General features: G+C 36.1%; 3 protein-coding genes across 4 annotated transcripts; 1 reads left to right on the forward strand and 2 right to left on the reverse strand.

The window, feature by feature from the left end:
- Positions 1-14,940: 14,940 nt before the first annotated feature.
- LOC105206618 lies at positions 14,941-16,919 on the reverse strand. Its single transcript, XM_039457078.1, has 3 exons — positions 16,909-16,919; positions 15,425-15,851; positions 14,941-15,321 (listed from the first exon to the last, which is right to left on the reverse strand). Exons 1-3 carry the CDS (start codon positions 16,917-16,919, stop codon positions 14,941-14,943), a joined length of 819 nt encoding a protein of 272 aa, XP_039313012.1.
- Positions 16,920-41,893: 24,974 nt separating this feature from the next.
- On the reverse strand, positions 41,894-112,616 carry LOC105202184 (fatty acid synthase). The gene is given in 23 exon segments (XM_039457175.1): positions 41,894-42,880; positions 42,966-43,220; positions 43,411-43,656; positions 43,757-44,232; positions 44,875-45,509; positions 62,453-62,649; positions 62,761-63,454; positions 63,520-63,764; positions 63,911-64,935; positions 65,025-65,435; positions 66,077-66,381; positions 73,030-73,529; positions 73,634-73,954; positions 74,427-74,587; positions 74,687-74,891; positions 82,747-83,040; positions 101,157-101,575; positions 102,439-102,489; positions 102,492-102,669; positions 102,767-103,001; positions 103,003-103,012; positions 112,195-112,382; positions 112,482-112,616. Coding segments are annotated over 22 exon segments (7,137 nt in total). The 5' UTR covers positions 112,358-112,382; positions 112,482-112,616; the 3' UTR covers positions 41,894-42,769.
- On the forward strand, positions 78,122-81,209 carry LOC113004092. 2 transcript variants are annotated; one of them, XM_039457174.1, is made up of 7 exons: positions 78,122-78,876; positions 78,956-79,086; positions 79,495-79,684; positions 79,788-79,914; positions 80,002-80,170; positions 80,430-80,592; positions 80,791-81,209. In XM_039457174.1, exons 3-7 carry the CDS (start codon positions 79,513-79,515, stop codon positions 80,997-80,999), a joined length of 840 nt encoding a protein of 279 aa, XP_039313108.1. In that variant the 5' UTR covers positions 78,122-78,876; positions 78,956-79,086; positions 79,495-79,512; the 3' UTR covers positions 81,000-81,209. The 2 variants fall into 2 exon arrangements, with proteins under 2 accessions (XP_039313108.1, XP_039313107.1); XM_039457173.1 differs by having other exon boundaries at positions 78,122-79,086.
- Positions 112,617-115,798: the final 3,182 nt, after the last annotated feature.

Here is a 115,798-nt window from a genome sequence, read left to right on the forward strand (position 1 = left end):
GATTTAGATGCTCGAGTCGAAGTAGTTTTTTAATTCTTTCAATATGGTCGCCGTCGGAGGCATCTATCGTTAATATAGAAGCTACACGATGCCCCGAGGCAAGATTATCTTTTACTTTGATTGGATTTAGAATACTTCCCGCACCGCTAACGGGGGGATTTTGAGAGGTAGAATTGATTTGATTTAGAATGTTTTTCGTGCCACTAATGGAGTTTTGAGAACTAGAAACGAATGAGTCTAAAACTTTTCCCGCGCCGCTAACGGGAGGATTTTGAGAACTAGAATCGGCTTGACTTATGACATTTCCCGCGCCGCTAACGGGGAGATTTTGAGAGATAAAGTCAAGTTCTTATAATTCGATTGTAGGCACGATTAATTCGCGATCTGTATCGCTCGAATTTACTACTTGGATGTAAGCTTTTCCGTCTCTATTTGTAACAACGGCGTCGCCGAGATATACGCCCTCACAGACGCTAAGTCGCGGTACGTATCCGACGGCTACCTCTGGGTTCTTTATCCTAAGATAAAAGGTAGCTCTTGATCGACTCGGTATAACCACCGTTTCACGATGAGCGAAAGAAATCTCGGTACCTCGCCATTGGATGATTCGACTAACAAAGTCTATACTCGCGGAGTCGCGGAAGAAGTCCGATCCTAGGATACCTTCCTGCACGATCGGAAAATTATTTAGAACCACGTGAACGTACACGGGATAACCCATGAAATTAATGTAAGTGGACCCGAGTGTTTCTACTTGCCCGTCGGTTATGCCGCTAAGGCGTAGCGTGTCACTCCGACACACGGGTGTCTCGGGGTGGATGCTTCTCTCTTTTACGAGATTTGCTGCGACCCCTATGTCGACCATGAAATTTGTCTCTTGTAGTAGGCCGACCGCTTTTACAGCGATGGTGGGGGCATGAGAAAAGTCTGAAGGATTTAGGGCTGCGACTCGGGCGTTTTGACCGCTGTCGCTTCGATGGGATTGACTGGACGCGAGCGAGGGTGGGGAGGCCCGTCTCGAAGAGCGTCCGCCCGCCTCGAGGGGCTGTTCTTGTTTCCCTGCCTCGCCTGAGAGTTATTATACTCTCGTTTTCGGCATTCTTCGATTTCGTGCCCAGAGTATTTACAATCGACACCATTTTCAATGCGAGTTGTTGTAATTTCTAGAGGCGTTATTGTCACCGCCTGCTCGGGCCGCTCTATTATATCGATTGCTGTTGTTACGACTCAAGTCGTGGGTATCACGACGGCGAGAATCATATGTCTCATTACGGCGCAAATCGTGGTACCGGGCGCTTTCCGCTCGCCAGTTGTCTCGTGGCGGACTGCTCCGTTGCTTGGCCGGCTGATAATCGCGACTATACAGACGTACGGATGACGGCGCTAGATCGAGGGTGGGACGCCTCTCTATACCGCGCTCTAGCCTACGTGAATTTTCACATCTTTGCATTTCTAGTTCGTCTCGTTTTGCAATTGTTTTAACGGCGGCAAATGCTTCGAAAGGACGGAACTGTTTTTCGGGTTCAAGTTGCAAATCGTAACGGTAAACCCGCGCAGAAAGATTTAGCTGTTAGCTCATCGATTTCTGCAATGACCTGAGGACTCAATACACCGTGAGCTCGACGCTCCGAGTCAAGGATGGCTGCCCTAAGCTCTTTTACGCGACTAATATAATCTAAGATGTGTTCATTGGCTTTAAGATAAACCGTACTGAGTTCTCCGCGATACTGGGCTATAATATTAGCGGACCCGAACGCTTCGTTTAAAAAATCGATTAACTGAGTTACTATATCGCAGGTTTCGTCTTCCACCGCGGAATATGCACGACCACGAAGTTTCTTTATTAACAATCTCGTTAGTGATTTCTCGTAATTTGGCGGTACAATATCGCGGGCACGTCGGCATGGGCGCGCAAATTGTGAAAGAGGGACGTTGTAACCGTCAAAATATGTTACACCCTCGGTCGCTTCGCGAAGAGATATCTTGGGCATGTGCGTTGCATGCACGTCGGATGCAGGTTCGTTAAATGAGGAATGCCGATCGTTGGAATCAAAAAATGGCTGTCCTGGAGGTAAGCTCGGACTATGCGCTTCCGGACGTCTATTTTTGACCTCGTGCCTGAGTGAATTAATCTCGCATTATCTCATTCTTTAGCGCCGCGAACATATTTCTTACGTCGGATGCAAGAGTCGAATCTGCTTCTTTATTGCGTTCGAGTGCTCTACGTTCTTTTTCCAACTGCATTCTCTCGCGGTCTATTGCGGCGGCTTCGTCTCTTAATCGTTTTTCGTGTTTTATATAATATTATTTTATATAATATATAATTTTATGACTTTAACGGTCGCCCAACAGATTTCTCTGTTGCGGTAGCTTTCAAGTGTCGTGTGAGCGGACTTCTCCGCCGCAACCATCCGGCGCTGGAAAATGTTGGATTGAGATTTTATTACTTTTCGAGTGTCGTGGGCGCAGTTTTCCTCTAGCGACCCTCCGTCACTGGAAAATGTTAAATATGATTTTACGACTTACTGGCCGTGCGTGCAGATCACTCTGCCGCGACTATCCGGCGCTGGGGAATGTTAAATAGATATTAGTCTATGATTTTTATGACTTACTGGCCGTGCGTGCAGATCACTCTGCCGCGACTATCCGGCGCTGGAAAATGTTAAGAACAGGATGCGACCTGACAGTTGAATTTGTTAGCGAATGCCGGCTTGCCCATCTGTTCAATATCGGTGTCGAAAAATTTATACCCGCAACGTCGCGGACGTGACACCAGAAACGACTGTGCGCAACCGGAGAGAAACAATTTCCCTCTTCTGTTTTATAACTTAAGACAATCATACGGCAATATGATAGAAACACTTTCCACATAAAACCAAATTTGCTAGCAATCTGATAGCAATATAAAAGAAACTATCAGTAAAAAGAGTTAACCTCAGCAAACACTACAAATTTATATAGTACAAATGTTTGTTGTAATTTTCCACTCAACAATGTAACTGTTATGTATAACGAGTGCGTTATATAATAGTTACATTGTTGAGTAGGAAATTATAATTAATATTTGTATTACATGTAACTTGGTGTTTGCTTGGATAATTAATATCTAACAAATTATTATTAAATAAACAAAATTATAAAGCGGAACAAAATACATATATTGTGTATGTGTGCGTGCGTGCGTGCGTATAAGCACAAGTTTAATTGTTAATTTAAATTTTTGAACTTTTCTTTTATAATTAAATTATAATATAAGAACTAAGATAGATAACTCATTCCTATAATAGATATATAATCCTAATGATATCAGAAAACGAAGGAAAAAATGTTATTGACAAGTGTGTGACAATATATATTTGTTCTACTTTGTAAATTTATTTTATAAGAGTACTCGGACTATTAAGAAAATTAAATGACGAATAGAATAAATGTTTGTTTTATTTATTTCAACGCTAATGATCAGTTCTATCATAAAAATATACACTCATATACATTATATATATATATATATATATATATATATATATATATATATATGTATCATCAATCTACATGTCTAAAATATAATTTATTGCAAAATCTATTTAATGAACTGTTACGTCCTGCGGAGTAACGATTCTTTCCTTCGCAACCAGCGGATATTCTAATTAACGGGGTCGAGCGGCGGTGATCTCACTCCGATTCCAAGAATACGGTGACTTTCACGGCAATAATCAGATGTCACAAATTCAGTAGTTATAAATTCACCAATTATGGAGCGCTGAGGTGACACCGTTGCTCGACGCCGGAAACACCAAAGATAGTAAAATCAGGGAGCTGGAAGACGCACGTGTGCACCCCTTTGAGTTCTGAATGTCCGACACCCGCATAGCAATAAATCAAAGAATTTTGACATTTAATGCTCACAGGATTTCAATTGTCAAACCTGCCACTTTCTCGGATAACAATTACCGAGGAATATAAAAAAGACGTAAAAACAAATATTGCACGTGGGTGTATTAATGAATAAAGTGGTGCACATGGCCCTCGATGGGACAAAGAGAATCATAGATAAAAAATAGTATAAATAGATGCTTCTTCTAGCGGAGCGAGTAGTTTAGTCTTGATCTTTGGTCCATTCGAATCACAGTTTCGTGACATCTTGTATGTCCGAGTTCTGTGACTCTTGGATCGCAGTCTTTAAACTCGTACGCGGTGCAAGTCTCGGTCGAGAGGAAAAAGTGTCAGTTGAAACATCCCTGGTTGGGATCTGCAGACCATTGTGCATCGCACCCGGAACACCTCCGACCGGACCTACCATCTTCCGCCGAGTGCGGCCCAGTTTGAAGGCCTGCGGCTCCGAGAGAATTACATTCACCTACATCAACACTCACACTACAATCTGCAAGCAGTAAGTCCTGAATCAACCGTTTTGTTTCGCTCTTGTTTTTGAGCACCCTTTCTCTCTCTAGTGCGAAAGACTTTAATATAAACATAATATATTTATTAAGTTTATTACTCTTTCCTTCCCATACTCCTCTCCTCTCTCTATCTCTCTCTCTCTCTCTCTCTCCCCTCTCAATCTCTTTATTCTTAATTCTTTTATTTCTTGGTATTCACTTGCAAGAGTTAATCCGAAAGAATCTCTTTATTTTTAATTCTTTTCTTTCTTGGGATTCACTCGAAAAAATTTTTGTTTTCTTCTCTCCCCTTAGATTCTATCGAACCTTTTAAACTTCCGATCTTTTTTCTTGGTTTCACTCAAATCTTGTTCGAGTTAACCCGAGAGAGTGCCTAAATTTTAACCTTTCGCCAAACGGAGAGAAACGAAGTTTTTTTTATTTTTAGTGAATAAAGTCCCCAAAGTTCACAAAAACCGGTCCCGAGCAGCCGCGAAGCGCCGCCGGAATCGCTCCAATCGCCGAACCCGCCGCTTCAAAGCTATTGAGGAGGAAATACACAGGATTGCCGCCCAAGTTAATCAAATTTGCCCCTCTGTCTCGTACTCCCCGGTCACACCGGAAGAAAAGCGACTTCCCCCGTTCGCATTTCCCCCCGATTCCCCCATAGATAATTTTCCTCGCGCCGATTCCCCGATTCTCAAATAACCTTTAGAATCTTCCCGGACTCTCCCGTTTCACTCTCTTCCCAGGGAGCTCCGATCCATGAAATTCATGATTTGGAGATAGAGCAACCTCCTGCGGATTCTCCTAACGTAGAGGCCCACGAAGAGAAGGAGGACTAATTCTTGGATTTTGCATGATGATAACGCACCATCGCACCGAGCCCGAATTGTACTGAATTATTTGACCAAACATCAAGTAAATACCATCAAGCAAGCACCGTATTCACCTGATATGGCCCCGTGCGACTGTTTTTTGTTCCCCAAGTTGAAGTTGCCACTTCGTGGAAAGAGATTTCAGTCGATCGAGGAGATCAAAGAGAATGCGACGAGGGAACTAAAGGCCATCCCTTCGTCGGCCTACCAGGGATGCATGGAGGACTGGGTCAAGCGTTGGCACATGTGTGTTGCTTCAGATGGATCATATTTTGAAGGAGATAAAATAAATTTGCCTGAAATTTAACTCTATTTTGTTTTATTTAAAAATTCCCGGTACTTTCTGATCATAGGGTATATATTTCAAATCTTCATATGTGTATGCGTGTGTGTGCCAATATCATATATGTCTTTTACGTTATGAAATCGTTCATTGCATTAAAGAGAATGAATTTGAATATGCAATATACATGTTTTTATTTGTTATTTAATATTTTGATTACTTACTGTATTTCATGTTTTACTTCGTTGAGTAAATCATATAACTGGATATTTTGTTCTATTGCTGGTGCTATATTTGGAAGTATTTGGACTGGTTCAATCGGTCGTGGATTAATTGATGGCGCTGCAATATTTGAAGATTGTATTTGAGGCGGATCAATCGGCCGTAGAATAACTGATGGTGGAAATGATGATGAAATAACTAATTCTTGAATATCATTTGAGTCATTATGTTGAAGAAATTGATCATTTGTAAATGTATACATTTCATTATGTGGTTCTAAATTTTCTCTACTTGTGTGTGTAATGTGAGTTTCGGATGCAGTTTTACAAGCTTCACGAATAAATATACGTTCCAAATTATTTTCGTAAGGGTCCAATAATTGTTGCATATTTTCCTTCTGTATATGGCATGAATCGATCGTAACATTTTTGGGTTGCATTTTTTCATAATTTTGCTTATTTTGTACATTATATATATCTTGATTGTAAAGTTTTGATCCATTAAGTGGTATTGGAGTATATGATAATTTATTCTTTTCCTGATTGTATGTAATTTGTAGAGCATCTCCAGAACTGTAAGTACGATCCTCAATTATACGTGGTTTTGTAATGGTAGCATTTCCATTAACACAAATTGACGCACATGTCGTATTGTGTAACTTCAAATTATCAGAAATATTTTGTATACTTTGAAACACTTTCTTTTTAGTCTTCAATTCATCAAGAGGTTTAGGTTTTTTCTTTTTTATTTTGTCTTCACTTGAAGTAGTTTTATATCTACGTGGCTTATTCGCTAATCTTTTTGGCCTGTCCGTGGATCTGAAAATAAGCGAAAACACTTAAAAAATCAAAAAGATGAATAAATTTATTTATAGTTAATCCACAGTTAAAAACTAATTAAATCACTCATGTTGTAGTATAAATATTTCCCAAATATGAAAACCCATTACTCCACTAAAAAATCATTTTATGAGGTTGCAAAGAAAACGGAGCAAGATTCGAAAAAAGCTTTTTCTGTTCAATGCTCCATATATTCTATTTTTATTGTAAAGTTACAAAGAGATCTTCACTCAAGTTTCAATTCTCACAAAGATTCAGTAATCCAATATTGTATGTCTCGATTTTATTTAAGCACAATATTGCCATATTTTTGAAATATAAGTTTTTACTAATAGTAAACAACATGCAGAGTGAATAAAGAATGAGATACTTGTCACACAAAAATAATAAAAGAGCAATAAATCATGCTTAAAATTTAAATTTAAAATTTAAAATAATATTTTGGAGTAAAAAGCATATTTCCATTACTTTTGATTCTAATATGCGTTCCACATTTGCATAATACACACATATTTTTTTTGCATGCAGTATAAAATTATGCTTCTTACATTTACTAACCGTTTATTGTTTGATGTAAAAATATGTTATCCATATAAGTTTTAGTGATAGAAATTGATATAATCATCAATACAAACACTTTTGACAGCAATTCAGTTACACTTTATTTTTAAAAATATATTATTCCATAACTGCAACGATAAACTTATTTTTGATTAAATCATATTGCATTACTTCATTATTAGAGAGACAAGTCCAATAAGGCATTTTATAACATTTAGATTTTATACTTTTCAAAGGGACAATGTCATAATCATTAGATAACTCAAAACACTTGTAAATACCAACTAATAATGAACGAATTCCAGTAAAATAAAAATCTTCTACTTGAAAAAATTTTTTTACAATAATATAATAATTATTTCCAGTACGTAAAATATTCTGTACACAACATATAGTTGAATCAGACAAAATACAGCAGTCGTCACGCAAACAACAACCAATGGTCATACGTGAAATTTGTAAAAACTTATATTGAGTAACAGTTTCAAAAGCATTGTCAGCATTTAATAATGGCCCTTGTTCATGTTTTTTCCATACTTTGATATGATCATTGGGTAATTTATTTTGTTGTCTACAATATTCTTCTTCTGCACGCCTTGCAGCGACTTACTGCAAGAAAAGGTGTGGTTTTTGACACATTTTTCTAAAAGCCATCATGTTGTTTTCGTATGGAAATAATGAGTAACTATCGCAAGGGCCAAATCGGTACACATCTTGAATTAAATGAAGAATGTCATGTGTGTTATACTACGATAAAAACGTTGATCCATAAATGTCTTCAGTAAGTAAGACAAATTGTTTTATACCCATTTCGCAAAAAATAAGATTATTATTCGAGTTATAAACACTAGATACTAAAATACGCATAAAAACATAAAAAAGTAAAAAATGATAATAAATATAATCTTTTACAACGTCTTTGAAACAAACTATTCCACATATAACAATATTTGACGCCATTGAGTAGCTTTGAATTGATTACAGCCATCAAGCGATTCAATGCGTCGTACAAATTCGCGTGAACAGTACTTCGATAAAATCTTTAATCTAGTTGAAATTACATTCATTTCAACATCTAATAGTTTTGTATTTTTTGTATAAAAACCACGTAACCATGTCAAAAGTAATTTTTTCATTATTCCCAGATAACACATATGCATAGAATCGAAAATAACATTAGTAATCAAATTTAACAATAATTGAGATAAAGGACTAGAACAAACATGATGCTCATCGTCAGTTTGTCGTATATAATCTTCATTTTTTCGAGAAATATAATTAATACTTTTAAGAACCATGTACTTTCCAATTGTTGATCCAGTTACTTTACATTTAGAACATGAAGAAAAAGAACGGTGACTCTTATGCCCTAAAATGAAAGCTCTTGATGGCGCATCTGCTATAAAGCATCGCAAGCGTACTGAAAATTTTTTATTTTTATAGATGATATACCGCCCTTGTTAAAAATTTCATAAAAATCGGAAACAACATACTTGAAAAACTTTTCCGCGCTGTGCGGTTTTTTTGGACCTTTATACAATCCTACAATTCTGGAGTAGATGTATCAATATTAGCAATTTTACACTGAATTGGCCAAATATCGTGTCGACCACTTTAATGTAATTGAGCGCCATCCGTGCTAAAATCAATTTCGAGAACTTCAGGAATTGTAAAAAAAACTGCTTTTTCAAGGCTTCGGACTAAACATGTTTGTACCCCAATGTGCAAATATTCACTCGATTCTATTTTATATAAAACTAGGGAACTGAGTGATGTAGAAAGCAACGTTCAAATATCTTTAGGCAAAAATGTCAGACAATGATGAATTCTTAAAACATTTAAAATGCGATTACCAAGAACGTGATTTGCATCAACCAGAACCGATGCTAAGTTTCTTTGAAAAGTGACTTCATCACATTTATTACAAAATTTTAATCCACTATCAAATAAATTAGAAGTTTGACTATTAGATAAAGCTTGTACAACTGGTTCTAGTCTCTTTTCTTTGAAGTAATTTACATTTAAAACAATAAAATTGTCAGGGACGATAATATTTGTTGATTCGCTTTCTTGTAAAGCGTTCACATGTGTAACCAAATTAACATCTATCGAAAGTGATTGTGTAACAGTAACTGCTTTTTTTAATGCTTGTTTTTGGCGTGCTATTCTCGATCTCTGTTGCCTTTTCGATACCGCATGAAGAGGCTTGTAGAAGCGCGATTTTTCAGTGTACATTTGAAATCGCATCATTGTTGAATAATTACATTTATAGATGAACTGCGAATTGAATAATAGAATTAAAGATAATTATTCACTATAAGTAATTATGAACTATAACAAATAAGCTCGATCACTTTGACCTTGACATATGTATATTGTTAAGATCATAACTTTGAGTAATCTGCAAGTCAAGTTTTAAATGAAGCTCGTTGTTTGTTAAAAAATTAACAAATAAAGTTGATATTACCCTACCGTAAATTTGGTATGTGAATCATGTATCAATAGTATACGAATGATATATGAATCATATCTGATCGTATAAGAATTATATACGAATCTTATACGAATCGTATGCGACCACATGCTAATCGCATGATTAAATATATGATAGTATACGAATTACATATCACCGTTGGACATTTGTTTCGGAATCACAGGTGACATGTTTGACGTATGTTCCGAATCATATAAGATTGCGTATAAGGTACATACGATTTTTACATGACTCGTATGCGACCACATGACAATCGCATTATTAGACATACGATCGTTATGCGATCACATACGAATTACATGTCACGGGCGGAAATTATATAGAATCACGTGTTTAACATGCGGATTTATCGTATAAGAATCATATATGATACTATACGATAGCACATCCATCATATACGATATACATCTCATACGAAATACATGAATATTTTGCCAAGCGTAACTCTAATTAAATCATTGAAGTCATCATTGAAAAAGTTTTTTGAAACCGAGTTTTTTCTCACATAACAACAATAAATGTTAACTCGATTTATAAATTATCTTACATTTGTTTATTTATTTGCAATAATTATAATTATATACATTCTAAATAAATAATTATTTTATTTTGGCTGTTACACATTGGATAAATATATATATATATATATTGTCGATGTATTTAAAATTAGTTTATTTTTTGTAATCTATGCAGTATTTAAATCTTTTTACAGATTATTAATGATATTAATAATGAAAAATATATAATCTTATATATACTTTTAGACGAAATAGGTTCATGAATGAAGAAAACTCGATTTATCCTAATAAGCAGACAATATTTGTTAAATGTTTTTTAATAAAAATTTTTTCATAATTAATTTAATTATTGTATTATATTAACATATATTTTTTAAAGTAGTAGATAGATATTTTGACTGTTACTGTATCAATACAAATTGAACAAGAATACCTTCAACGGTTGCAGCTAGATCTTCATGCTGGTATTGTTTGTGTAATTTTTATGTATTTTACTTAAATCTTGTTCAATTTAGAACTGTGTTATGACTAAAAATTAATTCGGCACGCCGTTCATTGAATTTGAGTATTTTGTATATATTTTTAGTTGCATTCTTATTTAAACAAATAACAAAAGTTATTTTCGATGCTATTTCGCATTTGTGAAAATAGTAAAAGAACTATTTTATTAACTAATAAAATTAATAATAATTTTATATATTGTATGTTAAATATAAATATTATGCTTTAATTATACATATTTTAATTATACATATTTTTTCGATAACATATATTGACCTGATTTATCAGTTATATACGCATATCAGCATAAAGTGTTCACAGGTCATCATGAGGGATTAGTTCGCAGCGATCTTGGAAGTCAAGCAACGTTCACCGGGGTCGCAACTTGGATGGGTGACTGCTCGGGAATTTCCTAAAAAAATTCCTAAGAATAGATTTTTTTTGCAAAAATTGTTTTTTAAAATATTATAAAAATATTGTGTTACTCATTGGGATTATGTGGTGTAATATAATACATATTTATGTAGATATTTCAAAGAAATTTTGCGCTTTTTTTCGTATGCGATAGATATATGAATCGTATATTATGCACATACGATCGCATTCCAAAAACACATGTGATAATATCATATACGATCGTATATGATTTCATCACATACGACTTTTACGGTAAGGTATAAATGTATGTCTATAATTTTATTAATTATCACTATTTTTTTATAACATTATTATTAAAATAAAAACAGAACATTAGCAATATTTCCAAAAATTTCAACTTTCCATGCGAAGCGAGGTCCATTGTAAATCTTTCTCTGCCTGTAGGCTCCTTATAGGGAGCAACGACGTCTACAATGTACTGTTTTACATGAGTTTTCGATTTTCCACGCGAGATGTGGTGATAATGACTAAACCTTTCCTGATCAATAAAATGACCTTATATCTCGCATGGAAAGTTTAAAATTTATGTGGTACAGTATTAAAGATCTCATTTCTCCCTGTAGACAGAAGGAAGTGTGGGATGGTGTCGCTTCGTGTAGAAAATCATATTCCATATAGAACAGTAGATAAAATTTAGTGACCTTGAACTCCTTGAAGATTAATGTTAATCAACATCAGTCATAAGTTGGGATTGGCTAAATAAAACTATACATTAACTGTTTATGCCATAAACTCTTTTGTTAAAAACTTTTTAATAAATAACGAGCAACAGCTAAAACCTTTTCAAAGTCAAAAATGGCTGACAATGTATCTCAGGGTCAAGGTGATTGAAACTGGTTTCCGTGTAGTAAATTATCATAATAAATGATATTAATAATAATAATGCGGATGATGAAAGAACTAATTTAAAGAATGAATAATAAAAGTTATAAAAAATTTAATTTAAATGCATTGAACACATTACGATTGATAGATAAGTGAGAAATCAATAAATAAAAATTATCAGTAAATTAATTTTTTTTATTATCGTTATTTCTTTTACCTCTTTCTTTTCTAGTATATAACGTCAAAACTTACATTTTCTATCTTAATTTGTAGTTGTCGCTTTTCGTTATATAATGCAATACGTGCACTATCACAAAATACATGTATATTGTATACACCAAGCTATTTTTTGTATAATATTAATTTCCTTAACGTTGTAATATATAATACATAAAATAAACTTTATTATGTACAAAATATGTAATTGATAAAAAATTATATTGAAATTTAAGCCATGTGTTGTAATATTCATTTAATAATAAAATAAATTTTATAATTATTAAGGTATTCATATAATTTCTTTAAACAATTCAATAATATTCTAAATTAATTAAATTAATTAAATTAGACACCATATATTATTATCCAAACATTCATAAAATTATTTATTATTATTATTTATGGATTTGTCTCATTTAATTAATTTGTATTGCTCTAATCTATGATTATTTCAACAGATTCTTTCATGTTTATATGCATTTAAAAAATTTATAAGACATTCATAGATTTTCAGAATTTTCATTATGAAGTGTGAAAGTCTCTGGACAAATCAAATCATTTAATTTTCCAGGGAACATTGAATTTACGTTTTACCTTGGAAATACACTTGTACAATGTTTCTAAAATAGCAATTGAAAATTTGCGTTGTCACTGTGGAATTTTTAACATTGCTGTTTCGGAAATACTACACGAATATAGTCCCAACAAAAAAAAAATATACAATATTTTTAATAATAATTACAAAAGTTTAATCCTAATTATTATGACATAATTTTTAATGTACAAATATTGAAACCGCAAAAAAATTTTTATTCTGAAATTCTGTTTAAATGATTTTTCTGAAATATTTCGAAAGTGAAAAAATTCTGAAACATGCAGGAAAATACTAAGTTTAGAGAAATCTTATGACAGTCTCTGAATTTATATAAAAAATGATTACAAATTTATAAATTATTTGAATCTGCGAATTTATCAGTTATAATTTTTGAAATAATTTTTAGAGTATATTGTCTCAAAACTCTGATTTTGTTTTAAATTTTCCTATATATCTTCAAAAGTAGAAAATTATACCACATCGTACAAATAAATTGGCTTAATGATTAATGACACATTTCATTAATAATTGTTTGTATTGAAAAATTTAACATTACATAACATTTTCGATAAAGAATAAAATATGTTTGCAGAAAAATATAATAAATGAATGAGTCACAAATTGTGCGTATGAAGCGATTGGTGCGTCATTGCATTTGTTAGATTCAGAAAAGCATAACTTTGAAACATTAGATGCGCAATTCGCAACAATTTGGAATGGACCACCTAATTTCAAATCTAACGTATTATAATCTATAATTGCGTTCCAAAATTTAATCATAATATAAGGTACGAACACAACGTATAATACGATATACTTACTGATGCGATGACATGGTGCAATAAATAATTTTTCCTTAGAAAAATTGGTTATTTTGAGGGTTGATCTCTCGACTCCTTTTCGTACACGCACACACACAGCCGCTCGTGAAATGCGAATACTTTAATAGTGTGTGTGATTACTTTATCACTAGCCCTTACAGTCTGTAAGAATCAAATGGCTCCTACACATTAGCGTGATGTGACACAAAGCGACATGCAATGATATATCCAATGACGAAAATCTGGAAGTAGAAGAGAAGAAGGTATAGAAATTGTAAAAAATTGCTGGGTAGACGGGCACCGTAGACTATATAGCTATCACAAAATAATATATGATCCGAAATCAACAAACTAACGTTTTATAAAAATGTTTTAAACGTTTTTTTTTTATTGCAATAAACGTTTAAAAAACCTTTAAAAAACATTTTATTAATGAAATAGATCCCGTTTTATTAATACAATAAAGAAAGAAAATCCCCAATACGAATAATATTAAATATACATAATGAGTTATATATACATATATATACCTCATTATATACCTTCTCTCCTTCTCGCACGCAACGTAATGCTCCGGCATGCTCTTCCTCTCTATCAGTTTCAAGGGTCGATTCCTCGTCTCCTTTTCGTACACACACGCACACACACACACACACACACACACACACACACACACACACACACACAGCCGCTCGTGATATCCGAATATTTTATAAGTGTGAGTATTTGCAATGATTATTTTATTACTGGCCTTTGCAGTCCATATGAATTCTGGCAGTGGCTCTTGTAGGTCTATTCTGTAACTCTTTAGCGACAATTCAATATCGTTACAGCGTCGTTGCGCAGATATTATACATGCCATGGTAAAAAAAAATGCCCAACGACACTTGTACGGGCTTGCAATAGATAATAGAATCGTTTCTCTAACACGTTTACTTTAATGTCAAGTTAGTTCTTTACATTCGGTATGTAGCGTTACAAATATAATACAATATACGAGTGGTTCGACGGCTGTCTCGAGAACAACTGACGAATTCTCTAAACGCGCCGATTTCTTCATATTATTAGTAAGACGATCTCTTGCTAGGTCGTATGCTTGTTATGATCAACGAAAATAGGCACCGACATCTTGCCCACCTAATTAATCTTAATTAATTACTATCGCTATTAGTCGGAAGTTTACATAGTTTCGTGATCAAGCGTTTAAGTACACTATCTTTTGTTTTGACTGTTACAACGCGAACCTTATAGCAATTTTGGCTGGGGCACACCGGTTGTACATTTCAGGTGTCGGTGCAACTTTTGTGTTCGGCTAGTTAAATTCAGTCCCTCAATGGTGCCGCGTGTTCGTCTGGGCTCAATACATCTCATAAGTGCATATTGGGTGTACACAAAGTGGGCCCGAGAAAATAGTCGGAGTCAGTTTGTGTGCCACCGGTAAAGTGGCACACCGGTGCGCCCCAGCCGAAATCGCTATTATTATCAATACCCGGGTGTAATTCGATTACTCTACCGATTCTCCATAGCAAAGGCGGAGCATTTTCATATACAATTAAAACTATATCGTCGATAGTCAGATTGCTTTGTTCCTTCGTCCACTCATATTTGCTTTGCAATGACGTCAAATATCCAACGCTCCATCGTTTCCAAAAATGTTGAGCTATTCGCTGAATCAGCTGCCATCTATCCAATCTATTAATAAGAGTATCCACGACATCAACATCAGGCAGACCTAGTAAGAGGTTCGCCTATTAAAAAATGTGCAGGCATTAGAGCTTGAAATTCGCTAGGATCCGACGACAACTGACATAACGGCCTTGAGTTCAAACATGTCTCGATTTGCGCCAATACGGTACTAAGCTTCTCGAACACAAGTAAAGCCCCGCCAACAATTCTTTTCAAATGGTGTTTACATGACTTTATTCCTGCCTCCCATGGACCACCCATATGAGGGGCATGAGGGGGTATAAATTTCCATTGAACTTGTCGGGAGACACAATAATTGTCTATTGGCTTACTAAACGTAGTTCTGATCGCCTTGTACAATTCCTCCAGCTCTTTTTTGGCGTCTACAAAATTAGTGACATTGTCGCTATAAATCGTGTTCGGATGGCCACGCCTGCTTACAAAGCGACGCAACGCAGCCAGAAATGCATCCGATGTCAGATCGCTGACCGCTTCTAAGTGTACGGCTTTTGTTGAAAAACACACAAATAGCACGATGTACAATTTGCGCGTTTTTTGTCCTCGACTTTTATTTGCTAAAGTAATAATTCGCCTAAAAAAGACATTAAAAATGTAAAAAAAGCGTTAAGTATATTTTTTGCAATATATTATTAAAGTAAGAAAATTCTTTGCAAAAATTCGTGAAATCCGCCTAAAAAAAAACATTAAAAATGTAAAAAAAGCTCCAAGTATATTTTTTTAAATAAAAAACCAAACTAAACCAAACCAAAACTGCAATGAATGAAATCAAATATAAAACCATCAAAAAAAGTGAAATCAAAAATATTGAAAGTATATTTATTACCGATGGGGTGGGAATCTTTTGACCACGTTGCGATTGACCACCAGCCACTTACAGTGTTAAACAGTGGAAAAACTCTAGGCACCGGTCGCTCTAAATGACTGTGATCAATCGCAACATGGTCTAACGGAACACTCCCGTACCAATAAGCAGCAAATTATGTGACAGATAATCAAAGATGGGCAAAATCTCTAGCAGCAGCATACTTAACGCGCCCGTTTTTTTTATATAACTAATACTGTTAAAGTTATTTTTTATAACGATTTAGTAACGATTTTATAACGTTTTACGACAAGTAATAATTTTTCACTACAATAATAATAATTATAAAATAACGATAATCTTTACTAAGATTATTATTGCAGAAAATGTCATATAAAGTTCATTTAAATGCGCTAGCAAACTTATTAAATATTTATTCATATTAAGATTCATTGTAAGCCTAAAATTTATTTAACGAAATCTTTTTGAAATATTATGTTTATACTTGTAATAAAATTTATTTTATAAGAGAAGAAATTTTATAGTAAGCAAATTGTTCACACATTGCTTCTTCATGCTTTATTCAGTAAAATCTATATTATTTAAATTTTGTATTCAATACGAAATTTTGTATTTTGTATAAAGCAATATAATCCATTTAAAAAATGGAAATGTTATGTCAAATAATAACTTCTATTGTTACCATATTAAAGTTTAGGAATGAATATCTTTTCAATTTAGACATAAAATGATGGTCATTCTATTTTCTTTGTTATTTAAGGAGTAACAATAGTAAAATGAGCTGTGTGCGTGTATATTGACTTACATCACACCCATGTGCACATACATATATACATATTAATTTAAAATATAACCTACACTTTAATCATTATTTACAAGACTTGTTAAATAACGATTAAATCAATTTTCAGTACTGGCATTGGAACATAGTTCTAATAATACCATTAATATTTAACAAAATAATCCACATTCCGGTAAAAATGATGTTATAAAATGCAGTATGCTAAAAAATTATTAGAAAAATTATTAGGTAAGTTTAACGTAAAAATAAGCTTGTTGAATGTACAGAATAGTTTAGTTTAAATTTTTACAATATTTATCATTACATTTAGTATTAATCGTCAAATAATGTAATTTAAAAATCTTGTGATTTACTAGAGCATTACAAAAAATAATAAAATAGTACTTGTTAAGTTCTAAATAATTATTATTGTTATAAAAAATTATAACGTTATTACTAAATCGTTATAAAAGATAACTTTAACGGTATTAGATAAAAAAAACGGGCGCGTTAAGAATACTGCTGCTAGAGAGTTTGCCCATCTTTGATTTTATCTGTCACATAATTTGCTGCTCATTGGTATGGAAGTGTCCCGTTAGACCACGTTGCGATTGATCACAGTCACTTAGAGCGACCGGTGCCTAGAGTTTTTCCACTGTTTAACACTGTAAGTGGCTGGTGGTCAATCGCAACGTAGTCAAAAGATTCCCACCTCATCGGTAATAAATATACTTTCAATATTTTTGATTTTACTTTTTTTTTGATGGTATTATATTTGATTTCATTCATTGCAGTTTTGGTTTGGTTTAGTTTGGTTTTTTATTGAAAAAATTATACTTGGCGCTTTTTTTACATTTTTAATGTTTTTTTAGGCGGATTTCACGAATTTTTGCAAAGAATTTTCATACTTTAATAATATATTGCAAAAAAATATACTTAACGCTTTTTTTTACATTTTTAATGTCTTTTTTAGACAGATTTCACGAATTTTTGCAAAGAATTTTGTTACCTCAATAATATATTGCAAAAAAATATACTTTGTTACATTAATAATATTACAAAAAAATATACTTAGGGGTTCTTTTTAAATTTTTAATATTTTTTTGAGTAAATTTTTCTATCTGTATAAATAAAAACTACACATACGGTACAAAAAGAAAAAATAAGAACACTTTTACAATGCCATTTTATCCAAGCTATTGTTTAAGATTACTTAAACTTGATCGGTTATTAAAATCTAATAATTTTACAAGTTTGGAAGTCTATACTAAAGTCACGTACTAGAGATACCTCCACTGGTCTATTTTAAGAAATCATAAATTAATCACAAAACGGTATGTGATATTTCACGAATTTTTGCTAAATATTTTGTTACAGTAATAATATATCATAGACATAGTAAGGTTATATAGACACAAAAGAAAATGTATATGTTTTGTAAACAGTCGCAAAAGTAATTATCTGGACATAAAGAAAAAGAAAGAACAAAAGAGTGCAATAGAGAACGAGGGAGAGCAATAGGAACGAAAGAGAGCAGACGGCGAAAAAGAAAGGGAGAGTGATAAAGAGCAAGGGATGAGGGCGTGAAAGAGCAAAGAGCGATAAAGAACGAGAAAAAGCAAAGGAGAGCGGTAGCGAGCGTGGGAAAGTGATAGAGAGGGAGGGAGAGTGAAGGAGAGCGAGGGTGGGAAAAGAACGGTAAAAAACAAGAGAAAACGAGAGCAAAACAAAGCAAGAGCGAACGGTAGAAAGCAAGGAAAATCAGTAAAGGGCGAGAGAGAAAGCGCAGGAAAGCGGTAGAGAGCAAGGAAAAGCGGTAGAAAACGTAGGAGAGCGTAGGAAAGCGATAGAGAGGAAAAAAAAGTGAAAGAAAGCAAGAGAAGGCGAAGAAAAGTAGTAAAAAACAAGAGAGAACGGGGGAAGGCAAAGAAAATAAAGGCGAACGGTAGAAAGCGAGGGAGAGCAGTAGAGGGCAAGAAAGAGCGGTAGAGGTCGAAGGAGAGCGGTAGAGAGCGAGGAAAAGCGATAAAAAGCATAGGAGAGCGATAGAGAGAGGGAGGGAGAGTAAAGGAGAACGGGGGAGGGCGAAAAAGAGCGGTAGAGAAGAAGAGAGAGCGGAGGAGAGCAAAAGAAAGCAAGGGCAAACGGTAGAAACCGAGGAAGAGCAGTAGAGAGTGAAAGAGAGAGAGAGAGAGAGAGAGAGAGAGAGAGAAAGAGAGAGAGAGCGATAGAGGGCGAAAGACAGCGGTAAAGAGCGTAGTAAAGCGATAGGGTGGAAGGGAGAGTGAGGGAGGGCAAAGAAGAGCGGTAGAGAACGAGAAAGGACGGGGGAGAGCAAAAATAAACAAATGCAAACGGTAGAAAGCGAGGGAGAGCATTAGAGGGCGAGAGAGAGAGAAAAAGAGAGCGGTAGAGGGCAAAAGACAGCGGTAAAGAGCGTAGAAAAGCGATAGAAAGGAAGAGAAAGTGAGGGAGGGCAAAGGAGAGCGATAGAGAACGAGAGAGGACGGGGAAGAGCGAAAGTAAGCAACTGCGAACGGTAGAAAGCGAGGGAGAACATTAGAGTGCGAGAGAGAGAGCGGTAGAGAGCGAGGAAAAGCAATAGAAAGCGTAGGAGAGCGTAGGAAAGCGATAAAAAGGGAGAGCGAAGAAGAGTGGTAGAAAACGAGTGAGAGCGGAGGAGGGCAAAAGAAAACAAAGACGAACCGTAGAAAGCGAGGAAAAGCAGTAAAGGGCGAGAGAGAGAGCGGTAGAGGATGAAGAAGAGCGGTAAAGAGCGAGGAAGAGCGGTAAGAAGCGTAGGAGAGCGTAGGAAAGCGATAGAGAGGGAGGAAGAGTGAAGGAGAGCGGGAGAGAGCAAAGGAGAGCGGTAGAGAGCGAGGAAAAGCGGTAAAAAGCGTAGGAGTGCGTAGGAAAGCGATAGAGAGAGAAGGAGAGTGAAGAAGAGCGAGGGAGGGCGATGGAGAGTGATAGAAAACGAGAAAGAGGGAGGAAAGCGGAAAAAAGCAAAGGCGAATAATTTGTATCTCAGAATCAAATGCTCGTACGGGCATCATTCTTGTGTCCTTGTGCTCGGAAAAATTGATACTTACCCCCTCTACATTTATTTTTTAATAACATTAATTTGTTTAAAAAGGACAACCATTTATTTGTAAAAAAACTGAGTTCTTTCCTGTAAATGATACACGGTAGCGTCTTTTATTTACGTGGTTAAAAAGAATTTTTTTTAAATATATACTTAACGCGAGACGCTACCGTGTCTCTTAATAAGGCCGGCATAATCAACTCCGACAACTGAAATTACTCGCTGATACGTTACTCTGTCTGAAGGCAGCGCTCCCATCATCTGATTCAATGGTCTCGGATTAGACTTAAAACAAGATACGCATTTTTTTACGGTCCTCGAGGCAATATTGCGCCCATTCAAAGGCCAGTATCTTTCTCGAATTGAGGCAAGTAAAACTTGAGAGCCCGCATGAAACATACGACAATGCTTTTGCACAAACAATAATTTGGTAAATTTACATTTGGCGGGTAACAAAATTGGATGTTTTTTATTGTAATTTAAGGCTGATCTTTGCAATCTGCCGCCCACCCTGAGGACTCGATTTTTATCGATGAATGGACTTATGGTTTTGAGAGAATTACTTTTCTTTAGATAACCCTTGCTGATTAAATCGTGTAACTCTTTCTCGAAAAATTGTCCCTGAACGTATATGATCAATTGTAATTGTGACAAAAGCAATTCCTGTACCGATAGATTACTAAATTCATGATCAGAAGGCTTGTGTCGCAAATTCACAACAAATTGCTAGCACCATGCTAATACTCTCTTAATTCTTGTCAATGATGAAAATCTGCACAAAATCGAGTCGACTATAGAATCCGAGGCGGCCCGAGTAACAAAAACTCGACTCTTACTTTTCTCCTCAGATTGTACAATCTCTAGCTATCTTTCAGAAAGCTTGCGGGTGATTGCAATGCTGCAATCGTCCTGTGAATTCCAACAGGCATGGTGGACCGAACCACCATAAGGAACTTGTTTTCAAATTATCGACAGTGGTACCGCGAGAAATTAAATCAGCAGGATTTTCCTTTCCCGCTACATGCCTCCAATGATTACTAGGCAAAATAGACTGGATTTTACTAATTCTGTTGGATACAAAGGTCTTTTGTCGACTTGATTCACCTGCTATCCACGCAAGAACAATTGTCGAATCGCTCCATGCGTAAACGTTAGAAATCTCAATCGTCAAAGATTTCAACACGACTTGAAACAGATTGACTAGCATTATCGCTCCACACAGCTCTAATCGCGGAATTGTTACCCTTTTAACTAGCGCAATGCGCAATTTAGCGCACAATAATCTTGACACACCTCGATTCTCGTTAACAATTGCCTGTATGTACACACATGCCCCGTATACCTCCTCTGAGGCATCGCAAAATGCATGAATATCAATCGACAACGGATGCAAATTCAATGGATGCAAATTCAAATATTTCACCGATTCTCGTTAAATCGTGCACGTACTCTGACCAGGCTCAACGCAAGTCCGCTGGCAATTCTTCGTCCCAACTAAGACTTAATTGCCAAGTGCTCTGCATAATTATTTTTGCCTTAATAACCAGGGGACTCGCCAATCCCAGCAGATCAAATAATTTAGAAATGGATGACAATATACTCCGCTTTGTACCTGCATCGAGCCGAGCTTGCGATTCAAATCGTAAATCGTCACTACTGGGTTGACACTGAAGGCCCAACGTCTTTACAATGTCGCGCTCGTCAGTTATAGCCTGAACGTCATTTGTATCATTGAAATTGTTTTTTCGATAAATACTTCGACACAATTCGATCGTCACTTGTGTAACTCAAACTTGCCCGATATCAATAATTACGTCAACTCGTCAACCAATAGCCTTGCTTCATTAATATTGTTTACTCCCGTTAAAATATTGTCTACGTATAAATCTCGAAGTAGAGCTCGCGATGCTCGCAGATATTGACTTTCAGCCTCGCTCGCTAACTGTCAAACGCTCCTTATAGCTAGAAAAGGCGCGCATGATTGACCGTACGTTACTGTATTAAAGGGCGCGCATGATTGACCGTACGTTACTGTATTTAAATAATACTCCTGTATTGGATCATTTGCTGAAAAACGCCATAGAACTCGCTGACAATCTCGATCGCGCTCATGAACGAGAATCTGTCTGTACATTTTCTGCAAATCGGCTGTTATTACAATTGGATGCATTCAAAAGCGCAATACAATGTTAAATAATGGATCTTGCAATGTAGCGCCTATCATCAAAGTATCATTTAACGAAATGCCCGAACTTGTCTTAGCCGACGCGTTGAAAACCACGCGAAACTTCGTGCTAACAGCTGCTTCTCGCAACACACCGTGGTGAGGCAAATAAACAGCCCGAGCCTCTGTCCTTGAGATTGTAGAAATAATTGTCATATGATTTAATTGTATATATTCTCGCATGAATTCGGTATATAATTTTTGAAACGACTCGTTACTTCTAAATTTTCGCTCCAAATACAATAGCCGTCTCTCGGAGTTCAATCGCGACTCGCCGAGCTCGTGTTTATTATTTTGAAATGGCAATCGAACAATAAATCGACTTTCACTGTTTTGAGTATGAGTTTCTCTAAATATATTCTCGCACGCACGTTCCTTGTTTGACCACGACACGGCACCGTGATCTGAGCAATCCTCAACTTCCCAAAATTTTATAACGATTCGTGTAACAAGCTCTGTGTAACCATGCACGCGGCATGACTACTATTTTTCTTTCTAATACATTGAATTGGAACTGGGCCCAAAATAACCCAGCCGAATTTCGAATTTTGCAATGTAGGCAACTTGTCCCCGAGCTCGAATTTTTCGTGTTCTAATAATTTCATAAAGAATTCACTGCCTATTAGCATATCAATCTGACTTGGATAAAAATATTGAGGATCGGCCAGTTTCAACGACCTTGTCGCGGGGAACAACTCATTGTTAATTGCAATAAAGAGTAGCTTCCGTATGATTTTTGGAACGACCAAACAAAATGCTGACAATTGATAACTTGTTACTCTCGATTTAATTGTAACTCGACAACCTTGAGTAATTGCGCAAGCTACATTGTTTATTCCCGACACCGTTTCGTGAACATCGTTCATTTTAATATTTAATTTGACACATGTGGCCTTTGTTATAAAATTTGCTTCGCTTGCGCTGTCAAGAAGAATACGAATGGGCTGATCAATTCCGCGAGAATCTTTAATGTATACTACTGCGGTCGACATCAAAATTTGACCGATATCATTGCATATAGCCGCGCATTGTACAGACAAATTAACGTTCGTATTATTGCCTTGCTCGATTTCCTTGCCGACCGTCTCGCTATTTACAACAACAGATTTTTCTACGCAGGTTCGTTCGTTGTCCTTGTGACAAAGCGTATTATGTTGACCCGTGCACCGTCGGCACGCTCTACACGCGCTAACAAGATGATCATTTCTTAAACAGTTAAAACAAAGTTTCAATCGCTTTACTTCATTGATTCGCTCTTGCGCGGAAAGATTTAGAAATTGTTCACAAGAATAAATTAAATGCGGTCCGTTACATACGAAACAACGCCCGCTGTTTGTTCGCAGGCTCACCGCGGTGTTGCCTTAATTGCTCTTTGGTGCCCTTGATTCGCCTCTTTCCGACAGCTTTGAATTTTCGGCAGGATTAACTCTCCCAGCTTTTGGCCCAGCTCCCTTGACACTAGGCTCTCTCTTACTGATTGAACTGCCTAACCGATCGAGCATCTGAACACGTCGCTGCAAAAATTTAAATAATAAATCGGTTGAAATACTTCGTCGACCTTCCATGCTCTCTTCCCAGCGTTGACAAGTAAATCTGTCCAGCTTTTCCTCGATCATGTAGAGTATCAACGAATCTGCCCATGGCTCGTCCTCGGATCCCATGGATTTCACAATGCGCAGATGTTTTTGAAAATGATTGATTAAATCCTGAATTGCCACGGCTGATTCCCGATCGACCTTGGGTGCCTCAAACAAACGTTAAATATGTCGCCGCTTCAATGCTTTCGGATCTTTGTAACGGTTCTTGAGAAAGTTCCAGGCTACTTCATAATTTTGAACCAAAATTTCGATAGACTCGATGATCTTTGCTGCACTGCCGGTCACCAACTAAATATTGATATTTCTTAAGGCCGATAACTCACTGTTGTGAATCAACGCCGTGAAATTGTCAGAAAATCGTTTCCAATCTCTTCGGAAAAAATTGGCAATTTAATCGTCGGTAATTTGATCTTGTTATCCGTGTAAGAAATTGCCTAACTTGCACCTAGCGCTCTGATTATTACTGTCTGTTGCTCCAAAACGCAAGTGACTCACTGCCATTACTTGTATTCGCAGCCAGTTTCAGTGCAATAGTCCATCTCGACAGCATTGCTCTCAATTCCACGTATCGATCCTCGAGTGCATCATCTTCTTTTTGATCGTCGCTGGAAGCTCATCCTTTTCAATTACACAGACTAGTTTTTTTGTGTCTCATTGAATTCTTGGTACGCCTTCTCCAGCTTATTTGTGTATACCGCGATCGTGTCGATGTTTGCCGACACCTTCTTGTTGATCACATATCTTTCTATTTTAGTTATCTTGGCCTTGATGTACTCTCGTTGTCGACGTAACTCTTGTGCACTCATTGTTTCACTAATGGTTTAATTGCCTAATAATTGTTTAATTCACTAATTGCCAAATTGTTTTTTCTCACCAAATTGTCTAATTAATTGTCAAAATGTCTAATAAATTGTTTTTCACATCTAGCTTGAAAGATCATGTACGGGCTTGCAATAGATAATAGAATCGTTTCTCTAACACGTTTGCTTTAATGTCAAGTTAGTTCTTTACATTTGGTATGTAGCGTTACAAATATAATACAATATACGAGTGGTTCGACGGCTGTCTCGAGAGCAACTGACGAATTCTCTAAACGCGCCGAATTATTAGTAAGACGACCTTTCGCTAGGTCGTGTGCTTGTTATGATCAACGGTTTCGCCATACATTTGAAAATAGGCACCGACAACACTAACAATACCGGATTGTCCCTAGCGAGTTAGAGTATAGGTCTACTGACATGAAGTGATATGCAACGTGATATGTCTAATGATGAAAATCTAGAAGTGGAACAGAAGAATGTGTACAAATTGCATGTAGAAGATTGCTGGTTATATGGGCACTATAGACTATGTCAAAGTCATTTTTTACAAAAGAGAGAGAATATTTTGTAGAATGTTCAAGGAAGACAAGTTTAGAAAGTAGATATTTAACTGTACTTATCAAGTGGATCCTTTTTTTTCGGACGTTTGAACACAAAACGACCCCACACTGTATCACGAACTGAACTGCGTATTCCGCGACCGGCGTATGCAACCATATAACAAGAGAACAAAAGACAACTTAAGTGTTGCCATGTGAATTTGTTCGATTTGTCTCACTGGTCTCACACGCGCATGCGTGGAGTTCGCAAAAGTAGCGCAAAGCGTGACGCGATATGAAACTAAAATGTTTTTTAAATGTTTATTTTTCATTTATTTCCTCAACCTGGGAAAATATATTTATTTAACATTTATTTATTTATTTTTTTCATTAAACGTTTATTTAAAATAATGATTTCTTAAAAATGTTTGTTAAATGTTAATTTAATATTATTTAAGTATTTATTTTTCATAAATTATTTAATTAATCAAATGGTTTAAGTAAATTTTCAAACATTAATTTACCATTTTGTAAATATTTACTTGTCATTAATTATTAATTTGAGAAAATAACTATAAAAAACATTTTTTTAACGTTTATTTAACATGATGTAAATATTTGTTTGCTAATAATTATTTAAAAATAATTTTGGTAAACGTTTATATAACGTGTACTTAATACTTTGTTAAGACTTATTTATAATATTTTTTAAGTATTCATTTTTCGTGAAAGATTTTGCATATGAGAAAATTTTTTCAGAAAACGTTTTTTAAATTTAATTAATGTTAATTTTTGTACTTATTATTTATCTGTAAAATTGTATTTATTTAGTGTTTATTTAACTTTTAAATTATTTATTTTTCAATATATTATTTATTTTAAAATTTATTTTAAAAAACACACATTTAAGTAACATTCATTCAACATATTTTTTTTATATTTATTTATTTAAAAGCTAATTTAAAAATGATTTATTTTTATTTATTTAATATTAAATAACTTAAATATTTAATATCAATTTGTTAAGAGATAAGAAAAGAGCGATAATTTATAAATGTTGATGTAAAGATGTAATTGTAACGAAGAGTCTTTACATGTACGTTTCGGGTTTATTTGCCCGTTATCAACATGTGGAAATCACATTATCAAAAGAGAATAAATTAAAAATATAATTTTAAGCAATTACGTTAACGATGTTAATACACATTTCTTTATATTTGGAGGAAATATTAAAATAAAGAATTGTCGAAAACAACTTATAACAAGTTATTGGAAATTTTATACTAATAAGTTCCGTAAACTATTGTCCTTCAGTTGCCTGAGAAACAGTTTCCTTCCAGTTGCCTTCAAATAGTCTTATACAAAGAGATTAGCGTCTGCGATATAACAAAGTGATTGCAACCGAAGGAAAACTTGTGATGAGCAAGTATTTCTCTTTTTGTGCTAAGAATGCATTGCTATCAGGGTATATACCTCTAGACTGCTAACGGCAGCCATTAGTAGAATCTAAGATCTTAGCGCCTTCGGGTCCGGAAATTGGTCAAATTGAGAATTACCTAATTGCATTTCAAGTAATAATCGGTACAATCCTTTGCCTCTTTAAGACTGTATAGTCAGAGGTACAACCGAGACGCGTGTTAAAGTTATTTTTATTTGACCTATGTTAGACGAACAAAAATATAAAATATAAAAATGGTTCGTTATTGTTCTGCGGAAATGTGCAATATTAAAAACATGAAATACAATCCTGCAGGAGCAGCTTCAACACGTGCTTCAACAAAATCTAAAAATGTGTTATTTTAAAGGTAAGTTAGATTTTATGAGATGTGAACCTCACATCTCAAACACTTTACTTTTTTTCTGTTTAAGTAATAATAATTTAAAGAATTATTTATTATTAGTTACATTTATTACTACCATGTTTCTTTTTACATGTATTTTATTTTATTGTATTATTTACTATGTACGTACTTTATTTTATTATTAATTGACGATTATTAAATTTGTTAATTTTTTTCGAATTAATTTTAAATTAATTTGTATTTTTCACGGTTTACATTTAATTACTCTTACAACTTTTTATTTTGTATAACTTAGCAAAACAAGAACAAATTATTTTTTTTATTTAGTAATACTTTTGGATCACTCAATTATTTATTCGGAGTTATTCGTACCGATCATACCGATTCTTAATTGAAATATAGTTAAGTAGTTCTCGATTTGGCCAATTTCCGGACCCGGGGGCGCTGAGATCTTAGATTCTCGGATCTCTCCTTCTATCTTATGGAAAAGTGGAGGTATTAGCAGTCCAAAGGTATATAGTCAAAACTTTAGGCTACGTTCGTAAACGTTACCTTATGGATACGGACACTGAACTGAATACATACAGAAAAGAGCCGTGGCCGGAAAAAAGCGGTCAAAGAGAAAGGGTTACGTTATGTTAGTTGTCTCTTTCTGTCATAGGCCTCTTTTTTTAGCGGTACAAGCATCGTTAAAAGTATGCTGACTGATGAGTTCAGAGAACGATTCAGAGACACTTTAGGAGGTTTGACTAACTTTTAGATATGATTATACCATCAAAAATGGCGGGTTTCAAGAGCTTAAGAAGAAAAGAAACAGCCAACATAATGGAAACCTCTCTCTCTGACCGGCCTTTTACACACGATTTCTATAGGTACTTACTACCGCCTCTTTCCTGTATGTATTGAGTTCAGTGGGTACGGATAAACCTCGTGGGGAATGATCACATGACCGTGTAGGGACACATTGGTATCGGGGAATGACTCAAAGTTTACGAACGATTCTGGGTAAAATTTGTGAGCACATAATATAAATTTGTCAGAGATATTTATTATTATTTTAATTTGTTTATTTATAAAATATAAAGTAAACTAAACTATTTTTATGTCATTAATTTTAACTTAAAACTTAATTAAAATATATATTAACTTACCCAATTGTGCACACACACACACACACACACACACACACACACACACACACACACACACACACACACACATATATATATATATATATATATATTGTGACGTGGCAGTTTTACCTGCTTCACTTTGCTCTCCTCCAAATCAAAGCGCGGAGAGGCGTGTATGACCGGGCCGGACACTGAGCGAGAGAGCAAAATCTCCGGCGGGACTGCGTAGCGTTATTAATTTCTTTTATTTATTCGCGGCTTAATTTCTATGTAAACTCGGGCGCCTCGACACACGTCGCCGAAGGAGCAACAACAACGAGGGACGTTGACGGCGGTCAGAAGGGGAGCGGACGATCGTTCAGGGCCGGTGCACGAGAAACCGCCGACGGAGAGGAAAACAAGACGACGCGGCGACGAGTGAGCGCCACACGTGGAGGGCTCGCGCGAGACTCGAGGGATGGACAGGTTAGAGCGGACGAACGGCTAGGCTAAGGGCTGTCGGATGCCGGCTGCCCGTCCGGAATAAGAGCGACGGAGGAACGTCGCCTCGAAGAAAAGCTACTATCGTCCGCAAGGACGGCGAGAGAGACAAGAATATCGGATGCCGACGGGGACTGCGCGACACCTGCGGAGACCCGACACTGCGCTACCGTGACGTCACGGCTAGATAAGGGCGGCCGCTGATAGGTCGCGCCGCGAGGCGCAAGGATATCGCGCACCCTGTGGGAGGGGTAGCGCCCATCAATCGCGCATCGAGCGCGATCCTCGCGGCTTTTGCGTGCGACCCGGCGTTCGGTGTACATGGTACGTTAGAAAGAGCGAGCGAGGGATATCGACCTGGCTATCAGAAGGACTGATATCGGCGAAAGTGCCTGGCCCTAGCGAGTGTGTCCGGCGAAGTATCCCAGAGGGCCCAAGGGATCAAGAGGAAGACCGGAGTCGTCGTCGAGGTGATCCTCTGAAACTGTGTGAAGCCACGAGCTGTCGGTGTCAACCGGCTCGCGCTCTGAGGTAGATCCATTAGGTCAGTGTGCGAGTGCGTCCGCCGCACGGCGATGGAACGCACCTTCTTAGTGTTTGGCTGGCTCTCCACCTCAAGCCCGAGACCTTGTCAACGCACCCAGTTGTCGGCTGCCGCGTGTACTTTAGCTGTCCCGCTGTAGAAGCTTGCGGACGACCGGCTTCCCGGGAAGCCGCAAAGCCCTTGCGCACGTGCGCGAGTCGTGTTCGCACGGCCGCCTGAGCTATTGGTGCGTGTTGTCTCGCGCTTGGATTAATTTTGTAGTGCGGTTCCGGCGATTGCGTTGTCGCCGGCGCGAATCTTTTATTATACTTACTTTGTCTTTGAGTTACTCGGTTCGTTTTAATGAAGGATCGGCTGTCGTGTTCTTGCCGCGCCGTTCAGAGCGCGCGTGATTGGCTGTCGTGTTCCGCGCGAGACCAACCGCCGTAGTCTGCGCTTCTAGCGTAATTATTGGATAAATTAAGGAAATTCTCGCGTTCTGCTTATTCTTTTTTTTTGTCAACTCCTTATCTCTTTGTTTTTTTTCTTACGTTGACTAATATTTTTTTCTTGTTTTACTGCATGCCGTCTCCATTATGCACTATAATACATGTGATTTCTATCTGTTACATCGGCCGAGTTTTGCTTAATTTCTCGCCTACCCGTCTCCTCCTGTAAGAGAGCCGCTTCGTCCCTGTCTCCGCTTCCCCGCCCCTCACCCGGTTAGTGGAGCTAGCTGGCCGCGTGCGAGCGACGATTTCGCGCTTTGGTTTGACGAGCTATCGCGTGGTGTAAATCCGCGTTGTGCGTTAGAGAGTGTACCCGGCGACGCGACCGGTATAATCGCGTCTGGCGCCCAATTTCGTGATTTAGTGTGCACGCAGTCATCGGTATTTTTGTCGCTCTCGCGCGCGTTTCGTGTATAGTCTCCGCTATCTTGTTTGATCGCGTATTTCGCCGTTGCTCTCCGGCGTAAAATACAATACGTGACAATATATATATATATATATATATATATATATATATATATATATACAGGGTGATTCAAAATAACCTATTGGCCCCGAAGCTGACATATTTGTAATCGAATTCTGAGACGATTTTTCCTTTTGCAAAAATTTGTCCGAAGCTTAGTTTTCAAGTTACAATAAGAATTAGTTAACGTATGACGGGTCAGGTACAAGTGGTAGACAAGGGCGACGCGACTCACTGTTACACGCGGGTGTTTCCGTGGGGCACCTCCTGCGCTCAAATGACTGACAAAAGTACACGGACAGCACATACCTATTTAAACTTTCTCTCTCTCTCTTTCTGTCACTTTAATTATGCTACATTTAACTTGTCAAATTTCGATCTGTCATCCGGCCGTCAAATATCGGGATGACCGTGAAATCTTCAAGTAAGTTTGCATTATCATAATAAATCTACGCCCGCGAATAATAAAATTTAATGCAAATTAGATTACTTAAATGTGCAAGTTAAAAGTAGCACTTTTAAAACGCACAAAAAGGAAAGAAAGGAGAGAGAGAGAGGGGAGAGAGAGAGTGAGAGAGAGAGAGAGAGACGGGGGAGAAGGGAGCTTTAAACAAGTTTAAGCACGTTCACTCACGCACACAGCAATCAGCTTATTGTTTCCACGATGCAACAGTTCAATTTAAATTTGTCCTTTATCCAGATCTATCCCTCGAAGTTGCTTCATATTTTGCCACATTTAAACTATTTACTCTGCACTTGATCGATAAACGCGGAACTACGCGATGAACCGATCGATCAACTTTATTAATTACTATTCTAATCACTACAATCATTCGATGCGTTAAAATTACTCGAAGAAACACGTGTTTACGTTACGATCACACAACACGTGTTCACTCGACGATATCAAGCAATCGACTGGATGTTATTGGTTATGTTGTTATAAGAGTGTCGAACGATTGGGTAAAGCCATAAGTCAAAACGCGGCAATTTAAAATGAAAATATTGGTTAATACAATTTACATCAATATAATTTATTAGAAAAATGTTGCAAATGCATGTTTATCATTATTTGTTATTGCAAAGATCCCGATATTTGACGGCCGGATGACAGATCAAAATTTGACAAGTTAAATGTAGCATAATTAAAGTGACAGAGAGAGAGAAAAAGAGAAAGTTTAAATAGGAATGTGCTGTCCATGTACTTTTGTCAGTCATTTGAGCGCAGAAGGTGCCCCATGGAAACACCCGCGTGTAACAGTGAGTCGCGCCGCCCCTGTCTACCACTTGTACCTGACCCGTCATACGCTAATTAATTCTTATTGTAACTTAAAAACTAAGCTCCGGACAAATTTTTGCAAAAAGAAAAATCGTCTCAGAATTCGATTACGAATATGTCAGCTTCGGGACCAATAGGTTATTTTGAATTACCTTGTATATATATACATATATATACGAGGTGTGATCAAAAAGTAAGGTGACTTTTTGAATTTCGCGCTCTGTACACTCTAATTTCAAAAAAATTTTTTTTTTTTTTGTGTTGGTACACTCGTCACGATCATATATTCACAGTTTTGACTATATAGCATGTGTTGTTTTTATGTGAGAGGCATAAAGTTTAGACTCGTGTTTGCGTGCTCGGCGATTTTTGGCTGTTGAAAATAATGGAGCAGAGAGTTTGTATTAATTTTTGTGTAAAAAATGGTATTAAGTGTTCACAAACTCTTGAAATGTTGACAGTGGCGTACGGTGAGTCAACTTTGAGCAAAAAAAATGTTTATAAATGGTATAAGTTATTCCAAGAGGGCCGAGAAAATGTTAATGATGAACCTCGCTCTGGACGCCCCAGCACGTCAAAAACCGACGAAAATGTTCAGGAAGTGAAAGAAATTGTGTTGAAAAATCGTCGAATCACGATTAGAGAAATAGCTGATGATCTTAACATATCGTTTGACTCATGCCAATCAATTTTAACGGATGTTTTGGGTATGACACGTGTGTCAGCGAAATTCGTTCCAAAACTGCTTAATTTTGATCAGAAGCAGCGTCGCATGAACATCGCCCGAGACATGTTGAACGACGTCAATGATGATCCTGATCTGCTCAAAAGGGTTATAACTGGTGACGAAACATTGGTATATGGTTATGACGTCGAAACCAAAGCCCAATCATCCCAGTGGAAGAGCCCAGAAGAGCCAAGACCGAAAAAGGCACGCCAAGTTCGTTCGAATGTGAAGGTTTTGCTCACAGTTTTCTTTGATTATCATGGCGTTGTGCATCAAGAATTTCTACCACAAGGTCGTACGGTAAACAAGGGGTATTACCTTGAGGTTATGCGGCGTTTGCGTGAATCAATAAGAAAAAAACGTCCGGAAGTGTGGAAAGAAAATTCATGGATTCTGCACCATGATAATGTATCTGCGCACACGTCGTTAGTGAGTACTTTTTTGGCCAAAAACGATACTATCATGCCTCAGCCACCATATTCACCAGACTTGGCCCCCTGCGACTTTTTCCTCTTCCCAAAATTGAAAAGGCCTATGAAAGGACGAAGATTTGCGATTGAGAAGATTAAGGCTGCATCGCTGGAGGAGCTCAAGGCAATACCCAAAAGTGCATTTTAGAAATGTTTTGACGACTGGAAAAAGCGCTGGCACAAATGGCACATTGTATCAGAGGGGGATTATTTTGAAGGGGATATCATAATTTTGGATGAATAAATGAATATTTTTTTATAAAAATGAAAAGTCAGCTTACTTTTTGATCACACCTCCTATACAGGGTGTATGATAATGGTTGTCCCCACGTTTTACCGTAGGAGTTGATTTACCGACTTGTACTTGTAGTTCATTAAACGCGCCTTAGATGGCAGATGCTTCGGCACAGGACCGAGTTACACGTACATACAGGCCCCTGGGTGAAATTTTATCTGAGATTTTTTTTGTATCATTTTTCAGAACATGTGTATAATTTTTTATAAAACGTTATAAAATCTAAAAAGTTAAAAAAGTATTTTTTTAAAATTGTGAAATGAGAAATCTAAGAATATTTCAGAATTCTGATTTTATTAATCTGATTAGTAAATAGAAGTAGTAATCTTAGTAATAAATGTAATATAACTAACCATGCACAACTTTCCCTAGTAAAAACTTTTCTCATAATTTTTTATGTTAACCAGTGATTATGTGAACTTATGAAAAATTTTTTTCAAATTTTCTCACATTTTTTTCACCGAAACGTAAAATATAATATTTTGATCAGAACGATCCTATTATAAATTCTGAAAAATTGTTCAGATTATTTAATATTTCTTAACACTTTTCCTAAATAATATAAAATAATAAATTTCATAGTTTCTCAGAATGATCTCATGTGAAATTATGTAAAATTCTTTAGATTGTCTGATATTTTCTTCCATTTTTTTTCAACAAGAAATAAAAAATTTATAACTTCTCAAAACAATTCCATAATTATAAAAAATTTTTTATATTTTATCATATTTTTCCCAAAAACATCCTTGGTTAAAGGGATGTTTTTGGGAAAAATATGATAAATTTTTCTCATAATTTTTATACGAATTGGAATATTTTTCGAAAATACTTACAATTAGAAATACTTAAAAAGTCTACATCTCTTCTTAGAACTTTGTATACATGTGAATTCTGAAATATTCTGAGATTTCACAATTAAAAAAAAATATTTTTTGAACTTACTAGATTTTATAACACTTTATAAAAAATTATACACATGTTCTGAAAAATGATACAAAAAAAAATCTGAGAAAAAGTTTCACCGGGGGCCTGTATGTACGTGTAACTCGGTCCTGTGCCAAAGCATCTGCCATCTAAGGAGCGTTTAGTGAACTACAAGTGCAAGTCGGTAAGTCAACTCCTACGGTAAAACGTGGGGACAACCATTATATATATATATACAGGGTGTTCGTTAATGGTTGTCCAGCCTTTTACCGTACGTAGATGCCGTACCGACTGAGCTTGCTAATTTGCTAAACGTTTCCTAGATGACAGCTGCTTCGGTTGAGCGCGCGAACGCGATCTCGCAGGACCGAGTGACACGTACAGGCCCCTGGTGAAAATTTTTCTCATATTTTTTTCGTATAATTTTTCCGAACATCTGTATAATTTTTTATGAAACGTTATAAAATATAAAATAGTTAAAAGTACTTTTTTAAAACTGTGAGATGAGACATCTCAGAATACTTCAGAATGTACGTGTATGAAAAGTTCTAACAATAAGAGATGTAGACTTTCTAAGTATTATTTCTACGTATTTCTGAAAAATGTTCCTATTCGTATAAAAATTATGAGAAAAACTGTAACCAGGAATGTTAAATTCTATAAACGAGAAATTTTATAAAAAATTATTAGAATAGTTTTTACCGGGGAAAGCTGTGCATACTTTGTTATATTACATTTGTTACTAAGATTACTATTTCTATTTATTAATCAAATTAATAAATAAAGTAGTAAATAGAAACGTAGAATACTGAATACATTTAATAATATATCCACACAATTTTTATCACAAATTTTTAATACTTGTAATCTTTTGAATTTAAATATTATCTTTGAAGTACTTTTAATTTAAAGAACTTCAGAAATAATATTGTAATGTGATATCAAGTAATGAAAGCTAAATGGTAACGTGGACTTCCACACCACCTTTGAGGTTCCACGATTGGCGCGTTAGACAGCCTTATCGAAGAATGTTTGCGAGGCTGGAGTCGAGGCTGCGAAGATATGGTCAATTTAGACCTATTAAGCCTGCAGGTACATATTAATAAAATTTTTTAATAATGCAATTTTAAATATTCTATTCTTTTATTGTTATTTTTATACTCCGTACAGGGCGACCGCAGCGCATAGATACCGCGCAAATACGACAAATGGTTACGGATGAGCCAACCATCAGTATCCGAACCATAGCGCGGAATCAAGGCGTTAGCGTGAGTACGGTACATAAAGCTTTAAAAGCGGCTCGCTTCCATCCCTACAAAGTAACCTTGACTCAAGAGCTGCATATTAACGATGAAGCTCGCAGATTGAGATATTGTCAGTGGTTCTGTAATGAATGTGAGGAAGATTATAATTTTCCCAAACGCATTGAATTTTCGGATGAATGGGTTTTCCATAATAATGGCACCGCCATAACATGCATTACTGGGCCACTGAGAATCCTCACTGGATGCAGCAAGCACATACCCAAGTGAAGTGGTCGGTGAACGTTTGGGCAGGTATTCTTGGAGACCACATCATTGGGCCATATTTTTTTGATGGTAAGGTCGATGGCAATGCATACCGAACATTTCTTGAAAATCAATTTGTCGACCTGATGGGTGAGGTGCCACTGGAATCACGTATTAACATGTGGTTCCAGCAGGACGGCCATCCTGCACACACCGCCAGGGCGACAAGAGAATTATTGAATCGAAAGTTCGGTGCTCATTGGATCGGTCTTCACGGTCCTCATGAATGGCCACCGCGTTCACCAGACCTTATACCACTAGATTTCTTTCTGTGGGGTCATCTTAAACAGCAGGTGTATGCAACACGACCCGAAAACGTTCAAGACCTGAAAGATAGAATTGTACGAGCTTGCCGTGCAATAAGTCCACAGGTCTTGGAGCGGGTACGTGAAGCAATCGTGAGTCGGGCTTTACGTTGTGAGCAGGAGGAAGGGAGACACTTCGAGCACTTGCTCTAAAAATATGATAATTTGTTGTCATATTACGCACGATCATACGTAGATGTAACTTTTCATCTACGTGTGTTCTTACGCAATATGACTTCAAAATATCTATTTAAGCTTTATGTACCAAAAAAATAGGTCTTTAATGTGGTATAATATGGCTCTAGGCGAAGGTCCACTTCAAAAAACCTAACGCGCCAATCGTGGAACCTCAAAGGTGGTGTGGAAGTCCACGTTACCATTTAGCTTTCATTACTTGATATCACATTACAATATTATTTCTGAAGTTCTTTAAATTAAAAGTACTTCAAAGATAATATTTAAATTCAAAAGATTACAAGTATTAAAAATTTGTGATAAAAATTGTGTGGATATATTATTAAATGTATTCAGTATTCTACGTTTCTATTTACTACTTTATTTATTAATTTGATTAATAAATAGAAATAGTAATCTTAGTAACAAATGTAATATAACAAAGTATGCACAGCTTTCCCCGGTAAAAACTATTCTAATAATTTTTTATAAAATTTCTCGTTTATAGAATTTAACATTCCTGGTTACAGTTTTTCTCATAATTTTTATACGAATAGGAACATTTTTCAGAAATACGTAGAAATAATACTTAGAAAGTCTACATCTCTTATTGTTAGAACTTTTCATACACGTACATTCTGAAGTATTCTGAGATGTCTCATCTCACAGTTTTAAAAAAATACTTTTAACTTTTTTACATTTTATAACGTTTCATAAAAAATTATACAGATGTTCGGAAAAATTATACTTAAAAAATATGAGAAAAATTTTCACCAGGGGCCTGTACGTGTCACTCGGTCCTACGAGATCGCGTTCGCGCGCTCAACCGAAGCAGCTGTCATCTAGGAAACGTTTAGCAAATTAGCAAGCTCAGTCGGTACGGCATCTACGTACGGTAAAAGGCTGGACAACCATTAACGAACACCCTGTATATATATATATATATATATATATATATATATATATATATATACAGGGTGTCCCAAACCAATGTATAAAAATTATCACGATGAGATAGAAGAGATCGAGATAAATGAAAAAGTCTAATACTATTTTGCAATATTTGCAATAATTTTTGAGTAATAAAATATTAAGGTCAGCCAAATAAGAGCGCGCAGAGAGACAAGCGGTCGCTCGTCTGAGCCGTAGATCCGCCCATTGCGGCCCTATTGTAGGCTACGGTAAGTGGCGAGCGGCGAGGGAAAGGATAGCTTGGCACCGCATCGCGTCGAACTGGGCGGTCTTACGGCTCAGGCGACCAACCGTTTGCTTCTCCGCGTGCTCTTATTCGGCTGACTTTAATATTTTATTACACGAAAATTATTGCAAATATCGCAAACTATTATTAGACTTTTTGATTTATCTCGATCCCTTCTACCTCATCGTAGTAATCTTTATACATTGGTCTGGGACACCCTGTATACAGGGTAATTCAGAATAACTCGTTGTTCTTCGAGGAACGTATTCCTGGTCAAATTCTAAGAAAATTTTTCCTTTGGTAAAAATTTGGCAGACGCTTAGATTTTGAAATATAAGCTGATTAAATTAACGTATCACGGGTCAACTACATACGGTATGCAGGGACGGCGCACTTACCATTATGCGAGGGTGTCATGAGACGCCTGCTGCACTCAGCTGATACAACACACAAGAGTCTCTTTTCCCCCTCTCTCTCTCTCTCTCTGTCATATCACAATGCCATTACAAAAATCATGCAACTCTAAATTTATGTGAGATTTATGACCATCAAGCAGCACAAGCACTGGAAAGTTAATATTCTTTTCTACAAGTTTTGGATAAAATACATTTGCAATATATTCAAAGAAAGTTGGACTAATCATCTATCCTGAATCACTTTTTCCTGCAGCTACTCCATCCGGTAGAGATTCCATGACATCACGTGAAAATCTTTTATAGGGATATATTATTAAAGAATTAATAGATTCTCCATTAGCAGAAACTGTACATAATATACTCATGCATTGTTTTTCTTGGCCTGATGCTAAGATATACTGATTCTTTTCTTCTTTCTTTGCAAGAATTTTGCCAAGTTTAGGACATAATGACATTCCTGTTTCATCCATATTAAAAATTCTTGAATTTTCTAAAATATCATATGCATCTTCTTCAATCAAATACTGCCTTAAACAAGTAAACTATTCACGTATGCTTTCTTCTGTAACAGATGCTCTAGCTTTTGATAATACTTTAGTATTCCTTAAACTAATTTCAGGATGTTTTTTCAAAAATAAATTTATCCATTTTCTACCAGGTCTATTGTTTACAAATGGATTTTCTCGTAATTTTTTCTAAAATAGATTGCACTGCATCTTGTACGTCACTTGTACGCATTGGGAATTCTAACTTTGCTTTTTGAATAATCCACGTTTTAATTCGTTCTTCTTCTTTTGGGTAAAGAACAGGCGAAGGCCCCATTTTTCTTTCAATAGGTGCTTTATCGTGTAACTTATTGAAAAGGGTACTTTTTGGTATCTTATATAGCTGCGATGCTTTATTAATGCTCATCCCATCAATACGTACACTGTTAATAGCATCTTGCAATGCTTCTTGTGAATAAATAAACTTACAATATTTTTTCTTTCTATTTTTTGCCTGATTATTCGACATCGTATTCAAGAATCTAAAAAGAAATATAATGACAAAAGGAAGTTAATTTCACTATCATTTTGTTTATATTTATAATAAATCTTTTGTTTTAACCATATAGCTTTATAATCATAATAACTAAATTTTTAAAGTATACCAATATATAATAACAATTAAAAAGGCTAATATTTACCTCTATGTACGTAAATATACAAAATAACCTTTAATTTGATGATATCTGTTTGGCAGATATCACTTCAACATAACTGATCGTTCACTAGTACAACCGTTTCACGTTCGGTTTGCTAGTTAATGACTGATATAGCGTTTATTGGTACAAACAAGAAAGGAATGCACCAATATTTAACCTACAGAAAATATAAATAAAAACAAATAAAATGCAATAATAAATAGACAATAAATAAAATTTTAGTATTATGCGATCCTAAAACAATCGATTTTAAGTTCTTTGATAATAAATATTAAATATAAAAATGTTTTCTTGTAGTATGTATGTACACCCAAGGACTTTGATTCTGTCCATGGAGAAATTTTCCAAACTGAGAAATCGCTATCTTTCTACATACTTACAGTTCACGATTAACGTAACGACCAATAAGCTCTAGTCGTTTCATGAATCATGAACTGCAAATATGTAGAAAGTGATGACTTCTTAGTTTGGAAAATTTCTCCATGGACAGAATCAAAGTCCTTGGGTGTACATTCGACTTTGCTTATAGTAAATTTCTGTTATAGATACATTTTTGAAGTAAGGTACATATTTTCCAGTTTTACTCAATATTAATACATATTTAAATAAAAAATGGTGTTTTAATCAAATCTGAATAAAAATTAGATTTAAAAAATATCAATTAATTTATAATTTATTATTCTGCAGTTTTGTTATTTTAATATATTTCTGAAATAGTCATTTATTGGTGACTGTTTAGCGACTGGTGCAGTGACCCTATTTATCACGTTCGATTATTCTCTTTTTGTCAACTTCTTAGCTATTTTGGTTAGTTTTTTTTCCTTGCATTTGCTTAATATATTTTTTTTGCTGTCTTTCTTTGTTATCTCTGTCTTTTCTCGCAATATATTATATTCTGCTTGTTACATCGGCCTGACTACGTTAATCTCTCGCCTACCCGTTTCTTCCCGCAGGAGAGCCGCTCTGTCCTTGTCTCTGCTACTCCGTCTCTCTATCTCTACCGGTTAGAGGAGCTAGCTGGCCGAGTGCGAGCGACGGTTTCGCGTTTTTGGTCTGACTGTATATCGCGCGGTATAAATTAGCGCTTAGTGTTAAAAAATTAATTCCAGCGACGCGACCGGCATAATCGCGTCTGGCGCCCAACTTTGTGACCTAGCGAAACTTTGGATGTCGTAGCTCTTCGCCGCTCCCACGCGTGTTCGCCTTAAACATCTTTGTTTGATTGCGATTTCGCCGCAGTTCTCCGGCGACTTAAAAAAAATACGTAACTATATATATATATATATATATATAGTTACGTATCCGTGCACAATTTTCTATTCAAGAAAAACGGGTCATACATTTAGATAGTAAATTTACAAATAAATAATAATATTATAAATCTTAATTAAATTGATTTCTTAGATTAAAAAATCTGATTATTGTGAACATAAAAATAATCTAACAATAAATATTTTTTAGAATTGCAAGAAAACATTACTTTATTAAAAACTATTTTATTTTATTTACTTGAATACTTCAATTAATAAACTTTAACTTCATTATAAGTAAATAAACTATTAAAATAAATATTTCTTGTGTTAAAACTTTTATAAAATATTTTTTCTTTAATATTATTTCAAAAACAATACAGAGCTTTTCAATACATAACTTTTCAGTAGTTCGTCTATAAGATTTGCAAGAATCGCAATACATTTTGATAACATCAGAGCTCAGCAATATTGCAAATACATTTCGCAACTTTATTGAAATAAGTATTCACTATTTTGAAATACTTCTTCGATAGGATTTTTAAAAAATTTGGAGTTAAATAAAAAGAATTTTTATTATAATAGAAGAATTTTATTATAATACAAAATTTTTTAGAATTTTGTTACAGTAAATTTTATAATCAATCATAATATCTTTTACTTTTTAAAATTCAAATTTAAATTAAAGATATTTAATTAATTTATATTTTAATATCTTTAAATAGATTTATTAATGCTCGTCGCGGTTAATATTTTCTAAAAAAAATTTTAAAAAGTTAAAAAAATTTGCATTTAATGTCATAATTTTTGTTAGAAGACGCAGGAAAAAGGCAGGCAGACCGGAATGAAAAGAACTCACGTTTTACAGCAGTGCTGTCAGCTACTTGCAACTTTCGGTCGGATTTTTCAACGCACGCCTATTGCTCCCCTTTCACCTCTCGCGCCTTAGCAACGGCGCCGCCGGACGGCGTAACTAAGGAGTGCGACATATCGTCTCAGGACCGTGCGTAATACAAAAGTTATAAGATCATGAGTCATAAAACAGTCTAATTATTTAATGTCTTATAATTCTACAAAAGTTATTAAAATTTTTTTTTTTTTAATATTTTAATAATTACATTTAAGTAATATTTTATTATAACATAATTAAATAATTATTATTATATTATTATTACGTATATTATAACGTATGTGTACTGTAAAATTAAAAATTTGTGCAATTTATTTATTATTTAAAATTCAAAGTTTTTAAAGTACCTTCTCAATTATGTTGGTTTATTTAAAATCATTATACGTATATAAAATTATAATTATATAATTTTATTAAAAAATAATAGGTTTCCGCATCACCCATGAGGTACTATTAAAGATGCGTTTTTTTTAAAGTGATTTCCCCAGTAAAGCTATTCTACTAATAAGAAACAGGAAAATAATTCGCATAAAGAAAGTAAAAATTCAAATATTGATTAAACAAAGAATATTTGCAAAAATAAAAAATTAATTAATTCGATTTTCTAAATCGTTTACATGAATTTACGAGAGATGAAACATCAACGGAAATATTAGAAGTCGAGGTTTGCATCAGCGAAGGTAATAAAACGTCGTTTAAGCAAGAACACTTGTCCGTTTTTGTATATTTTAATAATAGAGTGATACGGACACCTATTATTTAGTTTGGTATAATTATATATTATAATTATTTTTATATACATATAATGATTTTATAAATAAACCAATATAATTGAAAAGGTACTTGAAAAACATTGAATTTTAAATAATAATTAAATTGCACAAATTTTTAATTTTACAGTACACATACGTTATAATATACGTAATAATAGTATAATAATTATTATTTAATTATGTAATAATAAAATATTACTTAATGTAATTATTAAAATGTAAAAAAAAATTTCAATAACTTTTGTAGAATTATAAGACATTAAATAATTAGACTGTTTTATGACTCATGATCTTATAACTTTTATATTACGCACGGTCCTGAGACGATGCGCGCTCCTTAGTTACGCCGTCCGGCAGCGCATTGCTAAGGCGCGAGCGGCGGGAGGGGAGCAATAGGCGTGCGTCGAAAAATCCGGCCGAAAGTTGCAAGTAGCTAACAGCACTGTTTTACAGGAATAACTTGAACAATGCATTTTGACTAAAGGCCGCGACACAGGCTTTGCATAACTGCATAACCGTATGTATAAAGAAATTGATTGGTCCATTTCCTTATGCATGTGCTAACGGACCAATCAGCTTTTTTTAAGCATATGGTTATGCAGCTATGAAAAAGTCTTAAGGGCCTTGCACATGAAATGCATAACAGAGCATAAGCATAGCATAAGGCCATTGGACCAATAAGAATCTTATGTAAATCAATATGGCGACTTGATGCCCGATGCTCATTGGACTATCGGTCTTATGTTGTGCTTATGTTATGTTATGCATTTCATGTGCGAGGCCCTTTAAACATTACTACACAGAACGGAAGTGATCGAAAGAGGGATCGAGAGTCACGGATAAGACAGGTAAATGGGAACAACGACTTGAAAAAATAGGCAGCATAGATGACGCGGTAACAGAGGCAATGAGTAGTTATATAGATTAGAGATAAATTCCATATATGAATCGCCTTCGTCCAACAATTTATTTATTGTTTGTCAAATAAAAATTAAATTTTTATAAAACGGTATATACATTTACAAATTATTTTTTAAATAAGCAGATATGAAAAACTATTTAGGGATATTTAAATATAAATTAAATATCTTTAAATAGTTATTAGTGCTCATTTATTTAAAAAAAAACACTTATAATTATACATATATACCATTATATTAAAAAATAGAAAGTGTATAATTTTAATTTACAAACAATAAATAAATTATGACATCAAATTATGAATGGTGGTTCTCCGTTAATTACAGCTGACACTTTTACATTTTTCAATATTGTCACATGATTACCTTCAACGTAATGTACTTTTACCATATTTTGAGTTACCTTAAATAATTATATTTTATTAACGAAGTTTTGAATTTTACTTATTATAATAAAAACATATGTTCAAGCAGCTATTTGAAAATACCTTGTGCAAACCAAAATCTTCCTCAATTTCGGACGTATACAATGAATGTGTAGGTTTTAGTAAGATAATAGGAGATTTAATAGGCAACAACGTAGAATAATCAAAGTGCCAAAAGACAGATAAATATTTGTAAACTGTGGTACACAGCGTCTTTAAATTTTCTGGCGAAAGTGACGTATTTTCAACTAAGAATCGTTTTGCAAAAATATTATATCTTTCTTCCCAAGTATTACATTTTTTTAGTTCCAGTAACATCTATGAAAAAATACACATTTTAGTATAAAAGCTTTTTTAAATAATTTTTTTTTAACATAAGATGTATTTCAACATAAAAAACTTGAAATATAAAGCTAAAAAAATAAAGGAGATAATAATTAATAATTGTTTTCTCATACAAAGACAAAAATATATTGTAAATTTCAACATAAACTTAAAAAAAATGTACCTTTTTATTAGTTTCTGATAAATAAATTCTTATAATATTGTCCAATATTGCAATCTGAAGATCTGCATCTGATGTAACATGTTTGTACATAGTTTGTATTTGTTCAGGAGTGCCGTCAATAAGAACCAGACGGCCTTTAATATTCATAGTTTCCAATCTTCTTGTTATTTCAATGGCAATAATAGATCCAAAGGAATAGCCAACCATTACGAAATCTTTTCCATTTCTTAACTTCGGTAATATGTGCTGCAAACAATGAAAGAATTTGATTAATTTTACGTGACTTAAACAAAAGCAACGTTTCATCAACATGATATAAAATATAATAAATAATACGATTGCGCACATTTGTAAGACGATCAATCGTTTCTGATATAATGTTCGGAGCATCAACGTTGTTTGTGTTATATTGTAAAAATGTTATTGAAAATTTAATATTAGGTGTTAAATGCTTAAATACTGCCGCACTGCCGTCGATACCAGGTATAATAAAAACTTCAGTCATAATGCTCTGTCTTTTAGTCGAGGAATCAAAATAGGTCTCTGGAATAAAATCTTCGTCTCTTAAAACATCAGCTACAAATTTTAATTCATATGACTCTTCTGCATCAAGATTTTCCTTATCTTGCTTGTCATCGTCACTAAAGTTTGTACTGCACATCTTATTGAGTTTTGCAAAAGTAAGATTTCGTATTTCTTGCGTAGTGAGAAAAATGTCAAAATCACGTTCTAAAATTTGCATGATTTCCACGGTCGTCATAGAATCCATTCCTAATTCGGCCAGAGATGTATTTTGACTTACAATTTTTATATCTTTTATATCTGTAATATAAATAAATTATTTTATGCAATGGAAGCACGTTTTTCATGTGTTCCCAGAAACATGGGCGTAAGTGGGCAATCTTTGGGGTGGGGGATATTGCTGTGCATGACAAACATTTTTGTAACATGCGCATACGCTTTTTTATCAAAAAACTGTGAACGTTTTGTGACGCATGCACTGAGCGTAGCGTCGAAATGTATGAAAGAAGGTAGTATGCTGATCTCTCATAAACTTTAACCGAGACAGGCAGTGACAGGAAAACGCCAAGCGCTTGTTTCGCCTGGAAAGCTCCAAAAAACGTACTTCTATCGCACAAAAACAAATAGTATAAGTTTTACATTATAATTCAATAGTACGTTATGCAACACGGAGCCGAGCTTTGCCGATTTCAGCTTCGGACGCTGTTTTCAGTATTCGGCTGCGCTATGCGTGCTTTGCGCGCCTAGCCTCGCCTAGTACAGAAAACATCGTCCTCAGTCAAAACCGGCAAAGCTCGGCTCCTTGTTACATAACGTACTATTGAATTATAATGTAAAACTTATACTATTTGTTACTGGTAATAAGCTCTTAACTTTAAATATTAAATTAGTTTAATGTGAAAGATCTAGTCAGTAGAGGCAATCAAACAAATATGGACCTACCTAAAATACTGGCGATAATTTTTATCGGACTTTTATATCTAGAAAATCCCACTTTCTTTTCAGCTACCACCATACTGCTCACAACCGGTCGACTTTGAAGTAAAAACTTATCAAGCTCATCAAGACAGGAAGATATTTTTTGTTGTAAAGTACCACTGATGATCAGTTCCTTATTGTCCTCCTGCATGTCTGCGACAAGACCCACGTCACCTACAGCTCCCCACTGAATTGCCAATGCGGGTAATCCTTCCTCTGCTCTTTTTTCGCACACTCTCTCCATGACGGAGTTTGCCATACCATAGTTAGTCTGTCCAGCGTTTCCTCTGCCGCAGGAAACGGAAGAGAACACTACAAAGTGTCGCAGTTTAGGGCAGAACTTTCTCGAAAGTTTGTCCAAAGATTGCGTCGCTCGAGCTTTTGATTGAAAGGACTCAGTAAATGTGTCCACGGTTTGATTCTTTAGAATACCGTCTTTCAATACAACAGCTAAATTGTATATCGCATCCACCGGTGCTTCTCTTTCCGCGGTTTGCAACAAATACTCGCAATTTTTGGGGTCAGCGACATCGATATTCTTGACGATTAGTACGTTTACCCCATACTTTTTCCACAATTGAATCTTCATACGTTGGTAAGTAGAATGTATAAGCCGGTTCAAACCCAGGGATCTCAGGGGGGTGCGGGGAAGGGGGGGAATATTTCGGGTCGCGCGGGGGGACCTAACCGGCGATAAGGTCCCGCGAGTGGACCAAACCGGGCGGCGGAGGGGGAGGGGGGCTTAAAACGGGGTCACACGTGTAAACCTAACCGGTAGTTCTGCGTAATCAATGTTTATATAAACAGAGATAACGATTCGAGGACCATGTTCTTGGCCGATGTTTAAATAAATTTGACACCTTTGAAATGTGTCGCGTGGAGGCAACTGGCCATTTAATGTAAACATGGACCATGTACTTGTCACTCTGTTTACATAAACATAATAAATCACACCGCGAGGAGGTGGGTATGACAGTACTTTGAAATCGGAAATGGTTCTTCGTAATCAATGTTTAAGTAAACAGAGTGATAACGATTCGAGGACCATGTTCTTGACCGACACCTTTGAAATGTGCCGCGTGGAGGCAACTACTGACCATTTAATGTAAACATGGACCATGTACCTGTCACTCTGTTTACATAAACATAATAAATCACACCGCGAGGAGGTATGACTGTTCTTTGAAATCGGAAATGTCTGTCATCACGAGGGGGATAAGCGATACGATGGCGAAGGGGTGTGCGCGGCTATTTCCGCGGGGTCCGCCGCCGCCGCCGCCGCCGCCGCCGCCGCCGCCGCGTACGCGGAGGGGATGCGCGCTGTCTAACGCGGGGTCCGCTGGGGCGATCCGCCGCCGCCCCCCAACGCTCGCTATCCTTTAATAATTTTTTGGTCAAGGTGGATGCAAGAGAGAGAGAGAGAAAAGCGCTAAACAGCTCTTTCAGCTGTGCTAATAACGCGTTGAAATATTATTTAGATTTGTTTACGTGAGCGCTCTTTCACACGCGGTTGTCACCCAGTGGCATGTCTAATCGTGCAAGATATCTTTCTTAGTAAAGAGAAGCGCCGATAGTCCGGCTTCTAATGACACGTGTAAATAATATTTAGATTTGTTTACATGAGCTCTATTTCGTGTGCGGTTGCCACCCAGTGGCATGTCTAATCGTGCAAGGTATCTTTCTTAGTAAAGATAAGCGCCGATAATTCGGCTGCTGCACGTGTAAATAATATTTAGATTTGTTTACGTGAGCTCTTTTTCGTGTGCGGGTGCCACCCAGTGGCATGTCTAATCGTGCAAGGTATCTTTCTTAGTAAAGATAAGCGCCGATAATTCGGCTGCTGCACGTTGAAACAATATTTAGATGATGCAAGAGGGAAGCGTTAATATTCCGATCGATTAAACAAAACTCCTGTTTCGGTTATAAGTTTGACGAATGTATTATACGGTCAGTCTCGATGTGGACACCGAATCAGTCGTAAGAGTTACTCTCTAAAAATGGTTGATAATATTGAAGTTCACATTAAACGCAGTCAAAATGGAGTTTGACGACGCATTGCTTGATATAGACATAAATATATTTATAGATTATGATCTAGAAGAAATCGTGTACGTTCTCGATAATGTGTTTATGCCGGAAGAAGAAGAAGAAACCGATGTTCCACGACGACGAGTATCGTCGATAAAATTCCTTCGCGATCGAGAATTAGGAATACGCGGGACTTGTGAACGTGCCGTGAGACAAGGTGTCATTATTAACTCAGAACGTGTTTGTAGATTGTCAGACTACAGGAAAAGAAAATTGTATTTGCTCATAGTGGACCATCTGTGCGCGTTTGATAATTGTGAAGAAAAGCAATTAAACAAATACCAGTGGGCAAAAAAAATTTACCAGAATATCTCTATATACGATATCATTCTGCAGATTACGATTCCCGCTGGTCATGGACAATGCATCAAATTTCTTGCAATAAACGTGTATACACCACCACCACAGAACTGCGACGATAAGCGCGAACCTGCAGTGATTAATTTATTTAATCGGTGGGTTGAAAAGAGAAATAGAGAGCAGGATGATCCTTGGTGGAGATACGCTATACCTCCTGATTTTTGTGAATTAAAATATATAAACGGACACTGTAACGTTCTAAGCGCACAGCGAATTTGCAAATCATGTAAACAAAATACATGCAAGTGCTCCGAGAAAGCGTGTGATACGTACTAAAAAACTGAAAAATGGAAAATAGTGAGCGAGTGGAACGCGAACTGCTCGAGCAATGCTCGCAGATTGCAAATTTAGCTGAATGTTTCGAGTGGTTGCAACGATGCGACGAGTACCTCGCGCAGCTCGAAGAACATTGTAATGCCAAACGTCCACGACTCGCCGTGGGAAAAAGACAATCACTTGTGTCAAGAATCGCGCGACTCAAAGGTGAAAAAGCGCAGTTAGAAAGACGTTTCATGCACGTTGGTGGCAATTATGCAAGCACTGGCGCTGATGATAAGCAATCGCTCGTATGGCGCGAGATCGAGACCGCGTTCAAGAATCGCATTGTGACTGGCGCTGTTATTAACATTGATTATATCGAGCCGCGACATTTTTTGGAGGACGCCAGTGATTTGGTGATTGAGCGAGTGCAAGACGCTATCGCGAAACATGATAGTGTAAAGGTAAACACCGTATTTAATGGTGAATATGTTAATAATCATGATGAACGTAATATTAAAAATATCGCTACGAGGAACAATGAACTTTATCGATTGTCAAATTTGCGCGAGTGGTATCAGCAGAGTGTCATCGATGTCACGTTGGCGATGCTCGACGAGTTCCAAGAACGCGATAGCGGTTGGGCTCTTACGCGAATACTGAATTTAACGGTAAACATTAATAAACATAATCTCATGCACGCGGGATGTTGCATCGAATTGCCGCGGGGAATAAAGAATAAACGTGCCGTGATTAATGTGCAATCGAAAGACAATGCGTGTTTCGCGTGGTCGGTAGTGGCCGCTCTGTACCCTGCCGAAAGACATGCAGACCGGGAGTCGTCATATCCGCATTATTCGACTGTTTTAAATGTTAGTGACATAACATTTCCAATGAATATAAAAGACATTGGAAAATTTGAACGATTAAACGACGTGTCGGTAAATGTGTACGGTACCGAATTCGACAGAAAAGAAAAGAAACTACGCATATTTCCGATAAGGCTCACCAAGGATAAGAAGGAGAAGCATGCCAATCTACTGTACTTGGAAGATGAACGTGATAACAGCCTCGGTCACTTTGCGTGGATTAAGAACTTATCACGACTGGTCAGTTCACAGCTGAGCAAAAACGAACACAAGAAATTCATCTGTTATCGGTAAGAATAATAAAATCTGTTAAAAAAATATTTCTCACATATAAAAATTGTTTTAATTTTAAAAAATCGTCTTCTGTTTTTTTATAGTTGTCTGCATTACTTCAGCTCTGAAGAAAAGTTGCAGTCACACAAAGTGGATTGTCAGCAATTAAACGACTGCGCCGTTCTACTACCGAGCGAGGATAACAAGTGGCTAGAATTCAATAATTACAACAACAAGGAGCGTGTACCCTTTGTTGTTTATTCAGATTTGGAGTGCGTACTGCGGAAGATTGACCCAGGAACAGAGAACACTTCAAATTTCTCGTATCAGCATCACGAGGTATTTAGTATAGCTTATTATGTTAAGTGCTCATACGACAACGCGTTGTCAGAGTAACACTTTCGTCGCGATAACGATTGCGTCGTGTGGTTCGCGAAAGAACTCGAAAACCTGGCGCACAGCGTGAAAGCCAGAATATCCGCCAATGTTCCTATGGAATCATTAACTAAAGAGCAGCAAGAGGCATACAGTAACGCGAGAGATTGTCATATATGTGAAAAACCGTTCGCACCGAATAGTATACGTGTGCGCGATCATTGCCATTTGACAGGGTCTTACCGTGGTCCAGCTCATTCAGATTGTAATTTAAATTACAAAAATTCATACGTTATTCCGATCATATTTCATAATTTATCTGGTTACGATGCACATTTCATCATAAAAGAAATTGCCACCACGTTCGAAGGCAAAATCGATTTACTACCGATAAATAAAGAAAAATATATATCTTTTACCAAATATGTTGAAAATACTTGTGATAAAGACATAATTTTCAAAAATGCACGAAATTGTATACGGCTACGGTTCATCGATTCGTACAAGTTTTTAAGTTCAAGTCTTGACAAATTGGCATCGTTTTTAAGTCTTGATAAATTAAAAATTTCTCATTCGGAATTTTCCTCGTTATCAAACGAAGACTTTGAATTGTTGACACGCAAAGGTGTCTTTCCATACGAATACGTGGATAATGTTGACAAACTGTATGAAACGCAACTGCCACCGCGTGAATCATTTTATAGTTCTCTTACCAAGCAGACAGTATCACAGACAGATTATGCTCATGCTCAAAAAGTTTGGCAGCGGTTCTCAATCAAAACCCTGGGTGAATACAGCGATCTATATCTCAAGACCGATGTCTTATTATTGGCTGATATTTTTCAAAACTTCCGCGAAAGTAGCATTAATAGTTATGGTCTTGATCCCGCGCATTATTACACATTGCCAGGCTACACTTGGGATGCAATGTTGAAACTAACACGCGTAAGATTTGAGTTGCTCACCGATATAGACATGATCTTATTTATATAACGCGGTATACGCGGTGGTTTGAGTCAATGCTCCGGTAGATATGCTAAAGCCAATAATAAGTACATGCGTTCTTACGATCCATCGAAACCATCGTCTTATCTAATGTATTTTGACATAAACAATATGTATGGTTTTGCGATGTGTCAACCATTACCATACGGTGAGTTTCAATGGATCGAAAACGTTGACGATTTTGACGTGAACGCGATCGCTTCGGATTCGCCCACTGGGTATGTGCTAGAAGTCGATCTCACATATCCACAATGTCTGCACGATCGACACACTGACTTACCTTTCTGCCCTACACACGATAAACCGCCAGGATCACGGCAGAAAAAACTTCTCGCAACGTTGTACGATAAAAAGCGATATGTGATACATTACCGTTATTTGCAACAATGCACGCGCAATGGGCTTAGCGTAACAAAAATTCATCGCGTATTACAGTTTGCTCAATCTCCATGGCTTCGCGATTATATAGAATTGAACACAAAATTTAGAATGAGCGCAAAAAATGATTTCGAAAAGAATTTGTACAAATTGATGAACAACGCCGTGTTTGGAAAAACTATGGAAAACGTACGTAATCACGTCGACGTAAAATTATTGACAAAATGGGAAGGACGTTACGGTGCAGAGGCAATAATCGCTAAACCAAATTTTCACAGCCGCAGCGTCTTTGCGGAAAATTTAGTTGCCGTCGAACTGCGTAAACTCGAGGTGAAGTTTAACAAGCCGATTTATGTGGGTATGTGTATACTTGACATATCAAAAATCTGCTTGTACGAATTTCATCACGAATATATGTTTCCGCTATATAAAGACAAGTGCAAATTGTTATATTCAGATACCGATAGTCTTGTTTATTTCCTCGAGTGCGATGATATTTATTCAACGATGAAACGTGATATAGCGAGATATGATACAAGCGATTATCCTGCAGACAACCCGTACGGTATGCCTCTCGCGAATAAAAAAGTCCTCGGTCTAATGAAAGATGAAAACAACGGTGCGATCATGACCGAATTTGTAGGGCTTAGAGCAAAGATGTACGCGATCAAAGTAGATGGCAAAAAGGATACCAAAAAAGCGAAAGGTGTGAAAAACAATGTAGTAGCGCGAACTATTACTTTTGAAGATTATATGCGATGTTTGAACGATGAAATAGAAATAACTCGTAGCCAATCGTGTATACGTTCGAAGCTGCATCAAGTGTTTACAGTTTCAGAATCCAAAGTGGCGCTCTCGCCATATGATGATAAAAGATACCTTGTTCCATCATCATTAACAAATACATTACCATGGGGACATTGGCAGATACAATTATAATCATAAGATGTTCTCACATTTTTACAAATATTATGCATTTTAATCTTTTATTGTATTACATTTTTTTTTGTATTTCTTACACGTTTAATATGCTAGTAATATTTTGTATAAGTACGTTATTCATATTTTATACTTTGTTTTATATTCTGTATGCTTCATTTTATACATCTTATGTATTGTTTCATATATGTTACACGCTTAATATATTTGACGTTTTATGAATATGATATTTTTGATATTTTTTTCAAATTTTAGATATACGTTTTTTAATAAAAATTTTTATATGACATTTTGTATTAATAAGGATAGAAGAATAAAGACCAAAAAAATTGTTTGTATTCATTTTATATATTTTTTGTAAACGCTGATATGATATAAAATATATACATATTTAATTGAAATAAATCAAATAACATCTTTTTTATTTATCCATGAGTTGTGCGAATCATCGAATCCCAGCCACTTGACGTAAACCTTGTTTCCTTTCTTCTTTATTATCTTCTCTACCAGGTATACATTTGGATGAGTCGTGCGATGCAACTCGTACTCATAGAAGGCACCCGCTATTTGTTTACCGCGATAATCTTCCAGGAGATAAGTTACGGGATTAGTGCGCTGTACTTTAACGATCTTAAACACCTCGGTGGTCCAATTGGGGGTGTACCCCTTAGAGAATGTCGTTTTGTGCTTGCTCACGCGCACCGAATCGTTTACTTTGAATTTCGCGGGTCCCATGATTTTTATGTGAGAGTATACAGTGCCCAGGAGTTTTTCAGCAACTTCCGAATTAACGTCGACTGGTCGCATGCCGATAGTACGATGCCTGCGGTTGTTGTAATCCGACACCAGACGCGGCAGCTCGTTGACCCACTTGTGCGACCCGTTAAGTGTAAACATACGCCACATATCGTTCTTAAGTGTGCGATTCCATCTCTCTATTATCGATGCTTTTAAAACCGAATATGTAGAATAATGATTAATGTCATGCTTTTTCAAGACTTTTTGCACATCGGCGTTATAAAATTCCTTTCCCATATCCGTTTGTAAATTTTTCGGGCATCTTCCGCTCTCTCGAATTATCTTGGCGATTGCGTCAGCCGTCTCGCGCCCGGCCTTGCTCTTGAGCGGTACTGCCCAGGCGTATTTACTCAACGCATCGATGACGGTAAGTATGTAATTATGACCTCTATTGTACTTTGAATAGGGACGCATCTCGACGATATCAGCTTGCCAAAGATCGTTGAATCCTTTGATTATAACACGTCTTCTAGGAAAATTGCGTCTAGCTGACGCATGTAATTCTTCGACGATTCCTCGCCTCTCGGAGCTTATTGTTTTCTTCGATGAACTCATATTTCGGCGCGTAAACGAATTGCATTACGACTGCCTCGTTTAGCGGTTACACGATGTAATTTATAATATCGGCATTGCAAAGTTCCTCTACTTTTGTTTAAAAAAAAACGTTTTTTCTCCATTTATCAGTATTTTCTGCCTTCCTTTAATAACTTTTCTTTGTCTTCCGGTTTCTGTCGATTAGATAATTTTTCATACTCATTTTTGACTCGATCTACGGCCATTCGATAACCATCCTTCACTCGTTCGTGTGTCTTTTCATAGCGATCCTGAACCGATCGATAATTGTCTGACAACCGTTCTTGAAACGTCCGATTTTTATTTAAGAATCGTTCAAAGTCATTCGTTAAACGTTCGTAACCGTCTTTTCGACGTTCATTGCTGCTCATTTTTGTCATCTATCACACGTCCTTCTCAAACAAAATCAACCTCTCGTCTGACTCGTTTCGTGGGTATACGATTTAATTTATAATTATGCCAGCTTCACGAAGTTCTTCCACGATGGACAACATCTCGTTGCCGTGAGCGTCGTTGCCCGCTCGATGTGAAGCGTCTAGCAATCGTAGACGATCTACTAATTCGTTAGGATCGTCCCAGTGCACGTAATCGATCTTATTATCGTTTAGTATCATAGCGCGAGGTAATCCCTTTCCGGATTTATTCTTTCTCTTTGGTGTAGATTCGATTGACATCAATGGTGCAATCACGTATTTATACTTGTATCCTTTGTTGCCCCGTAGTCGACTCTCCGCGGTGTAATTTTTTCTATGTACGTTTGTAGTCAACAATATGCTCTTGTACTTTTGCAAATCGTCCTCCTTATAGAGAAAATCATCGGGGAGTCTCTTAAAAATCAACTCGTAAAGACCTGGTGTGCCAGCGTATCGCACGCCGTCGATAATTATGTTATCATTGATGTCCATGTCAAACTTTTTATTACCAAGCATCATTCCATCCTTGTCGAGACGAACACCATACACGGTGTCTATAATTTTCTCTTTTCCACCACCGCTAAAGAAATCTCCAATGTACTTTTGACCGAGCGGGCCAAAATGCTCAGACAACGTTTTTCGACCTTCCAACGTTTGCATCTGATGTTGAACAGACGTTCCAAACGAATCGTCTGTGGTTTCGAAAACGTCCTCGAGAGCCTTGTTAGTTAATGTTGCAGGACCAATCATCGTACGCGGTGTTGACGTTATCGCTGGTGAATCCATTGCATCGTACGCTTGTTCAAAACGTTGCTTTTTGCTCGATGTTGCTTTCGACAATTCGTAAGATGCACCATCGTCGCTCGTTCTTTTCTTAATTATTCTTTCTTCCTTGATTTCTTCTTTTCTTTTAATCGGCTGAGATTCCTCGACAATCTGTTTCAGAGGTGCGACGATGGGCTTGAAACGTCTCTCCATTGCAATTTCCTCCTCGATCCTGCCGGTTTTTAAAGCGCGATGTTTCTTGCGGATCGCATCGCTCGTTTTTTCAATCTCCCTCGCGAGTTGCTCACGCTTGCGTATATCTTTGTTATTTTCCGCCATGTTAACGTTCAACAATGACGTATCGATAATGACTAATCGTTTTGCGGTACCGCGAACTCGTTAAATCCTTTTCTGTATCGTCCGTTACTAAGCGCGCTGTCCTTGTCTATCACTAGAAATGCATACTTTTGTTGCCAACAAGCACGGCACAAAGCACAAAATTCGTCGTACGACATGTCGGTGTTTACGTGATCGTTGTAAACGTGTTTGAGGTTGGTACCATCCTGTTTAAACAGAATTAGGAGATTGGCGTTATCGCGTATCAGATGTTTAGGTATCCTCGCGTACGTTTGACAAAGATAAAAGCAGTCGACATTCGGGTGGCGGCCCATTGAAAAGTATTCTCTCACCGCATCCTGCTTATCGCACGCAACGTCGTCGAAGACGAAGATTGAATTTGGAAGCGCCTCGCTCGGTGGAATAACGTCGCTATTATTGGAGAACGTAAAGTAGCCGATTTCATCGATCGATTTCAACAGATTTTCGAGATATTGATATTTAGGCTGCTGCAGCGACTTGGAATAAATATAAACATTCTCGAAACGTACACCATGCGGACTCTCGAGCAGGCTTATCAGAACATTAGTCTTGCCGCACGAAGATGGTCCCGCAATTATTGCGCGGATGGTACTCGGTAGCATTTCACCATGTTTCCGCAACTGCGCGTTGTCCCCCATCATTCGCAATTTCTCATCGCAGTTTGTGACGTGTATCGTCAGCGACTGCCGCACGAATTTCATGTTTCACACTAAACTCGCGTGACGCGTCGAGGGCCTATTTATAGATGTGTGAAATCTTGAGTAGCTCAGTATCAAAAATGTTTCTCGCGCTGTCACAACCCAGCGATATTCTGGACCTAAGCGCTGAGCAGTTGCAATATATACCTAAAGTCGTACTGTTACGCGTGTACGGTAATTACATCGACCACGTTTGGGAACGGCTTCCGAAACATATACAGGTGGACCCGGTAGTTCAAACTTATCGTCGCTGCGACGAGCATTATAATCAACCTTGGCAGCGTACGCACATCGACGGCCCTGCACCGAGGATAAAAGATTGCAGCGAATGTCAGCGTCGAACAAAACCGGAAGTTTGCTGAATCGAGCGATAAACGCGCTTCCTTTCGAGTTACATATTCCCGGTTACCAGTTTTGCGGTCCGGGCACTCGGCTGAAGAAACGATTAGCCAGAGGCGACACGGGCGTAAATCCATTGGACGCAGCGTGCCGCGAACACGATATTGCGTATTCTAAGAGTAACGAACTCGTCGATAGACACGCTGCTGACGATATACTCGCAGCGTCAGCACGGAAACGCATTACCGCGAGAGACTCGACTTTGGGCGAGAGAGCCGCCGCTGCAGCCATCTGGGCAGCGATGAAGGCCAAGACCAAGATCGGCATGGGTATGAATGCAAAGACGAGAAAGAGGAAAACGACGACGACGAAAAATAAACGAGTACTTCCGTCGGCAAAACGAGGCGGCATGTTACCGATTCTACCAATGTTGGGCGTTCTAGGATCTTTGATCGGTGGAGCTGCAAATGTAGCGAAAGCGGTAAGCGCCCGCAAAGATGCGCGACGTCAACTTGAAGAACTGCAACGTCACAATCGCGCGATGGAACAAGGTCGCGGTTTATACTTGGCACCTTATAAATACGGACGAGGAATTTATCTCGGGCCGTATAAACGCGGACAGGGCGTATCAACTAAGAGGAAAAAAAAAACGTCGAAAAGACGATAAAAATGCCTGCGGGCGTGACCACCGACGTGCAATTGAACCAGCTGGCGAGACGTATGCGCATACCGTATTTTAGAGGTGTGTACATGCGTAATGCTTTACCGACGAGTGGTGTACGTCGAAACGAGAGCGGTATCATTAATTTGGACGATACCACGGGCCCTGGCACGCACTGGGTGGCTTACGCAAAGAGGGGCAACCGCGTTGTATATTTCGACAGCTTTGGCAATCTTCGACCGCCTCGAGAGTTGGTGCGATATTTCGGAAGCAATGTTACGATAGAGTACAATCAAACGTCCTATCAGACGTACAATCAAAATTTCTGCGGACAAATGTGCCTGAGATTTTTACAAACTGTTGACTTTTAAAAAGATCGATGAGGTGTCGAAGAGTCTCAGTATTCGTTGAACGCTTTTTCCATCATGTCGTTTACGCTAACGCTAAGCGGAAAGAGCAGCGTTCTCGCTGCAAATTACTCTCCGGCGATAGATTTGACCGATGCCGAATACGAACTCGGTTTAACGCTTTTTGAGACTTACAACACGATACCGAACGTGAACGCCTCAAACAATAAATTTTATTTCGGCAAAGACGATGTGGAGATTACGATACCCGAGGGATCGTACGAGTTGCCGGCCATTAACGAATTTTTGAAACGTGCAATCTCGCAGAAACGTCCACGACGCAACGCGCCAGATGCCGGTGACACGCTAGTTGTCCGCGGCGATATCGGCGTGATCAATGATGACAGCGAGGAAGCGATAGTGATTCGAGCTAATCATAACACGATGAAATGTGAAATTAAATGCGCTTACAAAGTAAACTTTAACAAAGCCAACAGCATTGGATCGCTGCTGGGATTCTCGAAGCGTATACTGCAACCACGTAGATGGCACGAATCGGACATGTCAATTAATATTATGAACGTAAATATTATCCGCGTCGAATGTAGTATCACCGCAGGTGCATACAATAACGGTGCGCGTGTGCATACGATTCATGAATTTTCTCCGAGCGTGCCTTCAGGATATAAGCTCAGTGAAAGGCCTGCAACAGTCATTTACTTGCCAGTGATCATACGAAGCGTTACGGATCTTACCATACGCATTGTCGATCAAAACGGACGATTGCTGGATTTTCGAGGGGAGGAAATTACCGTCAGGTTGCACGTTCGAAAACGATAACGCGACACATGAGATGCTTGTGTTGAGTGGAGCTGAGCGAGCAAAGAGAGATAACGCATTCTTTACAAGACCGGTGACATCATCATCATCATCGATTGATAATCTGACTCGATCAACTGAGAAGCGAAAGAGGCTCAGTGTATCAAACGTTAAATTTTTACAATCACTGGGATTCGCGGTACGACAATCTTGATTAAAAAAGAAAAATGACTGATATTCTAAATATCGGAGACGAGCCAATCTTTGACGATCGAATTGTCAAGATTGAGACCCATGCTTATTCGCCGTATGCAAACACAACGTACGGGCACAGCGACGAGATAAGAATACCCATACAGCAACAGGATTTGTATACATTGCCGTACGAGAGCTTTCTATATGTCGAAGGGAGGCTGACAAAAAAGAAGAAACCTGAGGAGGTCAACGGTGACGTGGTTTTGGGAAATAATTGTGTTGCGTTTATGTTTGATGAGATAAGATATGAACTCGACGGTGTCGAGATTGATCGTAATAGAAACGTGGGTATAACTAGCTCACTCAAAAACTATGTAACGCTGTCATCCGACAAAAGCGTGATTTTGCGAAATGCTGGCTGGGAAGAACAGTTGACTACCGCTGATGGCTACTTCAACTTTTGCATTCCGCTTTACGTGCTGTTGGGATTCTGCGAGGATTACCGTCGAGTAGTGATCAACGCTCGTCACGAATTGATCTTGATACGAGCGCGCAACGATAACAATTGCCTAAAGGGCAATTCAGCGGTAGAGCCTGTGATAGAATTGTTTAAGATTCAGTGGCGAATGCCGCACGTAATACTGAATGAAATAAATAAACTTTCGATGCTGCGCACATTGGAGAGCGGACGATACCTCAGCATGGCTTTTCGCTCGTGGGATCTTTACGAGTATCCGCTTTTGCAACGTACGACCAAGCACTCGTGGGCTATCAAGACCGCTACTCAACTCGAGAAGCCGCGATATGTCATCTTTGCTCTGCAAACCGGTCGAAAAAACGTCATGTCCGAGGACACGAGCCGATTCGACCATTGCAATTTAATCAACGTGAAACTGTACTTGAACTCTGATAGTTATCCTTATGAAGATATGAATTTAGATATTAGTAAAAATAGATGGGCTATTCTGTACGACATGTATGCACGTTTCTGCAAAACTTATCTCGGATACGAGTATCTCGAGCCGAATCTCACAGTGACAAATTTTATACGTCACGGTCCTTTCGTAATAATAGATTGTAGTCGGCAAGTTGAATCAATCAAGAGCGCAACCGTTGACGTGCGATTGGAATTTGAGACAAAGGATAACGTACCAGAAAATACTAGTGCCTATTGCTTGATAATACACGATCGCGTGATTCAGTACAACCCGTTGACAAACATTGTGCGCAAAATCACTTAATTCCACGCATATATATATTATACGATACATCGACGTAGATCACAGTCTTCGTTTCGACCGCGACATGTCCGTGCCTACGTTCGTGGATCTGCAAGGTTTCCCCCTTGGACGATTGAGAGGTTTCGTCATAAAAGAATTTGCTGCTCTTAGAGGGGGAAACGTTCTCGCGCATTATATCTTTGACAGCCCCCAGCCATGGGATTGGCTGATGAAATCCGAAAGATCTTGCGCCTCCTGGCTCACTGCCATGCATCATGGGCTAAGATGGGGCACCGACGGGGTGGTTCCGTACCGGAAAGCGAGACAAGTGATTACAACTGCAGTACTGGGTGCTGAAAATCCTGACGACAAGGAGATTGTATACGTCAAAGGACATGAGAAACGAGAATGGCTGGGAGAATTACTTCTGGACAATCGGCGAGAATACGCATACATCGAGAGCCTGGATGTGGATTACGAAGACGTGGATAATCTGAATAATCTAGATGATGCTAATACTTTTCAATGTGGGCAACACCGTACGAATAAACATTGTGCTTTACAAAATGTATTCAAACTTTACAATTGGTGGACACAATTGCAAAAATAAACATATGTAATATACGAGATACATTTTTTTTTCCCCCTCCATTACATCTACGTTTCTCCAACGTTTTTTTTCATGTTTCTCACGTTTAGTTTAACGTTTTTCATGTTTAGATTAACGTTTTTTTCATATTTCACGTTTCATGTACGTCATGTTTCATGTATGTCATGTTTCACGTTTCATGTACGTCATGTTTCATGTATGTCATGTTTCACGTTTCATGTACGTCACGTTTCATGTATGTCATGTTTCATGTTTCATGTACGTCATGTTTCATGTATGTCATGTTTCACGTTTCATGTACGTCACGTTTCATGTACATCATATTTCACGTTTCATGTACGTCATGTTTCATGTACGTCTTGTTTCACGTTTCATGTACGTAACGTTTCACGTTTCATGTACGTAACGTTTCATGTTTCATGTTTCTCACGTTTAGTTTAACGTTTTTCACGTTTAGTTTAACGTTATTTAATGTTTTTCACGTTTCATGTACGTCACGTTTCATGTACATCATATTTTCACGTTTCATGTACGTCATGTTTCATGTACGTCATGTTTCACGTTTCATGAACGTCACGTTTCATGTACGTCATGTTTCATGTACGTCATGTTTCATGTACGTCACGTTTCATGTACGTCATGTTTCACGTTTCATGTACGTAACGTTTCACGTTTCATGTTTCTCACGTTTAGTTTAACGTTTTTCACGTTTAGTTTAACGTTATTTAATGTTTTTCACGTTTCATGTACGTCACGTTTCATGTACATCATATTTCACGTTTCATGTACGTCATGTTTCATGTACGTCATGTTTCACGTTTCATGAACGTCACGTTTCATGTACGTCATGTTTCATGTACGTCATGTTTCATGTACGTCATGTTTCACGTTTCATGTACGTCATGTTTCATGTACGTCACGTTTCATGTACGTAACGTTTCACGTTTCATGTTTCTCACGTTTAGTTTAACGTTTTTCATGTTTTTTCACGTTTAGTTTAACGTTTTTTCATGTTCTTTTCACGTTTAGTTTAACGTTTTTTCATGTTTAAATTAACGTTTTTTTCATGTTTCACGTTTCATGTACGTCATGTTTCATGTATGTCATGTTTCATGTACATCATGTTTCATGTACGTCATGTTTCACGTTTCATGTACGTCATGTTTCATGTACGTCATGTTTCACGTATCATGTACGTCATGTTTCATGTACGTCATGTTTCACGTTTCATGTACAACGTTGCCAGACCGCGAAAACGTGTCGTGACACGTTCAAGCGATAACGATGATGATGAAATTGTTTGATAGAGGGGAAAAGTATCCCCCACTCCTTTACAATTGCAGAAGCTTTAATCCTCCTACAAACGTCGCAATTTATAATCAGTTTTGAATCAGTCGCTCGTTTGAATGGTTCTGAGACAACGCATCTCTCTCGGTATAAACAATGGCAAACTATTACGTTCCAATCCAGACTGAAGCGTGCGAGAGATCGTAAGTATCTTTATATTTAAATTACGTTTTATACATTTATTGTACGTTTTACTTATCTCTCCGTTTTTTTCAGCACGTCTTTGGAATCGCGGTATACGCCGCGTATTTTGGGTAGAAGGTTTGCGCTAACATCAACTTCCTACAAATGGATTGATGTAGCGATCAACGTTGGATCTGTTTCCTGCTCCGTGGAGATATCGCTCGGCGATACACGCGGCAACCGGATCGTTCTACCTTATAAAACGTGGAGAGCTCTGTTAGATAAACGTGCGGATTTCGAGCGATTCGTCCAGTCAACCGAAGCACCATCGTTACCGATTCATGACCTTACCGTGCAACTCGTGAAACTGCGCGATGAAAATATTGTTAAATTATCGTTGCACGATGCTTGTATTTACCTAAAACCTGCAACTATGTTATTTATATTCAACCTGGAACATTGTGTCGAGCACATGTATTATACGCTGCATCAAAGCATTGCAACTGCGACTGAGAAATTTAAACATTTTGTAACATTTTTGCGTCAAAACTTTGCCATGAACAAACCAGACGCGACAGAATTATTGCGCAAATTTTACGATAAGAGTTCGCAAATTGAGTGTGAATTAATAGCTTACGCTATTGATACTATTGTGAACGAAGCATTACATGAACAATAAAAAAAGGATTTTAAAAAACTCTTTAAAATGTATTTGAAAATCTATCCTTATCCATTGTTTCCTATTTTCTTAGTAAATAATATGCGACATAGTAGAGGCGCGCGTTTTTTAGGCGCCTACATTAAGGAGGCGCGCGAAAGAAACAAGCGTGGCGAGGTGAGGGGGACTAAACGCGCAAGCATGCCCGTTACCACGTATGGGAAAATCGAATGAGCGAGTAAGCGAGCGAGGGACGGAGAGAGCGAATGCGTAAGGGCGCATCCCCTCCACGCACGCGGCGGATCGCCCCAGCGGACCCCGCGTTAGACAGCGCGCATCCCCTCCGCGTACGCGGCGGCGGCGGCGGCGGCGGCGGCGGCGACCCCGCGGAAATAGCCGCGCACACCCCTTCGCCATCGTATCGCTTATCCCCCTCGTGATGACAGACATTTCCGATTTCAAAGAACAGTCATACCTCCTCGCGGTGTGATTTATTATGTTTATGTAAACAGAGTGACAGGTACATGGTCCATGTTTACATTAAATGGTCAGTAGTTGCCTCCACGCGGCACATTTCAAAGGTGTCGGTCAAGAACATGGTCCTCGAATCGTTATCACTCTGTTTACTTAAACATTGATTACGAAGAACCATTTCCGATTTCAAAGTACTGTCATACCCACCTCCTCGCGGTGTGATTTATTATGTTTATGTAAACAGAGTGACAAGTACATGGTCCATGTTTACATTAAATGGCCAGTTGCCTCCACGCGACACATTTCAAAGGTGTCAAATTTATTTAAACATCGGCCAAGAACATGGTCCTCGAATCGTTATCTCTGTTTATATAAACATTGATTACGCAGAACTACCGGTTAGGTTTACACGTGTGACCCCGTTTTAAGCCCCCCTCCCCCTCCGCCGCCCGGTTTGGTCCACTCGCGGGACCTTATCGCCGGTTAGGTCCCCCCGCGCGACCCGAAATATTCCCCCCCTTCCCCGCACCCCCCTGAGATCCCTGGGTTTGAACCGGCTTATACATTCTACTTTGGTAACCATTTTTTATTCCAGTACGAGAAATCAAAATGATGTTTCTGGCACCTCGATGTATTAGCCAATCGGCTAGCTCCAAACCAAATCCACCCAGACCTCCTACTATAATATAACTTTTGTCTTTCAGACAATAATAGCGACGATATGCGATAATAAGCTCGTCGGTAGGTTTACTCTTATCTTGGATATTTATAATAATCTGTGAATATATTTATATATAATGAATGCATATTATATGTGCATTGCTTACGTTATTATTAAAGAAAATAATTTTTTATGCTCCTATATTAGACAAATTAATCAAATATACCTTGCCCATGTGTTTTCCACTTGCCATGTATCTAAAAGCTTGTTCAATTTCTGTTTTCAAAAAAATTTTTGCTTGAATTGGTTTGATGGTTCCATTTTTCAGATCATCGGTTATCATTTTGGACAATAGTGACTTATATTTATGATCGCTAGTAAACATTTTATCAAACAAAATCGAATGAAAGCTAATACCTTTCTTAAATGCAAATATACTTAAAGGATTATTAGACAAAAGATCGAATTTGCCGATCTCTAGAAAACGACCGTTTTGTGCCAAACAATGAACGGACGCGATTAACTTTTCTTCCGCCAATGAATTCAATACGATGTCGACACCGCGACCGTTCGTATGCCGCATTATCATTTGTTCGAAACTAGTATCTCGAGAATTACCAATATGATCATCCAAAATAGTCGGAAATATTTCTTTAATAAAGTTACGCTTGTCATTCGTGCCTACAGTAGTGAATACTTCGCATCCTTCTTTAAGAGCAAGGTGAATAGCTGCCTGTCCAACGCCCCCAGTACCAGAATGTATAAGGATTTTATTGCCTTTTTTTATTTTGCCATATATGTATAATGCCATGTAGGACGTGCTGTAAATGCATGGGACTGTCGCAGCCTCTTCGAATGTCCACGCATCGGGTATTTTCCAACACAAATCTTTATCTTTTACAACAATGTTTGCTACACAACTAGAAATAATAATTTTAATTTATGTTTCACAACACAGAGAATTATTTTTTAGAACATTATTTACTCCGTATCACGCATTCCCATTACACGATTTCCATTGTCATCAAATCCGACGTATTCGAAACCAAGAGGAATATGTTGAAATAATTTTTCTCGCGCAATCGCCTTATCAAGTTTTAATTTACCAGTAGCCAACATTACATCTTTGAAATTGAGAGATGCATAAACCACACGTATCAAGTCCTTAGGATGAAATTCGACGGAAACATTGTTTTCTGTCCATTGAAATGTACTCAAATCACCAGGTACCTGCAAAAAATACCAATGTCTTTATTTATGACATAAAAATACAATATTTAAAAATTATTATTTTAATATTGTATTTTAAATATAAAAATACATAATATTAAACAATTAACAGATTATCAATAAACTTCGAGAAAATTTGTTTGTACCATTTGGCAAATGTGAGCAGAAGGTACAGGATTCGCTTCCGGTCGTGGCAGTCGTAAATGTCTGTACGATCCCCAAGTCCTGTCAGGTCGTAATACATTAATAGTCATATCTTTTTGCAATTGCTGCACATAAAAGGGATCTTGAAGAGAAAATTTAGAAGCATTCTTATCTTGAATAAGCACACCCCTAACAAGTTCTCCATCTGGTTCTTTCCTCAAGCAGTTAACAAGACCCAATAAACCACACTCAAAATCTCCCTCTCCAACAAGTATTATTCTACTCTTCTTATCGAGTTTGTTCTCACTGTTCACAAGCAGCTTTAAATCATCCAACCAGTTAAAGTTATCATTATTTATGTAAACAACTATATTTTTTCCTGTCTTAACTTCTTTCTTCATAAGAACAATCAGTTCTTCATCAGTGCACTTTTCAAGAATAACATTTAATTTGTACTGTTGCTTATATTTGCTATAGTCACATATATTGCATTTTTCACGCGTCAATACATAACCATCTTCTCTCAGGAATGGCAAAAGTCGTTCTAAAGAAGCTTTTTCTTTAGTTAGAAGATTAAATCCGGCGACTATTAAGACTTTGTCATTTACAGATGGTTTATTTAAATCGCCGATTAAAATGTTTTTTGATAAATCTGCTGGATTGAAACGACTGGGTGTTGTTAACAGAGTGATATTTGCTTGTATTAATGGTATGTCATTAAAAGCTTCAAGCAATATCGAAGATGAAAGTTGTTCTGATGCAACTTTATCAACATCTTCTATTAACTCGATAGTTTTCACTTTAGTAATTTGATGATCTTCCAATACAAGTTGCGCCGATATTCGAATCGCTTCATTTAAAGAAATTTTTGCGCGATCATGATGCGCTACAAATATATGTTCTTCAATAACAGCGTCTTGGACTAATTTTCGGCTAGTGATCTGAATGGCTTTAAGACCTCGAATCTCTATTCCGCCAGATATAATTGTATCTATCTCCCTGTATATTTGTATCGGTAATAAGGTATCTAAAATAATGCTTCTTATCATAAAACTTTCTTTACTCATTGTTTATGTAACAAAACAGACCATTACTTAATAACTGAAAAATATTTACCATTATCTTTAGTTGTAGCGTTCACGACATACTTATTATCTTGTAGCTTCCAAGCATGAAGCTTGGGATTAATTATTAGTTTTTGTATACTTGTAGGAACATACAAATTTCTATCATTTCCTAGAACATACATTTGTAGCATTGTATCCATAAATGTTGTCCAATTACTTTTCCAAGTAATATGTCCTTTGTTTCCTGTAACAGATGCGCTATGTAATCCACGAAACAAGCCGCTATGCTGATAACCGCGCAATTTTAACTTTTTGTAGATATCTCTAGCAGTCATATGTTCTTCTTTGTTATTATCTGATAATATATCTGTCGATGTCATTTCCTCTTCAGGATTCGATGTTTCTTTCACAGTTCCTGTCACTACAACACTTTCTTTTTCGGTAATTTCAAATTTTCCATCTGTAACATTTTTATGTATTTGAGACAATATTACATGTATTCTAACTTTCAATATTATACTATGTTAAAAATATTTATTTCACGCATAAGGCAATTTGTTTTATACCAAAATTTTTTTGTTCAAGTTAATAATTTTTTCAAATAATCTCTAACAGGCATTTAATTGATTTTTAGAAACAATTTTACAGAAATCATATATTCTTAGATTGTATATTGAAATATTTTTGATAACCAACAATGTTTTTATAGAAATAAATATATATTTAAATGTAGAAGTAAGAAGTGTGATAAAGAAAATTTTTGTCTTTAAAGAATACTTTTCTTAAAATATAGAAAACATTTTTTACGAGAAATATTTAAATTCATGTTATAAATTGAATAAAAATTTTTACTTATTTTAAGTTTAAAATAATGGGATTTATTATTTACCATTTTAATAAATTAATTTTTTACTGACACGTAATTGTATTTTTGTTTCAATAAAACATTTTTTTCAATAAATTGTAGTCTTTTAGCATACTATTGTCTGTTATTGGAGCAAAAAGTATTTATTTTTGAAAGTATTTATTTTTTGATTTAGAAATTATTATTTTAAGTACATATTATTTAAAACAAATAAATTCTTGTCCGTGTTTTAATACCTTTCTGTATCGTAATTGTTAAGTTTGTAGATTTATCTGGCAATAAATGAGTAGCACGAATAAAGCTTATATCTTGAAATATTATTGGCATTGTTGTATATGTTTTCTTTTTTATCATTCCAATAGTTTGCCAAACTAGTTCAATATAACCGGTCGCTGGTAGTAAATTCCTTCCATCTATTACATGTCCTTTCATATAATCGTAGTCCTCTTTGTCAAACGAGATTTTAATGTATCTTTCTCTGGATTTAATATACTTTTGTAGGTGATACGTTGGTGTAAACCAGGCTTCAGAATGATCCCATCTAATGTGATATTAAATATGTAATTATATGTTGCAACCGCACTCACGAGCGTGATGCAACTACGTTAATTGCTCGTGACGATAGTTAGATAGCAAAGCTGTTCGCGAAGTCGCTCACACCAAATGCACGAAATTAGACGGTACAATTGCGCGCCAGGCACGAGCAAGCGTGCAACTCTTAGATCAAGACGTTACCGATCTCCAGATTCATGTAGGAGAAAATGCGAAAATACTCCACTTTGTCATAGGCAATAACGGGTTCTATAAATCAGTAGCTCAGCCACGGAATTAGCAGAGGGGGTGGGTTGCTGCGGGATGGTAGAAGAGAGCGAGGGAGCTTAAAGAGAACACCTCAATTTAATAGAAAAATTAACAATGTATTACTGCTGAAATGTAACATTAACTTACAAAGTTCTGCGACGACGTCTCGCGACCCGGGCGCGATCGGAAAATACCACGCAGTCTTCGGTATGAGCTCACCGAACGGAGAGAGTCAAGATTCAATTCTAATTAGCGGCGGACAGAACACGCCGTACACACTCGAAACTCTACACATGCACTCTCATTTCATGCAAAATTATAGGGCGACTCGGTACGAAATACGCAATCGGAAATACGCGATCGCCAAACAGACACACATACAAACGCTACTACAGACGACACACAAGAATTTTACGCAATTAACGCGACTTGGCTGTGGTGTCGGCGACGCTCTCAATAAACGGAACCAGCAAAAAAACTAAGGCGCGACTGGATCGGATGAGGCGCACGACGACCAATCACGCGATCACCTGCGTGTGCCAATTCCGGCGGAAGATCTTACAGCGAACTTAAGCTCTACTTCCAATTACCACGTGCGCGACTCATCTGATCGGCGAAATCGGTGGCTATACAAAATCTCGTTCGTCTCACCACGACGCTGGCTGAACTCGAAAAAGGGTTGCCCTTGAATGTAAGCGGCTCCGGTCGTCCCGGCTTGTGACGGCACTCACGACGATCCACAGCGAAGTGATCGATAGCGCGAGGAAATTCGGCAGGCGGCACGCAGGATCTCTCGCCCTACGCACGGGGGCTTGTCGCGCCCCGCTATTGGTTCCGCCTTAGTACGCGGTCCTCGCGACCCTCTAATCAGGTTGTCGCGCTGCGGCGTGCAATTTGAGGTAGGTCGGTGTTGTCGGGCAGCTCGCGACCCTTTCGTGGTGTTCCCGAGACCGAACGGCTCTCCCTACGGACTCTTCGGTGTCCGGTGCCCCCGCGCTTGGGACCAAATCGGGAACATCCTCTCGCAGCTCCTCGTTCGGGGTCTCCCACGCGATGATCTATGTGGAGTGTTGACGTCCCCTACATTTGACCTTCCCTCTTTGCGTTCTGCAATTTCAGCGGCCTTACTGTTGCGTACAGGCACGATGGTAAGAGATAACATAATTAAATGAAGAGAGATCACCTGTTGTGCGCGCTACTGCGATCCTATGCATGATCCGTAAGATTTCGAATAGCGGTAGGTCTTCTTTCTAGCAGTCTTATTGCCGGGTGAGACTTCGTCGGTACAGAATTAATATTAGCTAGTCGCCGATCCGCAAAATGTCCCTACAATTAACGGACGAACACAAGCACACAAAACAAAAACGCGGAATTATTAGTGCACGCGCCGATACGTCCGTCTCCGAGCCGAGAGGACGTAGAGCCGCAGCGTGCGCTTCCAGGCTGAATCTTGCGATTCCTGTGACGGACAGCCGAACAGGATGTCACGTCACATTGTATAGTTTAAGGGATCACTTTTGGATGACCTTGACCTTAACATATATTGTCAAGGTTATAATGCTGAATAATCTTCAGCAGGTTTCAGATTTCCCTTACTGTTTGTTAAAAAGTTATTAACAAATAAAGTTGACAATGTAAATGTGTATTTTTTTAGCGAAACGATATCCACCTGGAGGATGGAAGAAGGAAACGAAACAGAGGAATGGATGGGGTGAACATCACTTCGAGTGGAAATTCGAAGCACCCATGTTGCAAGAGCAATTATAGAGCTTATTTCTCTTTGTAAGCAGGAAAATATTCTGTAGACCTTATTTTGCATTATAATGTATTGTAGAGTATTTTCGCTCTCTTTACGAAAAGAAAGAAAGTCCGGAAAGTGCAACCTAAACCAATCCGATTTTTGTTGCAATTGACTATATACCATTTGACCAGATTGGCATTTTGGTCTGGAAACGTGGACAATATTAATATGATTAATCGCGACAAAAATTTGGACTAGATTAGATACCTTTTGTTTAGGTACATACCTACTTTTTGCTCTCCTACAGGGAGGATAAAAACCGTGCATATCCTTTGTAATGCGAAATGGGTTTTACCCTTTCACGGCTTATGGAACGATTACGAGATTCATGCACGTATTTGTTCCACATAGGTATAATACTTTTTGTGTGACAATTTGATCAATTGGAACGTATTTTCGTGACAAAAATTTGGTTTTGGTTAGGTTAAGTTACGTTAGGTTTGGAGGGGTCCCTGCTCTTGAGTGGGGACCCGTTTGGGCTAGGACGGATTGCGGGGCATGCTAGTTTGATCCCGTGATCCGTCCCGAGCCCAGACGCCGGAAAAGTTGGGTTTTAGTGAGTATGCCGGCTACGTCGGAGAGTCTCACATACCCCGCGTCCTGTCCCCACAGGCGCGGGGACCCATAAAGGCGTTTCCCAACTATAAAAAAAGGGGGGGGTTATACATTTCCTTCCCCCCTCTAGGAAGTGAGAGGGGGGATAGTCGGGAAGAAACATGAGAAGGGGGGATCCTCACAGCACCGACTAGATCGGACAGAGGACCCTACCCTTTCCATTGTTGAGGAGGTACTCCTCAAGCGGAATCAGCGGCGGGGTAGTTGCCCGGCTGGGACTTGGGATGTGGGAGTGCGTACCTACGGCTCTTTATAAGGGCCCGTCGCACCCCTGATAAAAAAACCGGTTAAAAAGATAGAAAGTGCCAGAAACCTAATTCAAAAACAATAGAATTCTATAAAAACGATAGAATGCTATTGTTTTTGAATCAGATTTTTGGCACTTTCTATCTTTTTCTATCGGTTTTTTTATCAGGAACCCTCGGCATCCCGGGGCATTTGGGCGACTGGGGCTCGATTTCGGTCGAGTCTTGGTCGCTAATTCCGGAGGGGTGTCCCTGCGCTCGAGCGGGGACCCGTTTGGGCTAGGACGGATCGCGGTGCATGCTAGTTCAATCCCGTGATCCGTCCCGAGCCCAGACGCCGGAAAAAGTTGGGTTATAGTGAGTATGCCGGTCACATCTAGGTTGGAAAGTCTCACATACCCCGCGTCCTGTCCCCACAAGCGCGGGATTCATAAAGATGTTTCTCAACTATAAGAAAAAAGTTAGGTTATACATAGTACAAAATTGTCTTTTCAAAAAAAGGTTAAAAAGGGCGTCAAGTATGTGCGTATACTCCTTAAATTTTTTTTACAAAACCCAAGTGGTACTGCCTTTGTATCCTCATTGAAGAATTTTTCTGTTCTAACCCATGCGATACTCTGTTTATTTTTTATACAAAATCTAAATGGTATTATTTTTGTATTACTATTGAAAAATCTTTTTATTCCAACCCAAATGATATTTATTTAAAAATAAATATCTTAAAAAATAATCCAATCTAAATGTATCTTTCCAATGAAATGTATGAAATCTTTGAATTGCGCTAATTATAAAGAGAATATATTGCTCTTTGAAATAACTGCTGTACTATAAAATGCAAGTAATAGTATCTTTATTTTTTTAATAAAATCCAAGTAGCGATTTTTTTAATTTTTTCTTAATTAAAATTAAAGTGGTACTATCCAATGTATTTTCAATGAAAATTTTTTCTCTTCTAACCCAAATGGATGTATTTAATTTAAAAAAGTTTCAATGAAATACGTAACATTTCATTTAATCTCAACGAATCAAAGAGGAAACAGAAATATAAAATTTTATTAAAATAGAAAATTTTTAGACTACAAAAACTTGGCTCTGCTAAATAAAAAAAACAATGAAAATAATTGACGTAAGAAAGAATGCGATAAATATAACTCAATGAGAAATTGAATTGATGACAACTTGATGTCGATTCGATATTGAAATTTCACATCGATCCTCACATCGATTTCGATATTCAGGTGGTTACAGTTTCGATCATCCTATCAAATCGACATCGAATCGATGTCAAATTCGACAAAATATCTCTGCCAAAAATGTACAATTCAAATCGATTTAAAAAAAAAAAATTCAAATTGATCGCGATTTCTGTACCGAAAATATGGTATTAGAACCGACTGAAAGTAAGATCGGAACCCAGATAGATTTATTAAAACAAAATACATTAATGTAAACGTAATAAATCTTAAGTTTACAAAAAAATATTTCTTGTATCTTTTTTGTTAAAAGTATTAAAAAAAGATTGAATTTAAATTAAACATTTAATTTTTGTACAAGATTAAATAACAATACAAATTTTTATTTAGACGTTAAAGTATAATATTTTATGTGGAATAACATTTCACACACACGACATGTTAGAAGAAAATGAGAGCAAATATTTGTCTCGAGATTACAAGTAGCTCCTAAAAGTCTCACTGAAGTATGATCTGGGGAGTCGGCCCCTGTGGCGCCTAGATATAACGCCTGTGGCCACACTCGACTCGAGTGAGAAGATCATCCACGGCGTAGCCTCTTAAGAGGATGCTATAGTACCATGAATTACCGACATTTACAGTGCATAAAATATCTTCGGATTGGCGTTACAGAATCACAAAAACTTTTTTTAGAATTAAAATACGCAAAAAGAGTAGATGCACTCTGGTCAATTTTACAAGAAAATCAAACAAAAATTAATAATAGTAAGAAAGCCTTCATCGATCACAGCTAGATCTTAGTGCTTATCTTTATTTGTATGATTTTATATACTTCTCCGAATTCAACCAAATTAATTTTTGGTCGTAACACAGCATGTTGAATAAAAATTAGTAATATCACCATTTATATTAAATTGATTAATTTAATATAAAAATTTATTCTGATTTGCATCTATATACCCATTCCCCGCTGAAAAAACTGTAAGAAATTTATTTACAAAAAATAACACCCCACTCAGGGTTCGAACCTGGCACTTCCGGAATCTCCGGTTCCGGTATCTTATCACCTCGACCACGGGGGCACAGTGATATTTTTTGCAATATTCTGTATATTCGTATATGAGTGACAAGCATTTGAGGCGCGTGATTCAAATTACAAATATGTTATTGGACCGATAGTGTAACAACATAATGATAGTAAAAAAGCCTTCTTCGGTCGCAGCTAGATCTTAGTGCTTATATTTATTTGTGTGATTTTATATACTTCTCCGAATTCAACCAGAATGTGCGCCGAATTAATTTTCGGTCGTAACACGACCGAAGAAGGCTTTTTTACTATCATTGTGTTGTTACACTATCGGTCCAATAACATATTTGTAAAAAATTAATGAATCATTAAAAATTCAATCGTATAATCATCTGAAGTTAACTTTATCCTAATACAGAAGTTGTGTAGCTCGTACATACAAAATGATAGTAGAGCGCACTTCAGAAAACGTGCACAAATAACACTTACCGTGTGAATTACGACTAAACGTCTAACAAAAAAGATATGCTGATGTGCTTTTATCACATGCATATTTCGTTCAGCAAAACTGAACTGTCATAAACAAAGCAATATGGTCCTTAACAGTAGTTGATAAGTCCTTTTGTAGATGACGAAATAATCAAAAAACAAAGACAGATCTATGCGACGGACAAAGAGCAATATCCTGGTCTTGCTAAAAAAATAATCTGCAAAGATCTGCAGTACCGACGTCGAGAACGTTCTTCTGTTACTTTAGCATCCTCTTAAATTCAGATAAGCGCCATTTTGCAATAAATGCAAATTTTAAAAATCGGCTACGGTAGACTAGATTTAGCTATATATTTTAAGAATATAATTAATTTTTGTGTTTTGGACCGTGTAAGTTTTACTGCTGGTATCGCAAACAGGTACAACAGCTGACATACTTAATGTCAAAGGCAATGTCTCTTTAACTTTTTAATTAAAAAAAATTACATTTTATTAACAAAACTATATGTAAAACATTAATACAAACCCCGATTTGCTACCTCTAATACGTTCGGAGAAAGAAACTCATGAATATAAGGTTATTTTTGGTGTCTCTAGGTATATGTTACATACACTCACGATCATTGATTTTGTCCCTGGAGAAGTTTTACAAATTGAAATGTCGCCATCTTTCTATATACTCATAATTTATAATTAACGTAACGATTAGACCTTATTGGTTGTTACGTTAATCATGAACTGTGAGTATGTAAAAACATGGTAACTTTTCAGTTTGTAAAATTTCTTCAGAGACAGAATCAATGACGTGAGTGCAACCCCTTAAAAAAATTTATTGAAAAATATTAATTCAAATTAAAGTTATAGCTTTTCAAAGTCACCCAGATCCAAAAATGTGTTTACACATTATACGGGATCAATGTGTTTGAGGGTTAAGTTTCATAATATAATTATAAATAATACTACATATACATTTATTTATAACCAACACCTAAATTGTAGTTACGATAAAAGTTTATACCTGATCGATGGAGAAATCATAGGAGTTCCTCGACTAACTGGAAATTCTACTGGTGGATATATATTTGCGACTTGCAGTTGTAAACCGCAGTTATAGAGCTTCCCAATTCCTTGTAAAATTACTTCGATATTTTGTTCATTGCGTCGATTCAATACAATGTTCTCCACTTTCGGATGCAAGGATTTTTTCAAAACGTGTTGCAAAACGCTATCTGGTGCAATTTCAATAGTCACAGCATTGGTTGGAATTAAAGGCGTGGTTTGTTCAAAGAGAACGGTATTTAATATACTATGCGTATGATACTCTGCTGATGACAAGTTTGATGCTGAAGTGTACCATTCGGTACAAGATACGGAAGAGCTGATCCACTTTGAACTCCGTTTCTTCGGCCGTGGAATTATTTTACTCAAATTCAGCAAAAGTTGATTTTTCACGGACATGAGATAAGAACTGTGGTACGGTACGTTGCAGTAAATCTCTTTCACATGAATATTATTAAGCTGATAATTCAAGAATATCGATAAATTGATTTTGAGATTTTAATATTTAAAAAATTATTAAGTTTTTGCATTTACTTCTGAGGTACTAATTTATATAGTTTTACCTGTAATTTTTTCATAAATTCTTGTACGGATTTTGTGGGTCCACACACAACGCTGCTGTCCTCGCTATTGCGACATATTATTTCAACATCCGATGGACATATATTTTTTAGGCTTTTGTAATTAAATTGACTGACAAGTGCCATAGAGCTACAAATTATTTTTTCTTTGACACATGCCAAACCAATAAAGTATGCAGATAAAATGGTTTGTTCAATGGTAAGACATTCATCCGCGTACGCGCAACCAAGTTCGCCAGCAGAATGACCAATTATGTAACTCGGAGTAATTCCCAAGCACGTTAGAACATCTACTAATCCAATCTACAAATTTATACAAATAATTTTGTAACAAAGCACTATATTTTGAAAATTATTATTGAAAAGGCCCTAAAATATATAGAAATATATCTAATAATTCTAATGTGATAATTCTAACACACATACAACACAAACAAAAATATTTTTTTAGGATGTTTATTCTTATTTATTTGATGAAATTTATTTCATTGAAACAGTTCTTATACAAAATATAATTTGAATGAATAAAAATACTGTTTCACATAACATCTATTATTTGACAAAAATAAGACTAATATTAGTCTTCTTTATTAATTTAAATATTGATTTGTTTAGACCATTGCAAATAAATATGTTGAGATACAATAAAATTTATGAAGTCCAAAGAAATTGTTTTCTTTGTACACAGTAGAAAACTACACAACAACAAAAATTTTATATTTATGTTTTAAATTAAATATAATAAATAATTTTTTGTATTATGGAAATTATTTACCTGAATAGCAACAATACCAACAAACGCGTAAAACGCGTTTTTGTATATTTTTTCTTCTGTCTTTGATAAAATGTCTGTGACATTTACACCGTATGGTTTTAAAATTATATCGCACTGTCTTATTGTATTTGCGAAAACGTGAAACTTTAACAAGTTTTGACCTATTTTAATTAAAAAATTTAAAATTAATTATAAATTTAAACATGTTATTTTTTAAATTAACGTTTTAGTAAAGAACACATGATGGATCAAATATCTACCCATTCCTGGCCATTGCGATCCTAGAGCAGAAAATATAAACCAAACTGGTCTTTTCATACTTTCACAATTTCGAATTTCCATCATGGAATCTTGTTGCAAAGTATTCAGTATAGTAAATCCTCTCCATGGATGACCGTCTATACCGTCTGCATAGACATCGTGCAGCAAACGGATATATTCTATATCTATCGGATTGCTAGCAACCTATATTCCAAAATAAAAAAATATTAAGGCATAGCACTGTTGAAATAATTTTGCTAGAAAATTATCTGAAACATCACTAAAACCAATTTTTTGAAATTTTTCAATATGTTGAAACTTTTCAACACATTTTTAGCGAAATTTCAGCACAATTTTAGCATAATTTTGTCGTAATTTTAATATGAAAATAATCATAAAAATTCAAAATTATCGAACTTAAATTTAATAGAACTATTAGAATTGTCGGTAAAAGTTTATGAAAGGGAAACAGCCTCTGACGATTTTAACCTTGATATATATTATCAAGAAGAGGATCCTGGACAACTTTTCCTTATAAATTAAATGGCGCTCTTGTACAGTTTACGAGATATACTTAGAGAAAAAAACAATAGTTTTTTCTTAATTATTTTAGAAAATATTTATTTTATAAAAAAATATGTCCAACAAAAAATGAATCTTGTAATAAGCACTATAAAACAGGTCATATACATTTTTTACTTAACTTCAATACTTTACCCAGGTAACAAAAGTAGGAAGCGCAACTAGTAGATGAATAATATTTTTAAATTCTTTGTGCATAGTAAAGTAAACAAAGACTCTACCCGTTTCTTTACTTCGTGTGTATACAACAAGGTTTCTTTAATTCTTCTACGATTAGTGTATCAATAATTTCCCTCTCATAGTAAGCTACATGCATCCTACAATATATGACTTTTTAGAATGTCATATTTTTATTCCGATTAGGAATATATAAACCCGATAGCCGTATGTATATAATTTCTAACACTTGTAGAACATAATAAAAGTTGGCTACATTTTTACTAATATAAGGTAGCTGTATTAGACTGATGTAGTGTCATTTTAGTCACTACATGTTGAGAACAGCTATTTAACTACCGTAGGACTGTACACGCTATTGCACGCGTGCACATATCCGTAGCATGCAAGATTTCATTATAATATCGTGCTACTGCTGTGGATTAGCGAAGCATCATTATTCTTATTATACATTGATGGAATATATCCAACTATCATAGGTCTCTACGCCTTTTTATAGTGTATATGGATCCCTAGCATACAGTATTTCATCAATATATCGCGCTATTGTTATTGATAATCGAAGCATCTTTTTAGGCTATACACAATTCTATTACGTATATATTTCACTTAAGTATCGTTATTCTTTTTTCTTGCGTAAATAGTAAAGGGCTCCATTTTGTTTTTGTTTCTATCTGAGTGAAAGAAACCAAAAACTTCTCATTTTCAGTAGCACCGTAGAAAGCGTCACGAACGGATAAGACGACTTTATTTCGATTAAAATTATAAAATGAATAGTACCAATAAACTTCCAAAACGAAGCCGGAAAAATTTTGATTTATTATCGAATAAACAAAAAAGAATTCGCCAACAAGCGCATTATAATGTGATTAGAAGTGCCGCCGAATGTACACCAAGTACATCTTCAAATCAGTCAATTATCAAAGACTGTGCAGTTAGTGCATTAAGTAGTAAGTATGATAACAAGACAATAAGTGCGAGTGACAATAATTTTCATGAAGAAACTGATGATGACGGTGATATTGATAAAGATATCAATGTGTGTGTTGACCGAGACAACGATGATTCTTTTCACAGCAGTACTAGTGATGACGATTATTATGATGATAACGACAATTATAATAGTGATCATAATAATTCAAATAATGCATTCGTCAATACTCAATTTACTACTGACTTAGCCAGGATGTGTGTTAAAACCAAAATGACTCACGTTCAGATTAACGGAATATTATCTGTTCTTAGAGAACATAACTATCATCATCGGCAGTTACCGAAAGATGCTCGAACTCTGTTAAATACTCCTACAAAGTGCACAGACATAAAGGTTCTCAATCCTGGTCATTATCTTCATATTGGTATTGCTACAAACATTGTTATGAAATTAAAAAACATACCAATCAGTGACGAAATACCTCGTATATTACTTATAGACTTTTCTACCGATGGTGCCAATATTTATAATAATGTTCGTTGCGACGTATGGCCGATACAATTCCGAATAATAAATATAACCGATAAACGTCCAATGATAGCAGGCCTTTATCAAGGAAAAAAACAACCTAGTGATTTCAAAGACTTTCTCGCTGATTTCAATAAGGAAATCATCGAATTAATAAATACAGGATTAATATTTAATGGACAAAATATTAAGTTACAATTAAATGCATTTATTGCTGACACTCCAGCAAAACACCATTGTCTTAATATTAAAGGTCATGGTGGTTATTACAGCTGCCCTAAATGCAAAATTCGTGGAGAACGTCATAAGAACGACCGTACTCATGTGTATAAAGGAATAGGCTACGCTCTTAGGACCGATCAAGAATTCATTTCTTTTCAGAATAATTCTGGGAATAATGACGACGGACATTATAATGGGATTTCGGCTCTGTACAATTTGCCCATGGGATTAGTGAGTCAAGTACCAATTGACTATATGCATTTAGTGTGTCTTGGAGTTGTCAAGAAAACTTTAGTGGATGCGTGGATCGAAGGAAAACACAAGACAATACCATTAAATGTAGAGACGAAAAACTGTATTTCCGAACGTTTGTTAACAATAGCTACACACTGCCCAAAAGAATTTGCACGTCGTCCACGAAGTTTAAATGACTGTCATCGATTTAAAGCAACAGAATGTCGACAATTTTTATTGTATACATCAACGACCGTATTATTAGATTTATTTGGAAATGATACTAGGATATTACATTTTGTTAAACTGCATTGTGCTATTCGTCTCTTAATCAAGTCAAACCCGAACGACAATGAAATTGATAAAGCACAGAAATTATTAGAAGCATTTGTTTGCGATTGCATCGAAATTTACGGACGAAATTATTTATCATACAATGTACATTGTTTAATTCATCTCGCTGAAGATGTTCGTAGATTTGGCCCTCTGGATCATTTTTCATGCTTTCCATTCGAAAATAACATGACATTTTTTCGAAAAATTATTAGAAGTCGAACGAAGGAATTGATTCAAATTTATAATCGCTACGAAGAATATAAAATTAATGATGCAATATCTCCTACATTATTTAAATCAAGTAAAATAATTACTGTCTATAGCCCGAAAAAAAGTATCACAGAAAATAATAAACCTGTTATAATAACAAATGAATTATTACTGCAATTTCATAAGATTAAAATTAATAATTTTACGTATGATTTAGGTAATAAAAATAACTGCTGTATTTTACATGACGGTAGAATTATTATCATTGATAATATTTTACAATACAGTGACAGCACCTATCGGCTTGTAGGTAGAAAATTTAATAAAATTGAGCCTCTTTATGTAATCGATGAAAATTTAAATTCAATGCATGTTGATATTTTTAAATGTAGCGAATTAGGAAATATATATTTAGATATTTTACCGAATGACATTAAATATAAAGCGTACAAAATGCCTTTTTGGAAAAATTGCGAAAAATGTTTTGAGGCTAATATGTTTGTTGTTGCAGCAATTTACGATGATGAATGGCTGCATTAAATGAATATAAACATATGTGTAACATATGTGTAAAAGTATGATAAATATGTAAAACAAAATTTCAAAAATATTCAATTTTCAAATAAAAATAATATATTTACCTTTATAATTAAAATCATTATTTACAAATAACATCGATCATTTCAAGCGCTCTTTCGCTCCTTTCTATTCCCTCCCTTCACTCGCTTGTTCTCACTTGTTCTCAAAGTCTTGAAGCGAGGCGCGACGAGGAACGAGAGCGGAGCGAATCACGAGCGTTCCGCAATTGTCGTTGCATGGAGATTAAGGCTTATGCCAGATGAAAGACACGGCCCTGTCGAAAAAATGAGTGGCGCTACGCACGTGTACAGTAGGCGGGCATCTTTTGTCGGGACCGCGTCTTCTACCTCTGATTTTACATCTCTGATTCGGATGCGGAGTGAGTCAGTGAGTGTTTTCTTCGAGTATTATTGTGTACGCAATAGAGAAAGAGTGATTATTTATTGGAATTTTCTTTAAACGGGAGGCGATCCTAATACATCAGCTAGCCGCGAAGAGCCACGAGACAAAGAACATCGGGCCTCTTTCTTTTTATGAAGCTAAGAATCGACTGTGAAAGAGGAATCACTCGTCCCTTCGGAAGTGCAATTTTTACAAGTGAGTGAGTTAATCCTATCTACACGATATTTATATGTCCAAGGTTATATTCCAAGGCTATTTTCTCGGTTCTTTCAAATTATTATAAATAATAAAAATAATTTATTTTTTAGGTTACATTCCAAAACGTCCTCTCCGAGAAAAATTTTACTCGATGTAATATAGGATACGTTACGGGTACTATATTTTTCGAGTAAAATTTTCCTTAGAAAGGACGTTTTGGAATATAGCCCAATCCCATATTATATCGAGTAAAATTTTCCTCTGAGAGGACGTTTTGGAATGTAACCCTAAAAAATAAATTATTTTTATTATTTATAATAATTTGAAAGAACTGTGAAAACACGATAGCCAAAATGTCCTGTTGCCTACCGTGTTTTGTAACAATATACTATTGTTGTCTTTCAGGCAACTGTGTCTTACGTTATGGAGCCTCAAGGTCCTCAAGTCAGACTCGTAGAAAAAAATTTTTTGCTGACTGAAGATGATATGTTGGACCAGCATGTACAGGATATTTCAAATTTAACTCCGGCTTCCACAAAACATAAAAACGAAGAATGTGAAGAAAATTTAAATCCAAAAAGAAAAAAAATGCAAGGTCTGTGTAATGTAATGATTTACGTTTCAACTATGCCTCGCTCTTAAATGAAGACGATAATAATAGTAATAATAATAATATATTTTAATAATGCAATTTTCAGTTGCCAATTCAAATAGAAATAAAGAAAACGTTCCAACCGACAATACATTAAACGACAACGCAGTGGATGAAGTAAATTTTATAAAACTGTCACAATCGACTTTAAAAGAAATACTAACTGAAATAAAGTAAGTGCTATTTATATATGAACATATATAATTTATGTATAATTTAACATTCTAATAAAATATAAATAAACAAATATAATTTTTTAGAGAAATAAGAAAGGGACAAGATGAAATACTTCAAAAAATAAATAATTTGGAAAACAAATCAAAAAGTAGTAAAGATATTTTACAAGCTGTTCAGGAATTGAACCTTCCGGTGCAAACTGTAGAACAGTTTCAGATTTTAATAAAAGATGAAAAAGCATTATCCATTTTGGTAAGTTAAAATATAAAGCTTTTAAATGAAATGTGTGTGGGTGGCACCCGAGCGACCACGTCACCAATTGGCTAATTTAATATCAACTTTTCTAATTGATGGATTTAATGAAAAAATTCTAAGCACCGATCGATCGCTGTGAATGGCTATGGTCTATCGCAACGTGGTCAAATGGGACACTCCCATATATGTGTATATATACACGTACGTGGTATTTATTTTTATTATACTTATCCAATATGTATTTTGAAACTTTCAGGAACGATATTTTATCCTTCTTGGGGGACTGAACATTTCAAATGCATTAGATGGCTTCTTGAAGGCAAGTGTAACGGATAAATTAATTAAGACATCTTTTACATGGAAAGAGGGTGAACAAAAAATTCGGTTTCGGGAAACGCCTTTAAGTCTACGATATTATGGTAAAAATTACTTTTTATAATTTTATTATGTATGATAATTTATATTATTTTATTTTAGGTATGACGCGCTCGTTAGACCAGAGTGTAAAATATTGCTTCTATTGTTTTTTGTTTCAGTCAATTTCTGAGTTGCAAATAAATTTGAAATGTGACAAAGCAAATCCTGAACTTAATTATGTGAACATATTTTTATTGCAGGTGCTCTTCGACAAATTGAACAATTTAAAAATACCTCTATTAAAGAGTTTGAAGTGGAAATGGCCAAAGTAATAAAAAATGCACAACAGCGTCACTACATGGTTCAACATAGAGTAATGCAAGTAAGCTCCAGTGCTTTGCAACGATCTAAAATGGAAGAGGAGCTTGCGGCTAACTATGCGTCAGCTGCCGCTCGTAATCGACAGTAATCGAGTAATTATCCTAACCCTTCGTATGATATAAGCTAATTAATATAATACGTATACATATAATATAATACATATACTTTATTTATGTCATTAATAATATTTATTGTGATATAAATAAATAACTGTAATAAACATCTGCACATCTAACATGAAATATATATACAAATTGTGATAAAATAAAACTTAAATATATATTTTCCTTATTTGTTATATTCACATTGTTTATTTAAGAGTTTTACAATTTCGTAGGATATTTTGTATACTATTTTGAATTTTTTGCTTGATGAAAATTAATTACAAAATTATGCCAATAAATTTAGCCAATAGATTTCGAAATATGTCTGTCACTGTCAGTTGTAGAGCTATCTGTATATCGGAAGACTCAAGCATGAAACATGTGTCGTTTTCAATTTCTTATACATCTCAATACTAAATGACTTGTGTATATATAAGGTACTATACAACTATCTAGTATTTATCTTATTTTTGTCTCGAAAGCCACTTTTAGGCATAAGTGGTCTTTTAAACAATAACATGATTGATACTATATAATTATACGGTATTTTACAATGGATATTTTAGTACTGTATTTATTGAAATTATAAAAAAACAAGAAATACATTCTATCTATTGTAGTGCGGTAGAAGCGGGCATAAAATATGAGCTACTTTTGATCTACTGTAGTGCTAGAGAAGAAGGAACGAAGTACGAGCCATTTTTGACCTATTGTAGACTGGTAAAAGCGAGCATTAAATGAGAGCTACTTTCGATCTACTGTTAATCAGTAGAAGAGTGCACGGTATATGAGCTACTATCGATGTACTACAATGTAGCCACTTTCGACCTACCAGGAGGCAATAAAATCGAGAAACAGTGTTTGGACTCAAATAAGATACTGTAGGAGCAAACATGCTTCCTCATCAAAAATCTTTTTTACTTTGGTACTGTTGATTACTACTTGCTAACACTGACGAACGTAGGGAGACCGATTGTAACTTTACTACAGTTGCTGGAATGTGAAATGCTTGTTGCATTCTCCTCTGTTACCTGGGTTAGTCGTTATAGTAAAAAAACTGTTTTAAAATAAGTTTCTTTTTTTTAATTTTCAGTAATTTTGCGTAAAAAGTAGATGCTTGAGTGGGAGAGAGACTTATAGACTTTTTATAGACTTTTTACGCTTGTATACTACATGGCTACACGAAATAAAGCTCTTGAAATTGTCTACAATGAAGCTTCTATGGATAATTTTCGTAATTGTAACGGTATACGCGTAATCATCATAGGTGAGATTGGGGCAATTTAGAAAATAGAAATGTCTTTTTACAATACATATTAAAAATTTACATTAAATATTGTAAACACAATTTACAGACTTTTATAGACTCCCCTTTTATAGATTTTTACCGAATTGTCTTATTTTTTTTTATTCTGAAGTCTAATTGTGGAGACTCACTTTAAAAAAATCTTTTAATAAAATGGAACAGTTTTCTTTCAAAAAATATTCTTATAAAAACAAAAATAAAAAATCACGTAGTATTACAACTTTTATACTATTTTTTGCTGTTCTTTTATATATGAAAAGTACAAAAATTCCGTACAAATACGGAAATGCTGAAATATCACTATCAGAAAAATTTTAGCAAAATTTCAGTAAAATTTTTCTACTAAAAAGCTATACGTTGCAAAAAATAATAATTAATGTTTAGTTATTCATAATGATAAAATTTCTTTTGAAATGTTTACTAACATCGTTTAGAAACAACTTCACTGATTCTTTAGTACATCCAGATAATATCACAAGCCTGGGTAAATCATCATCTGTTGCTCCATTGTTAACTTTCTGTTTGGGATTCCACTTTAGCAACATATGAGCGTTTGCTCCCCCGAAACCGAAAGCACTGATACCTACAAAACCATTTTTAAGTGGCATTGGTTCTGCGATGACACGAACAGTTCCATTTATTAAGGCATCTATATCTTTCCGTGGTGATGTGTAATTGGAATTTGGTGGAACAATACCGGTTTCGAATGCTATTAATACCTTAAAAAATCAATAACAATTTTAAAATGTAAATTTAAACTAATTTGTTTGATATCAATTAATCATATGTTGTAAAATATATGAATAAATATATGTTAAGGTTCTATGGATATTTATTTAACAATTGGCATTATGTTAATATACGTGCAATACGTCCGTTGCATGTACGCAACCGTTACAAACGCAGGTCGGTGTTCAACTGACAAAATGCGCAGAGAGATACATAAAAAAGGGTTGAACACAATAGCCTAGAGATGGCATCCATATCTTAGAACCATCAGGCCACTAGGCTCAGGCACGAGAGTCCAAATTCTAAATAGTTTCAACACTCTCTCCAGAATTTGACTCTCTCACTCTCACATTCATTCTGTCTCGCAGGTATTCAAATCTGACACGCACTAAAGGTTTTGTCAGAATATCAGCTACCTGGTCCTCGCTTTTAATATATGTCACGTTTACAATATTCTTTTCACACATGTCACGTATGAAACAATATCTAACGTGAACATGTTTGGTTCTCTTATGGAACTCGGGATTCTTTGCGAGTCTCATAGCACCCTGATTGTCTATCCGCAAGTCGACCGGCATTCTATGCTCGTACCCGATATCGGTCAGCAATTTTTGCAACCACACGATATCCTTCACTGTTTCACTCGCCGCTATAAATTCAGATTCAGTGGTGCTTAGAGCAACACAATCCTGACTACGTGAGGACCAAATCACTGGACCCCCAGCTAGAAAACTCATGCAACCACTCATCAACTTGCGCGTTTCAGAGTCTCCGGCATAATCCGCGTCATTATAGCTCACAGGCACATCGAATTTGTTTTTTCGATACATTATGCCTACGCTTTTCGTACCCGATAGATAACGCAAAATTTTCTTCACCGCATCCCAGCACGCTTTATTGTAGTTTGACAAGAACCGACTTACAAAACTCGTCGCGAATGCAATGTCAGGTCGACTAACAACCGCTATAAACATTATCGATCCTACTACCTCGCGATATGGAATTTTAGAAGAATCTGTCTATCGAAGCCTTATCGATCGGTATGCTCACATTCTTGCACTCATTCATTCCAAATTTATCCAACATTTTCTCAATGTATTTTTCTTGATTTACAAACACAATTCCATTCTTAGAGTCTCTATATATTTGCATCCCGCAAAAATTACTCACGTCTAGAATCTTTATGGTTACAAAATTACTCAAAGCCTTAATCGTATATTCTATAGCGTCACTGTTTTTCGATAAAATTAACCCATCATCTACATACAGAGCTAAAATCACCGCACTGCTTTTGACGCGACCATTGAACACACACGGATCTGCTTGGCTTTTCACAAATTCGAAATTACACAGGAATTCGTTGAATGTCTCGTTCCAGCATCTCGACGCTTGCTTCAGCCCGTAGAGCGATTTTTTCAATTTCAGGACGCAGTCCTTCTCGTCGTCCTCGACTTTGAGACCATCTGGAATCTTCATGTAAATATTCTCCTTTAACCTTCCATTCAAAAAGGCCGTTTTGACATCGAATTGTACTAATTCAAGATCGTGCTGTGCCACCATCGCCAGCAACACCCGCAACGAGTCGTAACGTACCACCGGTGAAAACGTCTCATTGTAATCTATTCCCGGTGTCTGCATAAAACCTCGTGCGACAAGACGAGCCTTGTAACGCCGGCCGTCCTTTAAATCTTGGACCTTGAAAACCCATTTGGATGTTATCGTCTTCTGCCCAACATCTTTCACGATTTTCCACGTACCATTTTCTTCATGTGCATGTAGTTCTTCTTCTACTGCTCTCTCCCATTTCTCACTGTCTGGCCCCGTCATAGCTTCGACGAATGTTCTCGGCTCCTCAATCGCTGCCCAACACGCCTCATAGCGAACCGGTGCTCTGCGTTCCCGTTGCGAACGCCGTACACCTTCACTCGCTGCTTCCTCCATCAAGAGCTTATGCGCCTTCTTAGCCTGTTCGTCTTCAATCATCGGAAGCTCTTTTAGCATAGTTGCTCCTTGAACTTCTTGTTCCATCATAGGACCAACATCCTCTTTAATCGGAATTTTTACTTGTACTTCCGCCGCCTCCTTGTCGCTCACTGGAACATCTTTCTCGTGTATCGTCACGTCTTTCGACTCCTTGATAGTTCTCGTTGTTGGCAGATACACTCTTGCATTCCCTGATTCGCCTTGAAAACCTACAAAGATCCCCTTTTGAGCTTTTGAGTCAAATTTCTTACGGAATAAACCTGGAACATGTATATATGCAACATCCTCTTTAATCGGAATTTTTACTTGTACTTCCGCCGCCTCCTTGTCGCTCACTGGAACATCTTTCTCGTGTATCGTCACGTCTTTCGACTCCTTGATAGTTCTCGTTGTTGGCAGATACACTCTTGCATTCCCTGATTCGCCTTGAAAACCTACAAAGATCCCCTTTTGAGCTTTTGAGTCAAATTTCTTACGGAATAAACCTGGAACATGTATATATGCATCGGAACCGAACGTTTTCAATTTCGATAAATCTGGTGTCTTTCCAGTCCACATCTCGTAGGTGACACATCTCTGTCCTTCCGATTAGCAATACGATTGAGAATATATACTGCATAAGCCGTTGCTTCTGCCCACATGATCTTCGGTAGATTTTTCGCGTGGAGAAGAGTACGCGCGCACTCGACAATCGTCCGATTATCACGCTCCGCCTTGCCATTTTGCTCAGGAGTAAACGGTGCTGTCACTTCATGCTCAATACCTTTCTCCTCCAAGTATCTTTTCATTTCATTGTTGACGTATTCGCGACCTCGGTCCGTTCGAAGTACTTTAATAGATCTTCCGAAGCGATTTCGCACCGCAGCTTCAAATATTTTAAATTTTTCAAATACATCAGATTTATTTTGCATAAAGCAAATCACGCGAAAATCAGTAGCATCGTCTTTAAAATTTACATACCAGCGCGATCGACCAATTGACTCAACTTCCACTGGTCCCACCACATCACTGTGTATGACCTCATCTGGTTTAGTATCACGTCCATCCTCGGTCGATTTGTATGATTTTCGATGCATCTTTCCCATTTGACATGGTTCACAAAAGAATGACTTTACCTCCTTGAGATTGACCGACGGCAATAATTTGTGTTTGACCATCCTCTCAATAGTCCCAACGTTCACATGCCCGAGTCTCTCGTGTAACGTCTTTAAATCTGAATTACACTCTGCAGCATTTGCCTCGCTGCAAGGAATAGTCTTAAATGCTAAGCAATACACATTATTCGACGCTTTCACACCCTCAGCTACCTTAACGCCATTGTGCATTAGTTCCGCTTTCCTTTCCGTGAGAGTCACACATATGTTTTTGTCCGTTAAGCGTCCCGCAGACAAAAGGTTCCTACGCAAAGTCGGCACAAAAAACACATTATCGATGCGAGCTTTTTTGTATTTTCCATCGACGCATTTCATTATTTCGACGTAGCCATATCCCTTCGCAGGACAAATTCCGTCGTTGCCCACCTTTATGTTCTCAAGTGCTCCATCTTTATAGTCTCTGATCCACTCTCGACGAAACGTGGAATGTAGTGATGCACAACTGTCCAAAAACCACGTGTCTTCCGACGCCATATTCTTATGATCAAACATGGCCGGGAACGCGAACGCGCACGCTGCACCAGAGCCTCTCTATGCACTACCGGAAGCACCGCCATTTTCAGCAGGCTTCTTCTTCGGTTTTGTCGGACATTCCCATGCAAAATGTCCCTTTTCAGAGCATCGGAAACATCTAGCATTTTCTTTCTTCTCGGCTTTCTTGGATTGCTTGCTCTTATTCCCGCCTTTATTTTCCGCGTTGCCCCTCGTGCCTTTCGCTGGATTGACCACCATAGCAGCGAGCCCTTCACTGATTTGTTCCTCCTTGAGTACATTCTTTTCTTCTTGTAGTAATTTATCAAGCAAATTTGAGATGATCTGCGCACTCTCCGGAACATTAGCCCATGTGGTCTTAAAAGCACGATATTTCGACGGTAGCGTAATTTTGGCCATGATCGTGTCGTCGTCGATCTCCTTCCTGATATCACGTAGCCGAAAGGCACAATTTTGCACACGCGCTACGTGCTGCGCCATAGTGCAGCCCGGCTCCATCGCATACCCATGGAAATCCTCTAATAACGACACCTTGTTCGTTGATGATCGCTGTTCGTGGATCGTCGATAATTTCTTCCACATATCATGAGCAGTATCACACACTGTAAGATACTCCATTTGTATCTCGTCACACGCCGTAATTATGAGGAAGCGCGCCTTTGCGTCCCTCTTCTTCCAGGCCACGCGCTCGGCATTTCTCGCCGCCGCATTCGCGCCTGTAGCTTCTTCAGGAAGCATCTCACTTCCCTCGACAAGCCGATAAATCATTGTAATCAAACAATGTTTTCATTTGGAATTTCCACGGTTGGAAATTCGTACCGTTGAACTTCACGATGTTACGTAGTGAAATCTCATCACTAGCCATCTTGAGCTCGACCACGTGTTTCACACGACGCGTACGCAGGAAAAATGTTTAATTTTATCCAAAATACAACTCAAAATGCCAATTGTTCACAAAATATTATGCACTCACGAGCCCTGGGCCCATAACCTGTTAAGGTTCTATGGATATTTATTTAACAATTGGCATTATGTTAATATACGTGCAATACGTCCGTTGCATGTACGCAACCGTTACAAACGCAGGTCGGTGTTCAACTGACAAAATGCGCAGAGAGATACATAAAAAAGGATTGAACACAATAGCCTAGAGATGGCATCCGTATCTTAGAACCATCAGGCCACTAGGCTCAGGCACGAGAGTCCAAATTCTAAATAGTTTCAACAATATACATTTATATACAACATATATTTTACATATGTATATAAATCTCACTATATCAATTCTAATATTAACTGAATTTATTGAAAAATACTTTTAATCTCTTTCAACCCTCTGAGATCCAACCGATGATTTAAAAATCAAGGCAAATTTTCAATTTTAAATAATTTGTTAAACCATAAACCTAAGGGATCAGCTCCACCCTTTTATAAAGTTTGTGATAGTGAGTACTTTACGTTTTGCCAAGTGACGCTGTAGATTAATTGTGTTTTATACAATGATAGGTAAAAATTGACCGTGTGCTACCAATGTTGGACAAAGTTTTATCTTTTTCTAATAAGTAAATCATGTTTTCGTTATTTTTACCCTGAATTTCGATAATAAAAAATTATTTTTATTATAATATTTTATTATAGAGATTCTGAACAAATTAAGAATAGTAATGTGCTGAATAGTGAAATTTCCGCATACCTGATATCGGTAATAACGTAAATCTAGATACCGAATATTCAATATTTTAATTTTCCAGATGCCAGATATTTGCTTAACATAAACATTTTTAGAAATCGGAAGATTTATGAAGTTGTCAAAATGTAGGAACTTTTAAAACAATGAATTTACATTATCGAAAAATATTAACTTTTTAACAATTTCTGTAGGAATAACTGGGATTATTGTTCGATGTCTCTCAATGTGTTTGGATTTAAAATTTGTAACAACCCGTTTTTCTTGGATAGATATCGCGCACGGACGTAGCTCGTCGGGAATTCCAGGGCACGATCCGGGTTAAGAGAGAATTAGACTCGTGGGTTTGAACGTGTAAAATATGTACAAGTTTTATTGAGCGAAGGGACGAATACAATTGTCTTAAAGCTAGTATTTACAGAGGGTGCGTCACCGCCGATACATCGTCGGCCGTATCGCGCGCGGGGTGACGGCTATCTTGATCGCGGCGATCGTGAATACCGTCGGGCAACGGTTTCGGTGCGGGGAACGTCGTCGACGCGGTTGCCACTATTCACACGGCAGGTGCGTTGTTTACGCTGTCGGCGTTCTTTTCGGCGCGCCGGGCGGCCTCGTGTTTTTCGGCCTTGCGAGATCGCGTGCTCGGCTTTTCGCGGTCATCAGCACGGTAGCGGGGCGCGGGGCGGCGCTCGGCCGAGCGTCCCTTTAAATCCGCAGCTGGTATGTCGCGATCTCGCTCGCAGGCAGGATGCGACGGCTACGTTGAGTACGCTCGACGGAGGCAAAGACGCTTTACCCCGTTTTTCTGTAGCCGCCGCGGTAGGATCAGGTCGGTTTCGAGGAAAGCCGGTCGGGCAAGTACGCTTGCCTGAGCCCAAGACGCTTGAGCCCAGCTTCGGCGAGGAGAGACGGGTGCGAGAGCGGTAGCCGCCGAGAACGCTCGACAGAGGCCAAGACACTTGACCCCAGGACTACCTTAGGAGACTTCTTCGGAGACCTGATCGGCGGACTAACGGTCCGAACAGTCGGCGGAGAAGAAGCGCAGCATCTCGCTGCTCCGGCGCTTTTATACCCGCATCTCGAGACGTCGGGAACGTTCGGTGGCGGTTCGGTTCGTATCGGAGCCAGTGTCCCCGCCGCTCGAGATCGGTTGCGTGGTGGGCGGACGGAAGCGAGTGAGCACGTCGCTAGCGCGTGCCGGTTTAGGGCCGGTGCGCGTGCGCGGCGCGGTTACCGCGACGCGCGGATGCCTCGTTGCTCGCATTGGCGCGTTTGAAGTCGTTTATCGGCGCGTAGCGCCTCGTTTGACGCTCGGCGGATGTTCGGCCGGCGTTTTGCGGACGATGACCGGTCCGTCGGGGGGGTCGCGCGGAGGCGGTTTGTTACAAATTTGAAAAAATTTTATTAAATTTTTTTGTTAGTTAATTTATAGTATTTACATCATAATTAAATTATACTAGTAATATTTATAAATTAAATATTACTAGTATAATTTAATTATGATGTAAACCTATATTGCGCTTGAGTTGTTAATTTGACCCGATTCCGAGTCTCTCTCTCTCTCTCTCTTCTTTCTCTCTCTCTCTCTTTCTCTCGATAGTCCGTACTTTTTAGCTACCAAAGAAAAAATAATTTATGCAAAAAATGCAGCTAAAAAGAATTTAACAGACCATCGACTCGAAGTCAGGTCGAATTAGCAAATCAAATACTGTGTAAACGGAAATTGTGTTACGGAATAATATTATCAAACTTTAATCATTTATTCATAATCAGTTAAATTCTCCTCGATTTATAAAATTATTTATGTATCTGTGGTAAAAGTGTATCAAAGGAACTATTTGAATTTAACAATCTTGTATATTATTGTTTTAAAAATCGTAAAACTATATGTGCATTATACAATAATAGTCATGAATTAAGTGTACTTGGTGTATAATTTTTTTATGTATAAAGGAATTTCTTTTCAACATCATTTTTATATAGAATATATAGTAAAAATTAAAAGGTAGATACAAGCAAAGCACGAAAAGTGATATTGTAAAAAAATAAGATAAATATTTCTAAAAATGTTTAAACAAAAATAAAAATATAAAAAAATAATAAAAAAGTAAAAATTATAAGAAATAATAGAAATCAATAAGTAATCAAGCAATGCGCTAGCGTCGCGACGCCAGGTATAAAAAAAAGTCAATATTTTGTGACTACGACACTGTGACTACGGCATTGTCGAAGCGCTACCGCAGTAGCTTTACCTCGAGTTTTTGCCTTAATAATCATTTTTTGATTTAATTAACTCGGAATTTACTCGGAGTTATACCAAAAAAAATTCTAATAATACTTTTATAATAACTTTTTACAAACTTTCGGTTGCGACTGATCCAAATGAAATCGGTTCAGTCAATCCCGAGATTTCGACAGCAAGTCTATAAAAAGTGTTACTTCGACGATTTCAATTTTCAGTAGAGTCCTATATAAAGAGAAAAGCGACATCGAATCCCCACCACAACCTTCAGTATTCGATTGAGTCCTCCACCGCCATATTGGAACCGCTTTAACGTCATGAAAAACACCATTCGTGTCATTCTGCAAACAGCCGGTCACAATATGGTTGCTCGCTTAGCCAATCAAGTATCAATCAGAGCTTTGGACATCAATGTCGTTTTTCTCTTTATATAGGACTCTAGTTTTTAATGTTGGTCGTCGTCAGTCTCGCGAGTGTCCAACAAGGCGCATTTACAACGCTCAAGACGGACAACTGTCCATCAAAATGTATTTTTATGTGAAGTTATGTACTATGCAGCTACCTAAGAGAGAGCGCACGAGAAAGAGAGAGAGAGAGAGAGAGAGCACTCAAGAGAGAGCGAGAAAGAGCGAGCGAGAGAGAGCGAGCGAGAGAGAAAGAGAGAGAGAGAGCACTCGAGAGAGAGCGAGAAAAAGCAAGCGAGCGAGAGAGAGAGAGAGAGAGAGAGAGAGAGAGAGACAAGTATTATAACGCTTTTGAGTGCAGTAAGTTTTAAAATTCAATCCGAGTTGGGTTAACGACGCCGTATTTCACAATCATCCAATCAAAACTTAAAATAGAGCATGTGACGTCACTAAAACGAACGAAATAATGCGCATGTGCTCAACGCCGCACTAATTGAGTTCTTCAGTGTGATGAGGTTATGGGACGATTTTCTCACACCGATTGCTTATGTGCATGCGTAAGAACATCCACAGTCTACGATTGGCTTATATGTGATTGACGCATGCGCACAGGAGACTAGTGAAACAGATCATTCTATAACCTTCTTACACTGTTTCAATCATTGATATGGCCACGTTGGGCTATTAACATAAGCCTTCTAGTCTCGTGTTTTAAAACATTTTGAATTGATTCCCAGCCAGAAGTGACTTATCAAATCGATGTCGAATGGATGTCGAATTGACGTCGAAACCATCGAAATTACATTGAATCAAAATAATGATCGAAATTTGAGGCTGTTTCGATGTCTGTGTTTTATATGATATTAAAAAAAAAAAAGTTATTTGTAACATCTACTTATCAATAGATTAAATTATAATTTTCCCAAGTATATATATTTTCTGTGAAAACATCGATATTTCATTGATTCGATATCGATTTGATACTATTTTGATTAGAATTTTATATAATCACCTTTATTTACATTATATAAAATATAATATAAATAAAGGATTATAATGTATTAGCAGACTTAAATAATGTAAAAATTTTAAGATTTTAATATTTAATAATTATGTTATAATATTAATTTTTTAGTTAACAGCTGTAACTTTGTAAAAAAATGAATAAAATTTAAATTAAAAAAGTTTTAAAACTTAAAATCTCTACTTTTGAAAAATCACTTTTTTGTAAAGAACAAATAAATATTTTTTAAATTTTTGTATAAAATTTGTTATATTTATTAATATTATATATAAAAATTGATTTAATTATTTAAATATGAATTATTTAATTAATAAATTATTATTATTAATTATTTAATTATTATAAAGAAATAAATATTGAGAACAAAAAAGTTTCGTATATGGGTGATTTATATTTTATTATTTATATTATGTATAAACCACGTTTGTTGCGTGTACGCAAACAACACGGCAACTGAGTAGATTTAAATCGGTTTGCAGTCGCGTTTTATCTATGTGACACAAGAAGAAAAAAGAAAAAAAACCAATCAAAGCTAGTCTTGCCGAAAATTACTATCAAATTAATAGTTGTTAGTAGCAATTAGAGACGATTGGTTCGTACTTTTTGATCCAGCCAATTACCTTTGATTGTTACTTACGCTATCAGCGCCGTGAGCGCGTTCTTATGGTACACCCACGGTCATCGATTCTGTCCCTCGGAAAATTTTCCAAACTGAAAAGTCACTATCTGTCTATATACTTGCAGTTCATCATTAACGTAGAAATTATTAATTAAATGCCGCTGGAACAATGACAATACAATAATTTAATAATACCCTGCCTGCACCAAACGTAACAAGCACGTCGCTGTGACGTGCTAACTCGTCGCATGTTACGTCTCAGCGACGTCTCAACTGGTGTTCGAAACGTAATTGAGACGTCGCTGAGACGTAACTAACATCTCCATTTCTGGTGACAGCAACGTTGTAATGACGTGTATTTTGTGACTTATGCACTAATTGTGATCTGAAAATTATCGACTAATTTTGAAAAATTAAGATTGGTTTTTATTGCATTATGTACGTAAAATACTTGTTAAATAAAATGTATAATAGTTTTACACTGAGAGAAGAGAATGATTGCAATTACCATAATTCAACTGTAATTTATAGTGGTTTTTGGTCCGATCTATAAATTATAGTAATTCTAAATTATAATATTCTACTTTTTATGTGTAGTTACATCTATTATGTTTATATGGTTCCTAATATTGGAAGTTTAAAAAGGTTAGTTTTAATCACATAGTAAATTAAAACATCTTTCATTTGATTTCATTTTCAAGAGAATTTATCAGAAAAATTATTTTATTCTAATAGAACATCGGTGAAAAATCTTATAATGCTCCGCCTTTTATACCATTTACATGTTTTCTTTCTTACGAGAAAACGCCATAACAACCATCTAGTGACGGTTTCGTGTACTACTATATGCAGAGAAAAAAGTATTTGTGACTATAATTGCATGGTTAAGGAAATTATTATGAGAGATGCATCGGATAGTGATTTTTACCGGATAGCCGGATACCGCGATAGTATTTCCCAACTGTACATTACATTGCGTAACGTTTTCACAATTACGTATTAAATTTAATTACATTAAATGAAAAACATCATTTTTAAAAAGTCAAATGTTATTTATCTTTAAAATATAAGTCATAATACAAAAGAAAATTCAACAAACAACTAATTAATTAAAACATTCAAATTATTTAGTTACGTCGCAGCGACGTGCACAAGACGTATCATATTTTCTGCGACTTTGTGATCAAAACAGCACGTCTCTGTTACGTCCGGTGCAGGCAGGGTAGTTTGATAGTTTTTAAAAATTTATCTTTACTTTATCTTCTTTTTCATCACAAAAAATTATTAATCTTTAAAACTCAAGTTTGCGGATTAATTTCTAAAAATTTATTGCATTTGGTAGAAAGGTTACATCGCTTTTATGGCCTAGTTTATACCGAGTACTTGATACACGTACTAACTAGTAATTTTCTATTAAATTATCTTAATTTTGGCAAAAAATTTAGAGAATAGTATACTAAGCTGGTACAATATAAATTGAGATAATTAAATATATGTATCATGTATACACGCATCATCGAAAGTAAGATAATTTAATAGAAAGTTACGAGTTAGTACGCGTATCAAGTGCTCGGTATAAACTAGACCTATGTCAAATGCGGTCGCAAGCGGCCGTCGCGACTGTAAACTCTGACGTTACGTTAAACATGAACTGTGTGTAGAAAGATAGTGACTTCTGATAGTTTGGAAAATTTTCCGAGGGTCAGAATCGATGACCGTGGATGTACAAAACAAAAATTTGTTTTTTGTTTCTGGGGACCAATTTTCAAGTTCATACTAATAACTTTCACATACGAAAATAGCAATTTCGTATACAATCAGCTAATCACAGTCGAAAAACTATTATTTTCGTATGCAACAATTATTCATATGTACTTAGATTAAGGCTTTATTAACCCAATTATATGTAGCTGCAATAAAAAAAAACAGTATTTGAAATCTAGTCGAAATCGAGCTAAAATCGAGCCGAAATTGAGCTAAAATCGAGCCGAAATCGAGTCGAAATCGATCATTTTTTAGTCAATAATTCATCGAAAAGTGTGACATAATCGAATCGAAATCGATGAGTATTTCGATTAGTTTTCGATCACTATTTTCAATGTCAAATCGATATCAATTTGATGAGTAATTTCTGGCTGGGTTATATTATATTTGTAATTTAATTTGAATAATTAATATATAATTTAAAAAATGTACAATATTAGAAAATATAAATATGTACAATAATAAAAAATATAATTTCTTTATAGTATTTAGTATTTTAGTTATAATTAATAAATTTTCGTAATTACCAAGCTAGTTCGAGAATGATTGAAAAAAAAAATATTGGCTGTGTTTAGCAGAAAAAGTAGATTCTTTAATATTATGATTGATTTGTACATTTTGTTGAGAAAATAATTACGAATTTTACTATCTATAATAATAATAATAATCTTTTTTTAAATCTTTTTAAAAGTAAAAACATTTTTCAATTAAAAGAGTACCAAAAAGTAGTGAGATCTATAAAAATCTTTAAAAAAAATTGTTCGCCAGGTATAAAATAAAAGTGTTGTATAGTCTTTCAAAATTCTTAACAAAAACCCTTTTTTAAAAAATATCGTATATTATTTTAACTATTTTATATTAAAAACATGTTTTTAAATTAAATTATTCCAAAAAAAGGTTAGATCACATAATTAGCCAGGTATATCATTAGACATAAGAAAACACAACGGTATTTTTCTCTAAACCCACGTAAACTCCAAACATTTTTAAAACATGTATATTAAAACTATTTATTAGAACAATTAGCAAAGTGTTTAATTACTAAAAAGTATATGCAGTAAAAGTTCAATCTATTATTTTTCCAAATAATTTTAAGTTTCATAAAACAGACTTCAAGTGACTAAACGATAAACGGAATCATAGTGAAAAAAAATACTTGGCGTGCCCATTTATATGTTTAAGGGTTAAAAATAAAGATTCATGCTTACAAACGCTGTAAACTGCACTTGTATGAAATTTTGAATTCACGTCAAATAAACTCGCAAAATACATAAACAATTTTACCGCATCTTTATTTGTAACCATATAGCTCAGTAAAAGATCAATATATATTTTCAAAGTCAATATTAAAAGTATGTAAAAACATTAAGCTGTAAAATACGTTTTAAAACATTTGACTTATCATTTTTGTTGATTTGTCAGGTTACACTCTCTTTGGAAGAGTAATGGAAGATGATCCTTTAATTTTGTTGTTGAACCCTCACTTAATTTTTGCTAAAGTCAACGTTTGAACTTCATAAAAAAAAATTGTAGAACAATTTTTCTCAGTTTAAAAAGGGAAGCTTTTCGATTATTTAAGTTGATTTTTCTTGAAAATTTTTTTACACTAGGAAATGAAATAATAAATTCAAGAAAGATTTTAAAAAATCAAGAATTTTCCAAATTTAAACAGATTTAGAAAGTTACAAATTTTTTGCCATTCAAATTAATATAAAGTCAAAAATTAAAAAATTAAAAAAAAAAATTTATTAATTAAAAAATAATTTATGATATTATTTAAAGTTTTATTGCATTATGAAAAATTAATTATTTAGCAAATTTTTAATTTTTTAAAGTGCGCCATTTTTTTATTTTTTTTTACTATTTTTTTTTTAACTCTTGATTTCTCGCGCGGATATATTGAAGACGTGATGTTATAAGCAAGAAATAACACATAAAAATTTCATTTGTGGCATTTATAAATAAAGAGAATAAAATAGAATAATAATATCGTTTTGCAAACATTGGCATTTAATTATCCTTTTCTCCCCTGACAATCAATTAATAATTGTAGGTTCATGAAGTGAAACCTATTGAAGCAGGAAAACGTATGCTTAAGCTGAAGTTTCAACCATGGCATTTGTAAATAAACAGAATTTGGATAACAGATTAATGAGATTGTTTTGAAACATTTCCAAAAATAGCTCTTGAATTACCTTTGACAATAAATAAATATTCATATAAAAACCATGTAAAGTAAAACTTATTCAGGCAGGAAATCACATAAACTGTTGAAAAAAGTAAAAAATATGCTTTACCCTTGGATCTAAGAGAAGTCATATCTCTGGTGAAAGTGTCGGAAAGATTCAGATAAAAATTTTGGACTAAAATGGATTCAGGCGTATAGAAAGAAAAAGAGAAAAGAAAGATAGAAAGAATCATAGTTACAAAGTTTGTTTCAAATTATTACCGTTTATTCCGATTCAACCTCGAGAAACCTCACGGATTAACCCTTAAACACATAAATGAGTCTGGGAGAACTTTTCAAAAAAACTTTACTTTTGTGCCATTTTATTTTAGTTAAGAAATAAAGTTGGTTAATCGTCAGTCGATAGAGGAGACTTCAAACTTTTTTTCCACCTAGCCCGAATCTTTTTTCTTATTCCGTCTTCATCATAGATTTATGGTGCAGACCCATGGAGTCGGCGTACGGCATATCGGCGTGTGACGTAAGGGAACTAGGCTAATCACAGCCTTTACGCTTGTTTTCATTACGCCAGCACAAACATCGACTGTCCCATGGAGCGTATTTACGCGGCGTAAAGATTAATTAGCCAATCAAATGTTAATTTACAATACCCATTTCTGAAATGGACATTGAAGGGATCTTGTCATTGGCTTATTGATCATTACGCCGACGTAAATATGCTCCATGGGACAGTCGACTTTTGTGCTGGCGTAACAAAAACGAGCGTAAAGGCTGTGATTGGCCTATAAAACAGTTGATTAAATTTTCAGCGTAATGTTTTAACACATACATTTATAGGTATATATAAAGTCAAAACAAATGTCCATAATTTTGTTAACAAAATGTCTGAATTTGCATTAATCCATTTAATAAAACTTTTAAAATTTACAAATGTTTAGATAATAATTTAAGCAAAGAAAGCATTTGTCAAAAATTAATTCAAGTATACATAATATACGACTTAATGAGAGCCGAAGAAAAGAAAAGAGTGTTTAAAATTAAACACAATGCTCGAAAATTTTAGATTAGACCAATTTTTAATTTCGAAAGACGATTAGTACAAAGGGCTAGCCACAATCTAGTGCAAGAAATGATGGAGATAAAGAAAAATATTTTAATTATCTTTGAGTAACACCTAAAACATTCGGAAAATTATTATATATTGTTTCACTACATATACAGAAACAATTTGTTATTCGTGAGCCAATTTCTGCTCGCACTCGTCTTCAAATTTGTTTGTGGTATTTATCTTCAGGAGATAATATGGTTTTCATATCATACGCATTTTGTGTAGAATAATTATAGTTATATAATTATAGTTTCCACTTGAATTTTAATAGAAGATTAGACCCGGCAATAAAAATTCCAAATGCGACTTTTCGCATCAATAACATCAACGTCGCAGCATGAAGTCTATATGTATGTGTAGCGTAAACGCTGGAACGCTGCAAAAATCAGCGTGGCTTTCTTGCTAGTGACAAAAACGAGTGTAAAGTATGTGATTGGCCTGGTTCCTTTACACCATACGTCGATACGCCGTACGCCGACTCTATGGGACTGCACCAGTAAAAAACTATAGACCGAGCGTAAACTGTTATTTTAGGCGAGAAAGGTGTGATAATCGACGTAAGGGGAAGCAGAGGACAAAGTCGATAAATTTCGGTCAAACTTGGAAATATTTGGCTCATAAGTGAGAGTCCGTTGCATTCCGTCACTGTCAGTTCGTTTAAATCCGTTGGCAGCTGTTTAAAAGGTTAAACGTTATCGCTTGATATCATTTATGTTTTGTCAAATAGTGTCGATTGCATCACAATCGCTGAGAAGGTAAAATAAGCTTTTGTGTTGTGTCCGTTTGCAAAAACCGGAAATTTAAACAAAACCAATAAATTTAGATTCATTTAGACTTTTTAGTTTATTTTATTATACATATTGTGTACTATATTTAAATATATAATTTAATGATATTAAAATTAACTAATAAAAGTTCTCGATTTTTCTTTTGTATTGCAATATTATTTAATTAAAATTATAATCTTAACATTTAAATATTACCTACTGAAAAATGGTAATAAAACAAAATTAATGTCAAATCAATTAATATACCATTTTTCACTGAGTATTGCTATTTCTTACAAAACAAATTGTGTATTTATTTCTGAATATATATGACAGTTAACATTTAATTAATTTATCATATTATATTTAAAAAGTTTTACGAATTGAATAGAAAAAAAAAATTGAATTGAATTGAATGAATATGTTTGGTAATGCCGAACACATCCGAACCGTACCGGAAACAGCCGAGTTTGTCCTTCCCCTTGCCGCATTTATCACTAACCCCGCAAGCTTACGCTCGGGATATGGTCTTCACACAGTAAGCGGTCGAAAATCTAGGGAAATTTTCAATACGTGTTTAAGGATGAAGGATTGAAAATCTTATCCAGACGAGTCTTAGATTCGTTTAGATTAGACTCATGGATTTAGAAGAATTGAAAAGACTATTAAAATTAGTCTCGAATTCATTCGGATAGAAGTTAGTTTGATGCATGGATCAAAAAGGATTACAAATTTGATTTGAATGATTCTAATTTATAACGGACACAGATTTTGGAATGGCTCAAAAAAGTTTGTATTAAATTCCTATCCAAAACTTTCACTAAGGATTTTCACAATGAAACATGTGTAGGTATATTTTTCTTTGCCACCAAGCGAGGCATCTTTTGCTAAGCGAGAACCTTATTGTTGGGTCGGTCTATGCAAACAGGAATATCCGCGTTCATCTATTAGCAATAAAAGAGAAAACGCTCGCGGAAAACTTCTGAGGCCTGAGTGTAACTCCACTTCTAATCTCTCTCGCTGCACGTTCACTTGGCGCAAGACCGCGTCTTTTTATTTTTTCCCGACTACGTCACTACCGTCAACTTGAAATTTTCAGCTTAATTAGGAACCTTAAAAGTACAAATCTTTGATTATTTAGAAAGGTCTTCACGTATTAAAAAATTACAAATTTTTTAGTGAAAAATAAATTTTGCAAATTTTGCCTCAAATACAGACACGTAAAAAAAGGTAAAAAAACGTTTTGGGTCAAATAATTGTTAAATTGTATTTTGGAAAGTTAAAAGAGAGTGTACCAGAATTTTTTTTTTTAGATTTTCTATTGCACAAAAACACTTTTAAAAACACTATTATCATGATGACTCAACTAAACTAAGAAAAAATAAAAAAAAATGTTGGATCACAAAGAATTAATAAGCCTTCTCAGATAGTAAGCAGATTATTATTTATCATCATTTTGACGCTAAAATGATAACAAATGGCATCAATTTGTTATCTTTATTCTAGTTCAAGTAATTTATCAAACAATTTTTATACAAGTATATTTCCTTCTGTTTGTGTATGTGTATTTAATTTTGTGTGAATAACCCTGCCTGCACCAAACGTAACAAGCACGTCGCTGTGACGTGCTAACTCGTCGCATGTTACGTCTCAGCGACGTCTCAACTGGTGTTTGAAACGTAATTGAGACGTCGCTGAGACGTAACTAACACCCCCATTTCTGGTGACAGCGACGTTGTAATGACGTGTATTTTGTGACTTATGCACTAATTGTGACCTGAAAATTATCGACGAATTTTGAAAAATTAAGATTGGTTTCTACTGCATTATGTACGTAAAATACTTGCTAGATAAAATGTATAATAGTTTTACACTGAGAGAAGAGAATGATTGCAATTACCATAATTCAACTGTAATTTATAGTGGTTTTGGGCGCGATCTATAAATTATAGTAATTCTGAATTATAATATTCTACTTTTTATGTATGGTTACATCTATTATGTTTATAATGGTTCCAAATATTGGAAGTTTAAAAAGGTTAGTTTTAATCACATAGTAAATTAAAACATCTTCCACTTGATTTCATTTTCAAGGGAATTTATCAGAAAAATTATTCTACTCTAATAGAACATCGGTGAAAAATCTTATAATGCTCCGCCTTTTATACCATTTACGTGTTTTCTTTCTTACGAGAAAACGCCATAACAACCATCTAGTGACGGTTTCGTGTACTACTATACGCAGAGAAAAAAGTATTTGTGACTATAATTGCATGATTAAGGAAATTATTATGAGAGATGCATCGGATAGTGATTTTTACCGGATAACCGGATACCGCGATAGTATTTCCCAACTGTACATTACTCTACGTAACGTTTTCACAATTACGTATTAAATTTAATTACATTAAATGAAAAACATCATTTTTTAAAAGTGAAATGTTATTTATCTTTAAAATATAAGTCATAATACAAAAGAAAATTCAACAAACAGCTAATTAATTAAAACATTCAAATTATTTAGTTACGTCGCAGCGACGTGCACAAGACGTATCATATTTTCTGCGACTTTGTGATCAAAACAGCACGTCTCTGTTACGTCCGGTGCAGGCAGGGAAGTATATTAAAAATAAACTTGAAATTAGTAAATAAAAGCGAAAATTACTTGTTTTACCTTGGCGATCTGACCAAAACCACCCGCAGATTCAGCATGACCAAGATTAGATTTTACAGAACCAATCATTAACGGAGTTTCTCTATTTTTACACAAAACGTTCTGGAGTGCACTAACTTCCTGAGGATCGCCAACTATGGTACCCGTACCATGTGCTTCAATGTAATCCAAACATGATTTCGGTATTCCGCATTCATCGTAAAATTCCATCAGTAAAGTACTTTGCATAAGCATCGATGGATATGTTATTCCTTCTTCTGTATAGCCATCACTGTTCAATTTAATATGTGGACATGTGGCGTAAATCCTTTTCGCATTCTTCATCTTTTGAAAGTATGCCACTGTCACTGTTTCACTACGTGAATATCCGTTTGTTTTGATGTCGAAAGGTCTGCAGTGACCGTCAGATGACAAAACACCTCAAACATATAAAATATATAATTAAGTTTTAATTTATATTGAATTTACTTATATATAGAAAATGAGAAATCTTCAGAAAATTTGCCCTTTCCCCTCCGCCGTATCAAAACAAAAATATAAATTCAGATTTCTATACAAATAAATTTCTGTACATTTTTCTTCATGAATGTGAAATTGATTATGAATAAACGCAGTTTATCTATAAATTTACCCTGAAAAATTAAAATACCATTTTTCTTAAACAATATTTTATTTTAGCAAAATCTTATTGCAAATGTTTCATCAAGTTACACAGCTTAATGAAAACTGAATAAATGCAAAGAAAGCACGTTTTTTGCGACATTTTGGCACAGTTGGTAACATGGCCGTAAATGGGCAATTTTGGGGTAGGAGATATTGCCATCCGTGGACGGCAATATAAGCAAAATCAATATTCTCGTACGGTTCCGCATGTGCACTTTTGTCACGTGACTCCGCATATTTCGGTGACGCATATTTCGCTGAACGTAGGGTCAAAATGCATAAACGAAGGTAGTACAATTGATCTCTATGATCTATAACCGGGACAGGCAGTAACAGGAAAATGCCACACGCTAGTTCTTCCTCGAATACCGCAAAAAACATACTTTCTATGCATAAAATACCGTATGCAACATGGGACCGAGTGCATTCTCGACGCTGTTTTTAGGTCTCGGTTGCGTAGCTATACCTCGGACTGAAAATATCGTCCTCAATCGAGAACGGCAAAGCTCGGCCCCATGTTGCATAATGTACTATTTTATGAATGCTATAAGAAAAACGTAATTCTTTAATTGTTACGTTTCTTTGCGTGTATTAAAAAAGCAGTTTGTTTGAAAAATACCTAGACGTGAAAACTGCTGGTTTATCATAGGATGTAAACATAAATTTGCACTCCAACTATCGCATCTTCGCATGTACCCGACATGATGTAATCATACGCGACTGCCACGGCAAAAAGGCTTGAACTGCATGCTGAATCGATTGTATGTGATGGCCCTTTTAGATCCAAATGGGATGAAAGAATATTTGCTAACGTAGATTTGCTACATCCAATAATATTCTGACAGCGTAGCTAATTATAAAAATTTATCATCAAGTTTTTGCACAGAAATAACAAATTTAATAACTTTTTTTTCTAGTGTGTTTTTATTAATTAATAATTTTCTTACGTTAAGATTCTCGAATAGAAATTTTGCTTGCGTTTCTACATAAGTTACTGCTATGATTACAGCAGTATTTTTTCCTTTCAATTGTTTTGGATTAATCCCTGCATCGATAATTGCATCATAAGCATGTTCCAATAATAATCTCGCCTCAGACGTGAGTACATGTGCTTGCTCGAAAGAAAGTCCAAAGAAGTCCGCATCAAATTTTTCCACATTATTAATTGTTCCCAAACATTTTGTTCGGATGCTCTAATAAAAAATTGATAGATTTACATGAACCTTGACTGTTTACGTTTTTATATAAAATTTATGATTCTTTTTTGACATAAATATATAATTAAAGTAGAAAAAGGGATTGTGAGATAGGTGTCATGATGATATGTCACAATTTTATGTATTATATAATTTGCGTTACATTCCAGTAGCAATCGTTAAAATTACTTTGTTAGTTTTTTTCAACGTTGTAGGATGATTACTGGATATCAAGAGTTGGTTGAATTTAAATTAACATTTGAAATACGCAGATTATATAAAATAAAATAGCATAAAATGATTATTTAATATTTATTACATGAAATGACCGATTTCTTATTCTCTATTTTAAAAAGAAAGAATAAAGAAATTATTCAATTCTGAATAAATATTTTAAATAAGGGTAATTGTGCACTATAGATGACGCAGCTTCAATCATATTAATCTTGACATTTATTGTAGAGGCAAAAATACCGAACAATTTTTTCTTATGTGTTAATTGGCGCTCTCGTCTGGTTTTCGAGATATACTTAGAGAAAGAAAAAACAATTTTTTTTAATTTAGAAAATATTTATTTTCCAAAAAAGTTGTCAAACAAAAAATGAATCTCGTGATAAGCTCTATGAAAATTGGTTATATGCATATTCATAACTAACTTCAATATTGTAGTTGTTATAGTAGAAAAATTTTTTTTTAATATTTTTTTTATTTTAAGTAGTTTTGCGTGAAGTGTAGATGCTTGGGCGGGGAAGGGACTCTGCCTTTCCCCCGCACCTTCCCCCTGTATTTTTTCTAACCTACCCTAATTCTATTTTAGCCAAGGATATCTAATTGACCACGTTGCGACATTAGATTTGAAATTATGGCCCAACCCTCCCGCACCCACTCCGTCATTAATGGACCGACTCAGACATGGTGGGTTAGGTTAGAAAAAATACGAGAAGGAGGTGCTCCTCCCCCGCCCACGCGTCCTCTGTAAAACATAAGAAAATTTGAATTTGTCAGAGTTTTTTTTAAAATAGTTTTTTGATTATAACTCCCAATGTGTTGAAGTTAGGTAAAATATGTACAGACTCTTATTTATAGAGCTTATCACAAGATTCATTTTTTTTTTGTTTAACACATTTTTTTGTGAAATGAATATTTTCTGAAATAATTGAGAAAAACTGTTTTTTCTTTCTCTAAGTATATCTTGAAATCTGTAAGAGAACGCCAATTAATTTATAAAAAAAAGTTGTTCAGTATTCTTGCTTCTATAATATATATCAAGGTCAACATGATTAGAGCTGAGTCCCTTATATTGCACAGTTACTTAAATGAGTTTTTACTACTGGTTAATTTTGGGATTCAAATGGAGTAGTGCACGACGCCAATTCCGGATAGCGTTGCATAGCCTCTTTTACTCAATCCCTCTTTTTACCTTCACAAAGAGTAGAAAGCTACACGGGTGAACCTGAGCAACCTTGAAGGAGGCTGGGTAGTCAACCCCAGTGGAAAACAAGATCAGGGCAAACGAGGAAGTGAGAAATGGCCGTCCAAAAAGAGGGTTGGGCTATAGGTCGATAACCAATTCCCGTAAATAATCAACCGTTACAAAAGCAAGGACGACAAACTGGAGTAGGGAACAAGGACATGAGAATCGGAACATGGAACACCCGTATCCTCTATAGAGCGGGCGCACTGAGGAAACTGATTGCAATAGTGGACGATTACAACATCGATGTTACAGCACTGCAGGAGATTAAATGGACGAGACAGGGAATTATTGAGAAGCGAAGACACACCGTGTATTATAGCTGCCATAAGAAAAAGCACATGTTTGGAGTAGGTTTTATAGTAAACCAGAGGCTTAAAGGAATGATAAATGGAGGCGGTCAACCACAAAATCTATAGCATCCGAGTGAAGAGAAAATTCTTCAACTATAACATAATAAACGCGCATGCATCGACGAAGGACAAGCCCCCAAATAAAAAGGAAGAGTTTTATGAAGACCTCGAGAATACGTACAGACAGTGCTCTAAAAATGACATCAAAATAGTCGTGCGCAATATGAATGCCAAAGTGGGACAAGAACAAATCTTCAATCCTACAATAGGGAAAAACAGCTTTCATCGGAAAAGTAGCGACAATAGGATACGTCTGGTGAACTTCGCAGCATCGCTTAATATGACGATAACAAGCACATGGTTCCAACATAAAAACATACATAAGACAACTTGGATCACACCCGATGGCCAATGTGGAAATCAGATAGATTATCTCCTGATAGATACAAAGCAAAGATCGAATGTTATGGATTGCCAAAGTTATAGAGGAGGTTATATAGACTCCGACCACTATCTTGTCATAGCCAAACTGCAAGCAAGGATATCACAGGCGAGGAAGAAGAGGGGAGAGAAAAAAAGCAAATTAAAGGTGGAAAAGCTTAAAAATCTAGCCAAGGCGGAACGGATGCATGATATCATCAACAGTCGATTGGAGGAAGCGGCCCAAGATACAACGGAGGTGGGTGACATAAACAATTATTGGAATAGATTAAAAAAGGAAGTGCATACGGTAACAAAGAAAGTAGTAGAAAAGCAACAACATGTTAGAAGGAGGGATTGGTATGACGGAGAATGTTTGGAAGTGACAAGGTTAAAAAATGAGGCATACTTACGTATGCAAACACAACAAACAAGAACAGCAATTGATGAATATCAGGCAAAAAGGCGAAATGAGAAGAAAATACATAAAGCGAAGAGAAAAGTCTACTTTAACCAACAACTAAGGGATATAGAGGCGCTAAATAAACAACATGAATACAGAGAAATCAATAACTGTAGAAGGAGCTTCTAGACAAGAACAATGCAATGCAAAGACAGGGACAGTAAATTAATAACGTCTAAAGAAGAAGTGCTGCGGCGCTGGGCAGAACACTTCAAGAGCCTACTGAACCCGGTGGAAAATTCTGATGGAAGTAACGCGGTAGGGGAGCGCGGAGAGTACGGGGAGGAAGAGGAGACAGGGGAAAAAGAGGAAGGAAAAACACCTCCAACAATACTAGAAACTAAACAAGCCATCATGAAGCTTGCAAATAATAAATCACCAGGGACGGATAACCTCCCAGCTGAAATATTCAAGATAGGGGAAGAAAATCTGGTTCAGTTCTTCCACAAACTCATAGTGGAGATTTGGAAGCAAAGAATACTCCCGAAGAACTTGAATATCGGCATAATATGCACAATACATAAGAAGGGCAATATACTGTGCAAACTACAGGGGGATCACGTTGTTAAATACAGCGTATAAAGTGTTCTCCTCGATACTATATTTCCGCCTTAAACCTTATGCGGAGAAAACAATAGGAAGATACCAAGCAGGCTTCCGTGCCGGGAAGTGGATCAGATCTCAACCCTGAGACAAATACTGGAAAAGACTCGCGAGTATAGCATAGAAACACACCACATCTTTGTAGATTTTAAAGGAGCGTATGACACGGTAAAAAGAACAAAATTATATGAAGCCATGCATGAGTTGGATGTACCACCATACCTAATAAAGCTGACAAAACTCACGATAAAGGAGGTAAAATGTAAAGTGTGCATACAGGGCAATTTATCTCAGCCCTTTGAAACAAAAAACGGACTGCGGCAGGACGACGCGCTATCATGCATACTGTTTAACTTGGCCTTAAAAAAAGTAATAAGATCCTCACAAATCACCACCACAGGCACAATATTCAACAAAAGCGTACAAATACTAGCTATCGTGGATAATGTAGACATCATAAGTAGAACGGAAGCAATGGCCAAAGAAACATTTATAGCGCTGGAAGCGGCAAACAAGATGGGCATAGTGGTAAATACTAATAAAACTAAATACATGCCCGCCTTACGACCAGCAAAGCAACATGAGCTACAAATAGGCCAAAAACAAATAGAGATGGTCGATGAATTTATTTATTTGGTATCGATGGTTAACACAGGAAATAACATAACTGCAGAAATAAAAAGGCGGATATTACTGGCTAATAGGTGTTACTTTGAGTTGATTACACAACTAAGGTCATAAAATATATCGCGCCAAACCAAGTGTAAGCTCTATAAAACGCTGGTACGACCGGTGCTGACGTATGGCTCCGAGACGTGGACCTTAACAAAAAGCAATGAGGAGCAACTAGGGTGTTTTGAACGAAAAATACTACGAAGAATCACATACATAATAAACAAATGATAATGGCTATAACAATAAATATATAAATAGGCCTTATTTAATAATACGTTATTTATAAAAAAGTATACTTAATCCAAAAAATCGATATATATATATATATATATATATATATATATATATATATATGTATATATATATATTTGTTTTTTTCTACAGTTAGAAAGTTAAATAATATTACAATATGTTGTAATAAATTATAAAATATAGTATACTTATTAAATTTACAACAAATTTTTATAAAAACGGCTGATTTTCCTACTTTGTTACAAGCTTTTTTTGTCCTAAATAAACGTGTTGCTATTGTTATTAATTCCCCAGTCCCTCTTTATCTACTTTCTATGACATACCTTTCAAGCATATATTTTAAACATAAAGCGCATTTTTAAATGGTAAATTTAAAAGTGGACCACATTTAGTACTGGGCCTTATTTGATTCAAGTATCTTTTATACATTCAATAGCAAAATTAAGGGATTACCTATTCTAACTCCAAAAAATAAGCGTAATTCAAAAGAATGTAACTTTGTCAAGAATGACCGTAAAAAATTTATAAAAAAGCATTTTAAAGCTTGAAATCTCTATTCGAGATTTTGGGATTGATAAGTCATTAAACGATTTATAGATTGTTTACAAAGTTATGCAGATTCAAACGGGGATGCGCCAAATCTCAAAATTTTTTACAAACGTTGCAAAGCTCCACGACGCAAAATAAAAATTAAACGAAAATGCGGTTTATAACATTCGAAAGCGTGGATCTTGTAATTAACGTTTTTGTTGAGCGTTGTACGATATTTTTTCACTAAGTTAGGCAACAGTGAAGCAAAAATGGCCTTTTCTGCTTCAATGTTGGATAATTCAGTAAATAAAAATTGTACAACGGTCAACAAAAAAAATAAAAGGTAAATATTCACGCTTTTAAATTTTCTAAATCGCATTTTTGTGAAATTTTTATTTCGCGCCGTGAAGCTTTACAAAGTTCTTAAAAAAAATCCGACAAATGTCAACTTTTTATAAAAATTTTGCCAAGTTGTACAGCGTAAAATAAAAATCGCACACAATTGCAGTTTACAATATTTGAAAGCATAAATCTTTACCTTTAATTTCCGTTTTTGTTGAGCTTTGTACAATTTTTTTCACTGAGTTATTCAGCACTAAAGCAAAAATGATTCCTTTCTTTAATGTTAAATAAATCAGTGAATAAAAATCGTACAACGCTCAACAAATATGCAAATTAAAGATAAAGATCCATGCTTTCAAATGCTGTAAACCGCATTTGCGTGCAATTTTTATTTTGCATCGTGGAGCTTTGCAAAGTTTGTAGAAAATTTTGAGATTTGACGCATTTCTATTTGAATCCGCGTAACTTCATAAACAATCTGTAAATTGTTTAATGACTTATCAATCTCAAAACTAAAGATTTCAAGCTTTAAAATGCTTTTTATTAATTTTTTTACAATCATTTTTGACAAAGTTATGCTCTTATAAATAACGCCTGTTTTTTTGGAGTTAGAATAAGTGATCCCTTAATTTTGCTCCCGAGTATGTGTGTGTGTGTGTGTGTGTATGCATGTATGTATGTACGTGTTACACTATATATTATATAATATATTAACTTATAAGTAATCTTAAGGCTCCTGAATACTCGCTAAAGTTGTCCTTGTTTAATGACATCAGGAGCGAGAAATACAATATTAGATTTGAAACTGACATATAAAACTGATAAATTTTTAACATGTTGAAAAAATTTAAAATACCTGCAATTGAAAGTACAATAGAATATTCTATTACTTTCAATTAAGGGGAAACCTAGTATAAAATCCATTTTTTTCACGTTTTCTGTTTTTTGCTGAAATTGTTAGAAAATTATCTCAAAAATATAAAAAAAAAACATTAGAAAGTTATAAGAGACTTCCTTTTGTATTAATTTCAAAGAAAGGCTGAGTCAGCCTTAGTGCTGGAGCGCGTCGGTATACAACTTTAAACATTTTTTTGTCAAAATGCTAAATTTTGCGCGCCAGCCTATGTAACTCAAAAACTACTTGACCGATTATCTTCAAATTTTACATGCTCATTGTTAAACTATCTGGTCCTAGCATTTATCTATCTAATCATTAATATTTTGCTTTAAACAATAATTATTAACAATTGTTTAAAGTGCTTTTTTTGTTTATGTTGCTGTTTTTGCAATTTTATGAACTTTTTAAATTATTTAGGTATATGCTGTGCGTTTTTACATAAACTATTATAACAAAATTTTGATAGTAAGAAAGCTATCTCTTGTTCGCAGCTAGGTCTTAGTGCTAATATTTATTCGTGTGATTTTATATACTTCTTCAAATTCAAGCAGAATGTGCGTCGAATTAATTTCGGTTGTAACACAGCATGTCAAATAGGAATCACGCGCCTCAAATGCGTTGTCACTTATATACAAATATTGCGAGAAATATCATTGTGCCCCAGTGGTCGAGGTGGTAACTGGTAAGACACCGGGACCGGAGATTTCGAACCCTGGATGAGGTGTTATTTTTCGCAATAAATTTCTTACAGTTTTTTTCAGGGTGGAATGAGTATATAGATATGCAAATCAGCGTCAATTATTATATTAAATTAATCAATTTAATATAAATAGTGATATTACTAATTCTTATTCGACATGTTGTGTTACGACCGAAATTAATTCGGCACATTCTGCTTGAATTTGAAGAAGTATATAAAATCACACAAATAAATATTAGCATTAAAACCTAGCTGCGACCGAAAGAAGGCTTTCTTACTGGCATTGTGTTGTTACACTATCGGTCCAAAACATATTTGTAATTAACAAAATGTTCTTGAAATTTTTATTTCAGATTAATTTTGTGACCTCGGCATTGCCCGGCGCAAATTCGAGGAGTCAATTTCAAGCAGCTGCTGTGCCGCCATTTTGAAACACCAACAAAACACCGCCATTTTTTAACACCAACAAAATTTTTGTAAATATTTTAAATAGTGAATATTATCGTATACTTTGTCTACATTTAATAACTTTTACCATACTTTTTTTTAAATCGAGAAGAAAACGGCTTTTTACACTAGATTCATCGCTTAAAAAACAAAAAATAATTAAATTTTATAGAACTATAACTAATTATATAACTTTTTTACATAATATATTGGTTACAAATACGTCTTTTGAACGTATCCATAGTTTCATAACCGTGAAGAAACTTTAAAAAATGTTTAAACAGAAACGTTTTTGAAATTATAGTTTAAGAAACGTATTTGTTACGTTTCTGCAGTTAAGAAGAAACGTAAAGAATACGTTTCATAAACTATGGTTTCAAAAATGTTTTTGTTTAAACGTTCTTCAAAGGTTATATCTTCTTTATGATTATAAAGTTATAGAGATACGTTCTAAAAACGTATTTAAAACTAATACGTGCTACGTGGGATGATTGAGATACGCTATCCCCCTTCCATTTCTATAAGTTTTATGCTTGAAACTTGTTCCTTAAGAGTTTTGGAGGTTGCTGATTAAGAATATGCTAAAAATACAAAATTAAATATAGTGGATTTAATATGGTAAACGGAATTTTCAAAATCAACTAGATTTGCTTTAAACATTAAAAATTATGTTTGCCATATGATGAATGGCAGTTTGAATTTTATATTTTTAAAATCGGATTGGTAATCAGAGATCTTGAAAACACTTAAATAACAACTTTTAAGCGAATCCGATCAATTTTGATAATTTTATGCCATTTTGACATCGAATTCATAATCAGCGATCTCAAAAACCCGAAATAGTGATTTTCCAAAATTTTGAGCAAACAAATTTAATCACAAAATCGACAATTTTTCGGTTTGTATTAATAATTATTTACTAAAATTATTTATTTAAAAATGGTATTAAAAATTAATTTATTAGTTACATGGAACTTTTAACAATTTAGAAATACCAAAGATGATAAAGAATTCATTTAAAAAGCGATTTATTAATAAAACAAACTTATGTGATAGGTGTAGCTTCGGAACCATAAAGTCATTTTGATGCCAATTTAATGTGCTTTTAAATAATTACTTTGTAGGGTATAAATGCAAGATTAATATCCATTTCTATTACTGTAGACTAAAATTGATTTTTATTTAATTACTCTACAAATGTGTTATTGGACCGATAGTGTAACAACACAATGATAGTAAGAAAGCCTTCATCGGTGGTAGCTAGGTCTTAGTGCTTTTATTTATATTTATGTGATTTTATATACTTCTCCGAACTCAACCAGATGTAATTGTAATTTGAATCACGCGCCTAGAAATGCGTTGTCACTCATATACCAATATTGCGAGAAATATTACTGTACCCCAGTGGTCGAGGTGGTAAGACACCGGGACCGGAGATTCCGGAGGTGCCAGGTTCGAACCCTGGGTGGGGTGTTATTTTTCGCAATAAATTTCTTACAGTTTTTTCAGGGGGGAATGGGTATATAGATGCAAATCAGCATCAAGTATTATATTAAATTAATTAATTTAATATAAATAGTGATATTACTAATTCTTATTCGACATGCTGTGTTATGAGCGAAAATTAATTCGGCGCACATTCTGGTTGAGTTCGGAGAAGTATATAAAATCACATAAATAAAAATAAAAACACTAAGACCTAGCTACGACCGATGAAGGCTTTCTTACTATCATAAATATTTTTGTTAGAAAGGCCCTGAGAAAAGCTTTGATAAAAGGTGAAGGGAAGAAATACTCTTTATCTGTTGGAATTAACTATGGCTTTATTCTTACTGCGTACTTGTCTCGGCCGTCTATGCTTGCACTAACTTTCGGAGTGTATAATATCTTAAAGCAAGCCATCGACTGAACCGCAGTACAATCAGAGACCGCACATTTCGAAACAGAGAACACTATACTAATACATTCCGATATCTCTACTATTTCAAACTATTGTATATAATTACACCCAAATTATTTACCTATATTCCATCGACCATGGTCTTTTCTAACAAGATCCACTTTGTTAAATAAATTTTCTCGTAACTGATGCATATTATCTGAATTTGGAAATTTACCAGCAATACCAGAAATAACGATCTCCTCGCCGGAATCAGTACTGTTCCATTCTTCTTTATCATCCATGATTTTAATTATTTATGCGGATAATCTAGAACAATGTATGCGTACTTTATGTACTTATATTTTCATACTATTTTATATTTTTGTACTGTTTTATATTTTCATATTGTTTTATATTTTTATGTACCTGGTTTTAATATCACTATGATATCATTCAAATTACAAATGAAAAGTGACACTAATTACCTCAACGGCGAGCTGCTTTTATATATCAAATTCAAATGATTATTAAAATATACGCTAATATGAATACTGCTTACACAGACTTCCGTTTTTAAACTTCTGTTCTGTTGTTTGAATAAACTTTATCATTTCCGATGTGTTTTTGCGCAGATTGAACACGAATTCGGCAAGCAAATTGCTTTACTTCCACAGGACGTCCCTTGGACTAGCAAATGAGTGCCTCTTGCCTAAGGCACTTTCCTATGGCTTCTTGCCTATGACTTCTTGCCTATGGACATCCTGTGGACATCCCATCAAGAATCCTAAAGATGTCCATTTGCAATCCTCGAAATATATGGTATATACGCATTTCAGGACTTTTTTAGGTTATTTAAGGAATATCCGCATAAATGTATTATATTATTACACTACATAATTTCAATGAGCAAAATAATATCTTAATAACATTTTAAAAAACATTTTTCGCAAAAAAAAATTGGGAATTTTTTCTCGGAAATTTTCAAATGTCACCCATCCAAGTCATGATTCGGGCGAACGTTGCTTGACCTTTGTGATCGCTGCGAACTGGATGATCTGTGAACACTTTATGCTAATATGTGTATATAACTGATAGATTAAGTAAATTTATATTATCGAAAAGATAAACTATATGTATAATTAAACCATATTATTTATATAAATATATACAAAATTACAGTTTTTCTACTGATTTTTACAAATACGGATTAACATCTGGAATAACTTTTCTGTTATTATTTGTTTAAGAATGCAACTAAAAAATATGTCAATATAATACAATAATTTGTTGGACATCTCGCAAACATTGCGTCCGACAACCCAATAACATCGCGGAGGAAGCCTCGCGAGTATCGATCTATCGACACTCGCTCCCGCCTGCGAGTGCACTCTCGCAGCACTGGGCACGGACGCTTGGCGTCTCGCCTCTCTACATCATTCTTCTTTCTCTCTACACGCGATCTGTACACGGGCTCTTGCCGTCTCATCTCTCCTTTTGTACGATCGAAACTGTCTACAATATACTAGTGCTTTTATGTCATACACTGAGTTCCTATCAATCTACCTGCCCGGTTCCTGCCCTACTCGCTACAGGTTATGGGCCCAGAGCGACAAACGTTGACCTAGACTGATAACGAACGTGGTACGTATTGCACACGACCGCCATTAAGTGTATACACGACTGCAAGCACTCGTCAACGATAACGCGAAACGATGGCTCACACTAACACCGTAAATTCCACGCGAATTGAGACATTGACCAAAGACAATTACGATACGTGGGTCATCCAAGTGGAAGCGTTGCTTGTAAAGGACGACACGTGGTGCTACGTGAACGGTGAGAAACCACGCCCGGAGGGCACCGACGATGCCCCGGCTACGCAAGCCGCCATCACCGCATGGGAGAAGGAAGATCGTATGGCGAAATCCGATCTCATTCTCGCCATAAGTCCCACGGAACTAAAGCAGGTACGCGGTTGCCTAACCTCAAAGGACGTATGGGACAAATTGAAATCGATATACGATTCCAAAGACCCCGCGCGCAAAGCGACATTACTCAAACGCCTCATCCAAACCAAAATGTCGGAAGGCGGTGACGTAAAGAAACATATAGCTGATTTCTTCGACGCGATTGACAAACTAGAATCTATGGAAGTGAACGTCAACGGAGACCTCCTCTCCATCATGCTCCTCTACAGCTTACCAAATAGCTTCGAGAACTTCCGGTGCGCAATCGAATCTCGAGATACATTACCAAGCGCCGAACAATTGAAAATAAAAATCATCGAAGAGCATGAAGCGCGAAATCAAGCCACGGGGAGCGAATCGGGAGCGATGCTTGCGTATCGCAACAAACATAACCCTAAACATGCATCCACACCACGAAATGAAAACGACGCAAAGGCACCTACTCGCTTCAAATTCAAATGTTCTTTTTGCAAAACAGCAGGACACAAATATGCGGATTGTCGCAAAAGGAAGAAGCAAGAATCAGACAAGGCAAATAATACGGAGGTTGACACTTTCTTAGCTGAAGTCGCCCAATACTCGACCGGATCTCCGGGAGACACCGCATCGAGCCAGTGGTGCCTTGACAGTGGATGCACATCCCACTTGTGTAAGGATATCCGAATGATGATCAAGCCGACAAGTACACAGAGTGATATCAAGTTAGCCAACAATGCCACCAGCTCAGTAAGAGCAAAAGGAGAAGTCGAGCTCCTAACACAAATCAAGAATCGAGACAAACGGATCAAATTACAAGATGCATTACATGTTCCGGACCTAAGGACCAATCTGCTATCCGTTGCCAAAATCGCAGATAAAGGCTATTGCATATCATTCGATTCGAAACAGGCAACTATACAAGATCATCAAGGAAACACCAAACTCATTGTCAAACGACAGGGCGATTTATACCTCCTGGAAGCATCCGCTCAAGAAGCAAACATTGCCACGCTAGGAAAGAAATCCAAAATCCAAATCTGGCACGAACGACTTGGACACTTAAATATGACTGATCTCCTGCGGATGTCAAAGACGCAAGCTGCATCAGGACTCAAGCTCCGAGAAAATAACGAAACCTCCAATTGCAAGGTATGCATCAAACAAAAACTGAGTAGCTTACCATTTAATCCTCGTGTTCACAAGTCTCAACGTCGCCTCGAAATTATTTACTCCGACTTGTGCGGACCAATGCGCACCAATTCAATAGGAGGCGCACGTTACTTCATGACAATCATCGACGACCACTCGAGATGGTGTCATGTCTACTTCTTGAAAAGCAAGAGCGAAGCTTCGGCCAAATTCACCGAATACAAGAAATTCGTCGAGAATCAGACTGGCCTCAAAATAAAGGCATTCCACTCGGACAACGGGAAGGAGTTTTGCAACTCCGTCATGGACACACTGCTGAAGGAATCGGGCATTCAACGCCGACTAACCATATCTCACACCCCTGAGCAGAATGGAATCGCCGAACGCAAGAATCGCACTTTGGTCGAAACAGCACGATGCCTATTGGATCAATCTAATCTCCCAACTCACTTCTGGGCTGAAGCCATTAATACGGCAAGTTACATACGAAATCGTTGCATCTCTAAGAGCCTAGATGGCCGCACGCCACACGAGCTCTGGCATGGAACAAAACCCGACATAAGCCACCTCCGATCACTCGGATGCAAAGTGCTATTTTTAAACAAAACACCGAACAAAGGAAAATTCGAACCAAGGGCCATCGACGGC

The sequence above is a fragment of the Solenopsis invicta genome, chromosome 14, assembly GCF_016802725.1.
Source record: "Solenopsis invicta isolate M01_SB chromosome 14, UNIL_Sinv_3.0, whole genome shotgun sequence".
Lineage (NCBI taxonomy): Eukaryota > Metazoa > Arthropoda > Insecta > Hymenoptera > Formicidae > Solenopsis > Solenopsis invicta.

What these genes read in the sequence shown, in the direction of transcription:
- LOC105206618 (XM_039457078.1), bottom strand. An exon ending in TGTTCGAGAAGCTTAGTACC is followed by an intron (nt 15,322 to 15,424) that starts GTATTGGCGCAA and finishes ATTTTTTAATAG; the next exon opens with GCGAACCTCTTACTAGGTCT.
- LOC113004092 (XM_039457173.1), top strand. Translation starts at nt 79,513, where the DNA reads ATGGAGCCTCAAGGTCCTCAAGTCAGACTCGTAGAAAAAAATTTTTTG. An exon ending in GAAATACTAACTGAAATAAA is followed by an intron (nt 79,915 to 80,001) that starts GTAAGTGCTATT and finishes ATAATTTTTTAG; the next exon opens with AGAAATAAGAAAGGGACAAG. An exon ending in TTTAAGTCTACGATATTATG is followed by an intron (nt 80,593 to 80,790) that starts GTAAAAATTACT and finishes TTTTTATTGCAG; the next exon opens with GTGCTCTTCGACAAATTGAA.